Raw genomic sequence first — 144,179 nt, forward strand, 5'->3', positions numbered from 1 at the left:
TTTTGCCAGTGGAAATAAAATATTAGTTAAATACTGGGGCTTTAAGCTTGGTTTATAAGTCAAATCTGGAGAAAGTAGGATGAATTTGATAAACTCCATTTCAAAAATTTGCAACTGAAAAATGGTTCAGAGCACAGAAGGTTCAGGGAAAGCCCACCATGCTAGCTGTATTTTCTCTTCATGATGTGCCTTTAGAATCATCAAGGGACACATAACATGAAAGCGCAAAGAAGGAAATTTGGAAGGAACATAATATTTGTTTCCTCAACAGACTCCAATCACACCCAAAAATGCCCACAGATATGTCGAAGCCAGGTGTGACTGCACCCTCACAACGCTCTGAGCAGAGTATTCGCCTTGGACGGAATCCATCAGAAACACTGGAAAATTCTCAGTAATCTGTTATCTGGCCACTAGCCCAGTTAAACAATTCACTTTAGCTGAGCAGGAAGAGAAGATGAAGAGTGAGAAGGGAATGGAAATCTTTAGGGATACTCTGAGGAAGGCCTTAGGCACCAACACTCAAATAATGCATATATATTAGGATCATTACTTTTTAAGGATATTCAAATGGATATTAAGTATACACAAAGATGCTCAACTTCTTTCAAAATAAGAGAAACGTTAAGTAAAAGTAAACCAAGATATCTTTTTTTTCACCTAGTCAATGGGCAAAGATCAAACAGGTTGATAATACATTGTGTGGTTGGCAAAGCTCTCAGTAAACACTCCCATATATTTCTTTTGAGAGTATATATTGGCACAATACCTGTTGTCAGAGCTAAGATTTGATTTTACACTACTTACACGCTAATGAGGTAGCCTGTTATTCTTTCATGGATCCTGGAATAAGACAAGAGACTCCTGGATCAGAGACAAAGGACTCGATTACTCACAGCACATTCAGCAGCATGAGTGTCAGCATGTTTGCACAATTCTCCTCACCCCCAAGTCTCACAGGGGAAGCAGAGCAGACCCAGATGGATTCTGCTCAGGTACAGTGAGCTTGAGGAGTCTACCCCTTTTATAGCAAGCAGTAAGCAAGCTTACGTTTTTGTCCTCAAGGGAGACATTACCTCATCCCTCAAGGTTGCTCACTGCAAACCCAATCCTGAGAAATGGTCCATGTAGAGTGGTCAGGGTCTTGCTTTCTTGGCATACTCAGCAAGATGTATAGAAGAGAGCCATGGAGGAGTTTCTCCCAAGATTTCTGCAGGGTAATTTGGCAACAAAATTGCAAATACATTTAACTTTTGACCTAGTAATTCCACCTCTAGGAATCTATCCTACATATTTACTTGCACCTGCACAAAATGATGGCTATAAGAGATGATTTATTCCAACATTATTTATAATATAAAAAGATCAGAAACAACTGATATGTCCATCAGTATGGTGCTGGTTTGATTATAATATACCCTAAAGATGGAATACCATGCAGTAATTATAAAGGATGAAAAATTTCTTATGCACTGGTATAGACTGCCAAGTGAAGAAAACAGACCCAGAAAAATATGCATAATTCTTCCGTTTGTGTAAAAGAGGCAGAGAAGCATACATAAACATATTTTCTTGTGCTGTGTATGCATAAAGTTTCATTTCCCTAAGGATACACAAAAAACTAATATTATTTATTGTCTGTGGGGAGGTGAATTGAATGACAGAAGACATTTTGTTGTTCATCCTTTTATACATTTTAATTTCTTTAATTTTATTTTTTGGTGAGGAAAATTGTCTCTGAGCTAATATCTGTGCCCATCTTCCCCTATTTTGTATGTGGGATGCTGCCACAGCATGGCTCGATGAATGGTGTGTAGGTCTCCGCCTGGGATCTGAACCCACGAACCCCAGGCCACCGAAGTGGAATGCGCAAACTTAATCACTATGCCCCTATACATTTTAATTTTAAACCACGTGATTGTACCCATTCAAAGACTAACCCAAAGTAAAACAAGCTATTATATTTTCTAAATTTCCTAATACCACCAACCATTTTATTTATTTTTTTAAATTTTATTTATTTATTTATTCCCCCCAAAGCCCCAGTAGATAGTTGTATGCCATAGCTGCACATCCTTCTAGTTGCTGCATGTGGGAGGCGGCCTCAGCATGGCCGGAGAAGCAGTGCGTCGGTGCGTGCCCGGGATCCGAACCTGGGCCGCCAGCAGCAGAGCGCACCCACTCAACCGCTAAGCCATGGGGCCGGCCCCCACCAACTATTTTAAACCAAAGTTCAGGATGCTACACTTGTCCTTTCAGTTTAACTCTCTCACGTGGGGAAATTAGCTCCTACTCATGATTTATTCTATCACCCACTATACACATTTGATATCTCAGTTAATCCACTCAACAATCCTAATGAGGTATATTTTGTCACCGTCTTATAGAAGAGAAGCTGGGTCACAGAACCACACTCTGATATGGACTTTGTGTGTGTGACCTGAAAGCCTATTTTTTCCCCCACACACCAGACCCTTCCTGAGACAGAACCCTGTCTAGGGAAGCTCTTCTCCTTCCCCTCTTGTAACAGTGGCTCCATCAGCTGTTGGCAACCCTGGCTGCATGTGAATCACTGGGAAGGTGTGGGAGGGTTACAATACGCTGATAAAAGCAAGAATCTACAAGTTCCCATAAAACATGACACCAACTAAGGGATCTGGATTAAAAATTTTAATAATAAATTGTGCCAGTAGAAGCTTTTCGAAGGCAATGATATATCAATAAATAATAGTTAAACGGTTCCTGAGAAAGAAACTACCACATGAAAGTATGTCAGAGCGCTGTAAATAATGACACGGCATCACTATAAAGTAGCGACAATACTGACAGTCACGAGACAAGCACAGCAGACTCCAGAAGTTGCCATTCATACAAATGTAAACCAGTACACAGGAATCGTGTGTTTTTAGTTTAGACACTGATAAACTTATAAGTGTTGCTGCCTAGATATATACTAAATAATGGATACATTATGCTAAAAACTTGAAGGAAAAATATGTAGAATAATACAATGAAAAATATGATGCATTGGATTTTTCAAAAAGCAAAAAAAATTCAACTTTTTATTCAAATATAAATCACTTTAAATAGGAATCATACTAATTTGAAATAAGGAATATTTTGTGTGTTTATCTATGTAGTTATATATACATCTACACTTCTAAGAAAATATGTATGGCTTAATTATTTTTTATTCCAATGTCACTTTGAATAATCCTTGCTGTTTTACAAAGATTAGAAAAATGTATTTTTAAAACCAAGTTAAGATTGATACTTCAAAGCACAACAACAACAAAAATGTGAAGGAACCCTCAGATTACTAAATCTCCTCATGGTAACACCTCAGCTGTCTGTGACAGCAGGAGGAACAGCGTCATGCAGACCTTCCAGTGTGGGCAGTCTGCTGGTAGCAGGGTCACAGCCACTGATTCCACACATCAGGTACACCAAGAACGAAAAAGCATACTGACTATTGAAATGGACATAGTTCCATGATTAACTTAAAATTTTTGGAATAGCTAAATTAATCCCTTTTGATGTATACAAGTTTAGTATATGACAAATGTTTAAGCTCACCCCCAAAAGAATCCAATCACACCCAAGACACACACAAAAAAATCACTTCTCATTTACACATCTGCATTTGTTTAACAAAACAATAAGGGATACAATCATAGCGAAGAAGTCACCCACACGCTACGTTATCAGCACACTGTCTAGAACATCTCATTTAAAGATACTTGGTAAAAACATATTCACAGAACCCGCTGTGAATGGCAAGATATGGTAATTTTATAATAGAAAAACCCTGCTCATGCAGCACTTTCTACACACCAGACATCTGAAATCATACCCACATAATCACCTTGTTCACACTTTCTAATATACTATAATATGCAAAAAGCAGAAAAAAAAAGCAGCTTTTAACATTATATCACAATTTTGAAATGTGGGAAAAAATATAAAAGAAAAACCATTGTGTGAATAAAATGTATCAGTAACATCAGAACAGTGTTATCTTTTTTTTTTTTTTACATTATTGCACAGAGATTTCTTATCACATGTTCTTCAGTTTTTATGTCTTTTCCTCAATGTGGATAAGTGCTATGGATAAAATACAAATGTAGAAAATAACAGCAGCATGATTTCTCAAAGTTAATCCCTATAATTTAGTAAGAAAAATGGCTATAAACAAAATAAGTGCTCTTTCTAAACTGTATTAAATTTTTAAAAATATTGTTTTAATGCAGTGAAGGTCCTCAAAAGTCAATTCAAAGCAATGTTGACACCCCGCCCCGCCTCCTGCCATCAACCAGAATCTAGAAATGAAGATCTGCTACACTTGAGTACTTTTTTAAAAAGCTTTCTTGTTTGTTTTGGGATTTTTTGGTGAAGAACAGAATTTCAAGTGAAGTAATCAATGCACTAACTTAAGCAAAGCTGGCCTCAACGTCCATTGGCCTGTTAAGGAACCAGCTATGCGCCCCCTGGACTTCTGAAGAAGCAGAGTCGGGGATGCCGAGTCATTGTCTATACATACACCGGTTGGCAACCTTCAGCCTGATCCACTAGGTCAGAATTTTCCAAATCAGAGTTCTCAGTCTGTGAAGCTTCTGCTCCTGAAGGCTTTGGGCACCTAAAGGGGTAACCGTTATCATCAAAGAACCTTCGAAAAGTGAATTCATAAAACGCGTGCTCAGGGTGTTTGTTATTTGGGGATGTGAGTGTGTCCCAGGCCTTGGTGCTGTCTTCACTAGCATCATTCCAAGGGCTTTCTTCATCGACGGGGTCAAAATTTGAGGTGTCCATGGGGTGGCTGATCTTGGGAACATAGGGGGCTGGCTGCTTCCGGATGTCACTAGAGAAGTCAATGGTGCCGAAGAATGGATGAGCCTTCAGGTCATCAGCCCCATTCCTCCCCAGCCGGTGGTCAGCGGCACAGCACAGCTTGGTGATAAGGTCCCGGGCCTCGGGGCTCAGCTTGACCTGGGTTGGAATGTGGAGCGTGTTCTCCCAGTTAATCACCTGAAGAGACAACAGAACCAAAGTTGTAGTTTCACCTCATATCTCAAAGCCAACTAGGGCAGTTCTGAGACAGTGCATGAGGACGTGACCTTGAAATAATTCTAGTGTCATGACAGAAGAACAATTAGAGCAGACACAGAAGCAGCAGTGTGGATCTGAGCAGCTTTAAAGGTCCGTGCGGTTTTAGTAGGGGGCTCACAGCCCAATGCACGGCATGAGAAGCCAAAAACAGACCAAAGGAGATTGATTTTCTTCTATGAGAAATACTGTTTAGCAAAAGAATTTTGTGCTTTCCACAAAAATGAAGAGGCTGATTCTCTACGAGTCATTTCTTTAGCTATGGCAACAGATTTCTGTTGAATCATTATGGTTCTCACTCAATACTTATTGTGGCTGAGAGATGGTCCACTGGGGTTCTGTTAAAAAAAAAACCAAACAACAAAAAAGGCAACCTCACGGAGAATAATAATAAAGCTGACTAACCCTACGGCCTTGGCCTCACGTTTGTGATGCTCAAACACACAGACCAGCCCTTTGGATGCTCAGTAAATACATTTGTCATAGAGATGTGTCTACCATGAAGAGAAAACCTAAGGGACTTCTTTATTATGTCTACTTAGAATCAGGATAAAACAAGGCCAATATAACTGGCTACTAGCTGGGATGACCAGGCATTGGGTAAGGCATGGAGGTAGGTGGCCGTATGGGTGGGAGGGTTGGTTTAAACCTGAGGAGTTATTTTCGTAGAGCTAAAACTATAAAACTCACATAGGGGAAAACCTTCATGACATTGGATTTGGTAATGATTTCTTAGATGATACCAAAAACACAGGCAACAAAAGAAAAAAATATATAAATTGGACTTCACCAAAATTTAAAACTTTTGTGCATCAATGGACACTATTAACAGAGTGCAAGCTATGGAATGGGAGAATATATTTGCGAAGCATATATCTGATAAGGGATTAATATCCAGAAAATATAAAGAACGCCTACAACTCAACAAGAAAAAACAACCTGATTAAAAAAGGGCAAAACACTTGAATAGACATTTTCCAAAGAAGACATACAAATGTCCAATAAGCACATGAAAAGATGCTCAACATCACTAATCATTAGGGAAATACAATCATTAGGGAAATACAAATCAAAACTACAATGAGATACCACCTCATACCCACTAGGATGGCTATTATGAAAAAAAAAGAAAAATAACGACTGGTGAGGATGCAGAGAAATGGGAACACTTGTGCACTGTTGGTGGGAATGTAAAATGGTGCAGCCACTGTGGCAAACAGTTTAGTGGTTCCTCGGAAAGTTCAACACAGAATGATCATATGATCCAGCAATTCCACTTCTGGGTATATATTCAAAAGAATTGAAAGCAGGGACTCAAATGGATACTTGTATACATACTGATGTTCATAGCAGCATTATTCACAATAGCCAAAAGGTGAAACAACCTAAGTGTCCATCACTGGATGATGGATAAACAAAATGTGGTACATATATACATATACAATGGCATATTATTCGGCCTTAAAAACGAAGGAAATCTTGTCACATGCTACAACATGGATGAACCCTGAGGACATTATGCTAAGTGAAATAAGCCAGTCACAAAAGGACAAATATTATATGATTCCACTTACATGAGGTACCTAGAACAGGCAAATTCATAGAGACAGAATGTAGAAGAGAGGTCACAGGGGCTGGGGGAGGAAGGAATGGGGAATTGTTTAATGGGGACAGTTTCTGTTTGGGATGATGAAAATATCTGGAAATAGGTAATGGTGACAGTTGCATAATATTGTTAAGTGTACTTAATGCCACTGAATTGTACAATTAAAAATGGTAAATTTTATCACAATAAAAAAATTGGGTTATTTTCATGCAGGCAAATTAGTGAATGCTCCAACAGTTCAATTAAGGTACAGATAATGATAAATTCCAATTTTACTGTTCCTGGAGTAAAACTAAGCCTTAATTTAGGATTTTTCTAATGAATGGATTATTAATTTAGGGTCTGCCATGGACTCTGGGGCATATGAATACTTCCTAGAATTGTTAGCAAATGTGTGTGTCTGTGGGTAAGCACACTGTTCTGAGAAGTTCCACAGAGTTCATCAGATTCTAATTCAATTCTACTTAAGTCATCAAATCGTTTATTTCAGAGAGAGTAAATGGCCATCATTCTAAAACTAATTATTTAGTATTAAATGATTAATTGACAGAATAATTCTCTAATTACTTCAAATGAATATTAGAAATATGCACAACTAGCCTGACCACATAGCTGATAATTTGCAAACAGTAATGATATAACATCCAAATAAACAAACTGATTTCTTTAGGAATAGTCATAGGTTTTCTGTTGGCTTTTTTTTTTTTTTTTGGTGAGAAAGATCAGCCCTGAGCTAACATCCATGTCAATCCTCCTCCCTCTCCCCCCAAAGCCCCAGTAGATAGTTGTATGTCATAGCTGCACATCCTTCTAGTTGCTGTATGTGGGACGCCGCCTCAGCATGGCCAGACAAGCGGTGCGTCGGTGTACGCCCGGGATCTGAACTCGGGCCGCCAGCAGCGGAGCGCGTGCACCCAACCGCTACACCCCAGGGCCGGCCCCGAGGTTGGCTTTTTGCATGGTGGGCATGGGTGGTGGTAAAGAACAGATCTGAGCATGCCTTTACTGCTTCTCCCTGCTCATAGTTCTCACCTGGAAATACCAAGATGGCAGATGACCAATGGTTCAAATCAAATTTCAGATACACAAATATATCAAAACTCAAGTCTGGGCTGGCCCAGTGGCCTAGTGATTAAGTTTGGTGCACTCCACTTCGGCAGCCCAGGTTTGGTTCCTGGGTGCAGACCTACACCACTCGTCAGTGGCCATGCTGTGGCAGTGTCCCACATACAAAATGGAGGAAGACTGGCAACAGTTGTTAGCTCAGGGCGAATCTTCCTCAGCAAACAAACAAACAAAAAAACCACACCAAAAAAACCTGAAGTCTAACTCCGTGGCTTTACTTATTAAAACAAAAATTTTTAAACAGGTAATAACAATAATACTGAAAAAAAAAAATCCCATTATAAACAATTGACATTTCTACAGTATTCAGAACAAGAGGTCAAATGTTGACCCCAGATTCATGGGCCCATCAGAACACTGCATATCTCTGCAGCAGGCAGATGCGTGTTCTCCCCTCAGTTACCTTTAGCTGGGTTTCTGTGGGAGTAGGGGCCAAAAAGGGCGGCTGCCCCACCAGCATTTCGAAGAGAATCACTCCAACACTCCACCAGTCACAGAGCTGAGTGTATCCTGAAAGACAAAGTCTCACTCAGGCCCCAGCACAGGCACGCATTCTTCTCAGAGAGGAGTTTTATGAAATCCTGAACGACTGACTGTTAAGTGGGACGGCTTGCTCAAGTCACACGCTGGGTAAGAGAAAACAGACAAACACAAACTGTGACTCCCTGCACCTGCGGCTCAGAAGGCCGAGAAGGACCCGCTGGAGTGGCCACCGTCTTCAGGGGGAGGATACGGTCACCTGTACTTTCTTATTTTCAGTCATTAGTCTGTGATAAACACAGGATGCTTTTCAAAATAAGAAAAGACTTTTTAATTTAAAAAGATTACTGTTACTGTTAGCAACAATACTAACCAGAATTTTAAGTTCTTAAAGAGCATACAAACGGACACAAATTAAAACAGTATTAACTGAAAAACAGAGAGTGCTAAGACCTGTGAATAGTCAGGTGTGGTCAGTCAGGAGGGCTTCCTGGGGAGGCTTCCTTAGTCAGTTTTGGGAGAACTGAGGAATGTGGAGAAAAGGAGGGGGAAAGGGAGCACTCTGGCAAAGGAGACACCTGTCACCTGAGACGCTCTTGTGCGAGGCGCGAACGGAGCTCCCAGCCCTGGCGGCTGAGGCAGGACGTCCTGCGGCTTGATCAGGGCCAGTCTCAAGCGGTCTGGAGAGCAGGTTCATTTCTCTTTGATTTTCTCCCACTTCTCCTCCAAAGCCCACAGCCCAAGCCAAGCCATGCTCCAGTCCTGACGTCACCTCATCCTTGCTAAGTGTGACTGGGCCGTAAGACCTGCCGGCCATATTTGCCAGGCTAGTTCCTTCAGACGCCCTCTGTTCTCCCCCCATCCCCTCTCCTCCTGCCCTAGCCTGGCACTGGAGGCTGCAGAGAAACTCCAACCACTGGTTCCTCTGGACTGCTGCACAGTCCAGAGGACTGTGCTGGAGACGGGCAGGGTGGGGAGACAGGGATGTCCTCCCCTACAGCCCAGCACCTCTCACCTCCCACTTGGAGAGGAGGGGGAGAATGAGACCTTTACTGGGTGGCAAGGTTGATTCAACAACCTCTCAAAGTAGTCACTGTTCTCTCTGTCTCTCTGTGCTCTGAGTGGTTAGGTAATTCACCTTGGATTACCACAACTAACAAAGAAAACTCAGATTGGAACCAAGTCTGGATGGCTCCAAAGACTGGAAACAACACATGTGAAAAGACAGGCTACTGATCTCCGGATTTATTACACAGGATCAGATCAACAACCACTGTTGCTACGGGCCATGCAACTGATCACTGAAAGATTCCTCCTGTACTCAGTCAGGTATTGTATTTGATGGAACAGAGCATCCACCCAGGAGACCGATTTTACTGAGCAATTGTAATTTTAGGCACATTAGTGTCCCCACATCTTACCTTCAAGATGCTTCTGGATTTGCAGGGAAGAACTGGAGGAAAACAATATTTGTATTCTGTCATACTTAATAACCAGTTGGAGATGGTACACCCAGCTAGGAGCCTGGGCAAGGAAGAGCTAAAGCTGGAGCCTGGAAATGTATGGCTTAGGCAGACTGAGTGGTATCCCTGTGACCCTCAGAGTTGTTTCTATCATATGACTCTGTCAAAACCAGTTCTGGAGTGATTCCCTTGGGTTTTTTTTTTTTTTTTTTTGAGGAAGATCAGCCCTGAGCTAATATCCATGCCAATCCTCCTCTTTTTGCTGAGGAAGACTGGCCCTGGGCTAACATCCGTGCCGATCTTCCTCCATTTTACGTGGGACGCCGCCACAGCATGGCCTGACAAGCAGTGCGTCAGTGTGCGCCTGGGATCGGAACCCGGGCTGCCAGCAGCTGAGCACGCGCACTTAACTGCTACGCCATGGGGCCGGCCCCCTCCCTTGGGTGTAAGGTAGAAAGCCCACACCCTACATCCAATCTATCACTTTCCAGCCAAAGGAAGGGGCAAACAGAGACCGGCCTAATGGTGCGTGTCTTTTCTCACTCTGGGAGCAAGGGCAGCTCAAAAACAGAAATGAGACATGCTGGAAGCCTGTTTGTTAAGGGAATAATTTCACTCTCAGGCTTCCATGAGTATAAAAATACACTAGGAACATCAAGAGTCTTGGAAAGCTGAAGCTGGAGAGATTCTCTGGAGGTCATCTGGCTCCACAGCTTTGACGTCAAGATGGCCTCCAGTTGGGCAGCTGGCTTGTGGAGCACTTGAGGCAAGGGGCCCAAGCACGTACCTTTTCGGAGGAGCACTTCTGGCGCAATGTAATTTGGAGTCCCAACCAGGGAGTGAGCCAGACACCTCTGATGCTGCTTCCTGGCTCTCTGCTCCAGGGTCTTCAGCCTGTCTCCACATCGACAATTAGACACATCGTCCCAGAGGTCGCTAGGCTCCATGCTGTCTTGTCTGATGTGGCTCCCTTTCACCCAGGATTCAGGGGTGGTAAAAGAAGAGAATAAAAAACAAAGTAACTTTTCACAATTCAACAATGCAACAAATCCATAGCTTCAAAGGGAAAAGTAATTCAATTTAGCTTCTGGTACATGAAGATAAAGAATCCACCCCAACAGCAACTGGCCTTTGGTTCCTGGGTCTGAGCTGTAAGCTGTGAGGTAAATGCACCAAGAAAGAAACAACAGAAGAAGTGATCACAGGAGCTGGACGCTGTGCTGAGGGGACAGCGTGACACTGAGTAAGAAAGGCTTAGATAACTGTGGTGACATTCTAAGCACTTCTCAGGCCAATCTCAAAAGACCTACACCTATTTGACAAAACGTGTTTTAAGATAAGCATGGAAAAGCATAAGAGGATTTAAAAGATATAAACAAAAATGACTTCAATGCCAGAAAATGGGAATGTATTAAATGATTTAAGATTAGTCCTGAGTTTAAAAAAAAGCCTGAGGGGTCGGCCCCATGGCCTAGTGGTTAACTTTCAGTGGCCCGGGGTTCAGTTCCCAGGCGTGGACCTACACCACTCGTCAGCCATGCTGTGGCAGTGACCTACAGACAAAACAGAGGAAGACTGGCACAGATGTTAGCTTGGGGTAAATCTTCCTCAAGCAAAAAGAGGAAGACTGGCAACAGATGTTACCTCAGGGTGAATCTTCCTCACCGAAAAAAAAAAAAAAAGCCTGAGCTATGGTATTACAGTAACTATTTCAAGAATCTGAGCCATAAGTAAGATAATGACCAGCAGAACTACAGGAGATGGAGTTAAACTATATCTATATCTATATCTACCTATACCTACACCCATAGATAGATTCAGGTTAGCATTAACACAGGACTTCTTGGGAAGTTGTGAGACTTATTTTTTGTGGCACATTTTAATAGGGCAGAGTGATGGTTCCTCACAAAGGCCCGATGACACCCCATAGCCCATTGTTCTAAAAATATTATAGTAAAACTTAAATCCACTAACTTAAAAAAAAAACCTCACACATATCACACTATTCCTTTAGGGAGAAAAGGACATCACACCAAATTATAATATAATGGAGTGACAGATAGTTTCCAAATGATTAGGTGCCACCAGGGTGGGACACAGTTACCTTAGGTGGTTTACTTATGTCTAGATGTAGAAAGTGGATGTGGCATGCCTAGGACAATACCTTTCTGGTAGTATTTGGAATTGTGAGTCCACCTGAATCCAGTGCAGAGGCCAAAATCTGTCAGTTTGATGTGGCCATCAAGATCTATCAAAATGTTGTCTGGCTTGATGTCTCGGTGGATAAAGCCCATCTTGTGGACACTCTCGATGGCCAGGGTCAACTCTGCGATGTAGAACCGGGCCAGGCGCTCAGGGAAGACCTCCATCCGGATCAGCAGGCTCATCATGTCCCCCCCAGGGATGTAGTCCATCACGAAGTAGAGGCTGTCCTTGTCTTGGAAGGAGTAGTAGAGTTTGACCACCCACTCATTGTCTGCCTCAGCCAGGATGTCCCTCTCAGCCTTGACGTGGGCCACCTGATTCCGGTTCAGGACATCCTTCTTCCTCAGGGTCTTCATGGCGTACAGGGCGTGAGTGTCCACTTTACAAGCGAGGCACACTTCTCCAAAGGCACCAATCCCCAGGGTTTTGATTTTCACAAACATGGACTTGTCCATCTTGGCCCTCTTCAGCCTGTTGTAATTAGACTCCTTCTGGTAAAGAATCTTTCTCATCTGTTCCTGCTCAGCCTCACAGAGTCCAGCCTGTAGAAGGAAAATCAGGAAGAGTCATGTTAGAGGAACCCCATGACAGGAAATGGGTGGGGTGAGAGATGCCCTAGAAGTGAGTGGACCCTAACTTAATCTACAGAAATAAGAATATAGAACAGGTCCAATACACTGCAAGTAAGATAATAATTGGTATTGTTCTTTATATCCATATATAGACACAAATCTGGAATCCAAAGGGAAAACAAAATAGGTGAGTTTAGGCTCTAAAATCTAAAGGAAACCTCTATAAATAAAAATCTGTGGAAAAGGGAACCACAAAATTCCTGGAATTCTAGGAGCAATTTAATATTTTAATAGTTGAAGGAAAATAGAAAAGAAAAAAGCCAATGAAAATGGGACAGCAGAAAGTAAGAGCACAACTATGATTTTTAGAATTTGAAATTATTGGCTTTGTGTGATTTAAATTTACAGTAACACTTTAATTTAAACAATTTCATTAATTACCTTCTCTAGCAGTTTAGTGTCAACTAAGTACATTTAAAACATTATTTGCTAATTACAGACTTGAAAGATAAATGAATCACTACTAGATATATTTTTCTTTATAAATTCCACAATTTCAATTTATGAAACCTGAAACTTGGTTTACACTGTTTCAAAATGTTTTATTACTAGTTAGTAAAATTTGATGAACTTTGTTAATGAGTAAGGACACACCATAAAAATCGATTTGGTAATTTACCTGTTGGCTACATCAAGCATAGCTATCACCGACCCCCTGCAGAGTCGGGTGAAAAGGAAAGGGAGGTTGCAACATTTGTAATTTCTCCAGGTTGTTTGCCCCATAACCAGACTGTTGCCCCGTGAGACAAACGGTTTGTAATAAGGGTGCATAAAGCAGAAACAACATAGGGATTTTGCTGAGATCCCCTAGGAAAGAGCCAGGGCCAAGGGTAAGAATGAAATGAGAAATTACTTTCGCCATTTCTTGTTCCAGCTGCAACCTCCGGTTGACCTTCTGTTGGTAGGTTTTTATGACATTTTCCACGTGCTGCTCCATGAAGAACTTAAACGCGTATGGCGAGTAACTCTTGATGCGAGATTCTCTCTTCTCTTCATCTCGGCTGTTTTTCCGAACAGGAACAGGAGAAGTCTGGATCTGCTTTTTATCCTTCCCCATTTTCTCCCCTTTGGCGTTTTTGTGGCTCTTGTTCCTCTCGGTGGGCTCCGCGGCCTGGCCCCCTCGGAGGCCCTGCTCCATCCCCACACACAGGCTGTCCATGTCATACTGCTCGGACTTGCTCTGAAGCAACAGGTGCTTCGGGTACGGCGGGGGCGGGCACCTCATCTCCGGGCTGCCGTACTCAACGTCCAGCGGGTACGCAGTGGCGCCCCCCAAGGGCAGAGGGTGCTCGTCCTTGGAGTCCAGACTCTCCACCCCTGGGGGGGGCGCCGGCACCCAGGCTGGGTGGGAGGGCCCCACGGCCGTCTGGGGCTCAGGCCTCATCACCCTTACACTCTTCACTGGGTGCAGGATGTGGGCGGCCGTCACGGCCGTGATGGTGTTGGGGGAGGGCATGGCAGGCTCCGGTTTGCTGGGCACTCCTGCCCGGAGGGGCACGGCCCCTTGCTGCTGGTGGTTGTTGAAGGAGTTGGTTCTGCTGGGGACAGGGCCTTCGGGCAGGAAAGCCACGTGCTGGCGGGGCGGCGCCTCCAGGCCCGGCTTCTGAAGAGAGTCGCGGCGGGACAAGGTAGACGACTGCCACTGCTGGGCAGGAGGGCTGCTCACGTCATACAGATCCACGTTGAGGCTGTTTCTAGAGGGAGCAAGCAGACTCGGGGGGGCGCTGTCGCTTGCAAACACCTGGCCCCGAGAGCCCATCATGTGCATCTGGTGGGCTTGCTTATGGTGTGGGTGTGGCACGTACAGACCAGTCGCTGCTCCCGCTGGCTGGAATGCATGGCCGGCCCCTGGCTGCGTCGCCGGGCCCTTGGCAGCCAGGTTTGAGAACACTCCTGCCTCCTGCGGCGTCTTGTTCTGGAAGGAGGGGCTGCGCTGGACGCCGTAGCCCAGGGGCTCCCCCGGCACCAGCAGATGTGGCCTGTAGTGTGGCCCTTGCAGTGGCAGGGCCTGGATGCCGGGACTGGTCCCAGGGAAATTCATGCCTGTGGCCTCCAGGTTCGCAGCATGGCCTTTGGGCTGGTGCTGATGGCCGCCAGGCACACTGTGAGGGCTCGCTCCAACAAAGAGAAAGTCCACGTACTGCCGAGGCACTTCCTCCAGTGTGCTGGTGCCCTCGTAGGCTGCCCCGCTCATCGCATGGTAGGGCGGGAAAGGGTCGCCTGTTCCCTCAAAGCTCGGCCTCCGTGGCACAGCACTTGGTGCGATTCCCTTTCCTGCAAAGGAGAGAAACGGAAGATGGCGTTAAAGGGGAAGACAGCAGAGAGGGCAGAGGGGTACACGGCAGGAGAGGGGATCTGCTCAGCTGGTCTGGCACTTCCAGTCTAATTCCTCACACCGGCAACGTCCTTCGGACTGACACTACTGCACAGGCTCTTCCATAACTAAAGGCTGTCTGACACAGGCCGAATTCTGCTGTGGGCAGATCCGGGGGACCTTCTGAGTCAAAAGGCCCTGCCCTGCCCATCGGACACCCCTCACGGGAACACCTGGCAGAGCCAAGGCCCTCTACAGCCATTGTATCAAGCAGAAGTCACAGCCAAACAGTGGCTTTGTTTTCCTGGGCCAAGAATAAGCATCAGGCACATCAAAGGCAAACGTAGAGGAAATTCATCACCTACGGCGGCCTGTGTCTCCCTTGCTGTTGTGCTCTGAGACAGCCCTGCAACGCTAAGAATCTTGACATGGAGGCTGGCCGGGCACTGTTTAAGGAAATTCCCTCTATCAAGAAGAAAACAGAAATTTTGTGTCCCCTTAACAAGGAAGATACAACCTACAAAGCCCGTGCAATTTTCTCACCCAACAGATGAAGTAGGTTTTATCCAAGGTCTTCCACAAAATAGGGAGAACTTCTTTTGCTAAATATCATGAATCCCTTACCACACCCGGGCCTCAGGTACTAAGAACATTTGCTGACAGCCAGCAAGAGGGAGCGTTTGATGCTGGTGACTCTGGCCCTTCCCAGGGGACACCGAGGTGGGCTTTCCCAGTACCACTGCCCAAGGCCTCCACTGGGCAGCCTGCTCTCAGAGGCTACAGTTAAACCTCCCTTTTCAAAGACCACTCCCCCGCCCCACAGGCCCCAGGCAAAGTAAAAACAATTTTACTCTCATTCTGCTGGGTTGCCTAATTTTAATATCCAGTGAATTTTTCAATCTTTCATAAAACAAAACACATCTAGTACACAAACATCCCCAGGTAGGAAGTATCCCAGGTTATTTCAGGTGGGGGAGGGACGGAGGCACTCGGGTAAGTCCCATGATCTACACCTGCTGCCTCTTGCGCCAGGGCCCGAATGTCAGAGCAGAGCAGGCTCAGTTCACCCATCACCAGAAGGAGGCAACGTGCCAAGAGACAATCTGCTGACCATGGCCACACTGGACCTCCCTTCCTGCAGACTGTTTTATGTTTTTAAATCACAAATCACCTTCACTCACCATGCGGCGGGGCTGAGCTCACCTGGGGAAGTCTGCTTAATGACTCGCACAATCTGCTCATTCCTCGGGTCCAGGTAGCCCATCTTACTGATGTACTCCAGGGCGGCTTCAATACTTCTGCTGCCGGTCTGCTTGAGAGCTCTGCCCGCCATCTCCTGGAGGGAAGCACAAAGACACTTGGATGGGAGGAGTGTGTGCATGTCATCTTAAAACACATCACCAGAGACTTCCATTCTCGCTCTGCACCTGACTGCTGTGATGTCCGCCTCTCTGTGACCGCCGGGGTCCTGCAACACGCTGCAGACAGTCTCAGAATGAGCACAGCTGGCTACATGTCCTCAGCTGCCTAATGACCAGAGGTTAACACTAAACCACACTCTTCAGTGTCACGACCATACAGGAATTCTGACAGTGGACCTGAAAGAATCTTAAGTCCTGCTTCTCCTTAGAAAACTGTTGTGACTGGACTGATAAACCCTGGTCTGCAGATACACCTAAAACTAGAAAAGTTGAACGTGAGGAAGGGTTGAAATCAGAGAACCTGACTTTAATGCCAGGCTAACACTGCTGCGGCTGGACCAGGGGACCAGCCCCAGGGGAGGGGAGGGGTGCCGGTCATTTATGAAAAGCTTACCAAATGCCTGCTGTTTTTACAATGCCTGTGCTGCTTACATCTGTAGGGGACTTGCGGTTAGGGCCCTGATCTAGTGGGAGAAAGAGAAGACAGGCACTCCGGGAGCCCTTGGAGTAATGCCCGGCACAGGACAGGCCCCTTAAAACTGTCTGTGGGATGAACACAGGACGGAAACTGGTGACCACCATGGGGAGATGCTGGTAAAGTGGACGAGGATCAGAGGAGACAGATCCCTTCTGCCGAGGGAGAGGGCACCAGCGACTGTTCATGGAAGAGATAGCAGCACAGCTGGCTCTTCAAGGACACACAGAATTCGGGCAGATGGAGAGCCCAGTAGGGAAAAGGCATTCTTGGCAGGTAGAACAGTCCAAGTAGCCCCTTGAGGGGGAGAATGGGCTGGATGGCAGGCAGCAGGCAGAAGCATGAGGAGACAGCGAAGATGGACCCAGACTGGGGTCTGGGGCCTGAGTATCCCGGGGTTTTGCCCCTATTTGAAGGCAGTCGTGGAAGCTTTCCAGCAGGGACATAGGTCAATAGAAGATCAATGTGGGGCAGAGAGACGATCAGCAGAGCTGGAGGCACTGTCAGGTGGGGAAGACAAAGCAGGCAGGAGTGGACGGGGGACAAAAGAGGCAGACAGGGCTGTGAGGGCTGTGGCTCAGGCGCCTGAGGGCCAGCTCTGCAGAGCTGTGAGCAAACAGGCAGGACGAGGAGAGGGGAAGAAGACCACAGAGGCAGTCTCCCGCAGAAGAGGATGAAACAGGTAGCAGCAGCAAAAGGGGATTCTACAGAAGGAGCACTGAGTGTTTGAAGGTCACAGGGCAGGCAAGCAGGGAGGAGGAAATTGAAGATGCAGAAGAAAGAGGGTGGAAACAAGAGATGAGAGGGGGTCTGAGGGCATAAGGGTGGGAGAACACTGAAAAGGAGACTCCTATAACTCAAACAGGAGAGAAGCAAAGGGGTGAGGAGGCAGGAAGACCTCAGGATGATGAGAAGGCAGCTCAGGGCTGTTCTGCTGCAGGAAGACAGTGGCCGTGTCAGCAAAGAGCCACTCTGGAGAAACATGGCAGTTGTCCCAGTGCTGGGAATGGACCTACTCTCCCTGCCTTCCTACCTAGGAGTTTCTCAAGGCCAACCTGGAGCTGACCAGGCCCCACTGGGTCCCCGCTGTCCCCAGGACAGGGCATCATGCACCTGTGACCTTGATCAGACTCTGTGTCTGTCTCCTCCCTTAGGACTGGGAGAATCTGGCAGGGCCTGAAACTCCACGTCGCCCACAGCTACATCCATCCAACCAACACAGTAACTGGAACAACTTAAGTGCTTAATATTCACTGGATTATATAATATTAAAATCAAATTTTCCATTCTTGGCCATATTCCAGCTGAGTGGTAGGACAAGACGTGCTGGTTGTACTTGGCTGTAACCTGTGCCTACATTTGTAGTGCTGCAAGTGTGAGACACTGCAAGGCAGTGGAGGGGCAAGGAAAGGCAGCCTGAGATCCAACACTTGGGGAGGGGACACTGGAGCGCAGGCCAGGCAGGCAGAGGGTTCGCCTGGAGTGTGTGTGAGGAGACTGCATCCGGGGTGGAGGGACATGAAGTGACAGCTTCTCATGCAGATTGAGAAATGGTAATAAGAACAGAGCTGTTTTTTTAAAAGCAGCACTTGGATTGACAGAAAGGGCAAGTGTTTAAAATCTGGAGGAGCTGTTGAGAGAGACAGCAGAGGTTTAGAAGTGAACACTTCAATGCCTTACCTGTAGATGGGAGGTAATATTTCAACCTCCCTACTTCACAGCTATGTTATGCGATGAGATCATGTCTGCAAAGAACTCTAGACAGCTTGGAGAAAGACACGGTATAAGGCTGCATCTCATCGGGATCACTCTGGAGCTTTTGGCACCCATTAGAAAATTATGCCAGTAGGACTCGGCCCTAAACCACAAGCTCTTCCATCAGCACTAACTGTTCAATCTGCATTGTCTGGAACGTGACCACCAGCTCCTGTCTCCCTCGGGGTGAAGTGCTAGACGTGTCCATTACTTCGGTACCTTCTAAATGTCAGGAAAGTGCCAACTCCAGGGTCGACCACGTCAAAACATGTACGGATTCAAACTCTCTCCCTGTTTACTGGGCACCTACAACGTCCAGATCTGTACGCTTACTGTGCTTCAAATCTAGGAACTCTACCCAGAAAATCAACATGCGGAGATCACAGATAATGACTCGTGTTCACAAGGATACTTCAGATCATAAACCTAACCACACTAACGAGCCAGCTTGTTTATCAAATAACACCTTCAAGTAATCCACAGCCCCCTCACTTAGCAAACACGTTGTTTCTATACACTAGCTCTCAGAAGACGCTGCTATACACAGACACGGAGCTATGTCTTCAAAGCTGAAGGAAATCCAGAATCATTTCCAAATCCATCAGGAATACACAACCCAGTCTCCCATCTGCCACGGGCTGTTAACAGGCCTGAACGGCCGGCGGCAGCACGTGACTCCTTGAGCAGCACAACCTGCCTCCTGAAGGGCTGCCGTGCGACCCTGGGAGGCTCTGTGTGACTCCAGCCCCAGACGTCAGGCCAGTAGCTTGGAGTGTCACTGCGAGAAGTGACTCCAAACCTGCTCGGAGGAGAGGGGCAGAGAGAGGGGTGCAGCTGCCGCCTGGAGCATCCCCACACAGTGTCCAGGCGCTGGGCTTGGCCACCTGGACAATGGAGGCCTCTACCCAAAAGGTCAGCTGCCTTCCAGGCACAAGTCAGGGATTACGGTGGGGCCGAGGGTGCTTTACACAGTACTTCTGGGGCACTCAAATTCTGCCCCACAGCTTAGGCACTCTTCCTGGGTGGTATGTGCTCGCATGTTGGCATAGTTACATCCCAGGTGTTTTAAACCTCTAAGCATTTTGCACGGGCTTCTGCATGTCAGCCCTCCTTGTCCCTTTCTCCTGCAGCAACCCGTGGGCTTCTAGACTGTCTCCTCTTCCTCCCCCCTCTCCCCTCCCTGCACTTACCTGTATCTTGTGCTCCCATTACCCCCTGTCCCAGGGCATTTAAAGTCTCCCTACTGGGCCAGGAACCCAGTGAGCACAGGGGTAGGACCTTACTAATTTTGGTTTCCCTAGTACCTTGGGTAACAAATACCTTTTAAATCAAACTAGAAAGGTTAATAACATATCTGTAATAGAGAAAAGGAAACAAAGTAAAAACTGAGGGAGTAAGGGGGTAAACTAATGAGGCCAGCCTTAAAGTGATGTGGCATGCCTGGGACCCAGGCGGTGACAGAGCAAAAGCCCACACCCGCCCACACAAGGACCACCTCACTCACAGAAGCTGTGAAAACAAAGAACCTATCATCTTCCAACTAATCACAAGGACCTGACCGACTGTGTAGCTACTGCCCCACACCTTCCCTTCAGTGAATACCTTTCACTGAGGGCTCCGTGGGAAGCCTTGCCCTCCAAGGCAGATCTGAGAGGAAGCTGGCGCAGCGAGCCCCTTGGCCAGTGGGCCACCTGTCCCTCCCTGCCCTCCTTCACTGCAGAATGTAGCTTCCCCTGAGCTCAAGGGGAAACAGGTGAGATTTCCCCACCCAGAAGCCACTGCCATGGAAGCTGGAGCGAAGAGGGGCTCACGGTGCCCAGACAAGTCAGGGCTGCCACTAGGGCAGCCAGCAGCCATGAGGGGATTCCTGAGACATCCAGACCACAGCGTCTGCCTCTGGACCTCAAGGGTGTCTGAGCATCACGGCGCCCTCCCATTTCTGTCTGTCCGACTGCCCCTTCCCCTCCCCACTCCCTGTCTATTTGTTTCATCTCGACTGTCCATTTCACAAAATTGCTCATCAATTTCCAATGGACTAATTAAGAAACAAAAACCATTGATCAGTCTGTTATCAAATTCATAATGAAAATTACTGGAAGAAAAAAACAGAACACAAGATGTAACTAACAGCTGAAAGTGCATATCAGAGGGATTACTGGTGACTAAACTTGACAGAAGAGTGACTCTTCTACACAAAATTCAAAGCTGGGGGCTCAGAGACTTGGACATGGTAGAAATAGTGGCCACTCAAAATTCACAGCATGGAAGCTAAAATGGGTAGAAGCTGATATGGTTGGGCCGGCCCCGTGGCTTAGCGGTTAAGTGCGCGCGCTCTGCTGCTGGCGGCCCGGGTTCGGATCCCGGGCGCGCACCGACAACTGCTTCTCTGGCCATGCTGAGGCCGCGTCCCACATACACCAACTAGAAGGATGTGCAGCTATGACATACAACTGTCTACTGGGGCTTTGGGGGGGAATAAATAAATAAATAAAATCTTTAAAAAAAAAAAAAAAGAAGCTGATATGGTCAAAAGCTGATCATGAATCCAATCTTCACTATAAAATCTAAATGGAAAAGAACTGATTTTGATGAAAATCAAAGTAAAAATGGAAACTACTGGAAATTATGTAGTTTCTAACTAAACCTAGAGCTTGAGAACTGACAAATAAAGAGATGACCTTAAGCAAGTCGTAGAAAGTCACTCTAGCTTCATTCCCCACGCTCTCCCCGACTGACAGAATAGTCTTGCCACCTCTACCCACAAGACTCCTCTGTCTGTGAGGCTCTGCCACAGAACCGCCCAGGATGGTCACATTTGTGAAGCTGGCTCAGCTGTGAGGTGCATTCTTTCCCCACTCTCCGCATATCAGGTGATAGAGACCAAATGGACTCTTACCCAAGGAAGAGACCCCAACAAAGGCCCTGGAAACACCTGGAGGTTCACCCACAGCCTCCCAGACAACCAGCAACAAGGAGTGAAAGCTCACAGGCACCTGGCAGCACCTCTCCCGGACAAGCTGCCGGGAGGATGAGACGGAGGTACCGGAAAGCAGCCACACCCCTGCACTTACTGTGACTGCCGTGGCCAGACACGTGTGCCAGGTGTGAGCAAGCCTGTGGCAGGGGTGCCCAAGGCCACACCAGGACCAGGAGGACTGGGAAGGCAGCTAGCGCCTTCTGGTTGAGAGAAAAGCGCGTGCATAGGCACAAAGACAAGTGCTCAGTCAGGGGCATGGACGAGGCTGGCATGGGGAGAGGCGAGGGGAGAGGAGGCTGGAGCTCAGCTTCGGGGCCTTGGAACTAAGCGGAGGAGCTCGGCCACTCACCTCCCTTTCTCAAGAATACATCGAGGTCGTCATTTGAAAGTGCTGATCTAAAATTGCAGGCGGCCATTCCAAGCATAGCACCTGATCCAGAAAAGGCAGCAGGACGGCAGAGTGGTACAGAGCCTGGACGTGGAGGCCAAACGCCTGGCACCACACCTCCCCTCTGCCACTCAGTAGCTGTGGAACCTTCAGCCATTATTCACCCACTTTGAGGGTTTGTTTCCTCACTGATAGGGCTGCTCCCTGGGTTAAAGGAGATAATGGCGTGTTTCAAAACAGCACCATTTAAGGGTTAACTCTTAGAGTTCACAGACGTATCTTAAGTGTTTCTGGTAAAGAACATAAAGAATATATTTGTAGATTTTATACAGATTCAATATTTAATATTTGTTTTTTTTTAAACAATTTATTTATTTACTTATTTTTTCCCCCAAAGCCCCAGTAGATAGTTGTATGTCATAGTTGCACATCTTTCCAGTAGCTGTATGTGGAACGCGGCCTCAGCATGGCCGGAGAAGCGGTGCGTCAGTGTGTGCCTGGGATCCGAAGCCGGGTCGCCAGCAGTGGAGCGCGCGCACTTAACGGCTAAGCCACGGGGCCGGCCCTCAATATTTAATATTTCTAATGCTTTATATTTTATTCTTCTTACCATAATTATAAAAAGAAATGTAATGAGTTCTTTTCACCAAGCCTCAAGGGACACCTCCAATCTCTTCCAGTTCGCCTCAGGCTGCCACATAACTATTATCTTCTTCTGTGGGTGCTAAGATGTGAAGAACAGGAGGCAGCCCTGCCCTACAGCAGGGGCGTAGCCACAGTTTAAGGGGAAGGACAGGCAGGTGTCTGTTCCAGTGTCTAACACTAGAGAGTGATGAACAGGTATCTATTTGTTCAACGAGGAAGTGACAGAATTGACTGGATGAAACTCTGACCTGGATCAATAACAGGAGGAAAGAGCTACAAGTAGAGAGTGAGACAGAAGATGCTGTGGGTTCTGCTGGGTGGGCTGCCTACTGGTGTGTGAGAGGATGGACATAGGCACAAATGAGGGATGCACCAAAACACAGCCTCAAGGGAATTTAAAACAAACAAATAGTCAAAACAAAAAATCAAACTATTTCCCCAAGTAAGTATTACTCTATTACCCAATTTGCACACCAGGGCCATTCTTCAGGTGAGCCTCCTCTACAGAGGTTTACAAAATCTGAAAGTTGTCCTGCTGTGTGTCTAATGTATTGATTAGCACTTACCCATTATTAACAGTCTAACACCGAGCAATACAGTGGGTTAATAAGACTGTGATAACTTTATGTCACCTATCAACATGCACCAAGAAAATCTTCCATACAATTGAATTCTCCTAAAGCTTTCTGTAGAATTGAATTTTCCTACGGTGCTCTAGAAAGCTTCATTTAGGATTGCTTAATGTCTCCTACAAAAGTTATGCTGATCCGTTAGGAACTTGGTCACCATGTCCATAAGCCAGCCTTCTCTTCTAGACAGTCACCTGTGCTGGAGTTGAAGCCATCATATGAGGTGTACTACATTTGGAACAAGATACCTCCAGTGTTCAAACTAGCTTCATCAGTGACTACTTTATGCCACCTATTGCAATGGTAATAAGACTCAACATGTGCAACCCAAACTCCTAACTTCACCCCACCCACTGCTTCCAGGCTTCCCATCTCAGTAAACGACAACTCCATTCTGCCAACCTTGGAAGCATCCTGACTTTGAGATTTCCTTCACATCCCACATCCAATCGAGAAGCATTTTTTGTCAGCTTTACCTAGACTAGAGTGGTGAAAGATTCTGGATGCTGTGAAGGCAAAAGCATTCACCTTAGGTAACTCTCTTGAGAGATTTCTCTTCTTACATTTTATCAACAAATTGTTGATAACTTAAAAGTGGTTCTAGCCACAATAAATTCTGGAAAACGGGGGATTTGCCCTTATGTTGTCTGATATGAAAAGGACTGCAATGAGGCAGTTTAACAAAATGGCCAAGTGGGTGAGGTGTGGGGCATGTAGCCGAACTGCCCTCCCACCGCCCTGGCAGAATCTCAGGTTGGTCTGCACCCCAGTTACAGAGCTTGCCGTGCGATCAGCCGAGACCTCTGTTGGAGCTGTATCACCGTCAAACATCCCCTTTGCCTGGTCCAGCTCCGGCCCCTCAGTGAGCCTCCTGCCCGGCAGCCTTGATGAGCGACCAGCTCTCCAGCTGTCGCAGGCCCCTGAAAGCCCTGCCGCCCGCACAGAGCAGGAAGCCCGCCAACCAGCACGAGGAAGGACCGGAGATCAGCTTTGCTGTTCCGTGGCTCCTAAAACATCCAGAAGCAGCATCTGCCTTGGCCTGAGGTAAAGGCTGCAATCTAGTCAGGTGTGCACCCACCTCCCTTCATTCTCCTGACCTGGTCACCCTCGAATGGGTGCATTTTCTCCACCGCTCGAGGTCCTAGGGAGAAGAGCTGTGGCAAACCTAGTCACGCTCCTGCAATTAATGATTCATAACTCATAGGAAGGCAGAAGTTAGGTTCTCACATTCTATACAGCTAACTATTTTACAGACATCAACACAGGACTGAGAGTAATTTAAATTCAGCGAAAAGTTATTATGTACGAAGGAAGGAATTTCCTATGGAGATCCTCTCCCTATCCCCTTCCTTATGGTAAAGGAAGCATTTTTCAAACGTTAGCAAAGCCATATCTCAACATTTTAACATTCCAACAATGAGTTTTGGCAGAAAAACCAGAAGTGTAGAAGTTTGGCCTCATTGGGTCTATGTGGGCCTGTTGTCTGTCTGCATCTGCCTGCCTCTCGGCCTTTCTCATAGACAGTATCAATTTAGGTTCAAAGTTAAAAAGGAGGAAAAGAGTCTCTGGCCATGGCTCAGCTGAAGAGGCTGAGACCCCACGGCCCCTGGGCACTGCTGTCTGGGAGGAGCAACAGCTTCACAGCTTCTGAGGGCCTGCCACCCCCTCCTGAAATGAACGGGCACCTTCTCAGCTTGTCAAGGAAAAAGACGACAGCACAGCCAGCTTTAAATTGGGCGGTATTCCTCTTCACCTTAAAAAGAAATCTAATCCAAAAGACTAGATTCCTTGAAGAGAACAGAGAAGGAAAACAAAGAACCAAGGAGCACAGTATTTCTGAAGGGTCTACACTGAGCTACAGTCCAGCGTGGAAGGGTGTCCAGGTGGAGAGGGAAGCTGAAAACTGCTCCCTGGGGCAGCAGGAGGTATCACTCAAGAGCACACAGGCTTCCGCAGGGTTTGCTGCTGCACTGCGTGCCCTGAATGAAGCGCTTCCAGGAGTTCTTCTGGAGACACAGTGGAACACAGTGTTTCAGTGCATCCTGCCCCAGCTGTCGAGTCTTAATCAGAAACATAGGCCTTGGGCGGAATGTATGTGAATCATAAGCCAGCCCAGCCAACCCAGCCACCCACCATTCTTTGCATTCTATGTGTTTCCCAAAGAGAATGAAAACAGTTCTACATGGGCTCTTAAAAGCTTCTTTTTGTGTGTCTGCTCTAATGATGGCTGGAAAAATAAGGTGAAGAAAAAATGGAAGTAACCTTTGAATTTTAAATGTGTATGCATGAACAGGAAATGAATTATTACTTCACATTAGTGCAACTAATATTCTTCAACCCCTGGTGGTGGCCTCTTAAAGTCTTGCTGGATGAAGCCATGGCACCTATACCTTAAGGTATTTATACACTAAGTGACATTAGGTAGGGTAACTGCTTAGCATTTTTGAGGGCAAAAAAATATTTTTAAGTAACTTGTCGGTAGGGAATGAAGAAGAAATTTGGCCTGGGGCAGCCCCGTGGCTTAGCAGTTAAGTGTGCACGCTCCGCTGCTGGCAGCCCGGGTTCGGATCCCAGGTGCACACCGACGCACTGCTTCTCCGGCCATGCTGAGGCCATGTCCCACATACAGCAACTAGATGGATGTGCAGCTATGACATACAACTATCTACTGGGGCTTTGCGGGGGAAATAAATAAATAAATAAAATTATTAAAAAAAGAAAAAAGAAATTTGGCCTAAAATTAAACAAACGAAAAATTTTCAACCTTGCCAATGATCAAGAAACATTAATAAATTTTGTAACTATTGTGCATTTTGTAAATACTGTTAGCACCAAAATAAAATAATTATAAGTCATATATTTTTGATCTTACATCATATTTCATATTTCCCGTCATATATTTTTGGTGGCAATATAAACCATAAGACTCCTTTTAGGTGAATATTGGTTAATAAGTATCAAATATTTTCTATGACCACAATTCCTTTATTTGACAAATATTTACTGAGCATCTACTACTGTTCTTGACACTGAGTATGCAGCAGAGAACAAAACATGCATCTTGCAATAGTGTAAACCACGTGAAAAAATGCTCATGTACAAAATGTCATGTCTCTTATTATCGTAACTATATACAAATGAATTACGTCTATGAACACGGGCTTGATTAGAATATGAGAAAAAAAACTTGTCAATTTTTTCTGCTGAAATTTACGATTTCCTTTTGTTAAAGAGGAAAAGACAATAGGAACACTTATGCAATAATGGTGGTTCTCTGATGGGTTTGGAAGATGGTGGCATAGGAGGATCCTGAACTCGCCTCCTCCCACAGACACAACAAACCTACACCTACCTTTGGAACAACTTCATCTGAGAAAGACCTGGAAACTGGATGAAAAGAACCTCCACCACAGGGGACAACACAGAGAGGAGTGCAAGAGGCAAAGACACAGCCCCGCTGAGGAGAAAACCACGCCACAACTGTGGTGCCTCACAGTCAGGAACAGTCTCAAAGGTACAGAGCTTTTCCCGAAGGAGCAGGGGATTTAAGCTCCACATTAGGCATCCCAGCCCTTAGACACAGCACATGCGAGATGAGATCCCCAATACCTGGCTTTGAAAACCAATGGGGAATAGCCCAGGAAAACTATAGAACTTCAGGGAAAGGAAAACCTGCTCTTTAAGGGCCCAGTGACAGACTCACCTGACCCAGAAACCAGCACAAAAACACCAGATAGAGAAGGGCGTAGTCCATTGGTAAAAGAGACTCACTTACTAAGCTCAGAGCGCATCACAGAGAGGCAGGAGGTGGCTGGGTTCACCCCACAGGGACTGAGACAATGGCAGCCATTATTGTGACCTAGTTCAGTTGTGCTGACACAGATGCTGGAAGGCACCACTGGAATCCTTCCTCTAGCCTGTTGGTGCAGGGGACTGCCCGCCCACTAGAGCACCCAAAGCAACTGAGCTCAGCCCAGGCAGGCAGCCTGCTCTGGGACTGGCCCTGCCACCAGCAAGCCTACAGCAGACTTGCACCACTCAGCCTCGCAAGCTGCCACACAGGGATCTGCCTGACCCACCAACACCTGTAACGGTTGTGCACTGTGGTGCCTGGGGCCTGCCCTGCCCATCACTGCTCCTCAGGCAGCTGCACACTGCAGGGCCGCACGTAGCCAATTCTCGCCAGAGGTCTGCCCCACCCAAAAGCAAGCTGACAACAGCTGCGTGCCACACAGCTGGTTTCATCTAAAGCCTGCCCTCCCCCCAACCAATGCATCTGAGGAAACCGAATGCTGCAGGGCTGTGCAGCCAGCCATACTGGAGGCCTGGCCTGCAGCAGTTGTGTGCCCCCAGGCCTAGCAACCAGCACATTGGGGGCCTGACTTGCTTACCAGCAAAACTGTGGTAGCTGTGTGCTACCAGACCTTGCAGCCAGCCATGCTGGGGCTTGCCCCACCCAGTAATATACCCATTGCAGCTGCATGCAGCTGGGCCTAATAACCAGCTAGCCTGAGGGCCAGCCCAGCCTACCTGCACACTTGAAATAGCAACCCCACCACAACAGAAAGGCACACACAGCCCACACAGGGGACACCCCTGGAATATTTGGCACAGGTGATGAGAAGGGAGCATGCTCCTGGGCCCCATAAGACGTTTCCTACGCAAAAGCCACATTTCCAAGATGGGGAGACATAGCTGATCTACCTAATACATAGAAATAAGCACAAGGAAGTAGGCAAAATGAGGAGACAAAGGAATATGTTCCAAATAAAAGAACAGGACAAATCCTCCGAAAAAGAACTAAATGAAACAGAGATAAACAATCTACCCGATAAAGAATACAAACTAATAGTCATAAGGATGCTCACTGATCTGGGGAGAAAAATACAGAAAAAGTGAGAACTTCAACAAGAATTGGAATATATACAAAGAACCAGTCAGGGGCCAGCCCCGTGGCTTCGCAGTTGAGTGTGCATGTTTTGCTACTGGCGGCCCAGGTTTGGATCCCAGGCGTGCACTGATGCACTGCTTGTCAGGCCATGCTGAGGCGGCGTCCCAAATACAGCAACTAGCAGGACATGCAGCTATGACATACAGCTATCTACTGGGGCTTTGGGAGAAAAAGGGGAAAAAAACAGGAGGACTGGCAATAGATGTTAGCTCAGGGCTGGTCTTCCTCAGCAAAAAGAGGAGGATCGGCACGGATGTTAGCTCAGGGCTGATCTTCCTCACACACACACAAAAAAACCAATCAGAGCTGAAGAATATCATAATGGAAATGAAAAATTCACTAGAGGGAATCAATGGCAGAGTAGATGACACAGAAGGACAGATCAATGATCTGGAAGAAAGAGGTGAGGAAATCACCCAAGCTAAACAGAAAAAGGAAAAAAAGAATTAAAAAGAATGAGGACAGCCTAAGGGACCTCTGGGACAACGTCAAGCATACTAACATTTGCATTATAGGTGTCCCAGAAGGACAGGAGAAACACAAAGGGGCAGAAAACTTATTTGAGGAAATAATAGCTGAAAACTTCCATAACCTGGGGAAGGAAACAGACATCCAGGTACAGGAAGCACAAAGAGCACCAAACAAGATGAACCCAAAGAGGCCCAGAGCAAGACACATTATAATTAAAATGTCAAAAATTAAAGATAGAGAATCCTAAAAGCTGTAAGAGAAAAGCAACAAGTTACATACAAAGGAAACCTCAGGTGGCTATCAGCTGACTTCTCAGCCAAAACTTCACATGGCAGAACAGAGTGGCACGATATATTCAAAGTGCTGAAAGAAAAAACCTGCAACCGAGAATAATCTCCCCAGCCGGGTTATCATTCAGAATGGAAGGAGAGAGAAAGAGTTTTCCAGACAATCAAAAACTAAAGGAGTTCATCACCACTAAACCGGCCTTACAAAAAATGTTAAAGAAACTTATTTAAGTGGAAAAGAAAAGGCCACAAATAGGAATAAGAAAATTATCAAAGAAAAAAGATCACTGGTAAAGGTAAATACACAGTAAAGGTAGTGGATTGACCACCTATAAAGTTAGTATGAAGGTCAAAAGACAAAAGTACTAAAATCATCTATATCTATGATATGAGATTAAGGGATACACAAAAATAAAAGAGGTAAAATATGATGTCAAAAACATAAAACGTGTGTTGGGGTAGTAAAAGTGCAAGGCTTTTAGTAAGAGGTCATACTTAAGAGACCATCAACTTAATATAGATTGCTATTTACATAAGTTATTATTTATGAACCTCATGGTAATCACAAACCAAAAACCTATAACAAATACACAAAAAAATAAAGAGAAAGGAACCCAAACATAACACTACAGAATGCCATCAAATCGCAGTGAAAGAGAGCAAGCGAAGAAGGAAATAGAGAACTACAAAAACATCCAGAAAAAAAGTAACAAAATGGCAATAAGTACATACTTATCAATAGTTACTTTAAATGTCAATGGACTAAATGCTCCCATTGAAAGACACAGGGTAGCTAAACGGATAAAAAAACAAGACCCATATATATGCTGCATACAAGAGACACGCTTCAGACCTAAAGACACTCACAAACTGAAAGTGAAGGGATGGAAAAAGATATTCTATGCAAATGGAAATGAAAAGAAAGCTGAGGTAGCAATACTTATATCAGACAAAATAGACTTTAAAACAAAAACTGTAACAACAGACAAAGAAGGGCACTACATAATGATAAAGAGAACAATCCAACAAGAGGATATAACACTTGTAAATATCTATACGCACAACATACAAGCACCTAATTATATAAAGCAATTATTAACAGACATAAAAGGAGAAATTGACAGTAACACAATAATAGCAGGGGACTTTAACACTCCACTTACACCAATGGATAGATCATCCAAACAGAAGATCAATAAGGAAACATTGGCCTTAAATGACACATTAGACCAGATGGACTTACTAGATATAAACAGAACATACTATCCAAAACCAGCAGAATATACATTCTTTCCAAATGCACATGGGACATTCTCCAGGATAGATCACATATTAGGCTACAAAACAAGTATCAATAAATTTAAGAAGACTGAAATAATACCAAGCATCTGTTCTGACCACAACTATGTGAAAATAGAAATCAACCACAAGAAGAAAACTGGAAAAGTCACAAATATGTGGATATTAAACAAAATGCTACTGAACAACTATTGGGTGAACAAAGAAATCCAAAAAATAAAAGAATACCTGGAGACAAATGAAAATGAAAGTATGACATACCAAAATCTATGGGATACAGCAAAAGCTGTAAGAGGAAATTAAGCTGTAAGCTTACTTAGCTGTAAGCCAAGAAGGAAGTTTATAGCAATACAGGCCTATCTCAAGAAACAAGAAAAATCTCAAATAAACAATCTAACTTTACAACTAAAGGAACTAGAAAAAGAACAAATGAAGCTCCAAATTAGTAGAAGGAAAGAAATAATAAAAATCAGAGAGAAAATAAATGAAATAGAGACTAAAAAGAAAATAGAAAAGATCAATGAAACTAAGAGCTGGTTCTTTGAAAAGATAAACAAAATCGACAAACCTTTAGCTAGACTTCCCAAGAAAAAAAGAGAGAAGGCTCATAAATAAAATCAGAAATAAAAGAGGAGAAATTACAACAAATAGCACATAAATACAAAGGATTATAAAAGAATACTATGAAAAACTATATGCCAACAAATTAGATAATCTAGAAGAAATGGGTAAATTCTTAGAATCATACAATTTCCCAAACTGAGTTAAGAAAAAATAGAGAATTTGAATAGACCAAACACCAGTAAGGAGATTGAAATAGTAATCAAAAACCTCCCAAAAAACAAAAGTCCAGGACCAGGTGGCTTCCCCAGTGACTTCCACCAAGCACTCTAAGAAGATTTAATACTTATCCTTCTCAAACTCTTCTAAAAAACTGAAGACGAGGGGACACCTCCTAACTCATTCTACAAGGCCAACATTACCCTGATACCAAAACCAGCCAAGCACAACACAAAGAAAGAACACTACAGGCCAATATCACTAATGAAAGTTAGCACTGATGCAAAAATTCTCAACAAAATATTAGCAAACCAAACAAAGCAATATATTAAAAGGATCATACACCATGACCAAGCAGGATTTATCTCAGGGATGCAAGGATGGTTCAACATTCACAAATCAATCAACATGATATACCACATTAACAAAATGAAGAATAAAAATCACATGATCATCTCAATACATGCAGAGAAAGCATTTGACATGATACAGCATCCATTTATGATCAAAACTTAATAAATTGGGTATAGAAGGAAAGTATCTCAACATAATAAAGACCGTATATGACAAACCGACAGCTAACATCATACGCAATGGTGAAAAACTGAAAGCTATCCCTCTAAGAACAGAAATAAGACAAGGATGTCCATTTTGGCCACTCTTATTTAACATATTGAAAGTCCTAGCCAGAGCAATTAAGCAAGAAAAAGAAATAAAAGGGATCCAAATTGGAAAGGAAGAAGTAAAACTGTCACTATTTGCCAATGTCATAATTTTATACATAGAAAACCCTAAAGAATCCACCAAAAACCTATTAGAAATAATAAATGAATACAGTATAGTTGCAGGGTACAAAATCAACATACAAAAATCAGTTGCATTTCTATACACTAACAATAAAACAGCAGAAAGAGAAACAAAGAATACAATCTCATCTACAATTGCAACAAAAAGAATAAAATATCTAGGAATAAATTTAACCAAGGAGGCGAAAGACCTATACACTGAAAACTATAAAACATTGTTGAAAGAAATCAAAGAAGACACAAAGAAATGGAAAGATACTCCGTGCTCATGGATTGGACGAATTAACATAGTTAAAATGTCCATATTACCTAAAACAATCTACAGATTCAATGCAATCTCTATCAAAGTTCCAATGACATTCTTCAAGAAAATAGAACAAAGAACCTTAAAATTTATGTGGAACAACAAAAGACCCTGAATAGCTAAAGCAATCCTGAGAAAAAAGAACAATGCTGGAGGTATCACACTCCTTAATTTCAAAATATACTACAAAGCTATAGTAATCAAAACAGCATGGTACTGGTACAAAAACAGACACACAGATCAATGGAACAGAATCGAGAGCCCAGAAATAAACCCACACATCTATGGACAGCTAATTTTCGACAAAGGAGCCAAGAACATATAACGGACAAAGGGAAGTCTCTTCAATAAATGGTGTTAGGAAACCTGGACAGCCACATGCAAAAGAATAAAACTGGACCACTATCTTACACCACACACAAAAATTAATTCAAAAAGGATTAAGGACTTGAACGTAAGACCTGAAACCATGAAACTCCTAGAAGAAAACATAGGCAGAATGCTTTTGACATTGGTCATAAACATGGTATCTTTTTGAATATCATGTCTATTCAGGCAAGGGAAATAAAAGAAAAAATAGACCAATGGAACAACATCAAACTAAAAAGCTTCTGCACAGCAAAGGGAACCATCAACAAAACGAAAAGAGAACCTAACATTTGGGAGAAGACATTTGTAAATTACATATCTGATAAGCAGTTAATCTCCAAAACATATAAAGAACTCATACAACTCAACAACAAAAAACCAAACAACCTGATCAAAAAATGGGCAAAAGATCTGAACAGACATTTTTCCAAAGAAGACATACAGATAACCAACAGGCACATGAAAAGATGTTCAACATCATTAATTAATAGGGAAATGCAAATCAAAACCACAATGAGATATTACCTCACACCCGTCAGAATGGCTCTTATTAAAAAGACAAGAAATAACAAGTGTTGGAGAGGCTGTGGAGGATTCCCACTGCTGGTAGGAATGTAAAATGGTGCAGCCACTATGAAAAACAGTATGGAGAGCTCTCAAAAAATTAAAAATAGAACCACCATATGTTCCAGCTGTTCTACTTTTGAGTATTTATCCAAAGAACACAAAAAAACACTATTTTGAGAAGATGTATGCACCCCTATGTTCATCGCAGCTTTAGTCACAACAGCCAAGATTTGGAATCAACCCAAGTGCCCATCAATAGATGAATGTATAAAGAAGATGTGGTATATAAGGACAATGGAATGTTACTCAGCCATAAAAAAGGATAAAATCTTGCCATTTGCGACAACATGGATGGACTTTGAGGGTATTATGCTAAATGAAATAAGTCAGATGGAGAAAGCCAAATACCGTACGATTTCACTCATAAGTGGAAATTAAAAACAACAACAGAGGCTGGCCCAGTGATGTAGCACTTGGGTTGGTGCACTCTGCTCCCCAGTTCAGATCTTGGGTGTGGACCTGCACACCGCTTGTCAAGCCATGCTGAGGCGGCATCTCACACAGAGCAACTAGAAGGATGTACAATTATGACAGACAACTATCTACTGGGGCTTTGGGGAGAAAAAGGAAAAAAGGAAGATTGGCAACAGATGTTAGCTCAGGGCCAATCTTCCTCAAACAACAACAACAACAACAAACACACACATAGAGACAGAGAACAGATTGGTGGTTACCAGAGCGGAAGGGGGGAGGGGCGAGTGGAAAAGGGGTAAAGGGGCACATTCGTACGGTGACAGATGGCAACTAGACTTTTGGTGGTGAACACAATGTAGTCTACACAGAAGTCAAAATATAATGATGTACACCTGATATGTTATAAGCCAATGTGACCTCGACAAAAAATTAATTAAATAAAAAAAGGATACTTATGCATATGTCAAATTCTATTATAATAAAACTGCCTATATTATCTAGCTACATAATTGTGAGCAGATGACAAAAATTCTCCAGATCACAGTTGAGTCCAATGAGAGGGCAAGAATTCACAAGGTAATCCCAAAGTTCCTGTCAACTCTAAAAGTCCATGATTCTGTGGGATGTTTGCTAAAATTTTAAAGATTTTACTTTTGCTACTATGGAGATAGGTGAACAAAGGTATAACAAATTCCATAGAAACTTAATATACCAAACTTCAGTTTACACACACCCACACAGTTTCAGGGGCCCTGAATCCTAGATTTCTATTCATGTGTCCAAAAACAAGCACACCAACTCCTCCATCCCTGTATGCAGGGCTGCAGCTCCACGGGGAGGTGGAGTCTGTCTCCTCTCCCCTCGCATCTTGGCGGCCTGAGATTTGCTCCCAAGGGACGAAGCGGAAGTGACGCCATGCCGGTTCTGAGCCTAGCCCTCAAGAGGCCTGGCTGCTTCCATTTTCACTCCTTGGGTCCCTGGGCAGTGAGAGAGACCCGGCCAGCCTCAGCGGTCCCAGCCTGCCCTGCTGCAGTTCTGCCATGTGAGTGATGCCATCCCGGATGTTCCCCCCAGCTGAGCTCGCAGCCAAATGAGCTAGCAGAACCCCAGCAGACCCCACATGGAGCAGAGCTGCCCAGCACAGTCCAGCCAACCCAGAGGATCATAATAAATAATAAATTATTGTTATTTTTCAGCCACTAAAAGCTCTGGGATGGTGTGTTACACAATAGATAACCGATAATTGACTCTTCTTCTTCTGCAGTGTATAATCTGGAAAATATGTCCACCTATTTATTTTATCTTGAACTTTGAATGGCCTGATCTCCTAGACTTTTGCCCAAATAAACTCAGTTTCTGTTAAGATGAGAAAGTTTTCTGAAAAGTTAAATTTACAGATGTGTAAGATTATTATTAATATTAACAGAGATTTAACAAAATGCCAAGAAACAATATTTCTTCAGAAAATGAGAACATTATCCCAGTATCGATTGCTCGTGTGATTGGTCAAGTTGAGAATCTAAATAAACATGTTTTCATTCCAGTATAATCCATTAGGTTATTCTAGTTTTCCTATTATGACCCCAACAGTAAAATACTTACTTTGCATTTATTTATCATAATTTGGCTGCATATTCAAGAGCAAGTAGTGCCTTTTTACATAGTCTTGCAACTTTGCAGGCCCTCAAATAAATATTTGTTATGTTAATATTTGATTACAAAATTATTATTGTATCTTTAAGTGTTTCTGTTCTTAAAGGAGTACTAAACTCTTGGGTATGGCTATTATGATCACTTAGGTCCAATCTCTTTTGAGAAAATTATACTCCTATTTTTTTCAATAATAAAAATCAATAGGAAAATAGAATATAACATACAAAACACGTTGAAGTGCTTCAGGAAAGGACGGGAGCATCAATCTTATAAGTACACATGCTGTTCAGTGTCAGCATCTCATGAAGGACCGCTGGGCCCTGACCAGCACGTGTGCAGGCACCAAATGCATGTGCACACAGTCAGCCCGCTGTCTGGGCTCAGGACACCAGCACTGCAGTGGGCTGCCCAGCCCCAGCCTCCAACCTGCAGCCACCCCTGCGCTCTGGCTGGAAGCCCTTTGGCTCCAACGGCACCAGGGGACTATGCAGCAGCATCCTGATCCAAGGACTGAGAGCCAGAGCCCAACACGAGATCGCACAAGAGCTTCACAAGGCAGAACTTGCTCCGGACCCTTCCACAGCACCCCCCACCAGACACTCTGGTTTTTAAGGACAACAGGTACTCTAAAATGTGGCTTGTACAATTCACCAAAAAAAATAAGCAAACAAACAAAACGGGGGAGTTATCATGTGCCTCACTTTCACAAAGTCTCTAAAATAATCTCTATTGCCCGTGGAAACAATGAAGGAAATCTAGACCATTCCTTCTAGGGACAGAGACAAGCCCTAGTGTTCCGAGTGCCTGGGGAAGCGACAAGCCTTTGGCAGGCGGCACAGGAATGGTGCAATCCACAGGAAGCAATGATATTGGTCCCACAGAAGACAGAATTCTAGGGAAAATTCTGGTAACCATCAGCAAGAGGGTCAAGAGTAGGTAGAGGTCCGTGTTTTCCCAACACAAAAGAAAACATAACACTCCCACTTTCAAAGAATAAGCTGAAGGATGCCAGATGGAGGGTGGGGGTGGGGCCGGGCAGAATTCAGAAGACAGCTCAACAAACTTTCCAGTAGACAGGAAAAGACTGTGTACAGAGAAAACTTAGAAAGAACACAGCCTGACCCTGACAGAGTGTGGTCTAAACTGGAAAGATGCTGAGACCCAATGCCAGCTTTCTTGGCTCCCTTTGCTAGGCCGGGCTCAGGCTGGCCAGGACTGCACGGACCCCAGGCTTAAGTGTGGCTTTCTCTCCCTTTCAAGGTAGGTTCAGAGGTCAGGACAAGGGTCCAGAAGGAACTTCCAATGCTGTGTCTGACAGGGTTGGAGACAGGACACTAAAGATAAGGTGAGACAAAAGGCCACCTGCCACTTGTCTTCTGGTGCCTACAGGGGTATTACTCAGTGGTAAGGAGCAGAATTAAGAAGGGAATTGATTTGGAATTTAGTTCACACTCTTGTAGGGAACTCAACCTTCAGAGAAAAAAGATGCTCATAAAGGAAAAGGATTCAGTTTCCGCCTCAGCCCAGATGCTTGAGGAAGAAAAATAAAGCAAGAAAAGTGAGAGGCCACGGTCTGCGAGCGAGGCAGGGAAATCTGTCATTAGAGAGCAGAAGAAAACCGTGCCCCAACTGTGCGTGTGCCGGCAGCGGCGCCCAGCCCTGTCTCCAGCGCCCACTGCGTACACGCTTGAAAAGGCGAGCGGACGGCAGGGTCACTCCGTGAAGAACTGTTGGCCACAGGAGTTACATACGACGTGAGACCGAATTTAGGAAGGCCTACCTGCGCCGTGAGTGAGCATCAAGATGGCCACAAGATAAACCAGAGTCACGGAAGCCGAAGCACAAACAGCTTAAACGGGATTCTAGAAGAACAGACTTTTCTGGGCTACAAGCCAGTCCTGGCTCCTGAAATTAAGTTGGCCGAATATGTGCGAAGACTGGCTGCTCTCCCCTCCAGAAACGCGCCCGCAAAGTTCTGCGGTCCAGACCCACACACCCGGAAACAGCACGCGGGCCCCTCACCAGAACACGCCTCTGTCCCAGGCCTTGACGCCGCCTCTCGGCGCTTTTCCAGCGAGGGGCTGCTTTTGTTTTTCTGTGCGTCTTGCAGCCCTTCGCGTGCCTCTGCTGCACTTTGCTGGGGTCGGTCAGCCCACAGCATCAAGGGGGTGCAGATCACAGAGTTCTCTTCTCTGTGGGTATTTTTTTTAAATGTTATCAAGTAAATGGGAAGATCTAGAAAGTAACAGGCTCATCTAAGAAGGAAGACAATAATCTGCCGCTTTTACAAAGTACCCTTGAAAGATACTATATAATTTAATATTAAATACAGGATAATTTATTAAAATGTATAAATATTTTAGTTATGAAATATGGTGGTGAAAACTGAAATTCCCTGGCTATGTAGTTAAGTTTTTACATATTTTTCACACACAGTTACAGTATAATTTTGAAACAGATACATACTGGGGGTTTAACTTCTAATTCACATCTCAAAGGCTCAGAATCTAACAGTTTCCATTTTCCAACAATGCTTTAAAATCCAATCATTTTGGGGGCTGGCCCCGTGGCGCAAGCAGTTAAGTGCGGGTGCCCCAGGAGTTCCCTGGCCTGGATCCCGGGTGCACGCACTGACACACTGCTTGTCAGGCCATGCTGTGGCGGCGTCCCATATAAAGTGGAGCAAGATGGGCATGGATGTTAGCCCAGGGCCAGTCTTCCTCAGCAAAAAGAGGAGGATTGGCAGATGTTAGCTCAGGGCTGATCTTCCTCACAAAAAGAAAAAAAAAATCCAATCATTTTGTTTAAAACTTGGCTGGGCTACCAATTAGAATTTTTTATTAATTCTATGTTACTGACAGTGAAATCTCAGGACACGCATTGCCAAATAGTGGTATAAATTTTTTTTTCTTTTTGTCAGGAAGACCAGCCCTGAGCTAACATCCGATGCCAATCTTCCTCGTTTTTAGCTGAGGAATACTGGCCCTGGGCTAATGTCCGTGCCCATCTTCCTCCACTTTATATGGGATGCCGCCACACCATGGCTTAACAAGTGGTGGGTCAGTCCCCAACTGGGATCCAAACTGGTGAACCCCAGGCCGCCGCAGCAGAGCCCGCCCACTTAACCGCTTGCACCACCAGGCCGGCCCCTAAACTTTCTTACGTTAAAAAAAAAAATCTGTTTGGGACTGGCCTTGTGGCATAGCAGTTAAGTGCACTCGCTCTGCTGCTGGCGGCCCTGGGTTCTGATCCCCACCGCACACCGATTCACCACTAGTCAGGCCATGCTGTGGCAGTGTCCCATATAAAGTGGAGGAAGATGGGCACAGATGTTAGCCCAGGGCCAATCTTCCTCAGCAAAAAGAGGAGGATTGGCAGGGATGTTAGCTTAGGGCTGATCTTCCTCACCAAAAAAAAATAAAATCTGTTTGACGAGGATGTGGAGAAAAGGGAATCCTCATACACTGTTGGTAAGAATGTAAATTGGTGCCACTATGGAAAACAGTATGGAGTTTCCTCAAAAAATTAAAAACAGAACTACCATATGATACAGCAATTCCACTTCTGGGTATTTATTAGAAGAAAATGAAGACATTAACTAACCCTCATGTTCACTGCAACATGATTTGCAATAGCCAAGATATGGAAACAACTCCAGTGTCCATTGATGGATGAATGGATAAAGAAAATATGGTGTGTATATATATATACACACAATGGAATATTATCAGCCATAAAAAAGAAAGAAATATTGCCATTTGCTACAACATGGATGGATCTTGAGGGCATTATGCTAAGTGAAATAAGTCAGAGAAAGGACAAATACCGTATGATCTCATTTATATGTGGAATCTAAAATAAACAAAAACAAACCCCCCAAAACAAGCTCATAGATACAGAAAATAGACTGTTAGTTGCCAGAGGCAGGGGGTAGGAGGTGGATAATTAGGTGAAGGGGGTCAAAAGGTACAAACTTACAGCTATGAAATAAATAAGTCCTGGGGATGTAATGTACAGCATGCTGACTATAGTAATAATACTGTATTGTATATTTGAAAGTAGCTGAGAGAGTAGATCTTAAAAGTTCTCATAAAAAAAAAATTTCTATCTATGGTAACAGATGTTAACTAGACTTATTGTGGTGATCATTTCACAATATATACAATTATCGAATCATTATGTTGTATACCTAAAACTAATGTTATATGTCAATTATTCCCCAATTTGAAAAAAAAGAAAAAAAAATCTGTGTGCACGTTTTACTTTAATATAGTTAATATTAAATAGAATGCAGCATTTAAATTCTAGCTGTGCCCAACAGGGCAAGAATAGCTTTTACCAAGTTCAGATGGCAAACACATGTCTCTCTGCCCCCAATCTTTCCTAGGAAGGAGAACGTTATCAAAGACATTTCTCAGAGCACCGAGGAGTGAACCTGGGCATCTGAAGATCCTTCACAGCCCTCTACAGTGCCATGACGCTCTCTCTTGTGCAGGAGACAAGGCGCAGCCCAGCCCAGGAGCCCTGCCAGTGATGTCAGCCTGGACAGCTATGGTCAGAGGAGACAGAAGCATGTGTGTGGGTGTGGGTGGGCGTGTAAGAGAGGCAGAGAGATGGAGAGAGACTGATTGGTTGGTTTAGAAATAAGGGGCCCAAAATCGATGTAATTCCATATTTAGGGGAAAGGCCAGAAAAGTGCCCTCCTCTGAAATTACAAAAAAGATCAAGAAAATGTAGCTCCATCTCCAGTATTCTCCATGCCAATAACTGTCACCAACAGCTCTCAGGGCTTTCAATCCTCCCAACCTAACCATCTCACAAAACTTTTCATAATTGGAAAAAATTACTGTTCTTTACGAGGATATACAATTAACATGCAGGGAAGAAACAATCTGAGATGTTAACACCGCTGTCAGCTCTGTGTGGTAAGATTAGGTGTGAATTTTACATTCTTCACATTTTCCCAATCTTCTATAATGTGTCTGTATTACTTCTATATCTGGAAGATGAAGTCTGAATAAAAATGCATCAAGCCCACCCTCTCATCCATACACACAAAAACTCCACTTTGCTGAGGCCTGAGTTCAGGTGCTCCTCTCTTCCTGGACTTTCTGATCTGGGCCGGAGTACCCTCCCCCAGGCCCACTGACACATTGTTGCTGTCTATGGGCTCCAGTCGCACCCCCAGCTTTAATCCAGCCCATGTGTGGGCCTCACTGAGTGGCTTACCACTCTGAAATGCATCATAGAAATCTGTCATATGGCTTAACACCCTAGGACTTTTGCTCACTGCTTCCTGTGCTGGAATGGCAGCCCACTCCTAGCTCCTGCTATTCAAATGCCTACACACTCTGTATTCAGCTCAAGTCTTATCTCCACCGTGAAGCCCTTCCTGGCGCCCCCTCCTGGCCCTCCAGCAACCAGCCCAGCAGAACTGATTCTCAGTCTTCTTGCACCAGAAGGCCTTGAACATACTATCATCAAACTGATGGCTCTGTGTTGTACTTACTGGTTGATATACTGTCTGTCCCTACTGGACTGTGATAACATCTACCGAAAGCCTACGACTCAGTCATTCGCTCAAGAAACACATCTACTGAGGGGCCACCACGTGCCAGGCACCATTCCAGGCCCCAGGGAAACAAGGGTGAACAAAACTGAGGAACATACATTTTAATAGGACTAATAACAATCAAACAAGTAAGTAAATATATAGGATGTTAAGATGGTGACAAGTGTTATGGAGAAAAAAGTCAAATAGGCGTGACAGGAAACGTGTGTGTTGGGAGTAGTGGGTTACTATTTTATAAAGGATGTTTGGAGGCCTTTTTATTATGGGAACATGTGAGCAGAGACCTGAAGGAAGTGAAGGACTGAGCCCGAAGGTTTCTGCAGGAAGTGGGAACAGCCATTGTAAAGGCCCTAAGGCAGGTATGAGTGTGTTTGAGAAAGAGCAAGGAGTTCAGTGGGGCTGGAACAGAGTAGGCCAGAGGGGGTAGGCACTGGATCATAGTGAGGCATGTAGGATTTGATGCTACTCTGACCACAGGAAACAAGATATTTTACCTGAAAACTCAGTACACATGCACATAAGTGATCCACCGGATTCAACACTAGCTGTGTGGTGCTCTCTTCCAGTCTATTCTCCTTTGTGGTTTTTAAATGCTGGTCATAATCTTTTCAATTTATTTTGGGATTTTAATTTTATTTATTTATTTTCCCCCAAAGCCTCAGTAGACAGTTGTATGTCATAGCTGTACATCCGTCTAGTTGCTGTATATGGGACACGGCCTCAGCATGGCCGGAGAAGCGGCGCGCTGGTGCGCGCCCGGGATCCGAACCCGGGCCGCCAGCGGCAGAGCATGCGCACTTACCCGCTAAGCCACCGGGCCGGCCCTATTTTGGGATTTTAAATGGGGAACAAACCATAGTGTGAAAACTCAGCACAGAGGCCATGCCAAGGACTGTGGCTTTTACCCCGAGTGAGACAGGAAGCCACTAGAGGGTTGTGAGCACAAGATCTGACTTACGTTTCCAAAGCCTCCCTCCACCTGCTCTGTGGAGAATAACAGGGAGGAGGGAGCCCAGTTAACGGTTCTCCACACTGCAAATGCACTGACTGCCCTGTGCCCCACAGCACAGCGATCCCGCGTGGGCACTCTCCTGGGGCTCTGCTGCGTGCTCAGGAGGGCCCACAGCTCGAAGGCGACCTCTGTTACTGGCTCCTCCTGCTCCAGACCACAGCTTTTGGGGGGGTCTCCTCAAGTGGGGGCAGCCAGCCTTCTGGGTATCATTGGTACCGTGACTCGAGACTGAGAGAGAAATAGAGTCGGGAACTGTGCATGTGATCTCCAGTTCTCAGAAAAATTCTAAAATGTATGCATTCGTGTTTCATCAAAATCAGAAGACTGAGGCTCAGAATAAGTAATCATTTCCCAAGTTCATACAGTGAGTGGTAAAGTCAGAATTCAAAACCCAAATAGTCAAAAGAAGTCCAACGTCATTAGTAATCACAGAACCGCATTTTTTAAAACAAGGGACCATTTCACACTCATTAGACTGACAAATATTTAAAATATCTGACATCACCAAGTGTTGGCAGGGATAGAGACCGTCCTGATAAACTGAGGATAGCAGTGTACACTGGCATAACCGCATAGGAGAATACTTAGACAATATCTAGTAAAGTTAAAGATGCTCAATTCCTATAGCCCTGAAATCCCACTTCTAGGCACACACTAGAAATCCCCACAAGAAGACGTAACAAAGAATGCTCTCTGCACTTCCATTTGTAATGAAAAACTGCAAACAATCTAAACGTCCACCAACAGGATGACGGATAGAGAAGTGGTGGTGTAATTACATAATGCAATACAGTTCAGTGACTAAGATGAATTAGAGCCTCATCTATCAACATGGATAAATCTCAACAAAAAAAAAAAGAAGGAAAAAGCAAGTTGCAAAATCATATTGTATAGTTTTTTTAAAAAAAACTTGTAAAACAATACTGTGGAATGGTTACAGTATGCATCACAAAATATGAAGGGGAATGAGAAGATTACTTTGGGACAGTAGTGACCTGTGGAGGGGAGGGAAGAGAGTGAGACTAGAAGAGCACAGAGAAGCTCAACTACATGTATGACAGTACTACTTCTAAAAGTCTCTGAAGCAAATGTGGAAAAATGTTCTGTATTCTCTCTACTTTTATAAATGCTTGAAATATTACATCATCATCAATCAGCAGCCAACATATTTAACAGTAAAACTAAGGTCCAGGTTCTATCTGTCCCATTGCCTATGTTCTTTCTTCACAATCCTGCCTCCTTCTCCTTTGGGCCAGAAACTGAGTCCTATTCACGTTTGTATCCACTGTGCCTGGCACAGTGGTCTCCCCACCACCTGGTAAGCTCTGGGAAGGCAGGAACAAGCACCATTTCACATCTGACTCAGTGCCCTGGAGACCTTTGCAAAGTGCCGAATAACCCACTCTTCCTCTGCACCTGCTTCTGTCTCCCCACTCTCTCCTTTCATGAAACCATCCAGAAATCCCTCTTGCAAACTGGTTCAAATTCTCTGTTGGACAACTGGTCTCAATTTGGCGCAGCAATTCAAGTCTAGCAATGAAACAGTTAATTGAAAGTCTATCCCTTGGGCCCAGCCCCATGGCAGAGTGGTTTAAAGTTCCACGTGCTCTGCTTCGTTGGCCCAGATTCGCAGGTTCAGATCCCGGGTGCGGACTTACTCCACTCACCAGCCATGCTGTGCCAGTGTCCCACATACAAAATAGAGGAAGACTGGCACAGATGTTAGCTCAGGGCTAATCTTTCTCAAGCCAAAAAAGAGAAGGATTGGCAATCGATGTTAGCTCAGGGCAAGTCTTCCTCAGCAAAGAAAAAAAAACAACAAGAAAAGTATATCCAACTGGGTGTTGCTTATAGGTGAAAAACTGCAAACAACCTGAGTGTCCCAAAATAAACTAAGGTCTATTATCCATTCAGTGGAATAAAACACTGTTTAAAAAAAATGTGTTAGAGAATAAAATTTAATGATATGAGGAAATGTTTATAATACAGTCATGTGCTGCATAACAATGTTTTGGACCACGATGGACCGCATACATAACGGTGGTCCATAAGATTAGTACCATAGAGCCTAGATGTGGAGTAGGCTGTACCATCTAGGTTTATGTAAGTATACTTACACGAGTTCATACAACATGGAAATTGCTGAACGATGCATTTCTCAGAACCTAACCCTGTCATTAAGCGACATATGATTGTATACTGTTAAGTAAAAACACAACAAAAAGTGGGTAACAAAACCATATATAGTACTCGTACTTATACACGGTGCACTGGTCACACCAAATCACTCTCTCATTACTCTGCCTAATTTTTCATCATAGCTCTTGTACAACAACCATAGTGGAGAAGAAGGGATTTCAGGACCTTTTAGAATATAGAAACCCGATGGAGGGGCAGCTACTGCCTCCACGTAACAGTATGATACACCCGTGTGTGTGCCGTGAGCCCACAGGGCTGGGGAGGATGAGGTGTAGGGTGGAAAAAAGGGTGTGTTGCTGGAGGTCTATATGCAGAGCTCCTGGGTCCTTAGGTCCCCACCCTGTCCAGCCTCCTCCCCTGGAGACACTGAAGCAGCAGCTCCAGAAGCAGACTGCAGCACAGCGAGGGACAGACAGGAAGCACAGAATAAAGCAGAGGACGAAGTGGGCCAGGACACGCTGAACCAACTATGGTCCTTCGCCCTTCGGCTCTCCTCCCTGCCTTGCCAACAGAACTCTAAGAGCTGCCGCCCACTTCTCCACACCTCAGAGACTTGAGGATCTCCTCTGCAAAAACCAAAGGGCCCCTGAGACAAGCCTCCAGATATGGACATTTGTGGGTCTGGCTCTCTACCTGATCACCCTACAATGAAGCCCCAATCAATATGCCGCACCCACAGTCCTTCCAATCACCCCCAAAGATAAACAAACAGCCAAAATCACTGGATACTCAGGAAAGTTTTCCAACACAAAGCCTAAACAAATCAAACAGTGCATACAATGTGACCCCATTTTTGTAAACTTTAAAAATCACAGCATATACCAACATGTTAATGACGGCTACCTGAGAGTGATGGTGGCACGATGTTTTTCCAGAAATACATGTCAATCAACCACTTACTTATCCTGTATCAGGACCCATGACTCTTCTTACTTCCTCTCAATTCTTCTTTGGCTGCTGTTTCACAATATGTGTTCTCCTTCATTCGGCCTTATCAAAGACTGAAACTGACTTCTAAAGTCGATGAATATGTGTCAACTTCTGGTTGAATGTCAGAATCTATACATCCTCTCCACCCCTCCAAGGGTCTCAGACATTCGTGAAATATGTACTCTGACGCCTTGCTGCAAATGATCCAGCTGGAAGTAATGCTTCTGATTATATGGAGACTTGTGTTTTTAAACTGGTCACTGTACCCACAAGCAGCAGAGCGCCAGTAAACTAAAATTCAGAAAATATACTTTAGAACTCCTCAGGTCCATTAACATTTTCTCTGAGAAAACAGCTTTTTTGCATGGCTGAGCGACTCCATGGGATGGAGAACTAAAATAGCATTCTCGTTATGTGCTACTGCTAGGACACTTTGCCTTAGTCCAGAAATTTCAAAAATCTGTTTTGCTTCTTTCTCCACTCTGGAAAATTTGGGGGCAAAATACCAGCTGGCTATTGTAGAGTTAACAGGGTTCCAAAAATGACAGAATGTTTCATTTATTAATATTTGCCCAAAGCTTCAACTCTTCCACTAGGAAATTTTCTAGTCAAATTTTCTACCTAGTAGTGTTCCCATTTTAAGATTGTACTCTGAGGATACTTATGCTGCTGGTGGACAGACCACAAATACAAGCTGTTGGTAGACTTTTAAAGGAAATGGGCAGGATGAGAGGACAAGGGAACGAAGAGGGCGGAAGGGGCCAGGCGCTGGGCAAGGCCCTTTTCCTAAACCATCTCCTGGCAGCCCCACAATCACCCTGTGAAACACACATCACTAGCCATGTTTCAAAGACGAAAACTGAGACTAAACCAGATTAGCAATTTACTCAAAGTTACAAAGATAACATGGATGAGGGGTGGTAGTAAGGGGAGGAGAAGCTCAAAATACTTGTTTCTATTACAAAGCAACCAGTTAAGGAATAGAGACTTTTTTCAAGTCAGTGACTTCATGATCTCATATTTCACTCATTCAAAACAGTTACTGAATAACCAAACAGTGAAAGGCTCTGCTCTGGGCATGGGGGACGCAGCAGTGACAAGCAGACGAAAGTCCCTCCGCTCATGGGGTTACATTCCAGGGGTGGGGAATGTTCCTCTGTACTTACAAGTCCTCATTGCTTGCTCACTTGGGCCAGTTAAACCAACCAGCCAGAGTGACAGTGAAGCAGGGCTGCTTTCAGGGGCCACCAGTAACTGCTCACCAGAGCTATGGGATCATGATGTCAGTCCCAACTGGACCTGAACAGCTGTCCTGACTTGATTCTTAACAATATTCTCATTTCTTAGACTGCGAGCAACGTGCTTGAGGGAACACTTATTATTACACCTTATAAAAGCAAAGATCAGTGTTTGCTATAATTCCAAAATCCGTGGAAAGAGTCCACTTTTCTGCAGACAAGATCTAAAACAGGCAGGAGAGGTAGCAGTAGGTTTGTCTGGAAGGCTGCACCAGGAAGGGGATTGACACCAGTCCTAACTGTCTACAGGCCCCGACAGAGCTCCGCTTTACCAGTGCCTCTTCACGTTTATGTTGGACTCTTCTTGTTATTTATGCTCTGAAATGTCCTTTTCCTTGTCCTCCCATTAAATTTGTATAAATGACTTAAAAAATGAAGTAAGGAAGTGGGATTAAAATGCTAAGTAATTAAAAATAAAACAGACAAAAGAAAATTATTCTAAAAAACAAGAACGGGCAATACAAGGTCTGTGACCCTGGTCCCCACTCCCTAGACGGAAGGAGTGGTGCTCACGCACCCAGCAGCTTCCCTTCTTACTTGTTCCCTCACAGATAACAGAAAACCGCAGAGGACAATCAGCAATGCACCAACTATTCTCTCAAGTCAAATGATCCATCTGAAACAAATTCCAAACTGAAACACACCAGCCAAAGAAAGTAATAATGCAGTCAGGTTAAACAAACCCAAAAAGCCAGGCCTCACCTTTGTATGGTTTGGCTTAGCTAAATACTGAAGCATGAACAAAGCTTAACCTTTGCTAAAGAAGTGCTAAGAAGGAAGTCTTTTTGAATGAAAAGTATATGCTTGATATTTTTTAGGAAATTACATGCCAGGAGGTTGACGAGAAGCCTTTCCAGGCGGTGTGGAAACGTCCAGGCAAGGCGCTGAAGCAGCTCTCCTCACTGGCTGCACGCCTGCCTGGGGTCAGAAGGTGTGACCCGACAACTCACACAGGTTTTGCTGATTTCACTGAACTGGAAAAGTCTTTCTGCAGCCAGCACTGCTGCTATCAGCCTTAAAGTCCAATTTGAGCAACAAAAATAAACATCACGGGGCCAAGGAAAGAAGGAATAGGATACTTAAAAAAAATGTTTACTAAGTGGTTTAACTTTACAGATTCAACCAAATGAAAGCTCCTTTCTCAGATATTCCAGCTGGGCAATCTAAACTATTCTAAGACCTTGTCTGTTTTATGACAATTCAGTTTTGAAAATGTATTTGTTAGCTGGTTGTAAACTCAGGGTCCATCACGTCTATTATGTACATTACTGTGTCCCTGGGGACCTAACACAATGCCTGGCACCACAGTCGGCACTCCATAATATGTACGGAACCACTGACATTAAGAAATCTTTTTGGGGGGCAGGCCCAGTCACATAGTGGTTAAGTTCGTGGGCTGCGCTTCAGCGGCCTGGGGTTTGCAGGTTTGGTCCCGGGCGTGGACCTACGCACGGCTCATCAAGCCATGCTGTGGCAATGCCCCACATATAAAGTAGAGGAGGACGGGCATAGATGTTAGCTCAGCAACAATCTTCCTCAGCAAAAAGAGGAGGATTGGCAACAGATGTTAGTTCAGGGCTAATCTTCCTCATCAAAAATAAATAAACAAATAAATAAAATTAAAAGAAATCCTTTTGAATAAAATTTCAAATTTCTGGTGTCCTAGGTACAACTGTCTAACTCTCTCCATGTAGTAACATTTAGATTACTACTGAAATGAGCTACACTGCCCTTTGGCAAGGATGGTTTAGTAACACACTTCTCTACTCTTCTTCCGTCATCAAATTCCTCACTTGGAGGCGCTCAGACATCAGCTGCTGGCAGTAAAAGTCCAGAATAGCCATAGAGATAAAAGGACAGCCAGCTCAGAACTGACCAAAGCAAGCAGAGCTGCTGCTTGTGTTGGGTTAGGGTTTCGTTTTGTGCTATTTCCATGTTACTGTCAGGATCCTGCCCTGGGAGAAGCCCCATGTTTTAGACACAGCGAAGACCAGGACTCCAGCAGAGATTAAACATCTTACCCTCTTGTGTACAATTTCTGAGATGTGTTGAAAGAAACATCCACACATAATTAAGAACATCTAGGGACGGCCCCGTGGCGTAGCGGTTACGTGCTCGCGCTCCACTGCTGGTGGCCCGGGTTCGGATCCGGGGCGTGCACCGATGCACTGCTTGTCAGGGGATGTCGTGGCGGCCTCCCATATAAAGTGGAGGAAGATGGGCACAGATGTGAGCCCAGGGCTGGTCTTCCTCAGCAAAAAGAGGAGGATTGGCATGGATGTTAGCTCAGGGCCCATCTTCCTCACACACACACACAAAAAGAACATCTAACACAGCTAACAGTATAGTAATCCACACTACACACATTAACTCACCTAAAACCCAGATGAAACTTACTTATGAACTCCTATAATAAGAAGACAAGCAAAATATCTTTGGCTTCACTAATGCCCAACTTTTAAAATTTTCCTAGGGTAGAATTCAGGGGACTGTCAAAAATTAATTTTTTATAACCAGCAGTTTCCCTTTTTAAACCAGTTCGTTCCTTTAGAAGTGCCCAGGGGAAAAAATATCCTTCTTCGAATTTCACCCTCGTCTTACACCCAGAAAATATCAGCACTCTGCCACAAATACTGACACTGAGTGCAGCCTCTTATATGACCTCAAGTAAAAACCAAGTGTTTCTCTACACCAACAGCAAGCAATTGGTTTGTTAATTTCACAGTGAGACATTAGCCAGAAAACCTCTCATTTATAAAAGTCCACAGAACGCTTGAAGTAACTCTCTACCACAGGCAGAGTCTGTAACTGCCTACTTTGTTTCCTGTTGTGAAGTCCAGCTCCCTAAAATCAAGACAAAGGACAACTCCATGCACAACCCTCAGGCACGTGTTTGTGCTGAGAAATCAGACTAACCAGGGCACCCAATTACTCATGAGAAAAAAACACATCCCACAGTATATGGCAAAACCAGAAACAAATTCATCTTCATTCTAAGTGCTTCTCCCTCAGATTTCTAAGGAATTTAAAGCATCACAGTCGTTACAGGAGACAACAAACCATCAGGAAAGCCCTTCCCGAAGTGCCTGCGCTGACAGGCAGCTGGCGCGATGAAGGGGATCCCAGAGCTGGTCTCCTGTCACTCTCCCGTGGAGGAAAAATCAGCGTCCTGTCTAGAGCTGTGTTTTTATTGTCGTTTTGTTGTTACTCTGACTCACAATTTCATAAAAATAACACTTACCTGTATTTACATGTGATGTGATTCTTTCTCTTGTTATTCAAACCCACAAAATTGATTACTGGATTCATTCAAAGATCTCACTCTGCAGTTACAAAAACACTTTACAGAAAAGGCTTGGGTGCTGTTAGCAACAAACACCTTTCCCTAAAAAGATACCTCATGTCTTCATACTGATAATGTGAGACTTTTGAAAATGCCATCCCTTCAATTAGGTGCCACAATCCTCTTCATATTCTCTAAATTTAAGGCTACCATGTAGAAGTGGGAAATTTTAAGCTTATCCAGTTCCCTCTTCTGGATCGATTTTACTTACCGTGGGATGATCAGCTAGTTGGTTAATAGATATGTAGACTGAAAGGTCAAAAAGGTCTCTAAAATCTAAGACATTCCCTCAGGTACATGTAAAATATTTAGAATGCAACAAGAAAGTAAACATTTATTTTAAAAATACTCTTTATGGAAATAAATGAAGGCAAGTTTCCTCCTGATTTGGAATGGATCGTCCCATCCACAGCATTTGTTAAGTGTGGGGTGTTGGGCTGGGTCTGCAATGCTGCTAAAGGAATTTACTCCTATGAGGTGACAAGGCGTTGACACGGGAAAACAAAACCATGCCACAGGGCAGATGCAAGTATTGTACCAGGGAGCAAGGGTGCAGAAGGAGGAGCGACGGTTCTAGCAGGATCATCTGGGCTTTGATGAAGGAAGGGCAGGAATCACCCAGGCAGACCACACCCTGCCTGGCCAGTGGCGGGGGGCGAGGGGGCAGGAAGACTGAGATCACTTTTCTTTTTTTTTTTTTGTGAGGAAGATCAGCCCTGAGCTAACATCCATGCTAATCCTCCTCTTTTTGCTGAGGAAGACCAGCTCTGAGCTAACATCTATTGCCAATCCTCCTCCTTTTTTTCCCCAAAGCCCCAGTAGATAGTTGTATGTCATAGTTGCACATCCTTCTAGTTGCTGTATGTGGGACGCGGCCTCAGCATGGCCGGAGAAGCGTGCATCAGTGTGCGCCCGGGATCCGAACCCAGGCCGCCAGTAGCGGAGCGCGTGCACCTAACCGCTAAGCCACGGGGCGGGCCCTGAAGTCACTTTTCTAATATCTGTTACCCAGGTGCCCAAGAGTGATATGCTGTTTCACACCAATACTCTCAGAAAACTACTAAGTCGCTCTTTTTTTTTTTTTTAAAGATTTTATTTATTTATTTTTTCCCTCCAAAGCCCCAGTAGATAGCTGTATGTCATAGCTGCACATCCTTCCAGTTGCTGTATGTGGGACGCGGCCTCAGCATGGCCGGAGAAGCAGTGCGTCAGTGCGCGCCCGGGATCCGAACCCGGGCCGCCAGCAGCGGAGCGCACGCACCTAACCGCCAAGCCACGGGGCCGGCCCTAAGTCGCTCTTTTTGACTAATTTTCCTTCCTAGTCTTCTTCAGCCACCCTCTTACGCACCCTGTCCTGTAAGTGGCCCAGGGTTAAGTACGCAGGAGCCAGACATCCTGAGTTTGAACCCAGGATCAGCCTTGGTCTACCTGTATGGTCTGAGGGACATTCCTTAACCACTGTATCACTCTTCCTCCTCTGGCCAGTAGATTTAACAATCACACCCACCTGTATTTTTTTTCACACTTACCTCTTAATACATCTTAACCACTTAGATGGTGTCAGTGAATGTGAATGTTAGCTATTACAGTAACAACACACAGCTGAAAAGTTTAGATGAATTGTACACTTAGAAAAATGAAATGTATTTTTGCTTGAATTTTTTATGAAATATTTTTAATTTCTCAAAAAACACTAAGTTTATTTGGTTTTTCATTGGCACATTTTTCTAGAGAACAGGCAACATGGATTTTCTTGTTAATGGCTTCCCATTCAGCTGAAGCAGTGGAGGGAAGTTGTGTGTACATCCTTTCCCTTCCATATAGACCCTAAAGTCAATCAGTTTACAAATGATACACTTGAAGCACAACACAAATTACCACTGTGACACAGGTGAGCCTGGCAAGATTTTTCACCAAAGAAGCAAGGAATTTCTTGTATAAGCAAGTCCAGCTCCCCAACGCATCAGTGGAGTGAAGATCTGAAAGTGGCTGGCTCATTTCAGAGCTGTCACTGAAAATTCCATAAGCAAAATGAAAACCACAGTGCTCACTGCACTGCTTCTAGGCCCGGGGGAACTTACTGGAAGTACCTGGGAGAAGTTATGTGAGACAACCAATCTCCATAAACAAACAGTATTTTTAATTCACAAGACCTTGTTTCTACTTACTACAGAAATGTTAAGGGGATAAAAATCACCACTAATTTCTCTCAAACACAGCTGGACGGTCACACATATTGCCCTGTGTAAAACGCAATACACCTGGACTTACACTGCACGGGGTAGTAAGAATTCTGCCAGCCAACACGGCCGGAAAGGCCGACCACCCGCCTCTCTCCATGAGAGGACCTGCCTCTACACGTGCTTTTTCTCCACTAGGAAAAGTATTTCCAAAGAAAAGTGTTTCCACTATGCCACTGGGACAGAAGCTAACCCCTGCCCCATGTAGAGCAGGCAACCCTTTCCATACAAGCAAACCTGAAGACACATCCACTCCCTGCTTTCATGTAACCAGAATGACACCACCAGCGACATCACACCACAGAAGCCACAATATATCGGACTGAGGAAGCGCTCTCTAGATGTGGTAGTCGACTTAAATCTTTCTTTCCTCTCTCAATTCATTTTATTATCTTTAAGACACACATCAGTGGTGGGGAAAGTGTCCTTGATTTTTCAAAAATTAAAAGGCATTTCTTGATATGATGTCTGGGATTTATTTTAAGCGAGTCTGGGAGGAGGGGAAGGGGGAGGGGCATGGATGAAACACGAGCACTGATCATCGCTGAAGCTGGGCAATGAGTACAGAAGAGTTCACTCTTTCATCCTGTCTACTTCTGTTGAAAATTTTCCAAAATTAAAAGTGTTTTCAAAGGCATTTCTGATATGCACATTTAAGGTTCCAGGGAAAACAAAACTCTTTTCCAAGCTTCTACTCCAATGTGCTTCAATTTAACATTGTTCAGACGTTCACTTTTCTGACAGCGGGGCCAGCAGGCGGGCTGCCCAGGGCCCGCTCCACGTGCACGCGCTGCGGCACCCCGCAGTCGGCCCTTGCCGCCGGCTCCACGGTGCCTTCCGCACCACACAAACCAGTAGTGTCCAAAGCAGCAAAATGGGAGAACTCCACAACCTTCTCAGTTCCACAAACTATTGTGACAGGAAATAAAAACATGTACTTGGACTCTCTTTTCCATACTTTCCTCCTCAAATCAGAAGGGCTGATTTCCCTTGTGACACTAAAGTGACTGGGGTAAAGGTGAAATACAGAGATGACATAGCTGAGAGGCCTAATTCAGTGTGTTCTCAAAGTTGTTCAGGAGTTTTTAAAAATACCAACGCCCAGGGGGCCGGCCCGGTGGCGCAAGCGGTTAAGCGCCCCGCTCTGCTGTGGCGGCCCAGGTTCGGATGGGGGGGGCACTGACGCACCGCTTGCCGAGCCATGCTGCCGCGGAGTCCCACATAAAGTAGAGGAGGATGGGCACGGATGTTAGCCCAGAGCCAGTGTTCCTCAGCAGAAAGAGGAGGATTGGCAGATAGCACAGGGCTGATCTTCCTCAAAAAAAACAAAAAACAAAAAAACTGACGCCCAGAACCCATCCAAGACCAACTAAATCAGAAGCTCTGGGGCTGGCGCCCGGGCCTGTGTGCCAGCGGTCGGGCGAGCGTGTGTGTTGGCTTGCGCGTGTCCAGAGCTCCCCAGTCTCACCGTGCCAGGTGGAGGACGGCGGCTCCAGCTCCCGCCTTCACCGTGACGCTCTCCACTCCCCCAAGCGCCCCGGGCCCCTTCCTCCCACGGGCCGAGCCAGCTCCTCACATCTCCTCAGCCCGCACTCCGAGAAAGCTGCTCCTCGGGGCCCCACAGCTGGGTCCACATGACCTACTCCTAGCGCTCACCACGCAGAGTCAATCTTGTCCCCTTCCCAGATGTCTGAAGAGACGAAGCGAGCTGCGCCACAGCCAGAGGAGAGCTTTTAGGAATCCTGTGTTTACTACCAGAGTCAGAGAAATCCAATACTCCAGCAAGCAGGGGAACGGAGATGACGGCTGTTACAAACACCAGGTCAATTTAGGTATGAAAGTGGGGGGTTTCGCTGATGTGTTTTTAAGAATTGAAGTTGATAGAGAGAGTTATTCACCATGACTAAGAATAAAAGATCTCCGGTGTGCTCACAAAGGGGTTTTCCAGATACTCTTCGGTGGAGAAAAAAGCCACAATGCCCTGCTTTAAAGGAAACAATCACCTTTTCTGGGATCTATTATCTTGATCCTATAAAGAGTAAGTAATAAAAATTCCCCTTTTTATTCTTCAGCTGGATGCTTTGCCAATGGCTGGTGTTTTATATTCCCCTCACCTACGCACTTTTTTTATTCTGTTTTTTTCCCCCTTGACATCTGTGGTGCATTGCCCTAGAAGTTCATATAATTCAAATGAAGCAAGATTTAACTTTTTTTTTTCTCCCTCTGGTCAACTTGCCCCAATGTGGGAGTGATAATCTTTTGTCTGGGTGTGTTTTGTCATAGTATTAATAATAGTAACAATAGTAACTATTACTATTACTGTTACTATTTTTTAAATTTTTAAAAAATTTTTCCCTTTTGACCCCCTTCACCCATTTCTCCCACTCCTCCACCCACCACCTCTGGCAACCACCAACCTGTTCTCTGTATCTATGAGCTTGGGATTTTTTCTGTTTCGTTTTCAGATTCCACATATAAGAGAGATCATATGCTATTTGTCTTTCTTTGACTTATTTTATTTAGCATAATGCCTCAGGGTCCATCCATGTTGCTGCAAATGGAAAGATTTCGTTCTTTATGGCTGAGTAATATTCCACTGTGTGTGTGTGTCTGTGTGTGTATATATACACAAATATATCATAATTTCTTTAACCATTTTGATCTTCTCTGCCTTTAGCAAACGTAGGAGGCAGTGGAGCACCAGGTTTTGTGCTCCCAACAACTTAGAGGAGAGAGTGGGGAGTTTCTGGAAGGAAGATGGTTCAGGTGCTCCTCCAGCCAGGGCTGCCATTCGTAGCACAGTGTCCAGAGCAGGACTGCATGAGGCAGGACAGCACACGGCCGCACAGGCCACCCCATGACTGTGGAGCTCCCCTCCCTGCTGTCTCAGGTGAGCGGCTGCTCTGGGGCGTGCTGTTTAGACTCTATTAGACCATACTTTTCCCTGTGCCAACACTAAACCAGAGCTGTACTAGAGGGCTCAGAAGTCACCCAAAAGCCCTAGAACCAGCTTCCACATGAGAGGAACAAGTATTGGCTTCTACTTTTCAAGGGAAGCTAAAAACCCACATTTTAACGTGAAAGCTCCTGGTTTTTAAAAGTTAGAAACAAATGTTTTAAAAAAATTGTAAGACTCTGTGTGGGGTGGAATAAAACAAAACTACAAAAGGAATAAACCCTTAGGCTTTTGGTCTGCTACCTCTGCTTTACACAGACTGGAGCCTGAGGTGCTAACTGCACGGCCTTTGACAGCCTGCAGCACGAACCTGGATTCATTCAAAAGCCATCTGCTCGGCATAACCAGGGCACGTGAGGTAGTAACCTGACATTCCTAATGAGAACACTTTGTTTCTAAGTCTTCTGAAACTGAGGACCGGAACAATTAAACAATTAAATCTTAGAATTCCAAAAGGATAGGAGGGAGGGCCAATTAATGACACATTTTGTGCTACTGGCTAAGAAAAAAATATCAGGGACTTTGGAAAAAACTAAAGCAGGCATCCTGGCATCCCCCAGCGAGTCTGTAGACCATCACAGAGTAGGGTAGACATTTAACTGAAAAATAAAACATCAATTTGAAAAATAACACGAATGGGCTTAAACACAAGAAGAAAAAGAAGTGGAATACGGAAAGCAGCAGAAACTCATGAAATGATAAACCTACAGCCTTTAGTAAAAATCAAAAAGATTTTACTGGCAAGATTACAAAACAATATGATTCTTGTTGTTTGTTTTTTTATAAAATGTATACATACAAAAAGACTGAAGGTATATATATATCAAAATATTACTGTTAAAGAATTTAATCTTACCAGCGGTTGTCCTTCGGTGGTAAGATGCTCAACTGCTTTGTTTTCTTCATTTACAGTGCCTCAAATTTTCTATAATGAACATATATTACCATTTTAAAAATAATAAAATGATAGTAAGTAATAACAAAATCATGAAAGTTACCCTTTCTAAATGGGTTGAAGTTTTCGCGAGGACAATTTCCGGACAAGTGGTCTGGGCAGAGACCATCTAAGGGACAGAGCTTCGAGAGTTCTGCCCTGAGCAGCGGGTGACTGACGGTGTTCTCACCGTTGCTGTGTCCACTGAGGAGCACAGCTCTGCCCAGGAGAAATCGAACACGAGCCACGTGGTCAGTGTCAATTATCTTGTAGCCATACTTACGAAGAAAAAAAATAAAGTGGAATGCATATTAATATATATTATTTAACCCAATATATCTTTTCAACATGTAATGAGTATTAAAAATACTGAGATATTTTACATTCTCTTTTTCACACGAAGTCTTCCAAATCAGGTGTGTATTATAGACTCAGTGCATATCTCAACTCAGACAAGCTTCATTTCCACAGCTCCACAGCCATGAATGGCCTGGGCCCCAGACCGGGCAGTGTGGGCCTGGAGAGCGTCAGCTACCTCCACTGAGCCACTCACATACACACAGAACCCAGCAGACTACGGCTTCCCACATAACCTTCTGTCTTATTTTGTTTTTGATTCATGGATTTTTATTTAACACGTTATTATCAATTACATCTGTATTCCTTTATGTCTAACGTACTATTTACTACTCCCAGTGAGTTTCACACCTTTAATGAAGCATAATTTTTGTACAGTGATGGAGAAGAGTTTCTGATTGGTGTTTGGGGGGGATCAGGCATGGACACATTTGCAGGAACACCTGTGGAGGGTTTCTTGAAAGGAAAGGTTTACCAAGATTAGTGGAACCATCTTGTTAATAACTCAACCTTTCAGTGTCTTCCTCCATATAGGATTATTTAGGTGTTTATCTCTATTCATGACATGTGAGGTAGCATATCATGAAACTCTTCTGGTTTTCATTAGCTCTGGACTCAAATTTATTGACCCAGACAGGTTCAGGTATTGACATTGCTCATGTCATCATCTAGAATGGACTAAACTTGTTGCTGTAGCTGATTCATAGATGGTGGGGTCTCTCATCCTCAGTACAGAGGAAGGAGTGAATTATCACCATGACCCATCACATAATGCTCCAGGCTAAAGGGATGCAGAGCTCTGGAGCCATGCTACTGATGGCCACGCAGCCCTGTAGGTCTGGAGTGGTTTTCTCCATCAGTCCTGACTCTCTGGCAAGGACTGGATTAGGGCCCCTGTCATGAGGTTTTTAAAGTATAGCCTGCTTTTGGTCTTGATTTTGCCTGACATTTTTTTGTGTGTGTGAGGAAGATTAGCCCTGAGCTAACATCCGCTGCCAATCCTCCTCTTTTTTGCTGAGGAAGATTGGCCCTGGGCTAACATCCATGCCCAACTTCCTCTACTTTATATGGACACCACCACAGCATCGCTTGACAAGCAGTGCATTGGTCCGCACCCAGGATCTGAACCTGCGAACCCTGTGCCGCCAAAGCGGAGCGCACGAACTTAACCGCTACGCCCCTGGGCCGGCCCCTTGCTTGACATTTTACAAGAGACCTTCTGTCTCTCCTCCTCTCTGTCCCCCAAGAATTGGCCTGATCATCCTTAAGTCACCTCTGAAAGTATGTACTGGACATAAAGAGCATTGCCCATGAGATCGGTAATAGTCTCTAGAACTTCAATATGATGCCCCTCTCTCCTCTAGGTTGTAGGAAGTGGGAGAAGGAAACAAACTGTTTGCGTCCATTTTTACTGGACAGCTCAATGAGTGTGACAGGTGTATACAACAGGAAAACCACCATCACAGCAAAGATACAGAATATTTTCATCAGTCCTGAAATTTTCTTAGTGCCCCTTTGTAACACTCCCTCCTTCCACCCTCACCCGAGTCAACCACTGATCAACTTTCTGTCACTATAGCTAGTTTACACGTTCTAAAATAGTATATAAAGCAAATCCTATATAATCCTACTTTGTGTTTAGCATCTTTCATGCAGTATGATTTTGAAATTCATCCATGCTGTTGCGTGTATAAGTGGTCCCACAGATTTCTTTTAATTGGTGAGTAGTATTCCACCGTACGGATGTGCCTAGATTTATTTATCCATTCACTTGTTGATGGACATTTGAGTTCTGTATTGTTTTTGACTGTTACAAATATACCTGCTATGAACATCTATGCACGAGTCTTTTTGTAGACATATGGTTTCATTTCTCTTTGATAAATACATATGAGAGAAATGACTGAGATGTATGGTTGGTATATGTTTAAGAAAGTGTTTTACATTTCCACCAGAAGTGTAAGAAAATGCTAGTTGCTGCACATCCTCATCGACACTTGGTATTATCAGACTTTAAAATTTTACCCTTTCTAATGAGTATGTAGTTGTATCTGACTGTGGTTTTAATTTGCATTTTCCTGATGACTTATAATGTTATTTTTTCATGTGCTTATTAGCCATTCTTGTACATTGTTTCATAAAGTGTCTGCTGAAATCTTTTGCCCATTTTTAAAGGTTTGTCAATTTACTATTGAGTTGTAGGAATTCTTTATATATTCCATAAACAAGTCTGTTGTCCAATATATGTATTGGGAATATTTTGCTTATTCCATGGATTAACATTTTGTTGTTTTAGTGACGTCTTTTGAGGAACAAGGTTTTTTAATTTTGGAAATGTCATATTTATCAATTTTCCTTTTATGATTTATGCTTTTTATCTAAGAAATTTTTGCCTTTTTCAAGATTGCAAAGATTTTCTCCTATGCTTTCTTCTAAAAGTTTTCATAGTTTTGTAGTTAGGTTTATAATTCATTTTGACTTAATTATTGTGAATAATGTGAGAGTAAAATGTAATTTTTTGTCCATTAGGATATCCAGATATCCTAACACCCTTTGCTGAAAAAACAAAAAACCCTTTCCTTCCCCATTGAATTTCCTTGGTACCCTCATTGAAAATCAATTGACTATTTAAGTGTGGGCCTATTTCTGGACTCTGTATTCTGTTCCACTGATCTGTATATCTATCCTATGCCAATACCACATTACCTTGATTACTGTAGCTTTAAAGTCTATTATAGTATAATCTAAAGTTTTGGCTAGTATAAGTCTTGAAATTAGGTAGCTTAAGTATCATACCTATGTTCTTTTTAAATTTGTTTTTTCGGGGGCTGGCCCAGTGGCACAGCGGTTAAGTGTGCGTGCTCCGCTTCGGAGGCCCGGGGTTCGCAGGTTTGGATCCTGGGTACGCACCGAGACACCACTTGTCAAGCCATGCTGTGGCAGCGTCCCATATAAAGTAGAAGGAGATGGGCACGGATGTTAGCCCAGGGCCAGTCTTCCTCAGCAAAAAAGAGGAGGACTGGCAGCGGATGTTGACTTAGGGCTGATATTCCTCACACACGCACACACACAAAATTGCTTTTGCTCTTCTACCCCTTTGAAGTAACGTATAAATTTAGAATCAGCTTGTCAATTACCAAAAAAAAAAAACCCTGCTGTGGCTTTATTGGGATTGTGCTGAATCTTTAGATAAGTTTGGGTGGAACTGCCAGCTTAACAATATTAAGTCTTCTAATCCATGAACATGGTATAACTCTCCATTTATTTAGATCTTTAACTCATTCAGTAACATTTTGTAGTTTTAAGTATATGGGTCTTGTACATATTTTGTTAAACTTATCCCTAAGTATTTCATATTTATAAATGCTATTGTAAATGAAATCACATTTTAAATTTCAATTTCCTAGCGTTCATTGCTAGAATACAAAAAAAAAACTTTTGATTTTTGCATACTGACTTGGTATCCTGTGACCATGCTGAATTATTATATAGGATATTACTAGTTCTGGTAGCTTTTTAATAGATTCCTAGGGTTTTCTACGAAAGGATCACATCAAATGCAAATAAAAACAGTTTTACTTCTTTTCAAATCTGTGTACTTTTATTTCTTTTACTCTCCTTAATGCACTGGCCAGGACCTCCACAGAAGATGAAAGTTGACATCCACGCTTTATCACCAATGTTAGAGGCTAGGTGTTCAGTTTATCATCATTAAATGTGATGTTAACTGTAGATTCTACACAGATGCCCTTTAGCAAATAGAGGAAGTTCTCTTTTATGCCCAGTTTGGTGAGAGTTTTTGTTATGAATGGCTGTTGGATTTTGTGAAATGCTTTTTCTGCATCTATTGAGATGGCTTTACTCTCCTTTATGTAGAATTACTCTTCATTTTGTTGATATGGTGAATTACATTGATTTTCTAATGTTAAACCAACCCTGTATGTCTGGGATAGATCCCACTTGGTCCTGATATAGTATCTTTTTACTGAATACCATTTGCTAATATTTTGGTTAGGATGTTTGCATTTATATAGCATTTAGAAAAGATATTGGATTTTTTGTCTGTAGTTTTCTTACTGTGGCTTTGTCAAGTCTTTTTTTTCGTGAGGAAAATCAGCCCTGAGCTAACATCCGATGCCAATCTTCCTCTTTTTGCTGAGGAAGATTGGCCCTGGGCTAACATCCATGCCCATCTTCCTCTACTTTATATGGGATGCCGCAACAGCATGGCTTGACAAGCGGTGCATCGGTGCACGCCTGGGATCCAAACCTGCGAACACTGGGCCGCCACAGTGGAACATGCACACTTAACCACTACGCCACTGGGGCTGCCCTGTCAAGTCTTGATATCAGAGTAATACTGGTTTCATAAAATTAGTTGGAAACTATTCCTTCCTTTAATTTTTGAAAGAGTTTGGCTAGGATTACTATTACTTCTTTCTTAATTGTTTAATGGAATTCACCAGTGAAGCATCTGAGCCTGTAGTTTTCTTTGTGGGAAAGATTTTAATTATTAATTTCTTTACTAGATATTGAGCTATTCAGATTTTTCTATTTCTTCTTGTGTCAACTTTGTTAGTTTTTTTCTTTCAAGAAATTTGTTTTTCTATTCCATCTAAGTCATATTTATTGGATAACAAATCTGTTGTTTATATGTTCCCTTATAATCTTTTTAATGTCTGTAGGATCCGTAGTGGTTTCCCTTCATTCACTCCTGAAATTGGTAATTTGTTTCCTCTGTGCTTTTTGTTGCTTTTTTTTCCTTATTGATTTATTTATGGGGCGGGGGGCGGATAAGTTTAGCTAGAGGTTTATCAATCTTACTGATCTTTTCAAAGAATCAGCTTTTGGCTTCACTGACTTTTCTCTATTGTTTGTTCTTATTTGTTCTTTATTGCTTCCTTTCTTTGATTTACTTTGGGTTTAAGTTAGTGTTCTTTTTGATTTTAGACTTTTCTTCTTTTCTAAGATAGACACTTAAAAAATTATATATTTCCCTCTAAGTACTGCTTTAGCAAAATCTCACAAAGTTTGATATATTGTATTTTTATTATTATTCAAATGAAATATTTTATAATTTCCTTTGTGATTTCTTGTGTCATGACTTGCTTAGTAGTGAGTTGTTTAATATCCAGATATTTGGGGCTTTTAAAGATTTTAATTTTTTTTATAATTTAATTTCATTGTGATCAGAGAACATATTCTGTAAGATTTCAATCTTTGCAAAGCTATTGAGACTTTTAACAGATGGTTTGTCTTTGTGAATATTCTATGTGCACTAGAAAAGAATGTGTATTCTACAGTTATTGAGTGTGGTGTTTTATGGATGTCAATTAAGTTAAAGTGGTTGACAATGTCCTTCAAGTCTCCTCTATCCTTACTGATATTTTTGTCTACTTGTTCCATCATTTATTGAGAGAGGTGGGTTAAAATCTCCATGTATATTGTAGATTTGCCTATTTCTCCTTTTAGCTCTTGCTTCATATAATGCACTTCATATAGTTTGAAGCTTTGTTTTTAGGTGCTTACTCACTACTACATCATTCTGATGTATTGATCTTTTTATTATTAAGTGTCCCTCTTTGTCTCAAGTAATACTCATCCCGAAGGGTTCTGTCTGATATTAATATTGCTACTGCATCTATTTTGTGTTTACTGTTCAAGTGGCATATTTATTCCAGACTTTTACGTTCAGTCTATTTGTGTCCTTGTATTTAAGAAGTTTGTTTTGTAGACAGAATACAGTTGGATCTTGCTTTTTTAATTCAGTATGACAATCTCTGCCTTTTGATTGGAGTGCTTAATCCCTTTACAGCAAATATAATTATTAATATGGTTTTATTTAGGTCTGCCATTCCTATTTGTCTCATCTGTTTTTTGTTCCTTTATTCTTCCTTCCCTGCCTCCTTTCATGTTAATCAAATTTTTTTTTAGTATTCCATTTTTTTTTTTTTGTGAGGAGATCAGCCCTGAGCTAACATCCGCCAATCCTCCTCTTTTTTTTTTTTTGCTGAGGAAGACGGCCCTGGGCTAACATCTGTGCCTATCTTCCTCCACTTTATATGGGACGCCGCCACAGCATGGCTTAACAAGCAGTGCGTCGGTGCGCGCCCGGGATCCGAACCAGCGAACCCCGGGCCGCCGCAGCGGAGCGCGCGCACTTAACCGCTTGCGCCACCGGGCCGGCCCCTTTAGTATTCCATTTTAATTCCTCAACTGGCTCTCTAGCTCTAGCTCTCTGAATTATATTTTAGTGAATGCTCTAAAGTCTGCAATATACATTTTTAACATATCACAATCTACTTAAATGTTCATTTCTAATTATGTCAGAAAAAATATAGGAACCATGCAATAATATAATTCCACTTAACCCCCATCCATAGTGTTCTATGTTACATCTATATGCATGATAAACCCATCAATACAGTGGGTTTTTTGTTTTTTTGTTTTGCTGAGGAAGATTAGCCCTGAGCTAACTAACATCTGTTGCCAGTCATCCTCTTTCTTTTTTTGCTTGAGGAAGATTAGCCCGGAGCTAACATCTGTGCCAATATTCCTTTATTTCATATGTGGGTCTCCACTACAGCATGGCTGACGAGTGGTGTAGGCCCACACCCAGGATCTGAACCTGAGAACCTGGGCCACTGAAACTTAGCGCGCTGAACTTAACCACCACACTACAGGGCCAGCCCAATACTGCTCTTCATTTCTCCCTGTATATCCTTTAGCATTTCTTTTAGTACAGGTCACTCAGTGACAAATTTTCTCAAATTTTTGGTCTCTGGAAATGTCTTCACTTTCATTTCTAAAAGACAGTTTTGCTAGATATAGAATTCTCAGTGGATAGATTTTTTTCCTTCGGCACTTTGAAAATGTCATTCCGATATATTTAGTTTTTATACTTTCTGATGAGAAGTCAGCTGTTAATCTTGTGTGTGCTCCTCTGTATGTAACATATCGTTTTTCTCTGGCTGCTTTCAAGCATTTGTCTTTATCTTTGGCTTTCATCAGTTTAAATGTGATAAGTCTAGGCATGATTTTTTTTGTGTTCATCCTGCTTTGGGTTTATTGAGCTTCTTGAGTCTGTACCTAAAAATTTTTCACCAAATTTGGGAAGTCTTCAGTCATTACTGCTTCAAATATTTTTCTACCCCTTTCTATTGCTCTTCTCCTTCAGGGATTTCCAATTTCACATATACTAGATCGCCTGATATTGTACCACAGGTCTTTGAGATTCTGTTTATTTCTCTTCAATCTTTTCTATGTGTTTTAGTCGGATAATTTCTGCTGATTTATATTTAAGTTCACTGATTCTTTCTATTGCCATAACTAATCTTATGTTGAGCCCATTCAGTCAATTTTTACATTTTAGTCATTGTATTCCGCAGCTTAGATTTTCATTTTTGTGGTTTCCATTTCTCTGCTGAAATTTTCTGTCTGTGCATTCATTAATACTATATTTTCTTTTAATTCTTCTGACATATTTTCCTTTCATTCTTTGAACATATTTTTAATAGCTGTTTAAAAAACTTTGGTTAAAAAAACATAAAACTTAACATCTTAATCATTTTAAAACAGCTCTTTTAATTTCTTCTGCTAAAGTCTGTATCTGGTTCCACCTGCAGACAGTTTCTATTGACAGCCTTACTTCCTGAGTAAGGTTCTCACTTTCCTTTTTTGCTGCATATGCAGTAATGACAGTTGAAAACTGAATACTGTGGATAATACATTGCAGTGACATTGCATTCTGCTGGGTTCTGAGGTTAGTGATTTTTGCTGTAATAGGCAGTAACTTGACTGGATTCAAACTGCAGCACATTGAAACTGATATCTCTGTTCTGTTCTTGTGGCTTCCCACTTTTTAATATGGCAGGCTTGTGGTGGTCTCTGCTGTGCCTATGTAATCTGGTCATTACCCAAGGATACAGGGAGTGCTGGGGCTCAAGCTTTCTGTGATTTCCTTGCTTCTAAGGATTCCTTCCCTTTTCACCACTAATTTCCAGCTGCTCTGTCCTCTGAAACTTAAAGCCCATACGGGCTCAACTTCATGCCATCTAAGCTGCACACGGTTAAGAAACACACTTGGCTTAAAAAGCAGAAAACTCACAAGTCTGGCCCCCCATGGCTTTATCTTTCAAGGATATATTTATTTCTGGTCTTTGCCTGCTTTCTCACTGAGCTCCTGGAATATCTCCCACACAAGCGTAGTTTAACTGTTGCCAGGGATTTGGGAGAGTTTACACTCAGAATTTGAGCTTCATTACTTCTGTAATTTTCTCACTGCCCAGAATTTTCCTTTCAATTTCCAACTGCCTGAGCTCTGGTCTCTGGCATTTTTAGACAGTAAGGCTGAGGTTTTCTCCCTCCCCCAATCCAATTTTCAGCAGCTATGGGAGTTAGACAAGGCCCTTGGGCTAGAAAGCCAAGAGTTCCCAATTTTTACTATTTTCCATTAGTTTTTTGAGATTAAACTTCTCCTGTGGTGTGTCTGTTTTTGGATGCTTTCCAGAGCCTTTATTTAATTTTTTAAATCCAGCTTTTATAATTGTTATAGAATGAGGTTTCCTGCTACCACTTGGTAAATGAGAAAGAGTCCAGAATGAACCAGGCATTAAGAGGAGGAATCTCAAGTCTCAGACATCTCTGAATCCTCAATGCTTAGCATAGTGCATGACACCTAGTAGGTGTTCAATAAAGACATGCTGAGAGAATGACTGAAAGCATGACTTGGGTTTAGTTCTGGTTCTGCTGGTCATTTACTACTGTGTGATCTACTACTAAATGTTACTCAACCTCCAGGCAAAACTAACTTGCAGAAACAATTGTAGAACAAGGTTCCTGGGTTAATTTCACTTTCAAAAATTTAACCTAAGGAAAGTTGGAGATGTCTTCCAAAATTTATGAATAAACATGTTCAGTGTAGCATTATTTATACTAGTAAAAAATCTGGAAACAATCTCTTTGTCCAAAAAGAGGGCAATTTTTAAATTCTGGCAGATGACAGAATACTATGATGGCATGTAAAACGTTTTAGAATACAGGCATATCTTGGAGATACTGCGAGTTTGGTTCCAGATCATTGCAATAAAACGAATATTGCAATAAAGTAAGTCACGTGAATTTTTTGGTTTCCCAGTGCATATACAAGTTTTAAGTGTGCAATAGCATTATGTCTAAAAAAATGTACGTACCTTAACTAAAAAATGCTTTACTGCTAAAAAATGCTATCATCTGAGCCTTCAGCAATTTATAATCTTTCTGCTGGTGGGGCATCTTGCCTCAATGTTGATGGCTGCTGACTGATCAGGGTGGTGGTTGCTGAAGGTTGGGGTGGCTGTGGCAACTTCTTAAAATAAGACAACAATGAAGTTTGCCACATCGATTGACTCTTTCTTTCATGAACGACTTCTCTGTAGCATGTGATGCTGTTTGATAGCATCATATCCACAGTAGAACGTCTTTCAAAATTGGAGTCAATCCTCTCAAACCCTGCTGCTGCTTTATCAACTAAGTTTATGTAACATCCTTTATTGTCATTTCAACAACCTTCACAGCATCTTCAGCAGCAGTGGAGTCCATCTTAAGAAACTACTTTCTTTGCTCATCCATAAGAAGCAACTCCTCATCTGTTAAAGTTTTATCATGAGATTGCAGCAATTCAGTCACATCTTTAGGCTCCACTTCTAATTCTAATTCTAGTTCTTTTGCTATTTCTACCACATCTGCAGTTACTTCCTCCACTGAAGTCTTGGACTCCTCAAAGTCATCCATGAGGGTGGGAATCAACTTCTTCCAAACTCCTGTTAGTGTTGATATTTTAACCTCTTTCCATGAATCATGAATGTTCTTAATGACATCTAGAATGATGAATCCTTTCCAGAAGGTTTTCAATTTACTCTGCCCAGATCCATCAGAGGAATCACTATCAATGGCAGCTATAGCTTTACAAAATGTATTTCTTAAATAATAAGACTTGAAAGTCAAAATTACTCCTTGATCCATGGGCTGCAGAATAGATGTTGTGTTAGCAGGCATGAAAACAACATTAATCTCGTCATACATCTCCATTAGATCTCTTGGATGAACAGGTGCATTGTCAAGGGATCTTTTTTTCTGAGCAGTAGGTCCTAACAGTGGGCTTAAAATATTCAGTAAACCATGTTGTAAACAGATGTGCTGTCATCCAGGCTTTGTTGTTCCATTTATAGAGCACAGGCAGAGCTCTTGTTGTTTGTTCCATTGAGTCGATTCTGACTCCTAGTGACCCTGTGTACAGCAGAGCAGAACCCTGCCCAGTCTTTTTGCAGCACTATATCAGACCAAGCTCTGTTGCTATTCACAGGGTTTTCATGGCCAATTTTTTCAGGTGGGTGGCCAAGTCCTTCTTCCTAGTCTGTCGAATCTGGAAGCTCTGCTGAAACCTGTCCACCATGGGTGACCCTGCTGGTATTTGAAATCCCGGTGGTATAGCTTTCCACATCACAGCAACACACAGCCACCACAGTATGACAATCGATAGATGGGTGGTGAGGTTCCCTGAACAGGAAATGAACCCAGGCCACGGTGGTTAAGAGTGCCCAATCTTACCCACTAGACCACCAGGGCTGGCTACAGGCAGAGTAGATTACCTAATTCTTAAAGGCCCTAGCAATTCTGGAATGGTAAATAAACACTGGCTTCAACTTAAAAGTCACCAGCTCATTAGCCCCTAATAAGAGAGTAGCCTGTCCTTTGAAGCTTTGAAGGCAGGCTTTGACTTCTCTTCTTTAGCTATCAAAGTCCTAGATGGCATCTTCTTCCAATGTAATGCTGTTTCATCTACATTGAAAATCTGTTATTTATGCACCCCTGTGTTCATTGCAGCATTATTCACAATAGTCAAGACTTGGAAGCAACCTAAGCACCCATCAAGGGACGAATGGATAAAGAAGATGTGGTATATATACACGATGGAATACTACTCAGCCATAATAAATGATGAAATCCAGCCATCTGTGACAACGTGGATGGACATTGAGGGTATTACGCTAAGTGAAATAAGTCAGAGGGAGAAGGTCAAATACCATATGATCTCACTCATAAGTAGAAGATAAAAACAAAACAAACACATAGAAACAGAGATTGGATTGGTGGTTACCAGAGGAGAAGGGGGGAGGGAGGAGGGTGAAAGGGATGACTAGGCACATGTGTGTGATGATGGATTGTAATTAGTATTTAGGTGGTGAACATGATGTAAGCTATGCAGAAAGAGAAGTATAAAGATGTACACCTGAAATTTATACAATGTTATAAACCAATGTTACTGCAAAAAAAAAAATCTTGTTTAGTGTAGCCACCTTCATCAATTATCTTAGCTAGATCTTCTGGATAACTTACTGTATCTTCTACCTCACTTGCTGCTTCACTTTGCACTTTTTTTGTGTGTGTGTGAGGAGGACTAGCCCTGAGCTAATAATCTGATGCCAATATCTCCCCTTTTTGCTTGAGGAAGACTGGCCCTGGGCTAACATCCGTGCCCATCTTCCTCTACTTTATGTGGGATGCCGCCACAGCATAGCTTAACAAGCAGTGCATCAGTGTGTGCCCGGGATCCAAGCCTGCGAACCCTGGGCCACCGCAGCGGAGCGCATGCACTTAACCGCTGCGCCACTGGGTTCACTTTGCACTTTTATGTTATGGAGATGGCTTCTTTCCTTAAACCTCATGAACCAACCTCTGCTGGCTTCAAACTTGTCTTCTGCAGCTTCCTCACCTCTCCCAGCCTTCACAGAATTGAAGAGAATTAGGGCCTTGCTCTGGATTAGGCTTTGGCTTAAAGGAAATGTTGTTGCCAGTTTGATCTTCTGCAAGATCTGCCCAGACCACTAAAACTTTTTCCGTATCAGCAATAAGGCTTTTTCACTTTCTTATCATTCGTGAGTTCACTGGAGTAGCATTTTTAATTTCCTTCAAGAACTTTTGCTTTGCATTCACAATTTGGCTAACTGTTTGGTGCAAGAGTCCTAGCTTTTGATCTAATTTGGCTTTCAACATGACTTCCTCACTAAGCTTAATCATTTCTAGCTTTTGATTTAAAGTGAGAAGCATGCAATTATTCCTTTCACTTGAACACACAGAGGCCATTGTAGGGTTATTAACTGACCTAATTTCAATACTGTCATGTCTCAGGGAATAGGGAGGTCCAAGGAGAGGGAGAGAGACGGGGAACAGCTGGTCGGTGGAAAAATCACAACATACAAAATATTTATTGATTAAGTTCACCATCTTATATGGGTGTGGTTCATGGTGCCCCAAAACAATTACAATAGTAACATCAAAGATCACTGATCACTGATCATCATAACAAATATATTAATAATGAAAAAGTTTGAAATATCGTGAGAATTACCAAAATGTGACACAGAGACATTAAGTGAGCAAATGCTGTTGGAAAAATGGTGCCAATAGACTTGGTCAATGCAGGGTTGCCACAAACCTTCAATTTGTGAGAAACACAGTATCTGCAAAGAGCAATAAAGCAAAGTGCAGTAAAACGAGATATGCCTGTAATGTCTTTTATTGATATGAAGAAATGCGCTGCATATAAATGTTGAGGGAAAAGAATTCAAGTTACAAACCAAGAAACAGCCAGATCTGGATTTGATTCTTAGTTCTACTACTTAGAAGCCAGATTATTTACCTTGTATAATTAAACCTTTGATCTGATTTTTTCATCTGTAAAATGCTGACAATGATAAAACCTTCTTCATGGGCTTGTTGGGAGGATTAAGAGATATTCACATAGTAATTGCTCAAAAAGTATTAATTTCACTTATACAGTAAGTAGCTGCAAAATGTTAACCAAGCAGTCACAGAAATTATGTTAAAATTAAATATATATGTTTATTTTGTTGAATGTGATAACAGTATTGTGATTATGTTTTTACTTTGTCTTTCGTGTTTATCTTTTTGTTTTCTCTTTTGGAGATATATTTAAGTATATATGGGTGATAAATGATATGATGCTTGGTATTTGTGTTTAAAATATCCTAGATATTACAATTTAATTAAATATTTATTTTTAAAAATGCTCTAGAGAGAGGTGAAACAAGAAAGGAAGAAGGCTGATCACTGTTGAAGCTAGCTGATGGGTACATGAGGTTTCACTATACTGTTCTAATTTAAAAATTTTTCCAAAATAAAAAAGCAAAACAAAAAAAATATACATATGGCAAATAACAGTGATTATCTGTAGATAGTGGGTCAATGGGTGAATTTTACTGTATGAAAATATCTTATTTTTATAAATGGGAAGGGCAGTTATTTCTCCTTCTTTCTCTCTCTTTCAAGTCTCATGGGCAAAACGAGAAGCTTCTAGCTTCAGTTCTGCCCCTACTTGCTGTACAGCCTTGAACTGACCACATCACCTCTCTGGGTCTCAGTTAATTCAACTGTGAAAAGAGCTGTGTGGGTTAGATAATTTCTAAGACCCTGTATAGACCTACCCCAGTTGCCTGGATGGGACTGATAAAAACAGGAATTCAGAAAAGGGAGAACTCAGCCTGTGCTGGAATGAACAGCCAGAGAAGGCCACAAAGATGAATCATGGAAGAAGTGGGACTTGAGTGGGTGGAATATGGTTGGGCTGGGGGGTGCACATTCCAGGTGGGGTAAACAGAAGGAGTAAAGTCAGTGTAGGATCAAGTTACATGGCTTGGTGGAAGTTGGTGTGTCAAGAGGCAGACACAGCTGGAGCAGGCGGGCTGGACTGGTAATGAGAGAAATAATGAAGTTTGATAAGTAAGTGGAGATCAGATGGGAGGAGGAGGAGGGCAGAGGTTACCAAGGGAGTGGTTGATTGTCGTGCTTTGGGAAAAGCTCACTGGGAGAAATACTGGGCCAGGGAGACTGCTTAGAAGAATCCAGGTATAAAGCAAGGTGTCAGCATTGAAAAGTCACAGATTTGAAAGCCACGCAGAAGAAAAAAACTGCAGGTACTGGGGAAAGTACTCATTAGTAGAATGACTGAAGTAGAGTACAGTCAGAGACAAGTCTAAGATAGACGTATCAACCACTTTTTAGGAATTTCTCCCAGTCTTTCCTGAGAGAGATAGCGAGACAGAGAGGAAAAGGGAAAGACAGAGACAGAGAGAGAACACACCTTCCTGTTACAGGAGAAAGACTTCTGAAACTACCAATGAAATCTTGAAAGAAGGATAGGCTGAGTCTGCTGACTTGAGTCTCCTTTCTACTGGGGAGCTCAGAAACCTTGGCCGAAAAGAGGGAGATCTAAATGTGGCAGATGGGAAACAAGGCCATCAAAATTCACTGATAGATCCCCAGCTACAGCTTGGGGCCTCTTGCACTAACATTTCCAGTGGAAAACACCAGAAAAATAGTGGGAACACCAAAACAGCACAGTAAAATGAAGCCGTCTGGTGTGGAGGCGGAAAGGGGAGGTGACTGAGAGACAGGAGCCATCCGGAAGCCTCCTCCATCCCCTGAGGTGCTGGCCAGCACAGAGGCTGACGTGCTCTGGTGCGCTCGGCCACACTCGTGGGCCTCCTAGATGCCCAATGCCGTTAGAGTGGCAATGGCTCTCTGCTGAATAAAAGCTTTTATAAATCAAATGAAGTTGCTTCAAACATACACTGAACATTTACTTGTTGGCTGGGGAAATTCTGTCACTGTTAATCATTTACTTTTGTACAAAACAACTTTTGTTTCTGCCACATGATTAATAATTCTTTTTATGTCATAACCAGTCAAATACATATCAAAACCACAAGGGCACACACAATTCCACAGGTTAGGGCACATCTCCATGTGACTGTTGGGAGAGCAAGGGAGTGCAGCATCGAGGCTGGAAAGAGGGCAACAATCTCATGAGGAAGCACCTGAAACTCAGCTCTCTAGCCACTTCACAAATGTTTGAGACTGATGACACAGAGCACTGTGGTTTAGCCACCATCCCTCATATGCCTACCATGTGCCAGGCACTTTACAAACATTTTTTCTGGTTTGCAGGACAGCCCATGAGGTAGGAGTAATTATTATCCCAAGCATACAGATAAAGAATCGTGAGGAGCCAGCCCTGACGGCCTAGTGGTTATTAAAGTTCAGCGTGCTCCACTTTGGTGGCCGGGTTCAGTTCCCAGGTGCGGAACCACAGCAATCATCTGTCAGTTGCCATGCTACAGTGGCGGCCCACACAGAAGAACCAGAAGGACTTACAACTAGGATATACAATCACACTCTGGGGCTTTGGGGGAAAAAGAGAGAGGAAGATTGGCAACAGACGTTAGCTCAGGGTGAATCTTTCCCAGCAAAACAAAAGAATTGTGAGGCTTGAAAGTAAGTTGTGAGTCCATGGTGACACAGCCGTACACCCGGTTGTACTGATTTTCCTAATCAAGATCCTCTTTCCCTTTCTACTTTACTAAGAGAAGACCGACTGTGTTAGGGGCAGCCATATGCCCAGCTAATGTACACATTTCCAAGGCTGCTTTAACCTCTTGTGACCAAGTGACCAGGTTCCCACCAGTGAGGTGTGGGTGAAAGCTCCTTAAGAAAGAGCCAGAGTGAGAGCAGCCCATCTTTGCTGGCCCTCCCCTGCTTCTTACATGGAATGTTGACTGGAGAGGGGCCACCTGGTGCACGTGAAGATGGAAGCCTCTTATCAATGATAGCAGAGCAGAAAGAGAGGAGGAACCAGAGTCCTTGATGACACTATAGAACCACCATGCTAGCTAACCATTTACGGCCATCCCCTAGCCTTCCTTTTTATTCCACCTATAGGTATTAAGCTCTGTAGCTGGGGATCTGTTACCAGCAGCTTAATTAAATTCCCAAATCATACTCAGAGCGAGCTCACTCAGAATTTAAATAAAGGGGCCGGCCTTGTGGCCTAGTGGTAAAATTTGGCACACTCCAGTTTCATGGCCCGGGTTTGGTTCCTGGGCATGGACCTACACCACTCGGCTATGCTGTGGCAGCAACCCACACACAAAATAAAGGAAGACTGACACAGATGTTAGCTCAGGGCGAATCCTCCTCAAGCAAAAAGAGGAAGATTGGCAACAGATGTTAGCTCAGGGTGAATCTTCCTCAGCAAAAAAAAAAAAAAAAGAGAGAGAAATTAAATACAGAGTCTGTATGACTCTAACACCTGGAGATACCTGTTGAGCATTCATTATTTATCCAGGGTTATGCTAGATGCTGGGGGGAATGGTGAGGACATGGGAGGATGGTACAAAGGGAAGGGAAATTTCCTATAGTTTCCCATAACTATAGGAAAGATATCAAGGGAAGTTAAAAAAATTTAAATTGTTGTGCTGAATAAATCAATTATATAAAATAACAAATTTGAAAAATATAATTATGAAAAATATTTCTCTTCCAAATATATTAACAAAGAAAACAAAGAAACCCCAGATGGATAAAACCTAGTATATAAAAATTGCATGGTAAATGCATTTTGCTTTAAACTTGAGAACTTTGAACTTCTGGTAACTGAATTTTAATAAGAAAATAAACAGAAGCTGGGTAGTGACTATGATAATGGATGTGGCTTTTTTTGTTGTTAAGTTTTAAATTCATAATAATTCTGTTAAAAATAGTTTTAGGGAGTGACATCAGCATCATAGCAGAGTGAGCTCTCCCTGTAGACTCTCCTCGCTAAGACAATGAAAAGGACATTCAGATACCAACAGAGGACATTCACACAACACAAAAGACGTCTGCGAGACCCATGCAGCCATACGTCTGAAGGTAGAGGAGCTGGACCCCCCAGAGGAAGTGGAAGGAGATAAGGAGATCTCCTCTCCCTCCTGAACAGCAGTGACCCAGGGCGTGGGACTGTGAGTGGCTCTGAGAAAAGAGAGGGGAGGGGCAGCTCTCCACAGGAACACCTTCATTCTCCAAGTGCGCTCACAGCCCATGGGAAAGCACCACACAGAGGAGGCTAAGCTATTGCAGGGGTGTCTTCTTAAAGCCAGCACCCCAGGAGAGCAGATAGCGAGGGCAGAGCGAGAAGCCCCCAGGATTGCACAGGTGAAAGAAAGCGCCTCTCCCCCCGCCCAGAGCTCCAACTCAGCCAGTCGGCCAGAATGCCCACGCATAGGTTAAAAAAGCAGGAGCTGTGAGCAAGTGAACTGGAAATGGCAGGGCAGGACCTGTCAGCATAGATTCTAAGGACAGGCACAGATGCCAGGGGTTGCAGCAGGCTCAGAATACATAGACTTGAGCCCCACCCAGTGGCAGCAGGTGGAAGCTGTGACCAGATACTATCACTATGTGAAGGCAAAAATCCACGTCATCAAATAGTAAAAAGAAACATATTAATACTCCAAACCAGAAGGAAAAGGACAAGCACAGAAATCAATCTTGAAGGCACAAAAATTTATAATCTAAATGACAGAGAATTCAAAACAGCTATCATAAAATAATTCTATGAGTTACAAGAAAATATAGATGGACAGTTCAATGAAATCAGGAACAAAATTACTGAACAGAGTGAATTCACAAAAGAGACTGAAACTATAAAGAAAAACCAATCATCAGAAATGTTGGAGATGAAAAATACAATGGATGAGCTAAAGAAAAATCTGGACTCCCTGAGTAACAGAGCTGATATGGAGAAGAGAATTAGCATTCTGGAGGACAGAAACACAGAAATTCTTCAGATGGAGGAGGAGAGAGAACTAAGACTAAAAAGAAATGAAGAAATTCTCCGAGAAATATCTGACTCAATTAGGAAATGCAACATAAGGTTTATAAGTATTCCAGAGGGAGAAGAGAAGGCGAATGGAGCAGAGGGCTTTTTCAAAGAAATAATAGCTGAGAACGTCCCAAACCTGGGGAAGGAGCTGGAAATACAAGTAAAAGAAGCGAATAGGACTCCTAATTATATCAATGTAAAAAGACCTTCTCCAGGCGTATAGTAGTAAAGCTGGCAAAAGTCAATGACAAAGAAAAAATATTAAGGGCAGCAAGGCAGAAGAAAATAACTTACAAAGGAACCCCTATCAGGCTTTCAGCAGATTTATCAGGAGAAACCTTACAGGCTAGGAGAGACAGGAATGATAAATTCAAAATTCTAAAAGACAAAAACTTTCAGCCAAGAATACTCTATCCAGTGGAAATATCCTTCAGATATGATAGAAGAATAAAAACTTTCCCAGATAAACAAAAGCTAAGGGAGTTCATTGCCACAAGACCCCCTCCCCACTACAAGAAATGCTCAAGAAGGCCCTCATACCTGAAAAAAAAAAAAAGGTTTACAAAGCCTTGAGCAAGGAGATAAATAGGTAGACAAAATCAGAAAATTGCAGCTCTCTATCGCAACAGGTTAGCAAACACTTCATTATAACATTAAAGATAAAGGGAAGAAAACATCAAAAATAAATATAATCTCGTCATTTTAACTACACACTCACAACACAAGATGGAATAAGATGTGACAACAATAACTTAGAAGGGGAGGAGAAAAAGGATGGAATCAGCTTAGTCTAAGGAAATAAGAGGCTATCAGAAAACAGACTATCTCATCTATGAGATTTTTTACACAAACCTCACGGTAACCACTAAACAAATAATCAGAACAGAGACACAAATGGTAAATAAAGAGAAAACTGAGAAAACCATCATAGAGAACTACCAAACTGAATCAGTAGTCTGAAATACATGAGATGAGAAACAAAAGAAATGCAGAACAACTGAAAACAGGGAACAAAATGGCAGCATTAAGGCCCTTGTGTACCAATAATCACTCTAAATGTAAACAGATTGAATTCTCCAATAAAAAGACACAAAGTGGAAGGATGGATTAAAAAACAAGAACCAACAACATGCTGCCTCCAGGAAACACCTCAGCTCTAAAGACAAACACAGGCTCAGAGTGAAGGGATGGAAGATGATACTCCAAGCTAATGGCAAACAAAAGAAAGCAGGTGTTGCCATACTTATATCAGACAAAATAAACTTCAAGATAAAATGGGTAATGAGAGACAAAGTGGGGCCGTATATAATGATAAAAGGGACATTCCACTAAGAAGACATAACACTTATAAATACATATGCACCCAACATAGGAGCACCAAATTATATAAAGCAACTATTAACAAACGTAAAAGGAGATATTAACAACAACACAATAATAGTAGGGGACCTTAACACTCTACTTACATCAGTGGATAGATCATCCAGACAGAAAGTCAACAAGGAAATAGTGAATTTAAATGAAAAACCAGACCAAATGGATTCAATAGATACATATAGAACACTCCAGCCAAAAACAGCAGAATACACGTTCTTCTCAAGCGCACATGGAACATTCTCAAAGATAGACCATATATTGGGAAATAAGGCAAGCCTCAATAAATGTAGGAAGAGTGAAATCATCTCAAGCATCTTTTCTGACCATAATGCTATGAAACTAGAAATTAACTACAAGAAAAAAGCTGGGAAAGTGACAAATATGTGGAGACTAAACAGCATGCTACTGAACAACCAATGGATCACTGAAGAAATTAAAGGAGAAATCAAAACATATCTGGAGACAAATGAAAATGAAAATACACCATACCAATGGGATGCAGTAAAAGCGGTCCTGAGAGGGAAACTCATAGCAATACAGACCCACCTTAACAAACAAGAAAAATCTCAAATAAGCAACCTTAAACTATACCTAACAGAATTAGAAAAAGAAGAACAAATGAAGCCCAATGTCAGCAGAAGGAGGGAAATAATAAAAATTAGAGCAGAAATAAATGAAATCGAAACCAAAAAAAAAAAAAAAAAAAACAACAGTAGAAAGGGCCAATGAAACAAAGAGCTCGTTCTTTGAGAAGATAAACAAAATTGACAAACCCTTAGCCAGACTCAATAAGAAATGAAGAGAGAAGCCTCAAATAAATAAAATTAGAAACGAAAGAGGAGAAATTACAATAGATACTACAGAAATACAAAGGACTATAAGAGAATACTATGAAAAACTACATGCCAAAAAATTGGATAATCTAGAGGAAATGGATAAATTCTTAGAATCCTACAACCTGCCAAAACAATCAAGAAGAAATAGAGAATCTGAATAGACCAATAACAAGCAAAGAGATTGAAACAGTAATCAAAAACTACCCAAAAAATAAAAGTCAGGATCAGATGGCTTCTCTGGAGAATTCTAGCAAACATTCCAAGATTTAATACCTATCCTTCTCAAACTATTCCAAAAAGTTGAAGAAGACGGAACACTTCCTAACACATTTTACAATGCCAACATCACCCTGATACCAAAGCCAGACAAGGACAACACAAAAAAGGAAAATGACAGGCCAATATCGCTGATGAACTTAGATGCAAAAATCCTCAACAAAATATTGGCAAACCAAGTACAGCAATATATTAAACAGATCATATACTATGATCAAGTGGGATTTATACCAGGGATGCACAGATGGTTCGACATCCGCAAATCAATCAATGTGATATACCACATTAACAGAATGGGGAAATCACCCAGAAAATCATCTCAATACATGCACAAAAAGTATTTGACAAGATCCAACATCCATTTATGATAAAAAATCTCAATAAAATGGGTATAGAAGGAAAGTATCTGAACATAATAAAGGCCATAAATGAAAAACCCATAGCCAACATCATACTCAATGGAGAAAAACAGAATGCCATCCCTCTAAGAACGGGAACAAGACAAGGGTGCCCACTCTCGCCACTCATGCAACACAACAGTGGAGGTTTTGGACAGAGCAATTAGGCATTAAAGAAATAAAAGGAATATAAATAGGCAATGAAGAAGTGAAACTCTCACTATTTGCAGGCGACATGATTTTATATATAGAAAACCCTAAAGAATTCATTGGAAAACTATTAAAAATAACAACTAGAGCAAAGTTGCAGGGTACAAAATCAACTTACAAAAATAAGTTGCATTTCTATACTCTAATAACAAACCAACAGAAAGAGAACTCAAGAACACAATCCCATTTACAATCTCAACAAAAAGAATAAAATATCTAGGAATAAATTTAATGAAGGAGGTGAAAGACCTATACAATGAAAACTATAAGACTTTATTGAAAGAAATCAATGATGACATAAAGGAATGGAAAGACATCCCATGCACATGGATTGGAAGAATAAATATAGTTAAAATGTCCACACTACCTAAAGCAATCTACAGATTCAATGCAATCCCAATCAGAATCCCAATGACATTCTTCACAGAAACAGAACAAAGAATCCTAAAATTCATATGGGGCAAAAAAAAGACCCCAAATAGCTAAAGCAATCCTGAGAAAAAAGAACAAAGTTAGATGTATCACACTCCCTGATGTCAAAATACACCATAAAGCTATAGTAATCAAAACAGCTGGTACTGGTACAAAAACAGACACATAGGTCAATAGAACAGAACTGAAAGCCCAGAAATAAACCCACACATCTAAGGCCAGCTAATCTTCAACAAAGGAGCTAAGAACATACAATGGAGAAAGGAAAGTCTCTTTAATAAATGGTGCCGGGAAAACTGGACAGCCACATGCAAAAGAATGAAAGTAGACAATTATCTTTCGCCATACACAAAAATTAACTCAAAATGGATCAAAGACTTGAAGGTAAGACCTGAAACTATAAAACTCCTGGAAGAAAAGATTGGCAGTACACTCTTTGACACTGGTCTTAGAAGGATCTTTTTGAAGACCACATCTACTCAGAAAAGAGAAACAAACAAACAAAAAATAAACAAGTGGGACTTCATCAGACTAAAGAGCTTCTGCAAGGCAAAGGAAACCAGGAACAAAATGAAAAGACAACCCACCAACTGGTAGAAAATGTTTGCAAATCATATATCTGACAAGGGGTTAATCTCCAAAATATATAAAGAACTCACACAACTCAACAACAAAAAAACAAACAACCCAATCAAAAAATGGGCAGAGAATATGAACAGACATTTTTCCAAAGAAAATATACAGATGGCCTATAGGTACATTAAAAGGATGTTCAACATCACTAATCATCAGGGAAATGCAAATCAAAACTACACTAAGATATCACCTTACACCCATTATAATGGCTATAATCACCAAGACAAAAAAAAAACAAATGTTGGAGAGGATGTGGAGAAAAGGAAACCTTCCTATACTGCTGGTGGGATTGCAAACTGGTGCAGCCACTATGGAAAACAGTATGGAGATTTCTCAAAAAGTTAAAATAGAAATACCATATGACACAGCTATCCTACTACTGAGTATTTATCCAAAGAACTTGAAATCAACAATTCAAAGAGACTTATGCGCCCCTATGTTCATTGCAGCATTATTCACAATCGCCAAGAAGTGGAAGCAACCAAAGTTCCCATCGACTGATGAATGGATAAAGACGACGTGGTATATATATACAATGGAATACTACTCAGCCATAAAAAAGACAAAATCGTCCCATTGCAACAACATGGATGGACCTTGAGGGTATTATGTTAAGCGAAATAACCCAGATGGAGAAAGACAAACACCATATGATTTCACTCATATGTGGAAGATTAACACACGGACAAAGAGAACAGTTTAGTGGTTACCAGAGGGGAAGTGGGGTGGGGAGTGGGCACAGGGGTGAAGGGGCGCATGTATATGGTGACTGACAAATAATAACACACAACTGAAATTTCACAAGGTTATAAACTCTTATGACCTCAATAAAATAATATTAAAAAAACAGTTCTAAAAGAAATTATTATTAAAAGACATTAGCAATTTCAATTTCCTTGTTGGGTTTTTTTCCCCTTCTCTTTACATCCATAAATGGGTTGGCAATGACAGAGACAGTTTAAGAAGGAGCCCTAAAACAGGCTGCGTGCAACCCCAAGACTCAGAACTCACAGCTGCTCTCCCATCAAATCAGACGCAGAGCTGACGTTCCAGGCAGTAATGACTCTCAACCCTGGCTGCCCATTAGTCACAACCTGGGGACCTTTAAGAAGGGCTCGTACTCAGGGCCCACTCTTCACCAAATGAATTCAATCTCTGGGGCTGGGGCTTGGGTGACAGCATTTTTTCAACACTCCCCAGGCTGGAAAACCACTGGGTGCAGGGAATAGGAGAACCAAATAATTACTCCAAGTCCTTCTATGGACCATTACAGTATCTGCCCGCAAGCTGCACTTGCTATAGAATATATTAAAATGATTTTTAATCACCTACTGGGATGGCATGAGCCATCAAATGGTCCACAACAGTGTCAAAGTAAACAATCTTCTAGTCAGGAAACTGCTCGGTGGGACCTAACTGGCGTTAAGTAAGCAATATTTGTGATTCCTAGCATTTTTCACATTATGGCACACATAGAAAATGCTAATATTTGTATTGCACACTGGAATAAAGGGAGAAGGTTGCTCAAAGTGGAGGCCAGGACCTAGCTCCCGAGGGCAGTGGGACCAACCCCTCAGCAAACCTGGAGCCCACTGTTCCTAAACACCAGCCAGGAAGCTCTGCTCTGCACACAAAACATTGTGCTACAGCAACCCAGCTGGATGTCCAGATGGCACTGCTCCTAGGGTTCTTATGACATGTCCTTCTCCTCAGAGAGCAGGTCTTGTCTACTTGTCTGCCAACTACCAGCTCTCTCCTGCAAGTCCACCAGGACTGCAGATTCCTGTGTCAAGCTAGGACTTACACCAGGCACAAATGTAAGTCACTCAGGGAGGAGGGAAAAGATGCATTCCTCAAAAGATGTACTTTGGTCTTAATGCACTAGACTCTGCATTCCATTTTAACAGGAAAATGTATCCAATCTCAGACACTTAGTAAGAGCCCTTCTCACAAGGTGATAGTTTTCTGCTACTTAAAACTGGAGAACTATTACTATTTTCTTTTTATTATCACATACCTATTACCACAATTAAGAATACAGAACAAACTTTAAATTGACAGTTGTTTTTTATTGTTTGTTTTAGTAATAGTAGTATTGGTATTCATTGTTGGCAAGATTGGAAATATTAAGTGCAATTTAAGTATTTTAAAAAAGAAACCTGGTGATGCAAATAAAAACTGTAAAAATGCTCTTATCATTTGCCCTAGTAATTCCATTTCTAAAATTTATTCTAAGGAAATCAGTGATAGCCATACAGACTTATGTAAAAGGATGTTCATTACCAGTGTTAAATTAATTAGACAAGGAGGCCATTAGACTGAGGGGCTCCGATGCCTGAGCAGCCTCCATAAGTGATACTGGCTCAATACAGGGTTGACGTAAGGGAAGCCATATTGTAGAGGGGAAACCATATTGTGACTTGGAATAACCTCTGACTAACTCTGGACTTTATGGCCCCTCCCAGCTGCTATAAGTTGATAACTTTGTTCTTTTGAGTTCCTTAGGAATGTGATGACCCCCGGGGCAGAAAGTCTATGCTGATAGCCGTCATCAATGACAACTGAAAGATCAGGGTAGAGGGCCTTGCTCCAGTCTCTGATGCATATCAAGTAAAACAAAAGACTGCCAGGAACTAAGACCAGATGGATGCCCCCACCCAGTAATCAGATGGATACTCCCACCCTGGGACCAGACGCCTCCACCCAGTAATCAGATAGATGCCCCCATCCTGAGACCAGATGCCTCCTCCACTCGGAGACCAGCGCTCTATATAACGGGCCAATAGTCTTTGTTCTGTAAGATGGTTCTTTGAGACATGAGTTGGCCGTCTTCCGTCTTGCTAGCAAGCTGTAATAAACTTCCCTTTCTCTGCCACCATCATGCCTCTTGACAATTGGCTTTTGTCTCACGGCAAGCAGATCGTGCCCTTTGTGCAGTAACAGAAATCTGGCGACTCTGGTGGGACTTTAAGTGCTGCTCGTGGCCAGCTGACCTCAGATGGGCAACCTGTCGGGTAAGTCCCTAGTGGCTGCTGAGGCTTTGTCTCAGGGATCTGTCCTACCTGGTCTCCCGTGCCGACATTGGCTGCCCTCTAACGCTCCCTATGGTGGAAAGAGAAACAGCTACTTCTGGTGGGTCAACAGACTCACATCTGGAGTAGGGTAAGTCACCTGGGTGGTGCACCACCAAGAACTTTCCTCCCCCTCCACCTGGGGGTCCCCTCTTTGAGAGGGGGGACCATCTGGTAAATAGGGTGCCCTGCCAGGAAGAGGTATAAGACTTCACCCAGAATCTAGGAACCGGTTTCAATGGTGTCTGTGTCTGTGTCTGTGTCTGCCAAGAGCTCCAGGATCAGACGTCTTTTGGGTTTGGGTGAGTAACCTCATTGAAATGCCTGTGCCTAATTGTCTAATATCTCATCAGGATAGTGGGTTAGAGGCCCCACTGGTGAGATTTGGTTGCTGGGTTAAAGTCCCAAGGCCAGGATTGTGAGAGACAATATAAAGGTTACAGTCGCTGGGGCACTCAAAAGGATCAGGTTCGAGTCCCGAGCTCTGGGTTAGAGTCCCAGAATATTGGATTTTGGTGTCTGTTCATGTTTGTCTATGTCTGACTGTTATTTGTTAAAATTGGCTGCTTGGGGACTGAGTTTCTCAGTGACTGTAACAAACTGCCTTTTAGACTAACGTTATGAGAATCTTCTGACTCTGAAGAAAAGAGGCACTGTTCCCTCTGGTCCTTCGGGACGTTCCCAGGTGACTGGGGACTTTACAGAGGTGTCGGGGCGTCTGCCCATGACATGCAACGGCCTCATAGGGACCTCCCTATCTTACTGGGCCCTCACTGTTCGTGGTGAGGCAATCAGCAACAGCAGCTCGTCCGGGGCTTAAATCACCTGAACTTTGTTGGGTGCCGGGACACATAAGGGAAAGAGATGACCCCTCGATTACTCTTGGGGGAGCTGCTCCCACTAGCTCACTATCAGACCTTGTTTGTTGTGGCCACCTTGGGAGAAGCCCCCTAAAATGGAGATAACTGTAAATAGCTGGCAAGATAACCTGGGATAATTTAAAGTTACAGTGGCCATTTGGGGCTCCTTTTGAGCTTTCAAACCAAAAAACGAAGAAATCTTTAAAGAGTCGAAGGCTCCACCCCTGGGAGCTCTCCTCTGGTTTCCAGGCCTGATCACCCCCACGACCCCGAGAGAGATGTCCTCTCTTGGTGGTTCTGGTTTCTGTTAATCTGTTTGGGCACCTGGAGTGATTTCAGGTTGGCTCATGGGTCAGTCCTTTGACTGACAAGGCTGCAGCTTCTGGTTTCGGAGAGTCCATGCTCCACCCCTGGGAGCTCTCCTCTGGCTTATTTCTGCGAGTCCAAGCTCTACCTCTGGGAGCTCTCTTCTGGTGTGGGGGCACCTGGACTGATTCCAGGTTGGCCCTGGGTCATTTGAATGAAATCTGGAACCCTGTTTTGTGTCCTGTCAAAAACCTTTTGAGTATTTTAGGCGCCTACTGAGTCAGTTATGGGGACAGAAAACCTGTAATTTATTCTGTACGCTGTCCTGCCAGGGTTGTGTGCCACAGCAGGGGCACTGCTGTTTGCGTGACCCTTATCTTGATATCCCTTGGGATGAGGCCATGAGGGCAAGGCCTGACCTCCTCTTTCCCTTCTTCGTCTGCTTCATTCGTCACCTCTTCTGTTGTCACCAAGTCAGGGTTAAGTTCCGGCTGGACCTGAGCAGAACCTGGACCTTCTGTAAACTTGAAAACCTTTTGCCAGGGACTTATCTCTCAAGCCCGGTGCTGGGAGCCCCGGCCCCCATTCCGCTCCAGGCTTTTGCCTCTGGCCTCCCTGGCTTGCCTTGTGCTGGCTCAGGGAGTAAGTGCCGGGGCTGAGCGGGACTTGACTAAATCTTCTAGCTATATTGACACCCGCAGTCGGGCTCTGCACCCTTCTCCTGCCGCTGTCAGTCACACACTGACAGTATTTTCCGGCCATGGGGAACAGCCCAAGCATCCCCGGAGACTCACTCCTCCAGTGCATTTTAACTTAAAAACGGTTAATTGAAACCCTTTCTGTGGAATGGGTTATGCCCCAGAAACTCCATCTTGGAGAAAACTTAAATGGCTTCTCTGTGCCTTTTTTGATGTAGTTGGACAAGTAGATCAACCTATAATGTCATTTCAGTTACAACTCAATTTCTGGGAAATTAAGAGCAACTGTCCTTAAAAAAATCCTTGTAAGACTGGAAATGCAGCTGTAGAGGCAGTTCAAATTCCACCCAGTTCCTTTATCTCAAAAAAGATTATCATCTCGCCCCTCTGGAAACTGTTATTTGGCCCATCACTAATTCCTAGGACTGAAGAAAAAAAAAAGTAAAAAGGCCAGAAAAACGGCCATAGGAGTGCGCCTGGCCAGAAATTGAGCATCTCGAGTGTCTTCTCCACAAATATTAGTAAAAAGGCTTAAAACAAAAATTTGGATTCATAATTGGGGAGCCTTGTACCTGATTCACAGCAGTAATAGCTGTGCAGTCTCTGTGTATGTGTGTCTGTTACCTATGTGTGATATTTTACCTCCGGATGGTATGGTCAAAATTAAGAGCTCTGTTTAATCAGCTTAAAGTAAGTGCTTACATAAATTCTAAATGTAACAGAAATTAACCCAAATGTCTTTCAAGTTAACATGATATAAATTAATCTTTGGTAAATGAAAGCTGGTTTAAGTTTGTTGGTTTGATTGACAATTGCTGGAAACAAATGATTTAGATAAATGAAAATAAGTGAGAGTTTTTGGGTATAATAATTATGTTTTATGATCTGTATACTTGAAAAAAACAGCTTCCAAATTCCTTTTGGTAACGTAAAACTTTAGAGTTTTGCTAAATTAAGTTAATGATAAAAGTTTGTTGAGTATCTGGGTCATTTTCAAATAGATAAAATACGGAAACATTATTGCTAAACATATCTAAGTTTATCTATTTTTGGTTTACTACAGAAAAACTAAAAGGTGTTGTGGGTCTATTAGTAAACACGTCTTATGTTTTATTAAAAGATTGTACAATAAAATAACATGTTTCCAAAAATTCTGAAAACTGTTTATAAATTTGTCAAGCCACAGAATGCTAATGTAAAAAAAAGTTTATAACTGCTTAGTTTTTACTTAGAAGTCAAAGTCTATAAGGGTTAAAAATTCTAATTAATATATGTAACTAAAGTTACTAAAAATTAATAAGGAAAACAGCTCTGTATACAAGGAAAGTAAGATGTATATAGTTAAGAAGTTACAAAGAATGGAAATATTTTGTTTGGCGAAAGATAAATTTGTCCCAAAGTACTAGAAGGGAGAAAAGAAAGGCATAGGACAAATTCTGAATGTGAAAAGAAAGTTATAAAAGGTTTGTGGAAGAGGAATTCTGGAAAAAGAGGGTTTTTTTTTTTTTTTAATAATTTTATTTATTTATTTATTTTCCCTCAAAGCCCCAGTAGATAGTTGTATGTCATAGCTGCACATCCTTCTAGTTGCTGTATGTGGGACACGGCCTCAGCATGGCCGGACAAGCAGTGCGTTAGGGATCCGAACCCGGGCTGCCAGCAGCGGAGCGTGCGCACCCAACCGCTAAGCCACGGGGCCGGCCCTGGAAAAAGAGTTTTATGCATGGGCAAGTTAACTAAGATTAAAATGAATTTAATTAAGTAAATAAGTTTTAATATTGAAAGTAAGCTGGTGCAAAATTAAAATTTGGTCTTAACAGGATAATTTTTCTTGAACTTTTTGTCTGAGAGGTTATAAAAGGTTTTTCTTTACCTTTGAGTAAGTCTACCTAAGAGACAGAAAATCTATGTTTCGTTAAATAATTTCCTATGTTCAAAAGACTGAGGTCTCTCTATTAAGGCTTTTTGGGACTGTGTGCTCTGTTTGTTCTTGACTGTTTCTGTTGTCACTTTGAATGGATAGGTAAGCACTGTTTCACAGCGACAAGATCAGCAACCCCTTGATCTTGTCTGAGCAAGTGTTTTAAAACCTTTTGATGAAATCCTCAAAATTCATATCTTAAATAAAGTCTTTCTTTTGACTTTTTGAGAATTTCCAAAGGGCCGTGGGACTTCTCAAAGAAATTTGCTCTCTTCCTGTAAGGAGGAAGATGCTAACTTATTAGGCTTATTTGGTGTGTTAAATTACATGGGAAGCATTGTCAAATAAGTGATGATAACTCTTCTTAGGTGCTATTATGTGGGTGAATGTTATTGATATATGTGTTTTGAAATTGTATAACATTATTGAAATCCTGATCTGCCCTGGTTATCAGTCTGGTTCTGGTTATTATTTTAAAGTGTTGTATGTCACAAAATTAACCACATTTCTTTGTCAATTGCCATTTGGGGGTCTCGTTGTTTACAGACAGTTATTGTTTGATGCTTTTGAAAAATATGTTTCATCTTCAGAGAAGTTCATGGAAAAGACTCTGGTGCTTACTCTAGATTACAGGTTTCTGATAAACTTTCAGATCATAAAACAAAACTGGATAAGAAATTAGAGTTCTAACTGAGAAAACTGATGACTTTGTGAAACTGCTAATGAGATTAAGGTCAAGAATCGATTACACAGGACTGAATGAACTGGTGGGATGACTATAATTTTTATAAATTTTGTTTGAAATATTGCTGATTTTTTTCATGTTTTGTTTTTTTCAGATGTAAGGACAACTTCTTCTCTTTTCTCCCATAGCTATGACTTTGGCAATTTGGTAAATTATACCATTGTAAGCAAAACTGAAATATTTATTTTTTCTCCTTACCTGATCCCTCCAGAATTTGGAAACTCTTAGTGAGTACTGTTTTCAAGGCAATATAGTTATTTGCATAAGTTCAATAAGAATCTGTTCTCCTTTTAACAGGACACAATTGGAAACATTGGTTATATTACAAAAGCTCTGATTGGAATGTTACAAGACAGCTTTTGAGAGACAAAAGATTGGACTTTATGGAATAAAGCCACGTGGAAATATTGGCCTGGTACCTTATGTACAGAGTTCCAAGCAACACTTACCAGGATGAGTAAGGAAACTCACTTATCTGGCAGGTACAAGGAACCTGGAAATATTTTGGCGAACCTTGAAAAGAGAGGAATTCACCCAAATCTGTACGTATTGCAGGCGAAATCTGATGACAAAATCCTTGGCTTGGCTTTCCTGGCTTTGAGAGGCCTTTGAAGTTCAATCTGAGATTCCTTATAAAGAGTTCCAGCAAAGCAAATTTAAAAGAGCCTATATGATCAAAGGCTATTCTTGCTGTACTTATGTAAATAATTGGGCCAAGTTTATTAAAACTAAACTTATTTTGCAAACCAGATAGTTCTAATTTGGCTATCTTTTATAAAGAATCAGGGTGATTTTAGAGAGAAAAATATATGTTTCAATAGAAACTATAGTACACATTCATGGATATTAAGTTTTAGTTCTGATAATTGTCTTTGAGGTTTCTGTTTTATACCTGTTAACTGGACTGAATCCTGAATTCTTCTAGTCTCCTGAAATATCTGGCTACAAATCTCCAAACTCATGTTTTCAACTTTTTTCCATCATTTTCATTTGAAATCATTGAGAACTGAACCTGCCCTTTTTTTTCCTGAAGCCTTGCAAACTGAAGCTGGTGGACTTGATATAAACTTAAGAGAGATTCATGTTTGTTGCTACGCAGCCACTCAGAAAGGTACATGAATACCCAATGACGTCATCAGAGACATTTCAAACTGCAAAAGATGCTTTGACTCTGAAATCTAGAAATCTTTTTGACTGGCTGCCCCCTGGACTCAGAAACTGGTTTATAATTTGCTCCCACCATTAACTTTGTTTTTCTTTTTGTCTTATTAATTACCCGGTTACTTGCTTCCACAATGTAAGCCTAACTTTGGGAGCCCACCAGCATCTCCATCTAACTAAGAGACTGGTTCAATAAGACGGAACAACAGGCTATCCCTCAAGATTGAGGGATTAAACACAAAAGGGGGGACCTGATACCCGCTCAATACAGGGTTGACATAAGGGAAGCCATATTGTACAGGGGAAACCATATTGTGACTTGGAACGAGACTAACTCTAGACTTTATGGCCCCTCCCAGCTGCTATAAGTTGACGCCTTTGCTCTTTTGAGTTCCTTAGGAATGTGATGACCCCTGGGCAAAGAGTCTATGCTGATAGCCATCATCAATGACAACTGAAAGATCAGGGTAGAGGGCGTTGCTCTGGTCTCTGATGCATATCAAGCAGAACAAAAGACTGCCAGGAACTAAGACCAGATGGATGCCCCACCCTGAGACCAGTAATCAGATGGACGCCCCCACCCTGGGACCAGATATCTCCCCCACTTGGAGACCAGCCCTCAATATAACTGGCCTGTAGTCTTCATTCTGTAAGATGGTTCTTTCAGACATTAGACGGCCATTTTCCCCCTCGCTAGCAAGCTGTAATAAACTGCTCTTTCTTTTCCACCATCTTGCCTCTTGACGATTGGCTTTTGTCTCAAGGCGAGCAGATCGTGCCCTTTGTGTGGTAACATAAGCAAACCAAAACCTAAGCCTGAGATGTCTCAAGGTTAAGAAATCAAAACCTAAGGAAAGCCCATCACAAATAGCCACCTGGGGTTTCCTAAATAAGGCAACTGCTTAAGCTACAGCCAGTCAAATAACTTCCTTGCTTTCCTCCTGCCTCTTCTCTATAAAAGTCTTTCCCTTGGCTCCTGTCGGTGGAGTGCTCCTAACCACTTCCAGTTTGATGCTGCCTGATTCACATAGATTTTTTTCCAAATAAACTCTTAAAATTTTTAATATGCCTCAGTTTTCCTGTTAACACATTATTTACAATAAATTATGGAACATCTATTTGAACAGTAGAATACAACACAGACATTAAAAATGAAATGTTTATAATGAAATGTTCATCCCTTCCCTTACTCATTTTTTGAGAGTTCTACGTCCTAAAGAATGGTGACTAGAACAAAGCCACTGCCTCATGGGGCTTAAAATCTAAAGGGAGAGATGGATATTAAACAAAATACACAACTAAATATTAACAAATTCTGATAAATGCTCTGAAGGGAAATTACAGTATAAGGAGAAAGGACAAAATGGAGGGATCTGATTTAGACTGAGGGTCAGAAAAGGCTTTCTGAATCAACGACGTAAGACAAGCCTTCAACGAGGAGTGGGCATCATCCAGCCAAGGAGGGGCCAGCGTTGGAAAGTCTGACGATCAGCAGTAAAGCCGGCAGGGCCGGAGCACCTCCTGCAGGGCCTGCAGTGTGGGCCCTGAGGTGCAGGTGGGCCCTCACTGCTGCCAGGTCAAGAACTGCACCTGAGGTACAGTGGGAAAGGCTTCCAGAAGGGAAATACAGACTCCTTTCCTTTTTATTTATTTTTTTTATTTTTTGTGAGGAAGATTGGCCCTGAGCTAACATCTGCCAATCCTCCTCTTTTTGCTGAGAAAGACTGGCCCTGGGCTAACATCCATGTCCATTTTCCTCCACTTTCTATGGGACGCCGCCACAGCATGGCTTGACAAGCGGTGAGTCGGTACCTGCCCGGGATCCGAACCGGCGAACCCCGGGCCACAGCAGCGGAGCGCGCGCACTTAACCACTTGTGCCACAGGGCCTGCCCCTCCTTTCCTTTTTAGAATGAACACTCGGAGGGTTCTGTGCAGGGGACAGATGGAGAGGAGGGGCAGGAGAGTCAGGAGACACTGCAATCCGGGTGAGGGAAGGTGGAGGCTTGGTGGTGGGGAAGTGAGAAGTGGATGGATGCAAGGTGCAGTATGGAACAGAACTACTTGGCTACTAGATGAGGAAAGGGAGGAGGGATAGGTCATTTTTTTGTAACACATTTTTTGTAACAGAAGAATTGGGATCATACTGTACATATTGTTTTGTGATCAACCTTTTTCCATCTGTCACCCTTGGTACATGCCCCCTCACTTTCTTCAATTTCCTTTAATTAGAAAAAAATTTGGCCACTTTTATACCAAAATGATCAGAGTGGTCACATCTGGGCTGACAGAATTATAGACACTTTTTATTTTCTTTTTATACTTTTCTATTATTTTCTAAACGTATATAATGAACACATACTGCTTTATAACTAGGGGAGCCTGGATATGGGTATGACACAAAGATATGATCTGCATGTATCTTGTCAAAGTAATTTTAAAGCCTACTTTTAAAAGGTAGACAGTTTACCTTTGGACAGGGCCAAATTTAATTTGAAAGTCAAAAAAAAAGGAGGAGGAAGGCAAGGAAGTGCTACACCCAAAAGTCATTGTAATACAATTTCCTGTTACATTACTGACATTCCTAAACTTAAGTGTTTCTTTTTTCTTTCTCCTCTTATTAATTTTTCAGGGCGGTACTGGGTGTTCAGTAACACTAAAAGGTAGTTCCCTTTCAGAGGAAGGGAGAAGGAGGAAATGTACATGCTATCTAAATTCCTTTTATCCTTTTCATTATAAACTACCTACATTACAGTGAAATAATCTTGAGGCAGGATCCTGTCACCAAGACAAAGGAATAGCAGTTTAGTGTCTTTTCTCTAGGTCTTTCTCTAGAGCTTTCCTGGTAATGCATCCGGTTAGAGCTAAACAAAATGAACACCCTGAGGCAAAGCTGTGTTCCTGTCTTTTCCAGTGTCTGACAACCTCCGTGAGGGCTTCTGCGTGGATTAGTACACAGGATCCTCTGCACAGCTTTCATCTCGAATCTGTCACCACTTCAGCAAATACCAATTGAGCACATCCCTGGAGGAGCAGCCTTCTGCGCCCGCAGGGATGCGCGCACAGATCCAGGCCTCAAGAGGAGCTGCGCACAACAGAGGAAGTACGACTAGAGCACAGCAGTCTGCCAGCACGAGGCCTATGCATGCATCAAGTGCCCCACGGGTCAGAAATAAACGACTATGGAAGTTTGAATAGGAATAACTGAAATCCAGGTGGAAGAATCAGGAAGATCCTGCAGTAAAAAAGAATTTGAGTTGAACCATAACAGATGCCCGAATCCAGACAGGGGAAGATGGGAGACAATATCGCCAGCCCAAACAATGATATGTCAAAAGAGCTCCAAAAGAAGCAAGTGGGAAGTAAGTGTGCCTGGCAGAGGGCCACACCATGGGTCTGAGGCGTAGGGTGCCATGAGAAGCAAGGGGGCTCCCCTGGAGAGGAGGATAGCCGGGCGAGCTGCAGAGGGCCTGGAGAGTCAGACTGGTGTGAGTGTGCGAGGGGGCAGGAGGCCTGGGAGGAGCTGAGCAAGTGCTGCTCATGGAAGGGAGAGGAGAAGGGATGGGTGCCTCGCCGGACAGGAGGGAAAGGATAGGAAGAAGTCACAGAGAAGAAACCCCCAGGAGGACGGCAGCAGCGGTCCACAATGAGGCGAGCGACCAATAAGCACTGGAAGACAGAACTCTGGACGGCCAGCCACACTAAGGGAGCACTCGAGTCTTTCCTCTCAAGCGTGTGTAACGAGCATGTCTACCTAACACTTGCTGGAGATACAAGGTCAATGGGTCGAGTCTCCTGCTTGACCCTCTGAAGCTGTAGTTTCCTCTAAAACACTAGGAGAACAACTGGAGTCCATCTCAAATGAGTGCCGTATAGTTTCAATGAGATTATGTAAGGGCTAAGAACATACTGGGCACACAGGGCTGCAAACACCAGATGTCGCTCCCCTGTGAGGGCCACGTGCCCCAGCAGGCCTCACCCCTCGGCAAAAGGACCTGGGTCAAAGAATAACTTGTATGATGGGTTGAGAAACTTGAGTAGTCTGCACTTTTTGGCTTGAGAATGCAAAGAATTCACTCCCTTTGCCTATGAGCCAGATCACCCCTGATTTGTGTAGTGCTGTGATCGTTATTCTGAGGAAGGCTGCCTCTGGCACATCCTGACCTAATGCACATCCTGACCATTGGCTTTTTTTCGTATGCCGAATTCGGCATAATAAATCAATTTGTTTGTTTACATTTCTTCCTACCCTCATTCCGTTAAAAATTTAAATCACTTAAACATATACAATAAAGTGAGAAAAAAGTTGGATTAAATCAGAATTAGGAAAATTATACTAAGACAGAAATTCAGGACCGGGGGATATAGCTTTGGCAGCCCAGGGCCCGAGAGAGCCTTCAAAGCCACCGCAGACTTGGCACCCCTCAAGCAGATCAATGAGGAGGCTCTACGGAGGTCAGGATATAGCTGTCCATAGAGAAAAAGCATATGCCAACTGCTCAAGGAAGCAAAAATTCCTAGTTTCACATCTGAAAGAAATTTCTCACATAAGTCATCCTTCAGGGCACACAAGTGACAAAGTGCTCTGCTATTCTAAGGGGTCCAGGAGGCACAGGCACCCCCGGGAGCTACTGAAGCACATCCTCGCTCTCACAGGCCCCCAGGCCATCGTCTATCTGATGCCCTCTGAAGAGCCCTCATGTAGTGAGCCTGCACCAATAGCATCCTTACACCTGTGAACCCACCACAATTCAGTGAGAGAATGCAGTTCACACGCTTCTGAGAAGCGTTACACATATTAACACCAGTGCAAGATCAAATTAGTGTTTTTTAAAACTCTGTCAGGAAGAAAAAGAGGAAAACTTGGTAATATGGCCATTTGAAACTAGAAAGATTAAAAGTAAAAATGAAACAATTTTATAAGGAAGATAAATTATTTAAATAATTTTAGGCCGGCCCCATGGCTTAGCGGTTAAGTGCGTGCGTTCCACTGCTGGCGGCCCGGGTTCAGATCCCAGGCTCGCACCGACGCACCGCTTCTCCGGCTGTGCTGAGGCCGTGTCCCACATACAGCAGCTAAAAGGATGTGCAGCTGTGACATACAACTATCTACTGGGGCTTTGGGGGGAAAAAAATAAATAAATAAAATTATTTTAAAAATAAATAAATAATTTTAAATAAATTTAAATTTATTTAATAAATAAATTTAAATTATTACTTATGCCAGTAATAAGAAGAGTATCCAATGATACAAAATATGACTCATAACCAAAAAACTTCTCTTTCCAATTCCTTAAATCTATATTTAAAGAACAGCTCCTTCCTTAAGGAATATTAATCTATTGGCCTAGTTTTTTTCCTATAGAAATTTCCATAAGTCTTTAGTAATTTATGTGCAAAAGATTTAAGAATATTGTATCATTTGACATATACATGATATCATTACACAGAAAATACTTAAAGTCTTTTACTTTTTCTAAAAATTTCCATTTAAAAATAATTTTTAATTTAATTAAAAATATACCCATACATGCTAGTTACACGGGTGTAATTCACTGGATGAAATTCACTGAGTTGCACGCTTAGGAATCATGTATTTTTTTTATGCAAATTATATTTTAATAAAAAGTTTAACTCATTTATAAACACTGAAATAAATATTTTCAATAAGTCTTAGTCCAAATAAAATGGAACAAAGTACATGTGTGTGTGCACGTGGAAGAGGTAAAACCTTGCATACGAAAGTACACATCACCACCACGCACCTGACAGATCTAGGGAACACATGGAGTTTACTGCCATTCTGACGAATATAGGGTTAAAAATGGCACTTAAACTCAAAACACAGGAGAACAAAGCTGAACCTAAATTAAAAGGTAATACAACAGGAAACAAAGAGAAAAAAGCTGCAACAACAGGAATTCTTTGTACCTATTATACTGGGAATCTAACAATTTGCTATATCCAAGACACACACGACTCTAGAGGTACTGTTGATCTTATTTCTCTCACATTATCCGGGTCCACATAATGACTTTCCGACTAGAATTCTTTGAAAGCAAATGCACCCTCTAGCCAGACCAAAAAAAAAGTCTGGGTTGGTGGGTAAGGGTGAAAGCAGAGCTGTTTTCAGTTACAAAGGAACACTACACACCACACTGACGGAATTATTTCAGGAGCATTAAATATGGTAAATGGAATCCTTTCTGCTAGCAATGAACACAAATTAAATGTTGATGGGAATTTTACTGGTGTCATGATCCTTAATTTTACTGTATGTATATTTTACTGTATTGGAAACAGAACCAGCTTCATTATTTCTTGCATTGTCATTATCACTAATGGATTTTACCATAATGAGATCCCACCTGTATCTTGGATTATTTGCTTGACTTGTTTCTTTTTATCACAGCTGAAACACAACTGCAAAGAACACCATGGCTCTGATTTCCTCTTCTGTTCACAACTGATTTACAGGAGAAGACTTTAAGCTTTGCTGTTGGGCTGCAAGTCTCTGCAATCTTACTCCAATATTTCCCCAGCACTGCTCCTTTCTACTTTGAAAACCATCAAGTTCTGTCTGTCAGGGGACAGCACTCAGCAGCATATTAAGTTCATATTTTCACAATAAGAAAGGCCATGCCTTTGCTGTCAGCTTCCACTGCTAAAACACTCCGCACCACATTATTCATGATCCTGTGCTTTATAAAAGCAACTCACAACATAACAATGCTCGCTATATACAAGTTAAGCCCAGTATATCCCAAAGTGTCAAAGAAGTGCCCTACAAAATAGCACTATTTCACAAACATATCATCTGAGAAACGAAAATTCTCTAGTTAAGTTCTATGGTAATAAACTAAAACAAGAGGGTTGCGCTTGCTTTTGGAAATACAAGAGGGTATTGTTAACCTTTTCCTGTGACTGTGATGCCAGGAGTATGTAATTAGGTTATTTCTAAGAAACTAAAAGTGCTCAAGCCATCCTGATGTGCTCTGAGCATGAAATCTTACTAATTTTCCAAGACAGTAAAAATCTCTAGCTTATTTCCATTTTCATGCAACTGTGACTTTTAAGATGACAGACAGTAATAAAACGCTGGCTTTCAGAAGTCATTTTATAAGGCAATTACATTTTTGCTAGTTACATTTTTACCTCGGTTAGACACTGGTTCCATTTCATATGGTCCTGCCCCTCAACTTGGATCTGATTCAGCTATGTGAATTGCTACAGGATCATAAATGTGTAGCTCTAAGTTGTGTTTTTATATGTATAGTTATACATATAACTGATGCCATCTTCATTAATATGTCCTTTATTCTTAAGCAACTGCAATGTTAGACTGTGTTGCCAACATTTTGATGATTTCTCAAGCTTTATATTTTCTAGTGTTTCTCGTTTCCTGAAGATAGTTATGCTTCCTAAAACAGCATATATACTGTATTTTTAAATAGGAGAAAACAGAATCAAAGAACAGCTAGTTGATGTTCATCAACTTTCCTTCCCCTTAACTAAGTAAAAAAAACCCACACAAACCAAAAACAAGCTAAGGGAAGCCCGTCTCCCGCCCATGACAGCTCAGAAGAAGCCCAAATGAATCCCGAAGAAAGGGATAAGTGTGCAAGTGCTTCTCATCTTCACAAGGACAACAGAAAATACACATGGCACAATTTCAGGAGAGTTCAGAAACTTCTGGATCTTGCCTGAAAAGGCAAAGTAGCTAAAAAGACCCTTTTGGAAAGGTGGAAAACCCTTCAATGATACATTTAAAGGGCCTTGGGTTTTTAACCTAGAAACACTCTCTGAGTGTTCAAAGCCTTCAAGCAGCAGCCAAAGGATCCTGGCTGCCTCAACTATACTCCAAGTGGACTACTCACTGTAGCTGCCACCGCAGGAAGCCTCAAGGGACATCATACCCACCTGGTCACATCCTGCATTCACCAATTCCTGCAGCATTTGTCGGTTTACTTCTGCAGCTGTGGAAGTGCCCGATTCATTAGCAAAAGGCAACAAGGAATATCTGATTTCTCTCAAAGCTTTCTGGTAAGGTCCGAACTTTGGGGTGGTTCTCAGCTGCTGCTGCTGCCTGGTGGCATCCTTGCTCCCCAGGACCTTGGTGTCCAGAGAAGTGTCACTATTTGGTCCCACAGGCAGCCCTTGAGAGGAAGACTTGGACGGCTGCTTTAACCCCTCGCGAATCTCCTGCAGTCGCTGCCGGCTATTTCCAGAATAAGTCGTGGCAGGAAAAGTCTTTGGCCTCATTGTTAGTCCAGTTTCCTTTTACCATAAATACAATCTTCTTAAAGTGTTTTATTATTTAAAAAAAAGTCAACAGTATCAGTTAGTTGTAAACATACTTTCAAAACAATTGCCTTTTGAAAATTTTCTTTCCTTCAATTTTTGTAGTTCCTATAGAGAACCTGAAATTGTCCAGAGTCTTCATTTTGAAGATCATCACTATCTGAAAAAGAAAACAGGAAGAAAATGTTCATTTGTGGTTTTCGTATAATGTTAACAATACTTTTCAGAAACGGAAAATGATCTTGAAAATATTCCACTTGGAAAGATGAAGAAAGATCTTTCTTAATCTACCACCTCTCAGAAATGATAAAATATTGCTCAAGTCTGGCTGGAGCACAGACACCTAGGGCTGTCCCGAGAGGTTTCCTGGAGTATGTCACCTGCAATAAAGCAAATCTCCACAAGCTAATACTGACCTATAAATATTCAACTCAGGGCAAGTAGTAACAATTGATAGCTCATTTAAAATATTTTATTATATTGGGCCGGCCCCATGGCTTAGCGGTTAAGTGCGTGCGCTCCACTGCTGGCGGCCCGGTTTCGGATCCCGGGCGTGCACCGTCGCACCGCTTCTCCGGCCATGCTGAGGCCGCGTCCCACATACAGCAACTAGAAGGCTGTGCAACTATGACATACAACTATCTACTGGGGCTTTGGGGGAAAAAATAAATTTAAAAAAAAAATTAAAATATTTTATTATAATATAATTTCATTTTGAAATCCACAGCTTGAGTATTTAGGGTTAAACTTTCTACATGGGGTTCTGGATTTCTGCCTTGTTCCTAATAACTAATCAACTCCGGGCCCACACCATTGTCCTTTATCTCCGTGGCTTTACTAACCTCTCCACCCACCTGAAGCTGTGGTCTTTCCTCATCTTCGGAAATTTTGCCTTATAAAACCCTCCCAAATTTCCCGAAAGATACCACAAAACTTGTCACATTAAAGGTTGCAACTGTTGCAACTGAAAGTAGTTCCAACATAATGGATTATGAGATTTGAAGGTAACTACTTCCCTGATTTTTTTACACAGCGGTCAACTTCTTATCAGCGTTATGACCTAAATACCAAAATAAAAATGTCTTTCTTGTAGAAAATGATGGATTATATGGAAGGGCACTGGTAAAAGCATGTGAGTGATTTCTTTCTCAAAGTACACTGTGACCACACTAACAACAAATGGCAATATCAAGAAGACTGGTTAGTACAGACCACCTACGACTACAGCATGGAAATGGGCTCTATATACAGAACTAGATGTCACAAAGGCATTTTTCAATCATGAATTACACCTACCCCAGGCCTAATTCACTGAATACCCTGTTGTTCCTGCATTCAGAAAACGAAGTCAAGCCCAGCCCCTGACACTGCCTTTAGCAGCCAGCTCTACTGGAGGCAGCACCTAGCTCGTCACCTGTGGCTGGGTGACCTTGGACAAGTCATTTAACCTCCCTCCCCCTCACTCTGTGAAACAGATGACAACACTTGGCAAGAGGGTAGTGGTGAGCACTGAGTAAGATAATGCAGGTAAGTACTGGGACATCCTAAATGCTCGGGAAACGGTGCTTCCTGGCATGCGAATCACTATATTTATGGGATTAGCTGTCATAACCAGAGCACTGGTGCCCACATCGGCAAAGGCAAAGGCTGTGTGGTCCCTGGGCACGTCCCTGAAGCCCTTCTCCTCTGTAGCCCTTACCTCATCCACTCACTCTAGCCCCACAGCACTCAATGCGCAGAGTTCAAAGGATAATCACTTTGAGTTTTAATGAACAGAGAAAAACTGATCCAAACAAGAGCATCCTTTAAAGGGAGAGGGGGGAAGGACTTTCAGTTTCAGCAAGAAGTTTTAGAACTGACTTTTTCATAAGGAAAAAAGATAAGGATAGCTAATATTTATCCAGAATTTACTATGTGCCAGGCTCTGTCCTAAGAGTTTTATGTGAATTAACTTATATAGATCTATTACATAACCACATACAACACTAAACCTGAAGAAATGACATTAAAATTACTATTCTTTTCTGAGAGGTGGGAAGATGCAAGGTCTTAAAAGGTTTTAACTATCTCCTTTCAGTGTAACTGAGAGAAGATTCCATTTAGAAAGTAAGAACCAGACTAAATAAATTTTTCAACATGAATCCATATCTTAGTACACAACATCTAATACATTAAAGTCACTGAAATGGAGATAGTGAACTATTAGATCCAAGGACAGCTGAGATTCCCCTGGGGCCTATGTTGGCCATGGACCAGATGCCTAGAGCTCTGATTAACTGGTGTAAAATGGGGCATATTGCAACCACACTCATTTTCAATGACTTCGTGGTCTAAGCATCTGTTTTGAAATATCTAACTTTCTAAAACCATAAGTTCACATTCTAAGAAAAAAGCAGAGATTTTTAAGGAGCTGCCAAGCACATATGGAGAATCCTGAGTGACTTAATGTCTCTGGGAACAGGCAGAAGACTTCTATCTTTTCCTATGGGAATTCACACAAGTCACTTTGTTTCCAATCTTTAGTTTTCTTCCCTTTCTTTGAAAACTGTAATACAGAAGACATAAATCATACTATCTTCACAATAAATAATTAATGCAAGGGAGGGACCTGACAAAGTGCAGACAGAGTTTCTTCACTGTCAAAATGTATGCATCTATCCCCCCACCCACCCACCTACCTACCTTGCAAACATTTTTCAAATGCCTACTCAGTCTCAGGCACCGCTAGGAAACAGGAACAAATCCTGCCTTCAGCAATTTTACAGTCAGGTGGGAGGTGAGGTGAGGTAGGCAAATAAACAGCTTCAAAGAGAAAGAGAGGCCCAAGAGAAGGAAAAAAATCTAACAGATGAAAGAATTAGGAGAAAGTCAGAAAAAGTTTTCAAGTAGAGATAACTAAACCTGAGTGTAGGGAGGAACGGAATTCCAGCTAGAGGGAACACACATGCAAAGGAGCAGAGGAACGTGAAGCCTGCAGGCTCCACTCACCACATTTAGATCTGCGTAGCAGAGGCTCTTCCTGGAGAGCTAGAGGGATGAGACTGTGGAGGTGTACAGGGGCTCGACTAAGAAGGCCATGTGAATTCTCTGGACTCAATGCACAAGATGGGAAGCCAATGTCTGCGGTTAGGACAAGGAGTGACATGGCCAGAAGTGCCCTTTATTTTATTTATTTATGTTTTTTTGTGAGGGAGATCAGCCCTGAGCTAACATCTGCCAATCCTCCTCTTTTTGCTGAGGAAGACTGGCCCTGGGCTAACATCCGTGCCCATCTTCCTCCACTTTATATGGGACGCCGCCACAGCATGGCTCGACAAGCAGTGCGTTGGTGCGCGCCCGGGATCTGAACCGGCGAACGCCGGGCCACGGCAGCGGAGCACATGCACTTAACTGCTTGCGCCACCGGGCCGGCCCCTAGAAGTGCCCTTTAGAGAGCTCAGCCTGGAAGCCAACTGGAAGGTGGACTGGAGGGACAAGTGCAACACTCCAGGTAGATGATGAAAGCCTGGGCGAGGAGCAGCAGCCCCTGGGGTGGGGGAGCAGAGGGGGTTTCAGCAGCTAGTTACACCCTGGCCAGACGTCTGAGCTTAAAGACATAAACAGTGAGCCACCAGTATATGGGACATCCACCCAGCTAGTGACTGTCTGCTCAGCCACAAAATGGAGCAGTTAGGCCAAGCAAGGGGAGAGCTCAGGTCCCTCCCCACTGGCACTCCTTAGAGGAGCAGCAGTCTGCGATAAGCCTCATTGTACCATCTAGCGACATTAGCAGACTAGAGAAGGAGCAAGCTGCTTTTCACTCAGCTAATAAAGGGCAAGGGCCACAAGAGATGGTCCATGCTGAAGAAAAAAGAGCTGTGAGAAAGTTACAGCCAGGACATGGGGACGTCCTCTCTGCTCAGCCACTCCAGCAGAGAAAAGGGGAGTCAGAGACAGCCAAAGGAGGCCCTCTTGATTCTGAGGCTTGAAAACTGTCCCTGGAATTTACTCTAAAAAAAGGGAAGCTGTGGAAAGCTGGGAGAGCAGTAAGGTTCTTTTTTTGGGGTGGGGTAATGTTTTTATTTAAGTTTAACATACTTTTTTTGTGTGTGAGGAAGATTAGCCCTGAGCTAACATCCATGCCACTCCTCCTCTTTTTGCTGAGGAAGACTGGCCCTGGGCTAACATCCATGCCCATCTTCCTCTACTTTATATGGGACACCGCCACAGCATGGCTTGACAAGTGGTGCGTCAGTCCATGACTGGGATCCGAATCTGCGAATCCTGGGCCACTGAAGCGGAGCGCGCAAACTTAACCGCTGCGCCACCGGGCCAGCTCTAACATACATTTTTAAAGAGCACAAACCATAAGATTGAAGAATGTTCACAAAGAACACACTCTAGATGCTATTTAGCATCTACATCAAGGGGTGTATCATTGCAACCCTGCAAGCCTTTGCAACCCCGCAAGCCTCCAGCCCCTCATAGACCAATGCCTCAAGGGGAACCACCTTCGCAACTTCTAATCCCAAGGAATAGTTTGATCAGTTTCTGAACTTTATATTCATGCAATTACACAGCCTGTACTCTTTGTGTCTACCTTATTTTGTTCAACACTATGTTTGGTTATTCACACATGTGGTGTGCAGCAGCAGTTTGCCATTTTCATTGCTGAGTAATATTCCATTGTATGAATATACCATACTTGTTTATCCATTCTGCCACCAAACAACATCTGAGTTGTTCCTAGTCTGGGGCTATTGCAAACTGTGCCCCTGCCTTAAGGTGGCTGATGTCCACATGGCTCCAGACCCAGAAAGCTAGGAGGAGTTGGGGATTGAGTGGTCTGCTCCATGACCTTGCTTCCACCACCATATCAAATACTTTCCATGTACTTATTGGCAGAGCCCCTGGTGGTTCATATGGTACCTTTGTGGGATTATAAAAAGGCACCCCTTCCTCAAGTAAATGTTTTTGTTACCATATTATTGTACAACATGTACACCTCTTGCCCTAGAGAGCTTTCCAGAGCCCTGTAGGCAGTGGCCTGGCCCATTCTTTGACATATCACATGTCATAATCCATCACACACACACACACACACACACACACACACACACACACACAGGCATACACACTCCAGGTGTGTGGGGGGGTAAAGTCTGAATAAAATGGAGGGTGGGAACTGGACCTCTGAGGCACAGGAGAAAAAGTAATGACCTTAGTGCAGGTCACAGAGGAGGAGCGTGATCACGTATGCTCTCCAGAATATGTATATGACACACGTGCTATGCGGCTTTATCAGAGGAGGTGACTCTCTACTGCTGCTCAGATATTCTGTGAATGGACTAGAGTCTCCAAGTAGGCTGAACACTCCCTCATATAAGTTAGTATCTGTGACGTTAGGCATGCCCTATGTGTAGGGCCCTTGTGCAGAGCACAAACTGGACACCCATACAAAGGTGTCCCTGTTACCAGGTCTTAGGAATGCAGAAAATAATGACCAGCCTCTGACTTTAAGGAGCTCACAGTTCAAGATGAGGAGACAGACAAGAAAATCAATTATTTAAATATAGTATAATACATGTGACAATAAGTTTGCCCAAAGAATTATGGGGGTCTGAAACAGAGTAGCAGCTGCAGAATAGAGAGAAGTGGGTGGATTCAATAGCACTTAAGAGATAGAACCCACAGGAGTTGATGTTCAATAGAGAGGACTGGTTTGAAAGATGGAGCCCAAGTTTCTGGTTTAGAAACCAGAGGCAATGGTGGTACCACTCCCGAGCCAGGACAACCATCTGGACAAGGGGGACCATCAAGAGAGCAGCCTCAGTGTGGATCGAGGAGGGCAGTTATTGGGAGGTGAGGACATGGCTGTGGGAGGCTGATTCAGAAGATGGCCATTTTGGTGCCATTGGAAAAAGCAGTTGGAGGTGTGAAGCCTGGCTTCCACTCCCAGCTCTGGCACTTAGCTCCATGTGATTTGGGCAAGCACTTCACCTCTCTGAGCTTCAATTTCCTGCTTGGTAACAAGCCTTGCTCTGTCTATTCCACAGGGTTGCTCTGAGGATCACAGGTGACACTGCGTTGAGATCACTCTCCTCTGTAATGCATAACACACGGCCAGTTACTAGAATTACTAATAAGCTCAGGACTCAGAATCAGTTAGACAAAAAAGGCTTTAATCAAGTCAGGAGACAAGACCAGGGCAAAATTCAGATGGCCTTCATGAAAAAGGTACCAAACTGTATGTAGAAAAGTAGGTATTTCATGCTCACTCCAAGTGACTCCTCTTTAGATGAGTATTGATAACAATGCTTAAAAAGTTAAAGTATCTTTCTTTTCACTTTAAAGAGAGAAAAGCACATACAGGAAAAGCTTGTCACTGGACTTATGTTTGAAACATGTGCCTGCAGCCAGGCCCAGGATGCTCAGCTCTGAGAAGTCCCTGAGCTTCAAGAAGCTGACTGCATCCCAGTCAGCCAGAACCAGGTCCAATCTGTGTGACCCTGGGCAAGCTAAAGGCATCAAATTCTTCCACACCTCTGGAATTTGGCGAGACTGTTCTCTCTGCTAGGAACAAATACCCCTTGCAGCCTGGCTCACTTACACTCCTAGAATTCTCAGCTTAAAAACCCCTTCCACAGAAGGGCCTTCCTGCCCACCCAATCTGAGCCCCAGTTGTTCACACACAGCCCCTCCCAGCGCACTACCACAGCGCGCAATGACTGACAAGCCCATTTTCCTCCTGAATCACCTGCACTGTGAGCACCCTACTCACCTGCACTGTGAGCACCCCTACTCACTGCCTGTCATACAGGCACATCGCCCCAGGCAGCACCTGTTGAATGAACACAGGAAGTCACCTATCACTCTGCATCTGTCCCCTCATCCCTAAACTGGTGACAAAACCTGCCACCACAGTGGCCATGCAGGAAAGCTGTGCACATGGAAGGCACTGAATCACAGCAGTGCTCCTTCTCTGAGGTTTAAGATGCAGGCCCAAGTGAAATGTTCCAGAGTGAAGTTTACACAACTATCATAAAAAGCTGCATAACTATTGTATATTATTCAGCCAGAAAAAGGAACGAAACTCTGACACATGCTACAACATGGATGAACTTTGACGACATTATGCTAAATAAAATAAGCCAGACCCAAAAAGACAGCTAATGTATGAGTCCACTTACACAAGGCACCCAGAATAGGCAAATTCAGAGAGACAAAGTAGAACGCAGATTACCAGGGCTGGCGGAAGGGGCAGTGATTAGTTAATGGGTACAGAGTTTCTGTGTGGGATGATGAGAACGTTTTGAGTAGACAGTGGTGATGATTGCAGCAACAATGTGAATGCATTTAAGGCCATTGAATTGTACACTTATGAATGGTTAAAATGATAAATATTATGTATATTTTACCTCAATTAAAAAAATGGAGAAAAAAAAGTCATCTAACTACTCACATCTAGCTAACTAGTGTCCAAACAATGGTTCCCTTTGTAAACATAGATACACAATGAAAAGACTGGACCTCAGGACTGGGTGCGGATAGCTGAGCAAAGTCCCCTCGAAGAGTGAAGTCTAAACCGCTGGTCCCGCACACAGTCACCTCCACCACAGGACATCACCACAGGACGCTGAAACCGCGGTGAGGAGTGGCTTCCTTGAGCCCCACTCCTGGAGATAGTCGGAGGCGTAAGCACCACATGTCCCACAAACATTCCAATTATAAAGCCAACCAGGACAGAAGAGACCAGACATTTCTGTGCTGATGTCTGTATTTACGCATGAGACGAGAAATACCATGTAGATGCGCCCTTAAACAGAATCCGCATCACATGGCCTGGTTTCTTTTCTTTCTCTTTTTTCCCCTCAACATTTTATTATGAAAAACTTCAAACATACAGAAAAGTTGAAAGAATCATTCAGCAACACTCCATAACCCACCACCTGGGAAAGTTCCTCAGTGTGGACGGAGGAGGAGGTCACCATACACTGTTCTCATTTTCTTTCCATCTTCTACCACACTCTTGTAGAAAGTGCTGGTCCTGCGAATGCCACAGGTATTGTCCCTGGTCTTTTTCAGTGGATATGTAAAAATAGCACCTGTGGGCAAACTGTGTTCTTGCCTGAATAATTTGGAAAGGAAGAAACTTTCCTTCAGTTTCATAAAGAATGAAAGGATTTTCTAAGCTTTAGTTTGAACACAGTTGATTTCACGGCCAAATTATGAATTTCTAAAAGAATTTTTCGTGAGAACACTCATCAGTCACATTAAGATTGCAGGTGGAAATGAAGTACTTTGACATACTACTATATCATTTTAACAAAAGTTAACATATGGGAAATTTTCTTTCATCAAGAATTTTATAAATACGACCCTAAGGCCTCATGGATGTGGACTTTAAAAAAATGGGGGTATCAAGCAAAGTAAATTTAATTTTGGAAATTTCTTTGGCCTCAGCAATTGACTTAAATATACTTTAAAAGAAATTACAAGACTGGAATTTTAAACTGCAACACAACTCAAAAAAGAAAAACACCCCATTTTCAAATCTGGAGCTGAGACAACCACTAAATCCTATGTTTAGTATACATGGCTTGTGTAAAAACTTAACCTGAGAGCAATGTTCTAAGCATCCCCTAAGTCGGCCCTACCAAACCCAGTTCCAATTCTCAATCCAATCCTGGAAAACGCTATCAGATGTTCAAGAATTTTTATTCTAATTTCTCCTAGTCCTTCATGAACCCACACTGGCTGCCAAATACACATCAAACACCAACCAAACCCATGTCTCACAGGACCCACACTAATGACACACATTGGTATTTTGTAAAATAGTATTTCTTGGACCTAAAATTCCAGTTTTTGTTTAAATCATACCCTTAGATGGGCCAGGCCTCCAACCATATGCTGAATGTCAGAGTCATAAACCACCATGCTGCTGTGCCCCTCCAGTACCGCCCAGGCCAGAAACCACAAGACAGGGAATACCCCTCCTAATGAGGGTCTTTGAGAAAATCAATGATTACATTCCCCTGGGGATCCAGGAAAACTTGCCAATAAACAGAGCCATCACAAGGTTTCAGCAGGTTTACAAGTGCCATGTGTGTGCCAGATATTGTGCTGGACATTATGAGGCTTCATCCAGGTAAAACAGGGTCTCACCTGTCAATAAACTTATAATCTAGGAGAAAAACAAACCACCTCATTCTCTATTAGCTTTGTACATGGTATTTGTATGATATATATGTAGGCATTATGAATAATGGCATAAAAAATGGACCCAGAGAAGTCTGTACTCAAGATTACCCCATGGAAGGGGCCGGCCCCATGGTGTAGCAGCTAAGTGCTCGCTACCACTGCTGGCAGCCCAGGTTTGGATCCTGGGCGCACACCGACGCACTGCTTGTCAGGCCATGCTGTGGCGGTGTCCCACAGAAAGTGGAGGAAGATGGGCATGGATGTTAGCTCAGGGCCAGTCTTCCTCAGCAAAAAGAGGAGGATTGGCATGGAAGTTAGCTCAGGGCTCATCTTCCTCAAAAAAAAAAAAAAAAAAAAAAAAGATTACCACATGGAGTTACCAGGTTGTAGATAAATTTATTATCTGTTCTTTGCAGCATTCCTAACAGCAAGCAGCTGAAGCGGATGGGTCTCCTATTCAATTTCACACCCCAGCAGAGGTTTTCAACTTTGAGAAAGCCCTGTTCCCTCCAAGTTTCGGATATACCCCAGCAAGGGAGCAGGCACACCCATCCCATTTGAGAGACCCTGCTACGGAAGAGGTAATATTGTGCCTGTCCAAAGAGTTCCAGTGCACGTGCCTGTTAGAGGAAGGATCATTTCGCCAAAATTGGAAAGCCTTAAGGGCTATGATTTGATGGAGGAAGTATGAAGCTATTCTTGGAGTCTGGAACTTTCCGTGAAAAGGCTCAAACATAGGAGAGAAAGACGAACAGGCAGATAATGTTGGGGAGGGGGCAGGTACTGTCTGGGTACATTTAATGAAAATACAGGAGTAAGACTCATGAGGTAGGATGGAGTTAACTAGTAATGGAACATGCTAGTCCTTAGCATTCCTGCTCAAGACAACAGCCTGGAGACAGTAAGGCCAATACTCCAAACAGAGGCCCACTCCATTCAAAAGTCAACTTCCATTCTTAAGATCCTTACCATCCTAATTTAGAGGCTATAGGATCTGCGCTATGCCGCAATATCTTCACAATGAATTAACAATAAACACAAAGCACTGCTACAAAATATGAGATTTTCCATTTGTCCTCCAGAAAAATTCCTATGAACGTCAAATACTGGCACATGAACAAAAAGTATTTAACTTAAAAAAAAATCACTTGTTACAGGTAGGTTGACACAGTCTAGATGGTAAGCAACATAAAGTTTTCATATAGTGAATGAGAACATTAAGCAGTGTAAAATTTCCATTCTAATTTTAGCATCATAACCATTATCTCTATTTCCAACATTATTTTAATAATACTTTCAAAATGAAACTGTAAATCAAATAACATTAGCCTTAAAAGTACTGAAAGAACAGCTGACTAATACTTAGTGAAACTAGTGGCCCAAGCAGGCCACCGACAAACTTCGGGAGCAATTCACAGGTGCTCTGTGTGAGGAAGCTCCACCTCCCAGAGCTCATCCACTCCGCATACAATGGGAATGGTGACCCCCTGGACTCATGCAAGGCCCAGTTCTATCCAGAGGAATTACTAAGCAACAGGCTTTTTAAAAAGGAAGATTATGAGAATTTTTTGAGCTGGAAGTCAGTCACTTCAGGGATTATCAAGACCAATCTCTTCATTCTGTTTATCAGGATATTTTGATCCTTTTTAGAGCAGAATTACATTTAAGACAAAATAAATGCACTAAATTTATCTTCTGTATGTCTTCAAGCCCACTATTTTTAAAAAGTCAGTAAGGAATATTATTTAGAAGTTTCACATTATTATAACCATGAAATAAAATATAAAAGCAGCTTTTCAAAAACTGTGTTGGTCTGGTTTTTCCAATACAAAGCAGAACAGCTCCAAAGCTTCCCCAAATCCTTCCTTCGTGTTCATGGTTAATTTATCAGCTTCAACACCTCCCCTACCTCTCCACCCCCCTACAATGGGATTTAGGAGCCTAGGACTGGCTATTCACAACACAGCATTTAAAATAACAAGGCTTCTTATTGTAAAAACATTCCCCTCCCACCAAAGGGAAGTCCCTCCCACCAACCCTGTGATTTGCTAAGGAAAGAAAGAAATATGTACAGCTCCAATTTACACTTCAGTCAAAACTTTCAAAACAGATGGAGAGGCTAAAAGAATCCCTTCAATTCTAAAATTCCGTGATTCTAGTAATTCATTCACCTCAATAATTTCGCATGACATCTTCTGTTCGGATGCCACTTTAAATTGCTTGACATGTTGAGATCTATTAAATGTACAGCAATTTTAATTTCAAGGGAATGCTGTCATATTCATTAAACAGTGCTCTATATACCTGGATAATGAGACCAAATTTTATGAGATGCTGAATAACAGCGTCTTGTTAATTATAATTCAAAACAGACCTTCTTAAATAGTCTCTGCATTCTTCTTTTGGAAGATTTTTCTGTTACCACCTTACTACAACAGTTGCTAAACAAAAAGCTTAGAAGATACCAAGCAACTTAGTATTTTGATTTAGCACTCAAAAATGGTAATCCATCACACAGGGATTTAAGCTGAGAATCAACAAAAAATATGGAGCAAGATCTATTTAGTACAAATTCCCTAATAATAAGCCGCGAGTTACTTTCTCCATTACTAAGGGAAGGCCCCTCATCTACTAAGTCAAAATTTAAACAGAACACCTGTACGAAGATCACACACATTTTGTCTTTCCATTCAAATTTCAGTATATTCAAGTTTCTTAGTAAAATGTGGGCAATCTTTCCTTTAAAAATGTACATATTTGCTGAATACATTGGGAAGAGAGCTGATGGGCCACTGAATTTTTACTTGCCAAGTGTATACTCCCTGGTTTAATAGCCAAGGTTAAATAATTTTTAAAAGTCTAGATGACTATTACATTAAGAACACTCTCACTTATATTCTACATAGGTGTGAAAATGTAAAAGTTGTTGTTTAAAATTTTGTCAACATAAAATCTACAAATAAAGTGTACTTTTCACGGTTATGCTTGCAAAGACTACTTCTCATTCGAGGGCCTCAGAACATGCTGCCGGCAGCCCAGGACACCCGTGACACCGCCGTCCGGTGCGTTTTACCTTCTTTGGGGGTATGCCTTCCCCTTCCCCCACCCCCAGGGCACCGGGGACTTGGAATCCACAAACGAAAGGTCTGCTCCGAGCTGGCACTCCTGCCCGACCCCAGGCCAGGCTTCACCCGGAGGCAGACGCTCGTCCTGAAGTTCCGAAGTAAGGCTGGAGCAGAAGTGATTGCCAAAATGCGAATTTTATCGGAATCTGCATCTCCCGAGTCCGGCCGCGGAACTAACTACAAGTAAAGTTGCATCAGAAAAGACAACCTCCAGAAAAGTCGGCTAGACTGGGGCGCAGGACGGGCACGTTATGCAACGGCCGCCGCTCTCACGGCCACGAATGCGCCCCTGGAAGCCCGGGCTTCGACCCGCGAGGACCTGGAGGCCAACACGGAGACGCCGGGGCGGGCCCGGCTTCCCCGCCGCCCGAGGGGACACAGCGGCGCGGCCTCCGTGGGGACACGACGCCGCGGCCAGTCGGGTACGACGGGGCGGCCTCCGTGGAAGGCGGGGCGGCCAGGCGCGGGACCCCGGCGCTGTCAGGGCCGCCCGCTGGCACCGCGGAGGCCGGGCACTCGGGTAGAAGCCCGGCTCCCGGGACGGTGGAGGCGCGGGCGCCCCCCGCTCGCCGCCCCCGGCCCCCAGCGCACAACAAAGCGGCGCACCCTGCCGCCCGGCGCTCGCCCCCAGCCTCCCGGCCCGCGCGAGCCGGCTCGGCGGACTCCGGACGGCCCGCGACGACGCGCCGCCGGCGGGGGCGGCTCTGGGCCCAGGACGGGCGGGGGCCGTGGGGGCAGGGCGCAGAGCTCCGGTCCTGACAAACTTCCTTGGCCGCCCGCTCCCGCCCCTGCCCCTTCACCTCCTGGGGCGCGGTCTACACGCTCCGGGGCGTCCTCGCCTGTGGCTCCGGGGCCTCGCGCGCCGGGGGACCGGGCGCCGGTGGCTGGAGCTGCTGCTGGCCCCGCAGGGACAGGGGAGCCCCGGGCGGCGGCGGCGCGGGCGGCGGCTGCTCCATCTTCCCGGGGCGCTCACGCCGCTGTTCCAACGCGCAGACCCAAGTGGGACATTCGCTACATTGTTGGCATTCCACGGGCGTCACGTGACCCCGCCTCCCGCGTCACTCTCGGCCGCATACCAGCCCGGGCGGGGCGCCTGCGGCCCTTGCCGCTCGGCGGCCGGCTCGCTCCGCCCGGCCGCCGCTTCCTGCCTCCAGGTCGCGGCCGCCCGCGCCCGTCGCCACCTGCCCGCGGCCTCCCCGCCTCCTCCTACGGACCTTTTTGCCAGTTTGTCACCCGGCCCCAACTCCAGTATTGCCCCCTCGACTGGACTTGTATTAAAAGTTGGTAACTCTGTCTTACAGCCACTTTTTTCTTAAGCATCTCACACCAGCCTTGGTGAAGAAAGTAAGTTAACAGGCTTGAAGGAGCCACCAAGTTACCAAATAGGTGCCGAAAAGGGCAGACAGCTAGCCGTGAGTCATGGAAAGACGTCAAATATACACCCAAATTCAATCGGTTTTAATTTAATCAACCCCCAGTGCTGTGTATATTTTGTTTATGAGAAGTGTTTTATGGTATACAGAACAGTATAAGAATGTATACCAACAAGAGAGATTTTGGTTTTTGCGTTTCAACCGCTGACTGTCTTTCCATTTGGGGGCTATGGATTTGGTACAAGGACGTATGCAGGGACTGTGCAGAGATGTGAGTAGAAATAACAGACTGGAAGCCAAATCTTTAATCTACTTCTGGCTGTCCGTCTAACGTCATACTTCCTACCGCCTACAGTCTGTGGTAGATGATGAGGAGGACTAACATCGATTTAAAAGCCAACCTAATTTCCTTTTTAATTAATAAACTCCTGTGAAATTTTTAAATTTTAATCTGGAAAGAAACAGTAAATAAGGTCATTATCTCCGGACTGTTTTAACAACCTTACCTGTCCCTGGTCTGCCATCTTCTCCTCCTTCCTTTCTAAATCCCACCCAGGTTTTTAGCCCTGACTTTGCCTTGGCTCTTCCAGGGAATCTTCTCAGATCTCCCTCCTGTTTTCTCTCTTCTTTGAGCTCTGGTAATTAAACCATTATTGTGCAGTTTGGAATTCAATTTACTTTTTCAGTCGTATCCTGTGCTCAACCCAGACATGTTGCGCAGTATAAATCTCCAGCAGATATTCTGTAACTGAGTCCCCCTTGCACTCAGCTGTGTACCTTTTCCCTTATACACTGCCCATACTTTCTGCACCCAAGCCCCAAGCCGCAGGGCTGGCTACCAGTCTTCCTTTGTGTGTGTTTAAAGATCTTGCCCTTGCTCTGTCTTCAAAGATCTGAACATAATTAAATAAAACATTTTTGTCAAGTGAAATATTGTAAATAAGAGGAATTTAATGGACTTTAAAATTTATGTGTAAACACCTAATAAAATTTTGTAATTACAACAACCATTACAGCATTGTTTGCAATAGTGAAAAATCAGGAAGAACTTAAATGTCCAGCAATAGGGAATAATAGGAAAATAGATGGTAGATATTCAAATGATGAAATATATAAAATAGCTAAGTGAATGAACTAACTAGCTCTGTACTTTTCAAAGAAAAAATGAGTGTAGACAGAATTCAAAACCATTGTAGAGTAGAAAAAAGAAAGTTGCATAACTATATATACACTATGATGCCATATTTATATATAAACAAAACCCCGCAGAACCTATACTAATCCTATACTTTATATAAGTAGAGACATGGACTACAAAAGTACACACCAAATTCATGACAGCTGTTGCCTGTGTAGAAGGAAGGAGAGAAATTAGACTGAGGAGAGAAAGAGTTCAGCTTTATCTGCAATGCTTTTTTTTTTATTTAAAGAAGTGAAGCAAAACTGTCAAAATCTTAAAATTTGTTGATTCTGGGTGATTAGGTTCAATAATGTGTGTTGTGTTATTCTTTGTGCCTTTTTTTAAAACATCTTTTTAAATTTTTCAAATATATATGTATGAAACAAATTGGAAACAAGTAAATTTCCAATTAGAGGCTTGCCTGGGGAAAATGTGACACACTTATTTAGGAGAATATTATGATTAATGATTGTGTTTATTGTTATTGGGATATGTGTTTATTGACATGGAGTCATTCATTCCTTTGAGTTGTTTTATTTTTTGAGTATCTGTTATGAGCCGTGGGCTAAACCAGACACTAGGGACAAAACCACAAGACTTATCCCCTGGTGGAGCTAACAGTCTTGTAGATGTGTTCAAGAAGAAAAGCAAATGACAAAATAGAGTATAGCATCTAATTTTGTGAAACAATGTCAGTATATATATATTTATATATTTTAAAAATATATTAATAATATATTATAAATTATATAATACTATATAATATAAAATATTATATATTTTAAAGTCCAGAAAAGTATGCAGCCAAATGTTAAAAATGGTGGTCTCTAGGGGCCGGCCCGGTGGTGTAGTGGTTAAGTTTGCACCACTTCAGGCAGCCTGGGGTTCACAGGTTCAGATCCCAGGTGTGGAGCTACATACCACTCTCATTAAGCCATGCTGTGGCGGCATCTCACATATGAAGTAGAGGAAGATGGGCACGGATGTTAGCCCAGGACCCATCTTCCTCAGCTAAAAGAAGAGGATTGGCAACAGATGTTAGTTCAGGGCTAATCTTCCTCACCAAAACAAAAAAAAGTGGTAGTCTCTGGATATAGTCATTCTGGGTGATTTTTGTCTTATAATTCCTGATATTCCTAAATAGGATAGTTAGCAACAAAAACTATGTCTAAATTAAGTAATCAGCTAAATGAGTACATTCACGTAATGCATCCAGCTGAGAAGGGGAGAAAAGAGAGAAATAACACAAGGCCAGATGAGCACAAAGCCTGTAGCAGTGGCAATGTTGCAGTGTATAAATTAATTGATTAACATAGTATGTTTATATATGCGTATGTGTTTGTGTGTCCTTACAACCAAGTGTTGCCCTAAACTTGTGTATTATCTCATTTAATCCTCTAGACAACCATGTTATCAACCCCATTTTATAGAAAAGGACCCTATAACACAGAGAACCCAAGTAACTCACTCAAGATCAAAGAGCTGGGATTTGAACCTTGGTAGATCTGACTCCAGAGCTAGGCAACACTGAATTATAAGGCTCTCTTCAGGTAATCTCAAAAAGTCATGATTACAGTGTACTTATAAATAAGGAAACTGAAACAAAATTAACTCCCCTATAGTTTGTTTGAGGGAAGAGGAATGGCTTTTGTGGAGTGAGGAAGAGTGGAGCTCAAAGACATGTGTCTCCAGCACCAACCAGAGAAAAAAGAGGCTGTGGGCTGCAGGCACAGGGAGTCTACTCACCAATGAGGCCCCTGCAGTTGTGGGGCCCGGATGTTTTAGCAGTTCTCACTGAGGCCCCTAGGGAATATCACCCTAAGACTACCTACCACGCCCCACTTCCCCGCCAAGCTGTGAATGCAAGAAACCTGATTATGGCTCATACCTTAGTGCCTGGAAAACAGGCTCTGGTCTCTAGACACAATTTTTGTCATTTTGGAAAGAAAAAGCCTCCTTTTTTATAATCTGTGGGGGAGACTTAGCAAATCTGCCTAACTACAGAAGAATGTTCTCTAAGGGGAGTAGTGAAAAAATAGACTAGAGGGGCTGGCCTGGTAGTGTAGTGGTTCAGCGTGCATGTTCCGCTGCTGGTGGCCCGAGTCCGATCCTGGGTGCGCACCGATGCCCTGCTTGTCAGGCCATGCTGTGGTGGCGTCCCATATAAAGTGGAGGAAGATGGGCACAGGTGTTAGCCCAGGGCCAGTCTTCCTCAGCAAAAAGAGGAGGATTGGCATAGATGTTAGCTCAGAGCTGATCTTCCTCACACACACAAAAAAGTAGAGTAGAGTCAGGATATGAAAGGCCTAGAAAACCAGGAAGAAGATGTGCTGCACTGATTTTTTTGTTTTATACTCATATATTTTGTCTTCTTAATTAGATTATAAATTCCACAAGAATGGGGACCATATTCTCCCCCCAAAACTATATATAAAGAACTTTGTAGTGAGCTAGATGAAAGACTAGAAGAAATCACCCAAGCTGAACAGGTAAAAGAAAAAAGGATTAAAAAGAGTGAGGACAGTCTAAGGGACCTCTGAGACAACATCAAGTGCACTAACATCCGTGTTATAGGTGTCCCAGAAGGAGAAGAGTGAGACAAAGGGGCAGAGAATCTATTTGAAGAAATAATAGATGAAAACTTCCCTAACCTAAGGAAGGACACAGACATCCAGGTACAGGAAGCACAGAGAGCACCAAACAAGATAAACCCAAAGAGGCCCCCACCAAGACACATCATAATTAAAATGTCCAGGATTAAAGATAAAGAGAGAATTCTAAAAGCCACAAGAGAAAGACAAGTTACATACAAAGGAAACCCCATAAAGTTATCAGCTGACTTCTCAGCAGAAACCTTACAGACTAGAAGATAGTGGCATGATATATTTAAAGTGCTGAAAGGAAAAAACTTACAGCCAAGAATACTCTACCTGGCAAGGTTATCATTCAAAATGGAAGGAGAAATAAAAAGTTTCCCAGACAAGCAAAAATTAAAGGAGTTTGTCACCAAGAAACCAGTGTTACAAGAAATGCTAAAGGGACTTATTTAAGGGGAAAAGAGAAGACCACAAATAGGAAAAATTATCTATTTCCATGATAAGAATGTAATGGATACAAATGCACAAAAAAGAGGTTAGATATGATACCAAAAACATAAAATGTGGGAGGAAAGGAGTTAAAGAGCAGAGCTTTCAGACAGAGGTCAAACTAAAGAGACCATCAACTCTGTGTACGGACCCCATGGTAATCACAAACCAGAAACCTATAATAAATACACAAAAAACTAAGAGAAAGGAACCCAAACATAATACTAAAGAAAGCCATCAAACCACAAGGGAAGAGAGCAAGAGAAGAAAAAAGAAACAGAGAAGGACTACTAAAACACTGAGAAAAAAAAAGTTAAAAAATGGCAGTAAGTACAAACTTATCAACAGCTACTTTAAATGTCAATGGACTAAATCCTCCAATTAAAAGGCATAGGGTGGCTGATTGGATAAAAAAACAAGACTCATATATATGCTGCATACAAGAGACACACTTCAGACCTAAAGACACTCACAAACTGACAGTGAAGGGATGGAAAAAGATACTCCATGCAAATGGCAATGAAAAGAAAGCTGGGGTAGCAGCACTCATATCAGACGAAATAGACTTTAAAAGAAAAACTGTAAAAAGAGACAAAGAAAGGCATTACATAATGATCAAGGGAACAATCCAACAAGAGGATATAACACTTGTAAATATCTATGCACCCAACATAGGAGCACCTAAATATATAAAGCAATTATTAACAGACATAAAAAGAGAAATAGACAGTAACACAATAATAGTAGGGGACTTTAACTCTCCACTGACACCAACGGATAGATCATCCAAACAGAAGATCAATAAGGAAACATTGACCTTAAATGACACATAGAACATATGGACCTAGTAGATATATACAGAACATTCCATCCAAAAACCGAAGAATACATGTTCTTTTCAAATGCACATGGAACATTCTCTTGGATTGATCACATATTAGGTCACAAAATAAGTCTCCATAAGTTTAAGAAGATTGAAATAATACCAAGCATCTTTTCTGACTACAACAGTATGAAACTACAAATCAACTATAGGAAGAAATTCAGAAAAGCAACAAATATGTGGAGATTAAACAAAATGCCACCGAACAATGATTGGGTCAACTAAGAAATCAAAGGAGAAATCAAAAAATACCTGCAGACAAATGAAAATGAAAATACGTCATGCCGGAATTTATGGGATACAGCAAAAGCGGTTCTAAGAGGGAAGTTTATAGCAATACAGGCCTATCTCAACAAACAAGAAAAATCTCAAATAAACAATCTAACAATGCACCTAAAGGAACTGGAAAAAGAAGAACAAACAGAGCCCAAAATCAGTAGAAGAAGGGAAATAATAAAAATCAGAGCAGAAATAAATGAAATAGAGACTAAAAAACCAATAGAAAAATTAATAAAACCAAGAGCTGGTTCTTTGAAAAGATAAACAAAATTGACAAACCTTTAGCTAGACTCACCAAGCAAAAAAGAGAGAAGGCTCAAATAAGTAAAATCAGAAATGAAAGAGGAGAAATTACAACGGACACCTCAGAAATGCAAAAGATTATAAGAGAATACTATGAAAAGCTATATGCCAACCAATTCGACAATTTGGAAGACATGGATAAATTCTTAGAATCTTACAACCTTCCAAAACTGGATTAAGAAGAAATAGAAAATTTGAATAGACCAATCACCAGTGAGGAGATCAAAACAGTAATCAAAAACCTCCCCAAAAATAAAAGTCCAGGACCAGATGGCTTCGCTGGTGAAGTCTACCAAACATTCAAAGAAGACTTCATACCTATCCTTCTCAAACTCTTCCAAAAAGTTGAGGACGGGGGGAAGCTCCCTGACTCATTCTATGAAGCTGACATTACCCTGATACAAAAACCAGACAAGGACAACACAAAAAAAAAGAAAATTATAGGCCAATATCACTGATGAACATTGATGCAAAAATCCTCAACAAAATATTAGCAAATCGCATACAACAATACACTAAAAAGATTATACACCATGATCAAGTGGGATTTATTCCAGGTACGCAGGGATGGTTCAATATTTGCAAATCAATCAACGTGATACACCACATTAATAAACTGAAGAATAAAAATCACACTATCATCTCAATAGATGCAGAGAAAGCATTTGACAAGATACAGCATCCATTTATGATAAAAACTCCGAATAAAACGGGTATAGAAGGAAAGTACCTCAACATAATAAAGGCCATATATGACAAACCCACAGCTAATATTATCCTCAATGGTGAAAAACTGAAAGCTATCCCCCTAAGAACAGGAACCAGACAAGGATGCCTACTCTCACCACTCCTATTTAGCATAGTATTGGAAGTCCTAGCCAGAGCAATCAGGCAAGAAAAAGAAATAAAAGGGATCCAAATTGGAAAGGAAGAAGTGAAACTGTCACTATTTGCAGATGACATGATTTTATATATAGAAAACCCTAAAGAATCCACCAAAAAACTTTTAGAAGTAATAAACAAATACGGTAAAGTTGCAGGATACAAAATCAACATACAAAAATCAGTTGCATTTCTATACACTAACAACGAAGTAGCAGAAAGAGAAATTAAGAATACAATTCCATTTACAATTGCAGGAAAAAGAATAAAATACCTAGGAATAAACTTAACCAAAGAGGTGAAAGATCTGTACACCGAAAACTATAAAACATTGCTGAAAGAAATTGAGGAAGACACAAAGAAATGGAAAGATATTCCGTGCTCTTGGATTGGAAGAATTAACACAGTTAAGATGTCCATACTTCCTAAAGCAATCTATAGATTCAAGGCAATCCCTATCAAAGTTCCAACAACATTTTTCACAGAAATAGAACAAAGAATCCTAAAATTTATATGGAAGAAAAAAGACCCCAAATAGCTAAAGGAATCCTGAGAAAAAAGAACAAAGTCAGAGGTATCACACTCCCTGATTTCAAAATATACTACAAAGCTGTAGTAACCAAAACAGCATGGTCCTGGCACAAAAACAGACACACAGATCAATGGAATAGAATCAAAAGCCCAGAAATAATCCCACACATCTATGAACAGCTAATATTTCACAAAGGAGCCAAAAACATACAATGGAGAAAAGAAAGTCTTCAGCAAGTAGTATTGGGAAAACTGGACAGCCACATGCAAAAAAATGAAAGTAGACCATTACCTCACCCTATACACAAAAATTAACTCAAATTGGATTAAAGACTTGAATGTAAGACCTGAAACTGTGAAACTTCTAGAAGAAAACATAGGCAGTATGCTCTTTGACATTGGTCTTAGCAACATATTTTCAAGCACCATGTCTGACTGGGAGAGAGAAACAATAGAAAAAATAAACAAATGGGACTACATCAAACTAAAAAGCTTCTGCACAGCAAAGGAAACCATCAACAAAACGAAAAGACAACCTAACAATTGGGAGAAGATACTTGCAAACCATACAACTGTTAAGGGGTTACTCTCCAAAATATATAATGAACTCATGCACCTCAACAACAAAAAAACTAACAACCCCATTGAAAAATGGGCAAAAGACCTGAACAGACATTTCTCCAAAGAAGATATACAGATGGCCAACAGACACATGAAAAGATGTTCAACATCATTAACTATCAGGGAAATGCAAATCAAAACTACAATGTGATATCACCTCACACCCATCAGAATGGCTATAATTAACAAGACAGGAAACAACATGTGTTGGAGAGGATGTGGAGAGAAGGGAACTCTCATACACTGCTGGTGGGAGCGCAAACTGGTGCAGCCACTATGGAAAACAGTATGGAGATTCCTCAAAAAATTAAGGGTAGAACTACCATACCATCCAACTATTCCACTGCTGGGTATTTCTCCAAAGAACTTGAAAACACCAATGTGTAAAGATACATGCACCCCTGTGTTCATTGCAGCGTTATTCACAATAGCCAAGACTTGGAATCAACCTAAGTGCCCATCAAGGGACGAATGGATAAAGAAGATGTGGTATATATACACAATGGAATACTACTCAGCCATAAGAAACGATGAAATCCAGCCATTTGTGACAACATGGATGGACATTGAGGGTATTATGCAAAGTGAAGTAAGTCAGAGGGAGAAGGTCAAATACCATATGATCTCACTCATCAAGTAGTAGATAATAACAACAACAAACAACACATAGAGACAGAGATTGGATTGGTGGTTACCAGAGGGGAAGCGGGGGGGGGGGGGAAGAGGGCAAAAGAGATAATTAGGCACATGTGTGTGGTGATGGACTGTAATTAGTATTTGGGTGGTGAACATGAGAACATGATGTAATCCATGCAGAAATAGAAGTATAATGATGTACACCTGAAATTTATACAATGTTATAAGCCAATGTTACTGCAGTAAACAAAAAATTAAAAAAAGAAAGAAGATAATTCACATACTTGGGCAAGTTAAAAAAAAAAAGAACTTTGTAACTGCTAATTTACTTGTATTGAATGTACTTTTGAAGGCTGCTTTAACATCTCAAATATCAAAATTTAAAATACCACCTTTTTCTCTGAACCAACCAGTCTGGGTCAACCAGGGACATCTCCTGGTCCATTTTTCTTTGGAATTTTTGCTTCTGCAAACTTGTAGGAACTTCCAGAGAAAGAGTTAACAATATCAAGTCTATTAGTTGAGAGCTGTGTTTCAATGACAAACTCTCTTTTTTCTTTTTTACTGTGATAAAATACTAAATGTAATATAAAATTTACAATTTTAACTTATTTTAGCTGTTCGGTTCAGAGGCATTAAGTACTCTCACGATGTTGTGCAACCATCACCACCATCCATCTCCAGAACTTTTTCATCATCACAAACTGAAACTCTGTACCCATCAAACACTAACTCCCCATTTCTCTTCCCCTTGTTGTTTGTTTTTTTGAGGGATTTTTTGTTGTTAATTGTTTTGCCTCTGTTAGGTAATCAGCTACTTTTCTCTGCTATCAAGATTCCAGTCTTTAATAATATACTATACCTTACTAATTTTCTGTTCTTAATCTGCTGTTGGCTAAGAAAGATTACTTAGTTTATCAAAATTGTATGTAAAGTAAGAGCTGATAGAACTTCTTATTCCTAATAGCCATTCCTATGCAGAGAAGACTTCATGATGGCTATTTCAACTATTAAAAGACCTTTTGCCTCCTCAGTTCCTGGACATTTTCCAAAGGGTTTCTATTATTGGAAGTCAGACTTATGGAAAAGTGGATTCTTATTGTTTTTAAAAGAGTGGTAGATTAATAGATAGTAGATGAATAACCGGAAATATTTTATATCTTGTATCTTTTAAAAAGCCTTTATTTAATAGGTTCCACCACTAGGTTTCTTTTTAGAAAATATTCTATTTTATTTTATTTATTTATTTTTTGTGAGGAAGATCAGCCCTGAGCTAACATCCTGCTAATCCTCCTCTTTTTGCTGAGGAAAACCAGCTCTGAGCTAACATCTATTGCCAATCCTCCTTTTTTGTTCCCCCAAAGCCCCAGTAGATAGTTGTATGTCATAGTTGCACATCCTTCTAGTTGCTGTATGTGGGACGCAGCCTCAGCGTGGCCGGAGAAGCGGTGCATCATTGCGCGCCTGGGATCCGAACCTGGGCTACCAGTAGCGGAGTGTGCGCACTTAACCGCTAAGCCATGGGCCGGCCCAATTTTATTTTTTAATTGTGGTAAAATACACCTAACATAAAATTTACCATCTTAACCATTTTTAAGTGTACAAGCTCTTATTTTTTTTAATTTTATTTATTTATTTTTTTGTGAGGAAGATTAGCCCTGAGCTAACATCAAATGACAATCCTCCTCTTTTTGCTGAGGAAGATTGGCCCTCAGCTAATATCCAGGCAGTCTTTCTCTACTTTATATGGGACACTACCACAGCATGGCTTGACAAGTGGTGCAACGGTGCATGCCTGAGATTGGAACCTTCGAACCCCGGACCGCAGATGCGGAGCGTGCACACTCAACTGCTAGCCGCTGGGCCGGCCCCCACAAATTCTTATTTTTTATAGTTATGAAAACAATTTTGATACCAGGGGGAAAAATCCCCAGTATTAAATTCCAATTTTTACATGTGTTTTCCAATATTAAAATCATGAGAAAGTAAACTTTTCTCTGATTTTAATTTATTTTGAATTGTTTCATTTTTAGCCATTTTGGTAAAACAGAACCTCCTGGAAAATTTGGTAAAATCCTCTAGCGCATATTTAAGGGAAGGGTCAAGGTCTCAGCAAGCCTTACAGGGTGGCCGCCTTACCAGTCTCTGCTGACCTGCCTTTCCAGCCACCTCCAACAACATGGAGCGCAGTTTCATTCTCCGAATAGCTACTCTGCTTCTCAGATGAGTAATAAAGTATGTGATTGCATAAGTCAGAATTGCTCAAAAATTTAAGAAGATTTGTTCCCAGAAGACCTCAAAGAAACATTGTCAAAATAAAAATCACATTCTGCATTTAAAGAATTCTTATGTTGACACTTTACATTATTAAGAGACGAATTGGTAAAACAAATTTTCTTTTCTTACCGCATCCTTTGTTAGCTTACTTTTTATGCTGAGGGAGCTATGACAGCAACCCAGCTATTTACTTGTATTTCTCATTACATTTATAGTTGGCTGCAACTTCTATTTCATTTGCAGACATAAGCAGAATATTGTTGGGTCTGTAATTGGAAGAAAAATCCCACTGAAATGTCTATATACTCTAAAACCTTCCATTCAAATTTTTAATCCAATCTTCTGCAGTAAATATTGGTAAAATTAGCTTTAGGAAGAACCAAAAATGTAAGGCTCAAACTTTTGTCTCAACAAAATCAATCTCCATAACAAAATTAACATTTGCAAAGGGAAATATCTAAGCTAATCTAAATTGACAATAAATATTTAATTGTGTAATTGTAAAAGAAACATTTTCACAGTCTACTTTTAACTTTTAATTTAAAATTAAATACTAAATGTTGTTTTGATTGTTATTAAATAATTGCTTTTAAGACCGTGTATTTTGCTTTATCAACCAGATCTGAAAAGAAAAACTGAGTGTATCTTCCGATGCTTGATAAATGGGTTTTGATCATGAAAACCAAGATGAGATTACAATAAGGAAATTTCACACGCAGAAGTGGAAGGAGGCCAGTGGCAGACAGGCTGCCAAATTTCAAAGAGCAAAGGGAAATCTATAAAAGTCAGGAAGCAGTCACGCGGACTGTGCTTGATAGCTGGCAACCCCAGGACAAGAAGTTTCTGAGTTTGAGATTTGAACTCGAAAAATGTCCCAGAGCTAATACCCTTCAGAAAGATACAGGTGAGAGGAAGAACTAAAGTTTGAGGTAAAGATACTGGGAAGGGGACAAGGGCAGAAATGAAGTCATGGGAAGGCCCAGCATTTAAGGCATGCAGAGAATGGACCGCTGAGAGAGGAAGGAGAATGTTAGAGAAACAGGGATGTGAAGCAAACAGAAGTTGGGAAGATCAGATGGCGTAGCTCTGTGATTATGTGCTGTCACACTCATACTCGGGAAGAGAGGAGCTGGAAACATATCTGGGAGAACAGGAGGTAAGAGAAAATTAAACTGAAGTCAAGTAGAGAGAGGAGATGAGAGGGCTACACTCTGGTGGAAAGCATCACAGTGCCCAGTATTCGCAGAACAAAAGGATGGAGCATGGTTTATGTTTACACTGAAAGGGGACCTCAAAGAAAAACAAGACTTCAGTTTGCCTACACTTTCTTTCTGGTATTTTGCATAAACAGGAATTTTGGGGGGTGTTCAGAGGTAATGAAACACACCACAAAGTCCCATACTTTCATTTCCATACTTCCAACCACTTGCTAGACATTTTCATGTTTGTGTCTTGACATTTCAAAGTCAAAATGGTCTAAAATGGGACACATATATTCACTCAACAAATGTTCATTGAGCACTTACAATACGCCAGACTTGTCAACCTCTCCAGCAGTACCTCATCTGTCCAAGACATTGGGCATTGGGATGTGCTAGGCACTGGGGACAAAATAATGAAAATGGACATTATCACGGAGCTTACAAGTCTAGTGGGAGGGGTTATTAATAATATTCAAATAATGCTACAAGCTAATGGAAATTTTGGATTGTGATTCATACTATAAAGGAAAGACACATCTTTCCATGATGTCTTATAATAGAGGAGATGTGACCTGGTCTAAGAAATCAGGAAGCACTTTAGCTGAGATCCAAAAGATGAGAAGAAATTAACAAGATGAACAGGGAAAGCATTCCAAGAGACAACTACATGTGCAGAGGCCCTGTGGGGGACGGAACGTGATGCAGCACTTCAAACACTAAAAGAGACCGTTTATATTGGAGTGCAGAAAGAGGAGGCGAGAGATAAGAGGTGAGGATGGAGAGGTAGGCAGGGGTCAGGCTACACAGCGCCTTGTGGGTCACTTTAAGGATTTTAGTCTTTATACTCAAAACAATGGGAAGTCATGAAAGGGTCATAAGTAGAGGAATGACGTGATCTGATGTGTTTCTAAAAGCTCACTCTGGCTGCTGTGTGGAGAATGAGTGGGAGCTGAAAGTAAGGAGGGAAAATTGAAGAGATACTGCTAGATGAAGAGAGAGGTGATGCAGCTTAGGCTAGAATGGTAGCAATGGACGTGGAACAAAGTAAGTGAAATGGAGAAATAATGGTGGTAAAACTTTCAGATCCCAGTGGATGGATTAGCTGAATGGACCAAGGCAGAAGCGAGTGGCTCCCGGGTTTCTAACCTCTATAACTGATGGGTGATGGTGACATCCATTGGACTGAGATCCTAAATTTGTTTTTGGAGGTATCTTTTGAGACAGAGTGGAGTGAATGGAGATGTTATGAAGGCAGTTGTAGACACTGATTTGTAGCTCAGGAGAAATCTGATCAGGAGATATAAACTTGAGTTGCCAGCATATACTGAAGGTGTGGAGAAATTTGCCTGGGTGGACAGTATAGAGAGAGGTGGGAGGGGACTTAAACATTGAGGAAATGCAACATTTAACGATGAAGTAGAGGAGGGTGAGCCTGCACAGGAAACAGATAAGCTACCAGACAGCTGGAGGAAAATATAGTTTCATAGAAACAAAGGGAAGAGTGTTTCAAGGAGGGAGCAATCAACAACGATGTATGGTACTAAAAGGTCAAGTAAAATGATAGCTGAAAAACTCCATTGGATTTAAACACATGGCAGTCTTTGGAACCTAAGCAAAGAGCTTTATTGGTAGACTGAGGAGAGTAGAAGCTAGATGGGAGATATTTGTGATGAGTAAGGAAGCCAAGAACAAATAAAACGCTGAAACATATGGTTGGAAAGGGGAGGAAAGTGATAAAGAAATAACTGGAGGAGAATGAGGGCTCAAGGACTTTTAATGGGAGAATTCTATTGCTGCTGTAACAAATTACCACAAAATTAGTGACTTAAAGAAGCATACATTTATAACCTTACCATCTTGCAGGGCAGAAGATACCATCTATGGCACTGGTGAAGAATTGGCCTTGGATAGGAGACCACAGCATCACCATTCCTTTTAATTTTTAAGCTAATATAATGGCCTAAATGGGCTCCCTTAGTTTTGGTTTCTCCTTTTTCCCACTCATTCTACAAAACTCTAAGCCAGATTAGTTTTCCTAAAGTACAGCCTGCTCGAAAACCTTCAGGAGCTCCCCATTGCCCACTGAGCAAAGCGTAGACTCTTTGATAGTTGACGTCCTTCATGATAAAGTGAAAAAATGTTTTTCCAGCATTCTTCTGTATCCTTTCACTCTGTGTGTGCATTTGTGTAGATGTGTGCATCCTAGACCTCCATTCAAATGAAATGGCTGCGTCTTGCATGGGATCTGTCTCCACGTTTTGCTCATGCTTTTCTAGGCTTAAATGTCTTCTCCTCAGTTTCTCTCCGGGTTGAAATCCTACCTATATATAATAGGTAGAATAATGCCCCCACCCCAGATGTCCACATCTTAATGCCTGGAACCTGTGTATGTTATCTTACATGGCAAAATGGACATTGCAGATGTGATTAAGGTTACAGATATTTTGTTTGTTTGTTTGTTTGTTTTTTGTGGGTTTTCTTTGTGAGGAAGATCAGCCCTGAGCTAACATCTACCAATACTCCTCTTTTTTTGCTGAGGAAGACTGGCCGTGGGCTAACATCCGTGCCCATCTTCCTCCACTTTATATGGGATGCTGCCACAGCGTGGCTTGCCAAGTGGTGCGTCGGTGCACACCCGGGATCCAAACCAGCGAACCCCAGGCCGCCACAGTGGAGCACGCGCACTTAACAGCTTGTGCCACCAGGCTGGCCCCTAAGGTTACAGATATTAAAATGGAGAGACTATTTTGTATTATTCAGGTGGGGCTCAATGTAATCAAAAGGGTCCTTAAAAGTGGAAGAAGAAGGCAGAAGGGGAAGTTAGAGAGATGTGACAACGTGAGAAAGACTTGACCTATTACTGGCTTTGAAGATGGAGGAGGGGGCCACAATCCAAGGAATGCAGTGGCCTCTAGAAGCTTTGAAAAGCCCTCAATTTACAGCTAGCAAGAAGACAAGGACCTTGGACCTACAACCACAAAGAACTGAATTCTGCTAACAACCCAAATGGACAGGAAACAGACTCTCCTCTAAAGTCTCCAGAAAGGAACGCAGCCCTGCCAATGCCTTGGTTTTAGCCCAGTGAGATCTATGTTGGACTTGTGGCCTCTAGAACTGTAAGATGACAAATTTGTGTGGCTTTAAGCCAGTAAATTTGTGGAATTTGTTATGGCAGCAATAGGAAAAATTACTACATTCTCCTTCATGGCGTGGTTCTAATTCAACGTCTCCAAGAAGCTGTCCTTGATGATCTCAGTCAGAAACAACCGTTTTCCTTTCCTTCAGACTGAGTGGGACTTCTCTCCTGATGAGAAATGATCTGGTATTGTGGTTATTTGCAGACTTGTCCTAATTCTCCTAGTAGACTTTCAGCTCCTTTAGGTTAGGGCTAGAATTTAGGTAGGTATAGTAGCTGTCACAGTATCTAGCCCCTTGTTTAGTACATAGAAGCTACTCAACAATTTTCTTTACATAATAAATAAACAAATGGAAGTCCCCATAAAGATGGCAGAAATAAAATAACCATAGTAAGTGTACCCTTTATCTTCCCTTTTCTCTCAGGTTAGATATTATTATCTTAACTCTGAAATTAGAAGTCATTCCTTTATTATCATCAGTGGCCCCAAAAATATTTGAATATTTACTGTTAACAGAAAATATTATTCTTGTCAAAATAATTAATTTCTTTCTTTCTTTCTTTCTTTTTTTTTTTTGTGAGGAAGATCAGCCCTGAGCTAACATCCATGCCAATCCTCCTCTTTTTGCTGAGGAAGACCGGCTCTGAGCTAACATTCATGCCAATCTTCCTCCACTTTATGTGGGATATAGCATGGCCCGACAAGAGGTGCGTTGGTGCGCGCCCAGGATCTGAACCCAGGCCTCCAGGAGTGGAGCATGCTCACTTAACCGCTACACCGTGGGGCTGGCCCCCAAAATAATTAATTTTAATTAGCTCTATTTCATGCCTTTCTTCAGAAGAGGACCTTGGAACTCAGAGAATTAATAATAAATAAGCATGGATAGGGGCCAGCCCCAAGACCTAGTGGTTAAGTTCAGCACGCTCCGCTTTGGTGGCCTGGGTTCAGTTCCCGGGTGCAGACCTACACCATTTGTTGGCAGCCATGTTGTGGCAGCGACCCATGGACAAAATAGAGGAAGACTGGCACAGATGTTAGCTCAGGGCAAATCTTCCTCAAGCAAAAAAAGAAAAGAGGAGATTTGGCAACAAATGTTAGTTCTGGGTGAATCTTCCTCAGCCAAAAAAAAAAAAAAAAAAAAAGAATGGACAAAGAGATACTTTTACCTGTAAATGTCTGCTGACAATCAAGGTATTATTTTTCTTAATACTGCTGATAATAATAAGTTACTTTCACACCAAACAGGCCTTGACTTACTTATGAAGGAGGAAGTCTGCATTTTAATGTTTCTCTTTCAGGGTGGAATTATGATAGAGGTGAATATAAGTTGTATTTAGACTTAGAAAGAGAAAAATAGGTCAAGAAAAATTTCTGCCAGATCAAGGGGCATGCTCATCTCCATCTATACTGAACAAATGCCGTGATAATGATAGCAGGATGGACAGCACAATTATACACCACTAAAAATCCAGAGACGAAGCTGCAGTGTTCAAATAATCATTGTGAAAGCATAAAGCAAGATTCAGATATTAGACATGATTGCTTCATTGCCACTGGATGCATGAGTTTCACAGATCCCAGAAGGAGAAATTTAAGAAGTCAAGACAAAAAGAAAATGTTTTTTAAACAGTTGAAACTACACTAAAAATCGCACCCTAGAGCTGAACTAAGAGATTAATTCCATTCTAATCGAGAGATCAGAATGATACATTTTGTTTTTACCAGGATCTTGCTGGTTTCTAAGCTTCCAAGATACCCTCCCAGTGTGCCTTTCATCTAGCAAATAATGTACTATTTATTTTTCAAAATGAATATGAGCTGAAGATCTAATGAATGTGCAACTACTCAAATATTGACCGTAGTTAGCTAGAGAAATTTTAGATGAAATCTGGCTCAGAAGGGAAGAAGTGGCAGGAAAACAGGGAGAAGCCAAGAAGTGCAGCTGGAGCAGAAGCTCAGAGAAAGAACACATTAGGAGACAGAACAGGGTGCGAGGGGAGAGCCGAGCTACTGGTAGGAAAATCATCAAAGAGTGTTGGTGCTCCTGTGACAGGGCTGTTGGATGTGGTACCCCCTGTTACTGTAGAATTGTTCTTGGCAGTTTTCTCAATTTTATTCTCCAGATTAATTTTTAATTGCTAAATGCAATAAAGAGTGTAGGATCACACAGGCTCCCAAGCCCAAGCCCTTTTTATTAGGTGGCCCTAAGAGGAGGTCAAAAGTAAGAGAGGAGAGTCTTTGAAAATACTCTTTGAAGTCCTGGCCTAATCTTTGTGGAAGGTGATGCTGTGTCACCACGTCCCGAGTACAGGGCTGGTCCTGGGTGTGGTTGCCTTAGGGAGCCATGCCTGAGCCCATTCTGGACTACGTTTCTTCTGTAACTAATAACCACTGGGTATTTTATTTTAAAGGGAACTCAGAAGATGTAAAGCCTTTAAGATTTAAAGCACTAATTCTCTTTAGGTGGAATTTCAGGAATTATAAATGCTTTTTCATTCATTTATTTACCACATGTGTGTTGCATTCCAGGCACAGTGCTAGGCATTGAGATCATAATGGTGAGCAAATTCAGACAGGACCCTGTCCTCATAGAATTTACAGGTTAAAGGAGGAGGCAGACGGAAATCAAATCATCATAAAAACAAATGTGTAATTAGAAACAGTATTAAGTGCCACATGATCTAATTCCTCTAACCTAAGGGGCACTGGAGGCAGTCAGGGCCAGCCTTCCTGAGGGAATGACATCTGAGAGCTGAGGGGTAAGTGGAAGTTAATCAGGCGAAGGGCAGGGATAGGGTGGGAGTGGCATTCCAGGTCTGGCAACTTGAGAATTTCCATGGAGGAGGGGAGGACGAGGTGAGGAGCCTGTGCTAACTTACAAGTGCTGTGTGACGATTTTAGCCAGTCTACTGTTGCTGCGCTGCTCTCCATTTTTTTTTCACCAAACAAACCCCCTCTTGGTGGCACTGATAGGAGTGATTTAGGGGCCACAATCAGGTTGGATGAGAGGTGGAAACTTGTCCCCAAACTGTTTTTGCAGAGCCAGCAGCACTGTTTTATAGAAATCTGGATTGTATATTTAGTTGCAGGGGCTGAAGGAGATGTTGGCGACCTAAATCCCTCTCTCTTCCCCCTTCAGCCTCACCACTAGGCAGGGGGATCGGCCAGGGCTGACCCCCTCTCAGGCCAGGGCCCACAAAAACGTTTTAATTTTAACTTCTTTTAAAATCAGAAGAAAAATGTGAATGTAATAACAATGAATATATAATAAATCTACCCTGGATTATATCTGCCTTCATATACAGTTGTAAATATCATTTTAATTTTTATGGGGGAAGGGGCCCATGAAGACAATAGTCATAATACTGCCCTGGGAAGTGTCTATGGCAGAAGGGCATGAGGGAGGAGTTGAGAGAAAAGGCTTGAAGGGCTGGCAGGGCCAGGCCCCTGGGAAGGGTAAGGATGTGGGACTTTATCTATCTAAGCGCAATGGTAAGTCACCGGAAAGGTGTAAGCTAAGGAGGGACATGACTGTAAAAACATCGCTCTGGCCCCTGTGTGAAGGGTGGACGGTGGGGCTGGCTGGGAAGGGGCAGAGGCAGAAGCGGGAAGAGCGTGGAGGTGAGAGATGATGCAGCTTCGTCGGAGCAGGTCTACATTAGTTTGCTGGGGCTGCCTAACGAAGTACCACAAACTGGAGGGCTTAAACAATAGCAGTTTATTGTCTCACAGCTCTGGAGGGTAGAGATCTGAGATAGAGACGTCAATGAAGTTGGTTCCTACTGAGGGCTGTGAGCGAGAATCTGTTCCAGGCCTCTCTCCTAGCTTCTGGTGACCTCAGGTGTTTTTAGCTTGTCAGTGGCCGTCTTCTCCCTGTCTTCACATCGCCTTCCTCTGTATGTCAGTATTCAATTTTCCCTTTTCTATAAGGACATATAATCTTATTGTATTAGGGCCCACCCTAATGACCTCACTTCAACTTGATTACATCTGCAAAGACCGTATTTCTAAATAAGGTCACATTTGGGAGGTATTGGGAGTTAGGACTCCAACACATGAGCTTTGGAGGGACACAACTCAATCCATAACAAGGGGTCAGCAAATTATGGCCCACTGGCCAAATCTGCTCCACTCCCCCTGTTTTTATATGGCCCCTGAGCTAAGAATGGCGTTTACATTTTTAAGTGGTTAGGGAAAAAATCAGAAAAAGAATAATATTTCATGATTCATGAATACTGTATGCAATCTATATTTCATTGCCCGTGAATAAAGCTTTATTAGAACACAGTCACACTCATTCATTCACGTATTCTCTATGGCTGCTTTTGCTCTGCAACCGAGTTGAGTAGTTGTGACAGACACCATATGGCCTACAAAGCCTAAATATTTGCTATCTGGCTCTTTGTAGGAAAAGTTTGCCAACCATCACCCTAGAGCCACAGCAGTGGGCATGGAAAAATTGATGGATAAGAGAGCTGTTGAGGAGGTAAGATTGACAAAACTAGGCATTAGGTTAGATAGGGGATTAACAAAGAGGGAGATGTCAACGACTCCTGCTTTTCTGGTACCCTCCCCCTAAATACTACCATATAGCTCAGGATGTGCAAATGCCTACAAGGACCAAGCAGGTAAGTAAAATGAACCTGCGTTTGGACCCACATAAGAAGTAAAGAGCGCCCGGGCCAGTGGAGGGAGGCATCTCTTGCCTAAAAGTTTGCAAAGTCAAAATTTTGTGAAAATACGATGCTAGTAAAACAAACAAAATTCAGGCCAACTTACTGGATCACAACTTCCATTTGATTTATAAGGCTGATGCGTGGAGAACCAGTCAGTCTTAAAGGCAGAAGGATGGAGCCACTTGTCAGTTAAACCCAAGAGTCGCCTGTCCACCTCTGAGTCTGACCAACACTGGGGGCACCCCATCTTTTTTCTCTTCTGAAGGGTGTCAGCATTTAGCCTTGGGGCTGTCTTTCACCATCCCCTCTGAGCTCCTTTGTTCCCAGGCTCCCTCTCCCTCCATCCCTCAAACCTGACTCAGCCCTCCTGCCCTGGCCTGTGTGAAACCACAGGAGAGAGCAGTAAGCCAGCCTCTCCTTTGAAGAGCTCTCCTCTAGGAGGGAGACAGAAATGGAGGCTGGTTTGTCCCTGTGTGAGATGAGTGCAGCAGCACAGGCAGGTGCAGGTGGGTGAGGACTAAGGCAACAAGACTCTGCACAAAAGCTCAGACAAATAGACCAAGAAGCCGTTCAGGTGTAAGTGGGTTATTTCCCAGCAACCTCCCTGCACCTCTGCCTGCCTGCCAGTACCTCCTACCCATCTGAGATGGGGCCTAGGCCGAGATAGACAGACTGTCTGTGGAAGCTGTTGCCCACACGCAGTTCTGCTGCCCCAGGGATACTCCACCATCCAGAACCTGCTCCCAGGCTCCTCTCTGAGTCTTGTCTCTGGGCCACTCCTCCAAGGTTCCTGGGAAAGGCAAGTGTGAATGAATTAATAAGTGAAGGTGGGAAGGAAGAAGAGGCCTTACCCTACTACTAACAACAGTCCTATGACAGGGATTATTTTAGTCTTGATTCTATCCTCAGCACCTAGAATAGGGCGTGGCACATAGGAGGTGATCGATAAATGTGATAGAATAATTGAACTTAACCACTTTCTAAAGGTATGATTTCAGGTACCCCAAAATGCTATATGTGTATTGTATTTCTATTTATTTTCCATAAGATTTTGATCCTTAATACTTTTTCCCACTCATTGCTCCAAAAGCCCTCATTGCTCTGATCTTCAAAGAGCTCCCCACTCTGCTGCCTTCTCCACGACGCCTTATCCTGATCCTGGATTACCAGCATATGACCTCTGGTCTAGGAGGCAGCCAAGTGCACTAGAAAGACTCAGCCTTTGGAGCCAACATATCTGATTAGTCGCAAGATCTTGACTAAGTTTCTTAAAGCTTTTCAGAGTCTTGGTTTCTTCATTTATAAAGCAGGGATTCATATCTGTCTCATAGTGTCATAAGGATCAGATGAGACAATGTATTTGAAGTCCCTGGCATATGATAGGTGTTTGTTGAATAAATAAACCTTTTAGCCGAGGTAAGATTTTGAAGAGCTGGAGCTTACCAAATCTCAAAAGAGTGAAAAGAACATCCTAGAAGGGAGGATAAAGCCAATAATCTTTCCATGAGTTTTCAGTCTAATGAATCAAATTATTAACATCAAATTTACAGAGGGAAATGGATTTCTACAGAAAATAATAGCACATATGCTACCAATTACAGCCATAGTTGTGTGTGCTTAGGACTCATAAACAGAAAGTCTAAAAAAAGCATTTATCGTGATTTTTAAGTAAGGCACAATTGTGACCAACATCCTGTAGATACTGAGTTGTTTTTTTATAAAACTATTTAGCTGTATTAAATTCTACATGCTGTACATGCTGAAAAAACTAAAAGAATTTGGGGACTTTGAATGGAATTTCCCTAACCTTAGGAAGGAACACCACAAGTCGAACATCATAACTGCCAGCTGTGGAATTAATTCTAAGCCATTTTAAGCCCTGACAAGTATTTTGTTTGGCTAGAGTAGAGCAATGTGTTATGGAGGATCTCTGAAATTCGGGGTTCTGATTCAGGGATAATGCTAGCTTTCCTTTAATGCTTTTATACGATGAGAAAAAACATAGGATTTACAGGTTAGGCTGGAAATATACAGAAGATGACTTTGAACTTGTTGACATTGCATAGTATTATGTCACTACTTCACCTTTTTTTGAAGGTTTGTTTTTACATTCATTGCATAATTAGTCAAATTGATCAAAGTCAAACCCCATCCTTTGCAAGAAAACACACACACACACACACACACACACACACACAAGATGGCCTCTCTCTCAGCTGGAAACGAGAGGTGAGAGTCATTCAGACAGGCAACTCCTCACAGCACGTTCTGTGAGGCAACACCTTGTTCTGTCAGTTCACACACCCAACAGAATGTGTCGCTGAAAAACTCTCAGAATGTCAGGAAATTGAGACTATGGGTGAGGAGAGCTGGTCAAATTATTTCAATTCCTTCCTTGAGAGAAGCAATTCCTCACACCATGAGGAATGCTCGGAGGAATTTGTTCTTTCACTTCCAGGAAACAGTTCTCCTATCTAATGGGCATTATCTCAAACGCCAAATGGGCTGACTGAAGACAAACGCCAGTACGAGGGGCTCAGCCCTGAAAATTCCCTGGCAGTGGTAGATGTTAATTCACAGTGAAGTCATTACATGTAAGTTCTACAAAAAAACACACTGGCAAAACACTGATGTACAGGGTTTCATTTGTGTGAAAAACAAGTACTTGTCTGTTCAGCTGAAAACGAATTTCATATTTGAAGCTGTGTTCATTACTCCACTGCTAAATGTTAAGCATAAATCTGGGCACTGCATGTTGCCATATTCTTTAAAAAGCCCAGGATTGCATAATCATGTAATGCTTAGTTTCTGTAGGTGTGCTATTTAGTAAGGTTGGATCGGGCTGGATGTCAGCCAATAGCACCTACTGAGCACTTTTGTGCCAAGGAATGTGAAGAGAATGAACAGAAAATCTGATGGAGAGTCCCCGCACAGAAGAGAAATAATGACAGGATGCTTTTTATGGAGCAATGTAACAGCAAGAAGTTCACAGTAATATACTAACCAGGCAAGGGCTTGTGTGCTCAGAGGGTATCAAACAGAAATTCAGGTCTCAGCTGGAGTCTGAAGTTCAAATGAGGGCAGCAGTGGAAAGCACAAATGAGGTGTGGGGGGGGCAACTCTGGGGAGCAGCCTGTGAGGTTTAAATAAAACATGATCTTAGAGTAGCACCCAAAAATTAGGCTCAGAGACCCATAATTTCACCCCAAAAATCTAGAAGAAAGAATTAAATATTTTTTCTTATTGTATTCTAAAAAAACTATGTGCTTCTATTAAACTGCTAAGTTATTCTCTTGCAAAAAATAAAAAATTGGGGGCCAGCCCAGTGGTGTAGTTGTTGAGTTCGTGCACTCTGCTTCAGCAGCCTGGGGTTCATGGGGTCGGATCCCAGGAACAGACCTAAACATTTCTCATTAAGCCATGCTGTGGCAGCATCCCACATACAAAATGGAGGAGGATTAGCACAGATGTTAGCCCAAGGCCAATCTTCCTCACCAAAAATAAAAGAAAAGAAGAAAAAATTGGTTTGTATGACTCTCTGCACAGTTAACTGACATTTGGTTTGAAGACAATTTATTTGTACTTGATAGTGAGAAAACAGAAGGTATAAACAAGTGAAATATTAATTTAAAAACTTGGGTTTGGGGGCCGGCCTGGTGGCATAGCGGTTAAGTGCGCGCTCCGCTGAGGCGGCCCAGGGTTCGCAGGTTCGGATCCCAGGCACACACCGATGCACCGCTTGTCAAGCCATGCTGTGGCAGTGTCCCATATAAAGTAGAGGAAGATGGGCACGGATATTAGCCCAGGGCCAATCTTCCTCAGCAAAAAGAGAGGAGGATTGGCAACAGATGTTAGCTCAGAGCTAATCTTCCTCACACACACAAAAAACTAAAACCAAAAAAACTTGAGTTCAACCATTTATGCTTGGTTTCACAGCCTTTTTTCAGTGGAAGTGGTCTAATTGAATGGTAAATTAATGGAATTTAACATCCTCAAGCAACCGAAATACTCACTAAATCAGTATATAGATGATACTGCTAATTCACAGGTTTTTGTGAAGGTGAAGAGTCATCCTTTATCCTTTATGGCTTCTTGAACACAGATCTGGGTTTGGCAAAGCACCAGGGTAAGGAAAACCTGTAGGGGATCCTGAGCCAAGATAAGAGATGCTCTGTTCTTTTGTAATTCACAGACTGGGGCAGAAACCCTCAAACAATATTGTCTGTAGAGATAGTCTGGGGAGCTTGTTAAAAAAGTAGATTCCTTACTCACTTATCCCAAAGATTCTGAGTCCAAAAGTCTGTGATGGCTTCAGACATGTTCATTTTGGTCTTTATTATGTAAATTTTCAAACATTTACAAAAGTAAAGAGATTAGTATAATGAACCCCCATGTACTCCTCACCCAGCTTCAACTCATGGCAAGTCTTATTTCATCTACACCCCTTGTGTCCTCCCTCCATACCATTCTGAAGAAAATCCCAGACACCATTTTTTTTCTGTAAATATTTCAGTATTCATGTCTGAAAGATAAGGTCACTTAAAAAATAAATAAATAAAAGGCATCCAGATTAGAAAAGAAGTAAGATTATCTCTATTTGTAGATGACATGATATTATACCTAGAAAACCTAAAAAATGCACACACACAAAACTATTAGATTTAATAAATTAGTTGAGCAACATAAAAAGATATAAGAGCAATATACAAAAATCAATTGTATTTGTATACACTAGCAATGAACAATCTGAAAATGAAATTAAGAAAACAAATCCATTTACAATAGCATCAAAAAGAAGAAAATACTTAGGAATAAATTTAATTAAGATGCACAAGACTTGTACACTGAAAACTACAAAACACTATTCAAAGAAATTAAAGGAGACCTAAATAAATGAAAAAATGTCTGTGTTCATGGATTGGACAATTTAATATCGTTAAGACACAAATAATCCCCAAATTGATCTACAGATTCAATGTAATACTGGTCAAAATTCTAAATGTCTTTTTTACAGAAATGGATAAGCTGACCCTAAATTTCACATGGACTTGAAAGGGACCAGAATAGCTAAAACAATTTGAAAAGAAAAAACAAAGTTGGAGGACTCATACTTCCCAATTTCAGAACCTACTACAAAGCTACAGTAATCAAAGCAGTGTGATACCGGCATAAAAATAGACATAAAAAACAATAGAATTAATTTAAGATTCCAGAAACAAACCCATACATGTATGATAAATTGACTTTTGATAAGAGTGCCCAGACAATTCAATGGAGAAAAAATAGTCTTTTCAACAAATGGTGCTGGGACAACTGGATATCCACATGCAAACCCCGACCTCACACCATAGGGACCCCTACCTCACACCATATACAAAAATTAACTCAAAATGGATCAAAGACTTAAATGTTAGAGCTAAAACTATAAAACTCTTAGAAGAAAACACAGGTGTAAATCTTCGTGACCTTGGATTTGTTAACGTATCTTAGAAAAATGACAGCAAAATCACAAGCAACAAAAGAAAAAAATAGATAAATTGGACTTCATCAAAATTAAAAGATTTTATACATCAAAGGACGGTATCAAGAAAGTGAAAAGACAACTCACAGAATGGAAGAAAATATTCATAAATCATATATCTAATAAGGGATCATATATCTAATAATAATATATCTAGAATATATAAAGAACTCTTATAACTCGATGAAGAGGCAAATAACCCAATTAAAGCACAAGCAAAGGATCTGAATAGGCAAGTCTCCAAAAAATATATGCAAATAGCCAATAAGCACATGAAAATATGCTCAACATCATTAGTCGTTAGGGAAATGCAAATCAAAGTCAAAATGAGATACTACTTCCCACTCACTATAATGGCCATAATTAAAAAAACAGATAATAAATGTTGGCTAGAGTGTGGAGAAATTGGAGTCCTTATACATTGCTGGTGGGAATGTAAAATGGTATAGCTACTGTGGAAAGAAGTTTGATAGTTAAACATTGAGTTACCATGACCCAGAAACTACATTCCTAGGTATATACCCAAGAGAAGTGGGAAAATGTTTATACAAAAACTTGTACATAAATGTTCATAGCAGCATTATTCATAGTAGTCAAAAAGTGGAAACAACCCAAATGTCCATCAACTGACGAATGGATAGATCAAGTGTGGTATATCCATTCAATGGAATATTATTTGGCCATAAAAAGGAATGAAGTACCAATACATGTTACAACATGGATAAACTTTGAAAACATGCTAAGTGAAAGAAGCCAGTCACAAAAGGCCATCTATTGTATGATCCCACTGCCATGAAATGTTCATAATAGGCAAATCCATAGAACCAGTAGATTAGTGGTTGTCAGAGGGCAAGGAGAGATAGGGAAGGGGGAGTGACAATCAGTGGCTATGGGATTTCTTCTTGGGGTAATGAAAACATTCTGGAAGTAGATAGTGGTGATGGTTTTACAACCTTGTGAAACTACTAAAACCACTGACTATAAAATGGTGAATTTTATTGTGTGTGAATTATGTCTCAATTAAAAGAAAACATAACCGGGGTATGATTTTCACACTTTAAGAAGTTAACAATAATCCATTAGTATCACCAAATAGCATCAGTGTTTAAATTTCTGATTTTCTCTTTAAAAATATTGTTTTTACCATCTGTTAGAATCAGGGTTACGTTAAAGTCTATACATTGCAATTGGTTAATACGCCTCAGTCTCTTTTAAGCTATAGTTTTGCCCTCCGTTTTTCTTTTTTCCCTCTTGCAGTTTCTTTATTGAAGAAACCAGACTGGATGCCCTGTAGAGCTTCCCATAGTCTAGATTTTTCTGCTTGCATCCCTGAGGTGTTGTTTAACATTTTCCTGTATCCCCTTTATATCCTATAAAGTGATGGTTGAATCACCGATCATGTCAGATTCAGATTTGATTTTTTGGCAAGATGGAAGTAATGTACTTCCCTTGGTAGGCACCTAGTATCTGGTTGTTTCCTCTCGTGTTATATTAGAAAATGTTCATGCTCGATACCTAACCCATTACTTCATTAGGGGTGGCCCATGGTGATATTCTATCATCTCATCTTTGTTTGTCAGCTGGAATTCTTTTATCAAGATAGACCTCCTTGCAACAACTATTTGGTTCTCCTGAGGTTTTGTTCTAATAGGAGAAGGAGAATAAAGGTTTTTCTATTTCCCTTTATTTTGTCAGTTTCCAAAATAGTAAGCTGTTTTTCTAACATTCTGTGAAAGTGACCCAGGAATTTTTTGTTTGTTTTGGAATCACTTGAAATTATGGATATCCTGATCATATCTGGATATGTTTCAATCCATTGACATTTTTATCCTCATCTTGCCCTGTTTTGACCAGTGTGTGCTTCTTCGTGTTGGCTCCTGAGTCTTTTGGAATAGCTTCTTTCCTTTCCTGTATAACAAGATGTTCCAGGTGCACCTTGCACATTCAGAAAGTCCATTTTAAACAAGTCTCCTTGGTGGTTCTCTTACAGGAGGTCTAAGGACCTCGGTTTAAAATACACAGACCTCGGTAGTTTGTCCAGCTTCAGCCCAGGTTGCTTATCCTTAACAAGATCGTTTATGTTTTATCTAATGACATGCTTGCTTGGATTGGGGATCATATTAGGAGTAGATGTCACTTAGTGGTGTCAGAGAACACCATAGAATTATAGGGGTCAAAGTTCTTACTCTTAGCTCTCTTTCTCTAGCGAGAAATAAATCCAAACTCGTCATCAGCAACCCACCACACCTATGCCAAAGATGGTATGGCACAGGCCACAATGACAATGATGATGATGATGATGATGATGATGATGATGATGACGATGACAACAGTAATGGCTACCTATTATTCTGTGCCTACTATGTGCCCATCACCATGCTAAGGGCTTTATAAACATTAGTTAACCTTCACATCGGTCCTCTCACAACACTCCATTTTGCAGACAGGAAACTGAGGCTGATGTGATCTTTTCTGGCTTCTTAGCAGGCGAGTGTCCCCAGGCAACCTTCAGACTCTTCAGGATCAGGAGTGGCGAAGGGGTGCCACGGTGCTCCCAGTACCACTCAAACTCAAGCCCCAGGTGAGGCTGACCTCGGTGTTAGAAAGAAACTGATACCACTGGAGTTTGAAGTGAGGATCCCATGAGGTCGTTACATCTTAAAACCAGAGTGTGTTGGCTCAGATAATGCTCCCACCAACAGGAAGTGTGGGAGGTGTGCTGAAGCTTAGGGGCAGCCCTGCTTCCATTTCCTCAGCCTACACATCCCAAGAAGGGAAGTTAGGACAGCTTCCCCCGACATCAGGCCACTCCTGAGGGAGGCCTCTGACAGTCTCTAAAACTCCTCCAGCGGCCGTGATCATTACCGATTCTCACTTTGTCCTTTGAAAGGAAGTACATTCAGTACAAAAAGCATCTTAGCAAATCACATTTTCCTCTGAAAACAGCTAAAACGATTCAAGTCAACACTGCCTTTCACCATGCATGTACGTAGACACTACATTCATATTACTGAATTAAATTTGCTTCCTACTAAAAACAAATATGAAAGAGAGGAAAGCAAGGTGCAGAGTGCAAAATCAACGAGGCAGAAAAGAAATCCTCCAGCTCTATACAAATGGTTCCAAGAACTAGTGAACACAGGAGGAAAGTTACACGGGGCCCTGAACTAAAGTCAGGTCTAGACTCATGGCATGTGGGCAAATGGCAGCCAGTTGGCAGATAGAGCTCAGGGATTTAAGGAATTAGGAAATACAATAGGAATGTTTTTAAAATGAAACTGCATTTTTCTTTTTTGCTTACCTATATTTTTATCAGAGAGCAACAACAATAAACTCTTGTTTTGAAAAATTGGAAAAGGGCATGTGAAGGGAACTGGGGGTTCTGGCTGCATGGCCCGGGGGTTCTGGGCAGCCTGCAGCCACCTGCAGGTCCCAGAGCCTGGCAACTCCAGGCTCGATCCTCTTCATCCTCTGCCTTCTCAGTATGTTCAGGGAGTTGAAGTGGCAGAAAAGAGTTAGAGAACTGGAAAGCCACCTGAATGGGACCTGTTGTGTTTAATGGTTAACAGTGAACAAGTTTGGTGGCTCGCCCTGTGGCTGAGAGATTTTAAAAATGCCACTGCTGGGTCCTCCCAGAGGCCCTGCTTCAGTGGGTCTGGGCTGGGGCCTAGACATTATTTGGAAATTCCCCAGATGAGAAGTATTGTTTAAGGGGTACAGAGTTTCTGTTTGGGAAGATGAAAAAGTTCTGGAGATGGATAGGGCTGATGGTTGTACAACATTGTCAATGTATTTAATGCCACTGAGCTGTACACCTAAAAATGGTAAATGATAAATGCTATGTATATTTTACCCAATAAAACAAAAACCTCCCCCGGTGATCGCTCCTGCAGTCCACGTGGGGAGGAAGGTTGAGACCTGTGCTCACTACGTGTCAAGGCCTGGGTAAACTTCTTCCAGGCTTTTTCTCTTCAGCTCCTCAGAGCAACCCTGCGAGGCAGCTACTCTGATAATCTCCATTTCACAGTGAGGAAAACCAGGCTCAGAGACTTTAATTTGCCTAAAGTCTTATAGTAAGTGTCTAAATCGGGTTCCAAATCCAAATCTAACTCCATTTTTACAATTTACTAAGTGGACTGCAGTTCCATTGCCGTTAAACTAACCAAAAGGTGTCAATCAGCAAGCCCTCTTCATTTTAAGTGCCTTTAATAACGTTAACAGGGATCTCTCCGCCTCCTTCTCCCTCTCCTCTCCCTCCTCCTCCTCCTTAATCCTCCTCTTCTTCCTCCTCCTCTTCTTTATCCTGCTCCTCCTCCTCCTTCTCTTCTTCCTCCTCCCCTTCCTTCTCCTCCTCCTTCTTTTTATTCCTGAGCTTGGAACAACTTCCAGTTGGGTCTTAGAGCCGGCAAAGCAGGAGCCGTTTATCATGCATTTCTGTACAATGGGCCAAGGTTGAACTCCACTGAAAACTATGCAATACATTTGCCATAAATCTACTTTTGTTTTGGTGCCACTGAAAATACTGAGGCTCATACCAAAAGTGAGGAATTTGAAGATTATTATTTTTAATAGCAAAGGCTGTCACAATGAAATACTAGTAAATCAGCAGGCCCAGATGGGAGGACTGAGGAACATGGAAGGAAGTCACAGAAGAGAACTCAGGCAGATGCCTCCTCTTCTGGTCTGGTTTCTTAAGCAAGTGATGTTTTCCATCGTCCCATACTTTGCCATCCCCCCTCCCTCCAGCTCCTTTGAATTCAGAATAATTGTTGACTTCTGGCTGGCAGAGCCTCGAGGTGGGGTTCCAACCCTGCCATGTTTCAGAAATAAATTTCAATGAAATATCTCCTAGTCTGGCTCAGCAGGGTTTTTGAATCTTTTTTGAGCCATGAACCTTTGTAACAGTCTGGGGAAGACTGTGGACGCTTTCTCAGAATGTTTTCTAATGCATAAAATAAAATACATATGATTACAAAGGAAACAAATTTTATTGAAATACAATAATCAAATATTTTAAAAAATCTGATGATATAGTAATATATGTGTTTCTTTATTCATGCATTAAGATCTGATGGCAGATCTAACCACTTCTGTAGTTTTGAAGAAGTGATGCCCATAAATGGTATTTCAAGAATAACTACAATTTTTGTGTGATATGCAAATATCTATGATTTCTCTTGGAAACAAAGTTGTAGGTTCTGCTAATGCTACTGGGATGTGCTGCCTATGTTCATAATGGCAGAAAATGCTAAATTTCATTTAGAAGTTAGAGAAAGTAAAGATGTAACTTTTCCCCATCAAAGTTCACAAACCCCTCGAGTTCTATCCACAGAGTTTTTGAAATCTCTAAACCTCATCTTAAGAACTCTGGACTAGCATCTCCTGCATGAAGGGGCAGCCTGGTAAAAGGCTTAATGTAGAGTTAAAGGTGAGGAGTGATCACAATCTATGTCACATCAGTAGATTTCCTTTCATGTCAAATGAACTTTCTGGAGTAGTCAGTAAATATTTTTCAAAATTTTGGGAAAAAGGAGAAGTCTGGCTAACAATAAAAGGCTGTAATGAAGCCCAACCAGGAATCAAAGAAAGTCATTTGATTTCTGCCATACATTTCTGCAATGAAATACTTAAGAAGGAATTTTTAAAGTACTGGTGGTAAACAGCTGAACTTCTGGTAAGGCGATCACATGAATTTTCCGAAACCATCTGGATGTCAAGTAATCTGTTCCCTGCTGTTATAACTGACCTGAGTTAATTTGATCACACACAGCTCCTCCATTCATTTTGGTAGGTAATGGCAGCTGCCAAAGAGTTTGAAGTGGTTAGGGTTAGCTACCCTCCCACATCCCACCACCAGATGACAATGAAAGCAAGTCTCAGACCTAGTTCAGATACAAACAGGTATTTATTAGACATTTATTAGCAAAGCAAGCACAGAACTGTTCATACAACCTGTTAGGGAAGTTCAAAAAAGTTCCAGCTCTCCTTGAGTTGCTTTGCCCACACCCTCAACAGGACAGCTGCAACACTCCTGAGATGCAAAGGCTGGACCCCCTACCAAGAGGCCATCAAGCCTCAGGCCCAACCCTAAGGGTACAGGCCACAGGCCTCCAAATTCTTATTCATTGTTCTTGCAAGGGTGGAGAATGTCTAAATTGTTTTAACCAATCCCTACTTGAATACCTTTAATTTCACCAATGGAAGCCCATTTTTAGCATTTATCGTGCTAAGTAACAAGACACTGCTTTTACCAGTAAAAATTCATTTATGATAGCTTATTAGAAAAGTCTAGGTTGTTGATGGAGACACAAATAGCTGAAGGACTGGCAATAGCCACTTGTGGAGGGTGTTCCTTCCTGAAATAATGCTAGCTGACTACTCCTGGACTTACACATTCTTCTCTCTGCCCCAACATTTTATTATGAAAATTTTCAAGCATACAGAAAACTTGAAAGAATTGTACAACGAACACCAGTATACCACCATCTACATCAATTGTGCTCAAATTTTAGCCTGCATCAGAACCACCTCAAAGGCTTGTTAAAACACACATGGCTGGGCCTCGCTCCTACAGTTTCTAATTCAGTGGATCTGGCCTGAAAATGCGTATTTGTAGCAAGTTTCTAGGTGATGCTGATGCTGCTGGTTCCTGCACATCACTTTGAGAACCACAGACCTTGGTTCCACTGTTAATATTTTGCTATGTATTTACTTTATCACACATCTATGTACATATCTGTCTATCCATCCATCCATCCATCCATCTTATTTTTTGATACATTTCAAAGTAAGTTTCAGGAATCCATAGATGCTACTCCTAAATACTTGAACATGCATATCATTAACTAGCCTCCAATATGTTTATGTGGATTTTTGTGAAGTAAAATTTATGTACAGTAAAATATGGACTGTGCAGTCTTTTTTTTCTTGTTTATTAAAATATAATTTACATATGGTAAAATTCACTCTTTTTAGTATATCGTTCTATGAGCTTTGACAAATATCTACAGTTAAGCACTGCAATCAACATATAGAACATTTCCCTTGATGTAAAATGTTCTGTCAAGCCCCTTTGTAGTAAACCCCTCTCCCAACTACCAACTCTTGGTAACCACTGATCTGTTCTCTACTCTGTTAGTTTTGCCATTTCCTGAAAGTCATAGAAATGGACTCACATAATATGTAGGCTTTTTTTTTTAAATTATTTTATTGAGGTCATATTGGCTTACAACACTGTATAAATTTCAGGTGTACATTATTATATTTCAATTTCTGTATAGACTGCATTGTGTTCACCACCAATAGTCCAGTTATTATCTATCACCATCCATACGTGCCCCTTTACTTGTTTCACTCTTCCCCCACCCCCTTCCTCCCTGGTAACCACCACTCTGTTCTCCTTATCTATGTGTTTGCTTGTTTATCTTCCACATATGACTGAAAGACAGTATTTGTCTTTCTCTGTCTGACTTATTTCACTTAGCATAATGTCCTCAAGGTCCATCCATGTCATTGCAAATGGCACAATTTTGTCTTTTTTTATGGCTGAGTAGTATTCCATTGTATATATATATACCACATCTTCTTTATCCATTTGTCTGTTGATAGGCACTTGGGTTGATTCCACATCTTGGCTCTTGTGAATAAAGCTGCAATGAACATAGGAGTGCATATATCTTTTTGAATTATTGATTTCATGTTCTTTGGATAAATACCTAATAGTGAAATAGCTGGATTATGTGGTATTTCTAGTGTTAATTTTTTAAGAACTCTCCACACTGTTTTCCATAGTGGCTACACCAGTTTGCATTCCCACCAGCAGTGTACAAGGATTCCCTTTTCTTCACATCTTCTCTAACACTTGTTATTTCTTGTCTTGTTAATTATAGCCATTCTGATGAGTGTGAGGTGATTTCTCATTGTAGTTTTTCTTTTCTTTTCTTTTTTTTTGGTGAGGAAGATTAGCCCTGAGCTAACATCCGTTGCCAATCCTCCTCTTTTTGCTGAGGAAGATTGGCCCTGGGTAAACATCTGTGCCCATCTTCCTCTACTTTATATGTGGGATGCCTGCCACAGAGTGGCTTAATAAGCAGTGCATAGGTCTGCACCCAGGATCTGAACCTGCGAACCCCAGCCCGCTGAAGAGGAGCATGGGAACTTAACCACTATGCCACAAGGCCAGCACCTCATTCTAGTTTTGACTTGCATTTCCGTAGTAATTAGTGATGTCGAACATCTTTTCATGTCTCTGTTGGTCATCTGTATATCTTCTTTAGAAAAGGTATCTGTTTAGATCCTCTGCCCATTTTTAATTGGGTTGTTTGTTGTTGTTGTTATTGAGTTGTATGACATATATATATTTTGGAAATTAATCCCTGTTGGATATATGATTTGCAAATATTTTCTCCCAGTTGGTGGGTTGTCTTTTCGTTTTGTTCATTGTTTCCTTTGCCTTGCAGAAGCTTTTTTAGTTTGATGTAGTTCCATTTTTTTTTTTTCTGTTTTCCTTGCCTGAGTAGATGTGGTATTTGAAAAGATACTGCTAAGACCGATGTCAAAGAGTGTACTGCCTATGTGTTCTTCTAGGAATTTTATGGTTTCAGGTCTTACATTCAACTGTTCAATCCATTTTGAGTTATTTTTTGTGTATGGTGTAGGACAGTGGTCTACTTTCATTCTTTGCATGTGGCTGTCCAGTTTTCCCAACACCATTTATTGAAGAGACTTTCCTTTATCCATTGTATGTTCTTGTCTCCTTTGTCAAAGATTAGCTGTCCATAGATGTGTGAGTTTATTTCTGGGCTCTCAATTCTATTCCATTGATCTGTGTGTCTGTTTTTGTACCAGTATCATGTTATTTTTGCTTACTATAGCTTTTATTTTGAATTCAGGGAGTGTGATACCTCCAGCTTTGTTCTTTTTTCTCAGGATTGCTTTGGCTAGTTGGGGTCTTTTGTTGTTCCATGGAAATTTTAGGATTCTTTGTTCTATTTCCGTGAAGAATGTCATTGGGATTCTGATTGGGATTGCATTGAATCTGTAGATTGCTTTAGGTAATACGGACATTTTAACTATGTTTATTTTTCCAATCCACGAGCATAGAATATCTTTCCATTTCTTTACATCTTCTTAGATTTCTTTCAATAATATCTTATAGTTTTCAGTGTATAGGTCTTTCACCTCTTCAGTTACATTTATTCCCAGGTATTTTATTCTTTTTGTTGCCCTTGTCAATGGGATAATATTCTTGATTTCTCTTTCTGCTAGTTCATTATTAGTGTATAGAAATGCAACTGATTTTTGTGTGTTGATTTTGTACCCTGCAACTTTACTGTATTCATTAATTATTTCTAATAGTTTTTTGGCAGATCCTTCAGAGTTTTCTATGTATAGAATCATGTCACCCACAAATAGTGACAGTTTTACTTCTTCCTTTCCAATTTGGATCTCTTTTATTTCTTTTTCTTGCCTAATTGCTCTAAAACTTCCCGTACGTTGTTGAATAAGAGTGGTGAAAGTGGGCACCCTTGTCTTGTTCCAGTTCTCAGAGGAATAGCTTTCAGGTTTTCACTGTTGTGTATGATGTTGGCTGTGGGTTTGTCATATATGGTCTTTATTATGTTGAGGTACTTTCCTTCTATTTCCTTCATTTTATTGAGAGTTTTTATCATAAATGGATGTTGGATCTTGTCATATGCTTTCTCTGCGTCTTTTGAGATGATCATGTGGTTTTTATTCTTCATTTTGCTAATGTGGTATATCACATTGATTGATTTGTGGATATTAAACCATCCCTGTAGACCAGAAATAAATTCCACTTGATTGCAATGTATGATCCTTTTAATATACTGGCATATTCAGTTTGCTAATATGTTGTTGAGGATTTTTGCTTCTATGTTCATCAGCAATATTGGCCTGTAATTTTCCTTTTTTGTGTTGTCCTTGTCTGGTTTTGGTATCAGGGTAATGTTGGCCTCATAAAATGAGTCAGAAAGCATCCTACCCTCTTCAATTTTTCAAATGAGTTTGAGAAGAATAGGTATGAAATATTCTTTGAATGTTTGGTAGAATTCATCAGGTAAGCCATCTAGTCCTGGACTTCTGTTTTTTGGGAGGTTTTTGATTACTCTTTCAATCTCTTTACTTGTGATTGGTCTATTCAGATTCTCTGTTTCTTCTTTTTTTTTTTTTTTTGTGAGGAAGATCAGCCCTGATCTAACATCCATGTTAATCCTCCTCTTTTGCTGAGAAAGACTGGCCCTGGGCCCATCTTCCTCCACTTTATATGGGACACCACCACAGCATGGCTTGACAAGCAGTGCCTCGATGTGCACCTGGG

At 42.1% G+C, this 144,179-nt stretch overlaps 1 protein-coding gene across 3 annotated transcripts; it reads right to left on the bottom strand.

The window, feature by feature from the left end:
- Positions 1 to 2,655: 2,655 nt before the first annotated feature.
- Positions 2,656 to 108,220, bottom strand: LATS2 (large tumor suppressor kinase 2). 3 transcript variants are annotated; one of them, XM_058547821.1, is made up of 8 exons: positions 108,054 to 108,220; positions 94,565 to 95,105; positions 16,132 to 16,264; positions 13,468 to 14,888; positions 11,942 to 12,524; positions 10,565 to 10,747; positions 8,238 to 8,344; positions 2,656 to 5,025 (listed from the first exon to the last, which is right to left on the bottom strand). In XM_058547821.1, the coding sequence occupies exons 2-8, from the start codon at positions 94,904 to 94,906 to the stop codon at positions 4,531 to 4,533; spliced, it is 3,264 nt and encodes a 1,087-aa protein (XP_058403804.1). In that variant the 5' UTR covers positions 94,907 to 95,105; positions 108,054 to 108,220; the 3' UTR covers positions 2,656 to 4,530. The 3 variants fall into 3 exon arrangements, with proteins under 3 accessions (XP_058403804.1, XP_058403805.1, XP_058403806.1); XM_058547822.1 differs by lacking the exon at positions 108,054 to 108,220 and adding an exon at positions 101,706 to 104,472; XM_058547823.1 differs by lacking the exon at positions 8,238 to 8,344 and having other exon boundaries at positions 4,936 to 5,025.
- Positions 108,221 to 144,179: the final 35,959 nt, after the last annotated feature.

Source organism: Diceros bicornis, chromosome 9 (assembly GCF_020826845.1).
Source record: "Diceros bicornis minor isolate mBicDic1 chromosome 9, mDicBic1.mat.cur, whole genome shotgun sequence".
NCBI lineage: Eukaryota > Metazoa > Chordata > Mammalia > Perissodactyla > Rhinocerotidae > Diceros > Diceros bicornis.

Coding starts and splice junctions, on each gene's coding strand:
- LATS2 (XM_058547821.1), bottom strand. CDS start 94,906: ATGAGGCCAAAGACTTTTCCTGCCACGACTTATTCTGGAAATAGCCGG. Junction 16,265..94,564: donor TGAATGCAGGATGTGACCAG/GTGGGTATGATG, acceptor GCTTCCCTCCAG/GAGATGGCGGGCAGAGCTCT. Junction 14,889..16,131: donor CATTAAGCAGACTTCCCCAG/GTGAGCTCAGCC, acceptor TCTCCTTTGCAG/GAAAGGGAATCGCACCAAGT.